We start from the raw sequence: 121,896 nt of genomic DNA, 5'->3' as shown, positions 1-121,896 counted from the left end.
GCCCCCCCACGCAGCGGCGGGGATGCTTTATTGGAGGCGGTGATTACGCGCCCCGCTCTGTTTATGGGGTGATTACGGCCCTGCGGGGCCGGAGGCTGAGCCGCCCCGAGCTCCCGGGAGAGCCGTGGCTTATTTCTTTCATTTTTATTTATGTGCGTGCCATGTGTATTGCCCCGATGGCCGTCCCTCTCCCTCCTTGGAAGCGATTTCCCGCTGCCATTGTGGTGAACTTTGCCTCGCCGGCCTCTTAGCGGCTTTCCTCCCGCTGATGGGCTCTCCTTTGTGGCAGCGGCTCGGGCTGATTGTGCTTGTTAATTAGTTGCTAACAGCGTCGTAATGTGGCCTTGATGGATAACCGTGTCATTAGCGCTCCCCCCGGCGATTCGCACCTCCGGCAGCGCGAGGACTGCGATTAACAGCTCCATCCCGAGCGTGTGATACGTTCCCCGCGGTACCGCTCCCCCACGGCCACGCGCGTCCTTCGGGGCCGTGGCACATCCCGGGCAGCTCCCTCGTTCCCCCGACGGCGGCGCCCCAGCCCCGGCCCCGCCGGAGAGAGAGCACGGGGCCGCGGTTCCCGTCGGGGGGGGGGGGGATGGGGGGGGAAGGACACCGCCCGGCAGCTGCGCTGCGCTCCGCCCCGCTCCGCCCCGCGCCCTCCCCGCCGGGGGGCTCGGCCGAGCCTGGGAGATGTAGTCCCGCTCCCGGGCCAGGCGGCGGCCGGCGGGGCTGCTTCGGGGGACTACGTTTCCCAGGCCCCCCTGCTGCTCGGCCGGAGGGCCGGGTGTCAATCAGGGCGCGTCAGCGGAGGGAGCGACCCGGGGATCCCCCCCGCCCCCCCGCCCTCCTCCGCTCCCGCTAATAATAAGTGCCGGAGAGCCGAGGAGCGGGGAGGCAAGTGTCATGCGGGTGCGCCGTAAGGGGCCGAGGTCCGGCTGAGCGCCCGGCCCCGCTCCGCCGCCGGCGCAGCCTCGGGAAAAAGCGGGGAGAGCCGAAACGAGCCCTGCGGCCGGTTCCCGGGGAAGGGGCGAGCACGGGAGCGAGGGGGCGATGAGGCGCAGGAAGACGGCGGTAGCGGCCGCCTGCTGCCTCGCCCTGCTGCTGGGCACCCTGCTCAATGTGCTCTTCGTGCCCGGCTCCGAGCTCCCTCCGCCGCCGCCCCGCGACGGGGCCCCCCCATCTCCGCCCGGCGCCCCCCTGGAGCCGCCGGAGGAGGAGGGCGGCGGCGGGCGAGCTGCGTTGGCGCGGCAGCTCCGCGAGCGCTACGAGGAGGTTCTGCGCTACCGGCAGCCGCGGGCGGCGGGGGTGCGCCGGGCGGTGCGGCCGCGGGAGCGGCGCCTGATGGACCTGGCGCCGGCGCGCACCTCGGCCGAGCAGCAGCAGCAGCCGCGGGGCCGGGCGGCGGCGGAGCGGGGCCGGGCCTCGGCCGAGCTGGGGCTGGAGCCGCCGCCGCTGGGCTGCCGCGAGCTGCGCGCCGCCGGCGGCGTGCAGTACCTGGGCTCGGGCTACACCAAGGCCGTCTACAAAGCGGTGCTTAACCGGTCTCTGGCCGTGGCGCTGAAGGCGGTGGATTTCGGAGGGCACGACGTCGCCCGCTGCGTGCGGCAGTTCGCGGCTCTGGCCGACTGCTACCGCCTGGCCGCCTACAAGATCGTCAAGGAGATGGTGCTGCTGCAGCGGCTGCGCCACGCCAACGTCCTGCAGGTAGGCACCGGCGGCGGGGCTGTCCTCCACGTGAGCCGGGAGCGGGGTAGCAACGGGGCGCTACGGCCGGGAGGGCAGTGCCTGCGGTCCCGACGGCGGCGCGGGGCCGGCGAAGGGGCCAGGGGAGACCCTCCGGAAAGCGTCGTGCGGGTGTAGACAGCCCCGAAGGCTGAGCCAGAGGGCGTCGACGCGGCTCCGAATGGGTTCGTTCCGATGGCAGTGCCGCTATTTCGAATAACGCGAACGTTCCGGTAGTGTAAAAACGGAAAGCGGAGGAGACGGTGTCACGGTAGGCGGCTTTTGAACTGAATCGAGGAGTTTTGTATTTCTTCTCCGTCAACAGCAGGAGTGGCAGCGTCAGGCCCCCGCGGTCGCAGCTCTGGAGTTGAAAGTTCCGCTTAACGAGCGGGCAGCTGCGATTCATCTGCAGGAAAATAAGAATTGAGCCTCCCTCCTTCCTTTCAATTTCCATTATCTTTCCTCGTGCGCGAACCGCAGAGAGCTGCCATTCCGGTAGCGATGTGCCTCGCTCCTTTGGTTTCCGATGGAACACCCCGGGTGCGGTAATTACCCGGGTGCAGCAGAGCCAACAGCGGGGTATGAGCACGTCCCGTTCCCCGGTGCCGGGGGAGGCAAGGAAGGCTTGGGTCCGGAAGCCTCTCGGCCGCTCCGCGGGCGTCGGGGGAAGAAGCGCGGCCCCGCGGCGGGACGAACCCTCGTGAGGGTGATTCAGTGCCGCCCCGTTTAAAAATAGCGCGCTGCTAAATCAGAACCATCTTTTCGGTTTCGTGACGGTTTTGTCATCGCCTTTTGCTTTGGTTGTACCCCGGCTCTGTCAGCCGGAGGAAGCGCACCGGGAGTCCCTTGGAATCCCTGAAGTACAGGGACGGCCGGGGAAATGCCGCTGTGCTCGGTGAGGCAACACCAAGGGAGGAGGCTGCAGCCTGACCCGACGGCCGCATCAGGGCACGGCGGGGCCGGGAATGGGGCTTCGATGGCAGCCGGGAGCCGTAAACGGGGGAAAGTGGGAACGGGCGACCAACGGCTAACCGACGATGTCTCTAAAGTCTAAAAAGGGGACGGAATCCTTTGGCCTCTATGCTGGAACTCTCCGTGTTTTCAGTGGAAGCCGGCCCAGGGCGGTATTTGGGCTTAGAAATCACTGTCCGAGCATTGCGGCCGAGGGAGAGGAAAGGGGTTCGAAAGCCAAACCGTCTCCTCCCCTCTTCTCTGGCCCTTGACAGCCGCTTCCATTTTACCCTCGGCAGCCGCACTCCCGCTGCTCGCGGCCGTCGAACGCATCGTACCGTTCTGGGGCTGCCTGTTCTCCCGGCAGGAGGGGGACCGGCGCTGCCCCTCGCCTTCCCGCTGCCACCTGCTCGCGGCTGGGGTGGCTCGGAGTGGTAAAGTGGCACTGGTGGGGCTGGAAATGAAGTTCGGTGTAGGTTTCGTCCTAAGGAAGGAGGTTTTCCTGTAAATCTCGGGCAGCTGACAGCTTGAAGTGTAGTTTGTAAGATAACAGACTTGTTCTTTACTGTCTCAGCAGTTCCCATTCGGGCCTGTCTCTTGTCAAAATCAGCTTTTATTTATTTATTTATTTATTTAGCCTTCCTTTAAAAATACTGCTTTACTGTACGATATAGGATAGAGGGGAAAGAGCTCTCTCGGAACGCACCCTGCCCTCAGCCCCGCGTTCTGACACATCCGCCGTGCCCTCCGCCGGGGCAGGAGCCAGATGGGTCGGCTCCGGCAGATGCGGCCAATCAGCGCTATTACAGGAACGTGGAAGAGCGGAGAGAGGAGAGCGGGTCCATCCTACTGAAGGGTTGCTTTGCTGCCGCGCTCCCATCCCCTGGGCCGGGCAGGTGCAGGCAGCGCTGCGGGTGAGTCCGCAAGGTCGCTAGGAGAAGAGGGGCGGTGCGTTCGGGAGGCTTTTAGAACGAAGGGCAGAGGGGAAAGAGAAGCAAGCAGGTCGCTGATTTATTGGAACGAAGGATTTCGCGGCCCGCTAATTGCTTTGCAGCCGCTCCCCGTCTAACGCGGTGCCCGAGCTCTCCCTTTCCTTCCGAGCTGCGGTTTCTTTGCTCGCAGAGCTGCGATGCCGCTGTGTGAACGCCGTGTGATCGGAGAGGAAGGTGATTGAGTGCTCTTTAATCCCTCCCCGCCCTTGTTTGAGGAAGAAAAGAGACTCAAACCATTTGCATTTAATTTCGGACAATGGCAGGATTGTAAAGGCACAAAGGCGATGTTTGATTTGCTGTAATGATGTGATTATGGCCCCCGAAGTATCACAAGGTAGGGTGCTGCCCTTCGTGGCGTGAGCGTGCCCTCCTCTTTGGGGCATCTCTTTCTGCTGAAGCAGAGCAGGGAGGTTTGGCACTGCAGACGTCGGAGAAGTGCGAGCTCCTGTCCGTGCCAGCCATCTATCAGCGCTCACAGGAGCGCTCCTTCGTGTCAGAAGGAGCCGCCGCTTTTTTAGAAACAATCACAAACCCTCAACGGAAGGTGATGCCGGCTTTGTCTGCAGCCGGTGGTAGGGGAAGGAGTGCCCGGTACCCGCAGCTTGGGGAGAATTAAGCGCTCGGCTGGCTTAGCGTGTGCCGATGGGGAACTGGGGCGGCACTGCAGCAGGAATCGATTCGGTTCACAAGCGTGTGTTTGCTACTGACTGATTTTAGTGCTACTGTGATGGTATTTATCGCTCTTAAAATACATATTTATATATATACATCGCTACTTAAAATTGTACTAAATATAACACTTAACTGACAAGCTCCGCGGTGCAGGATTTGCTAGCTGACCGTATTTAACATACCCAATTTTAAATCGGATTTCCTTCTCTTTGCAAGTGATAATTACCGACCTTTTTACCATAATGGTTTCCCTATAGGTATGCGCAGTCGGGGGATAGGGCACAAGGCTTACTTTTAGCATGAGAATCCAAGTGGTAAAGCTCTGAATGGGTGTTGCGTGTTCTAGGTGGAAGCAGACAGTCTTTCCAAGTGCGAAGAAGTCCAATATACAATTTCAGTGCAAGCATATTTGCAAAGGAGGGACTCTGGAAGGAGGAGTCCTCCCCCGTTCTTGCATGAATTCAGCGCTGTGTTCCCAGAAGCAGGGGGAAGGGAAGCGCAGACCGTGAAGCCATGGTGGAAGCAACCGCTGGGGGAACCTCCCTGCTGTCAGCAAATGGGCAGTGAGTGAATGCCCTTTGTGGTGGCCATGGTGCAGGATGCCGACTGACAAACCTCGCTGCCACCAGGCAGGGTGCCCGGCAGTGAGCCTTCGTTTGCAGCTGACTGGGGCTTAACCACGAAAGCTTTGCATGCTACTGATCTGAAAGGCTGGTCAGTGGCTGCTGATGCCAGGTGATGGGTGACTGCATGAGTTTCTGAGTTTGGGATGGGACAACAGTTGTTGGGAGTGTACCTTGCAAAGTGAAATGCCAAATGGGCTGGGATTTTTTCTTTCTTTAAGTAGTCACATTGAATTGCTCATGGGCAGGTTGGCTGACGATGTGATGTGGGGACAGACTGGCTCTGTCTCCTGAACTGTGGGAGCAGAGGAGCTCCAGATCTTGTGCAGCATGGAGAGGTTCTTGTGCTGCTGGCCACTTCCTTCCTTTGGTGAAGGGCAGCAGCTGTGTAGTCTGCTTGGTTGCTCCATGTTACCTTTCACAGAGACGAGGCCTCCAAGTCACCTGGGTGTCGTCTTGATCTGAGGTCGTTGATGTTGGTGAGTGTGGGATGTTGGCAACGGACGCTGATGTGGTAGAGAGGAAAGCAGGCAGTGCCACCTACTGATGGCTGAGTGGAGACAGCCTGCTGCTGCAGCATGTGTCCCTGCAGCCCCGAGGAGCTCGGGTGGAGTGGAGAAGGGCAGGGAGAGCAGACAGATGTGGTTTGGCGAGGAAAGAAGAATTACACAAAGTGCTTCTTTATTGCGAGACTGCTTCCCAAAAGGCCCAGATGTTATCCTACACTTTTAAGAGTGAAGAAAGGATCTGTTAACAAGAACGCCAGAGCTGCTGGAAGCACAGGGCTGATACAATTGCAAACCAGCTCTGTCACCGTAAGGCAAGCCCTACATCTTGATGCTCCTGTTGCCAAAACCTGACTTTTCCCATTTAATTGCATGGGATGTTCAGCTTGCAAATCTGTTGGCAGGGAGAGATTTCCATAAGGCAAGAGCACGTGCCTCCAAATTAGCAAAAAGTACTGCATCCTCCTTACTCTTGAAGACTGCTTTCATAAAACTAATCCCGATCAGTTGTTGAATGATTTCTATGATTGAGTTTCTGGTTTATGTGCCATGTAAACCATTCCAGAAGACTCTGGTTTGAATTTTTGTCTCCTTTAATGGGAGCTGTTGACTTGTAACCTCCTCCAGATTCCTTTTGGGGAGCCTGGCCCTGCTCCTTCCTGTGGTGGGGCAGGAACATGGGTGGGCACTGTTTTGTTCCCCTTTGCTGCTTGCCTGTTCCAGAGGAGCAGCAAGGAGTGAGCAAGACCATGCTATCCTCTGACCAATGGGGCTTGGAAACCAGTTCTGACCAGGGTGATGATATGTGAACTGTAAGGCAAATCTGTGGGCTTGAAGTTTTTTCAAAACTTACCCCAAATACAGGGTAGCAGGGTAAGCTTAGTATTATATTAACCTTACTTTTCTACTGTAGGTGGCAAATATGAGGTGTAGGAGGTATGAACATTTTGCTTAAGGTAACATATGGAGTCTTTCAGCGCTGAAGACTTAGGACCTTTTTCAGGAGCATGGGGAGCCTGTGCTTGCTGCATGGTCCTGGAGAGTGTTGGTGGACCCACACCTGAAAGTGCTGCAACCAGAGTTTGTGATGCCATCTTCTTTTATGGGCTTTTACATCAACATAGTCATCTGATAGCTCAGATAGGTGCCCAGTGGCCTCTAACTCCCATTGCAGTGTTTGTTCTCTGTGATGGGCATACAAAATTTGAAAGAACTAGTTCTCCTGGGCACTATGATAATACTAAAGTTGTCTCTGGACTAATTCTAAAGGAGCTGTTAATTTTCATCACACTCATCTGAACCTGGGATTCCAGTTGTATACACTGACTATGAACACTCTATATCATTTTATGACACATTTGGAACAATGTATTCTGAAGAGAGTTTTTCTTTTTTTTCCCCTTGGAATATGTGGCTGCTACCCCAAGCTTGTCCTAACGCTGATAAAGTACATAGTGATGTGACTCAGGTGCTGAAAAGGGAGAATTACGCAGATGGATCCAATAGATATCCCAGCAGGTCAAGCTTTTCCGATCATGCAGTGCACAAAGATTGTTTGATAGTTTTGTAATGCAAAATATTGTCGTAATAAGGGTTAAACTTCTGGGGCAGTGGAACTGAATGGAGCCACTGTGGATGGAGGTCAGGGCAGACTCTGGTCTGGCTATTTACAAGATAATGAACTGCGCCTCCAGTGATATCAGCGCCTTCCCATTGAGGTCCTGGCTGGATGAGTGATCTATTTGTCCTCACAGAAGGCTTTACAAGAGTAGACTACTTGTGTGACTAAATATTTGCAGGGCTAGGCCTTGAGCTTGTGCAGTGCAATGCAAATTCAGAGTGCTGTAAATGTTTTTAGAAGAAGAATTTTCCACTTCAGAGTGTAAGGAAAGCAGGGTGAGTAAATGGCAGATAACGTTACTAAATCTTAAGATTATAGCCAATGTAATATATGTCAGATGAGTAGGCGTATGAAGATATGTGTACACACATACTGATAAAATACATAGAGAGGTATCTGTGGATATGCTGGTGGATGTATATGGTCAGCTGTAATATCTGTGTATTTCTAAATAATGCATTCCAGTTTTTCTATGAATATAATTCCATGTTTAGTAACAGAACCAGGTATGAGGTCCCATACCTTCCAGCTCTTCTGAGTTGAGTGCTATTAATAATACCACATTTATAAATAAAAGCCTGGGCAGAGCTGCAAATGTTGAATTACTGTGTGAATTCCCCCTGCTTGCTGTCGGTTCCAGTGCTCGGCAGCAGCAGCAGGAAATTCTGCCTCAGTTTTCAGCGTGCAGTGTTGAGCCTGGTCCTGGGTGGTGCTTAGCCCTTGCAGTCTGAATGTGTTCTTCAGAGAAGCTCAGAGCTCAACAACGCTTGATTTTTCCATTTTTGATGAGGAAAATTAATTTACTTCTCACACACCATCTCTTTATGTTCTGTAGCAGCAGTGCCGACCTCACATTGATCTTTATATTGAACTCATCCTTTTCCCAGGGGGAGACTACAGATTGGCAGATGCTTTTGAGCTGAGCGAGGTGGCAAATACATGTTTAAATAAACATGTAGGTATAAATAATATAACGATGAAAATAGTGTGTATTCATAATGGAGAAACACAGAAATTCATGTATGTAGTCACCTCACGGGTGGAATGTGACATGCACAAAAATATGTATATACTTATGTGTGCATACAATCAGCAATAAAAAAGCATTTAGAACTTGGGAGATCAGTTAGTCTTAGAGTGATGTCACTCTCTCAGGTGGTGACAGGTGGATCCAAGTATTGGTTGCATCAAAATTATGGTGGCTTTGATAGCGGTGAGGAAGTACAAGCTTCTGAAATGTGCCTTTTTGACATGCAGCAGTCCAAACAAACAGCTTAATGAGATGCTACCAGTGTCACTGGCATTTTTTATTTCCCCTTGGCACCAAATCACTGTAAAATCTGATACTGATGCAGCCGGTTCTGACGAGATAAATCTATGTCCATGTGCTTTGGAAAATAAAGGACATGGCAAGTGTTGGCTGCTGTTGCTCTTCATGATTATTATTATTATTTTTTTTTTTAATTGTCCTTATCTCTTGTAAGTTTGGGCAAACCCTTCTTGAAACAGAGAATGAAGTCTCCAGACATTGCTAATGTAATGTCATTGTGTGACTGCAGGAAGGGGTTGTCCTGAAGGCTCCAAGTTGGGAAGATTTCTTGTTCAGTATGGGATAGTGGGATCGATTTCCAGCTTCTGTGGCTGTGGAAAAAAATGTGAAAAACATGAGCATGAAGGGCTGAAAACCAGGAAGGCGTAGGGAAAGCTTCACAGCATGCTGTGGTTTTAGTAAAACTGTATAAATAGTACAGATCTTGGAGTATGGGGGGATAGCTACTGACTAGGAGGACTGGGTCTCTGCAGGCCAGTGGCTGCTGGATTCTGTCCTGGTAGGCACCTTGGGTCCACGAGATGTAGCTCTGCCTCAGCGTTTATTTTTCTGGGGGGAACCCCGAGGAACAAACAAAAACCCAGGAAGGATGCCTAGCTAATGTGGGAGGGCCTGTTTGCATATCCTTGCCCTGCTGATGACAGCTTAATAAGCTCCTTTATTTTGTGTTTTTATTCAGTAAGCTTGTCATCTCTTGTGAAGGCTCTGACCTCTGCTTTCACTGTCCCCTTGGCTTGTCCCGGAGGGTACTTCTTCCTGTAGCTTGTAGGGCTCTGAATGGAGTGGGCCACAGTTCCTTGGAGCAGTGCTGCTGCTGGAGGATGCCCCACTGTGGGGTTGGAGAGTGCAGAGCAGAACAGGGCTGAGTCTTTATGAGCGAGGAAACCCAAACAGACCAGGGAGAATTCAGTAAACAGGGCTGCCCTAAATGAGTTACGACACATGATGTGAGAACAGCTAAACATTTTGTAGCTGGCTTCCATTTTTTCTAAACAGAAAGCAAGGCATCCCAGTACCGTGACTGTTTGCTATTAGATCCTGCACAAAAATATATTGGGGTGGCATTTAACTGCAGTGACTGGGTATATCAAAAAGATGTGGGTTGTATTTCTTTCCACTCATTTAATTGGAACCATGCTGCAAAAGAGTATGAAAGCCATCATTCCTTAATATTTCCAAAGAGCAGCTCTGTGACGCTGAGGCTGATGTCCGGCCTGACAGGATTTTGCATAGAGGAGGCATTTTGGATCATCTCCTGCTTCCAGCCAAATTTGCTTTCCCTGGGTTATTATTTTGTTCTTTTCATTATGTGCATCCAACTGCCTGTTTCATACCTCGCTGTCTGGGAATACAAGCCTGTTTGTCTCATTGCAGGCCTTAAAATGTGTAGGCCAAATAAAAAAAAAAAAGGGGGGGAAGAAATAAAATGTTTTGTGTAATAATTCCATGCATATTAACAAGCCAGTTATGAAATGAAAGGGCAGAAGATTACTGTCTCTGAGTATTTTGCTTCCATTATATATTCCGTACTTGGTAAGCATCTGCATTCTGGGTGTTGGTTATCAGGATTGGGGGAATGAATGTAACTGTTTTAGATGCTTAATTGGCTGTTGGGACATACCCAGTTTGTAATCATCATAATTGCACATACAAGTATGACCATATAATTACATGTGCATTTTTGCATTTAGTTTCATGACTTCACTTAGAAAAGCACAAATGCAGCCCAATAAGTCCTTTATATCTCAAAATTCTGTGCTTTTATAACTCTATATAATTATGTAATAGCACTGCATCTGGAGAGGTTTCACTTAAGCAGTAAAGAGCTCAGGTTAGATTATATATTTTTTAAGCTAGACCTACACAAACTTGCTCAGTGCTGTGTTTCACTGGTGTGGTTGATGAATTCAGCAGTACTCGTGTAAGAAAATATTCTGAGAATAAGGAACCCAGTGTGTATCAAGCTCATTTCAGCTTCTGCAGTGACTGAAGTGAGTAGATGGGCAATAGAATAGTAAAATGTACCCCGAATACTCAGATGCTCAGACAGCAAAGGCTTTTGCCAAGGTACTAATTGATTGCCCAAATAGAATTACTGCTTAAAAGTTCCAGTTCTCTGAGAACAAATTGAAACTTAACTATGGCAACTTATGGATCGAGATAAAATAGATACAAGTAGGCACTGTAATTGATTTCATCTGCACGTAAGTAGTAAGACTGATCTATCAGTATTTTATGTGTGTGGATATACGTGTATCCCATTTTATAATCAAATTCATGTCTAATTGTTATCTTCCTTCTTTCAGTTCTTGGAATAGTTTCTACAAACATGAGACTGTCGAACAAAGTCTGATGTCTTGTTTGAGTTCTTTGTTGCTATGACTCAACACTTAACTGTGACAGTGTTGTTTCCCAGTCTCTATTCCTTTTCGTTTCCCTGAGGGCATTTTTCCCCAGTGAGTAACAGTGAGCGCTACAGACAAGTGCTGAGTTCACAGTGAAGGAGCAGAAGTTTGATTCTGACACTCACATATGTTTTTCTCTCTGTCGTCTCACACGAAGGGAGTGAAATACCCAGTAAAAATTGCAGATTTCAACTCACGATCCGTCCGCGCTGAAAATTTTGGCTTTCTCTGAACATCGGTAGACAGTGCACTAAATATTTTCATTGAGTTTCATTCCTATTTTTGTTCGGAAGACTTAAGCAGATGTGTGTTTATGTGGCCATCCATGATAGCTCACTGAGAACACGCATTCCTAATTTCTGTAAACATCTGCACAAAAGTGGTGTCAAGACACCCAAGTCCCATCCGTATGACTCTGGCTTAAGAAATTATTGCTGCCGTGGCTGCAAGGAGGAAGGTCTGCTTTTCCCATTTCATTTGTTCCAATCAACACCCATCCCAAGCTCTCAGTTGTGCATCAGTGCCAAGATCTTTTTGGCGTGCCTTAGAATAAAATCTTCTAGCTCTTTTTTTGTTTAGATTAAACTCCGTGTTTAAGCTGTTGTTTTGAAATGCAGTGCCATCTTTACACCAAAAAGAAAAACTGTTTACTTCACTTGCGTTTTTGGAACGCTTTTTTTTCATTGAAATGCTGACAGCTCCTGTCGGAGCTAGCAGCCTTGTTCGGAACAAGCCACGTATTTGCTGACTTCGCCCCGCTCTTTGCTTTTCTGCTTGTGAGGGTCACAAGCTGGAGGAGCACGCTCCATACCCAGAGCTGCTCGTGGCAGCAGCTGTCTGTGGCCACTCTCGTTCCTCTGGCTCTTGGTTTTGCTGGTGACCTTGCAGTGGATGAGTCTGTCTTCTGTGGGGCTGTACCATGTCCCCCACCATAGGAGAGATCTTCATCAGACTCGCTGAGCTCTGTAGAGCTAAAAAGGGTTTGAAAAAACATCGGGTTACTCTGAAAAGGGGAGATGAATAGAACCAGAGCACTTTCTGAAGCTGCTTTTCTTTCTCTCTCTTTCTCTCTTTCTCTCTTTCTCTCTTTCTCTCTTTCTCTCTTTCTCTCTTTCTCTCTTTCTCTCTCTTTCTCTCTTTCTCTCTTCTCTCTCTCTCTCTCTCTCTTTCTCTCTCTCTCTCTTTCTTTCTTTCTTTCTCTCCCCTTCCGTCTCCCTCTAACCCTTCTATTGTTAAGTTTATTTGACTGGGGGCAGAGATTACATTTAATTTTATTTCATGTTCATGCTGTTCTGGCTGGGAAGTTGCAATCAGATCCTTATCAGGCTCCTTTAACTGCCTCTCTGCCAGGGCTTGGCATGTGGCATATAAAGCCTGTCCCTGTAGCTGTGTCAGACGTCCCACTCCATATAAAGCAAGCTGGCTCTTTCCCACAGCCCTTAAATATTCTTCTTGGGCAGTTATTTGTGCAAGTGGAAATTAATCACTCAGATGTCCTTGGAAAGCGAATGCAAGAAGGAGCTGGAGCATGGCCGAAATTGCCATTTAAATTCTTTTAAATTGAAGAATCTACTGGCAGATAATATTTTGAAATATTTGTCCTTCTTTAATGGTACTGCATATGAAGGTCCATCAAGTAGAGCAAGAAGCAATTTCTGGCTGGCAAATGATAAGTTCTGGTATTTCAATTGCGTTTCAAGTTGTATTTCACTGAAATGCACAGTCATTGCACAAATAATAGCTCTATGGAAATGTCATTAAAAGATTTTTTGATGTCTTTTAAGCAGTCATATTTAGGGAAATTTTAAGAAAATCAAGTCGTCTTTAGCCAGATTTTGCATAGACTAAGCTAATTTTTTTTAATTTTTTTTTTATTTTTTTTATTTTTTTCTGATAGTGTTCTGTTTCTATGTTTATGGATATTTTAGTTTTTTTCTTAAACATTTGTTGATGTGAAATCATGCATGGCTGCTTTACTTGCCTGGAGCGGTGTGACACCCACAGGGGCTGTGCTGGCTGCTTCAGGAGCTTCCTTTGGGGATTTCAAGGGAATGTTCCTCAAATGAGGGGATCCAAAAGCTGCTGGGGAGGGCTTCAAGGCAGCTAAATGCTTTGTAAGAAACATCTACTGTGTACCTCTTCCTCTGTGAAACATAAAAGCGTGCAAAGATATGTTACACTGATACTGCTCTGTGATTTTTTTCAGCTCTATGGCTATTGTTACCAAGATAGCAATGACATCCCAGACACACTGACGGCCATCACTGAACTAGGCTCACCTTTAGAGATGATTCAGCTTTTACAGACTTCCTGGGAAGATAGATTTCGAGTAAGTAACAACTGTTTAAAAGGGACGTGCAGGAGAGCAATGAACACAAAAACAACATGATGTGTGAAACTTAAGTTATGTACAGAGTGGTATAATTCGCATTTATTCAGCACTTGCTTTGCTTGTGATTGCATCTTGGTTTAGATGCAGAATTTAACACTCCTTTTCTGCAGTGTTTAATACGCTGTGCTGTTTTGTCTGTCAATGTTATCTAATTGTAGCTGGCTTGTATGCTTTTACATCATATCTGCAAAAGTTTCTTACTTGTTAAAGCTCGAAGCTCAGAGTTCTTGGCATTGAGCGTTACGCTCCACAACTGGAATTTAAACAATAGAAGGATGTTACTTTTCTATCCTGATCATTATCCTAGGTTGATTTTATAATTGTTTTCTTCCACTTCCTGTTCTGCTTGTCTTTTACGGGGGGAGAGTGAAAGCAGTGTACACAAATCTGAAAGGCAGCTTGTCCACTGCACTGGCAATTTACCAGGAGCACGAAGGTCACACTTAATTTGTCCAAAATGAAGCCAGACTGCAGCAATGCTTTGATCAAGACAGCGCTGTCTCAGTCAGTGTACACTGGGCTGTCTAGTCGACTGAGGTTAACTCCCCAAGACATTTCAAGGCAGCAATAGTTTTCATCTAAAACACTTTGGGCTGTATGGCTCCATCTGTATGGGAGAATTAAAGTGCCCCTGACTAAGCTTGGTGACTGGTATGCTACAGCCTACGTCTATACTGTTACAGTTGGTGCTCTCAAGGCTGGGTGGCTGTGTGCAAGATGCCTATCAGGTAGGGTCCTATGGCAGTGCTGCCTTCTGAGTTGTGTTTGGGAACAATGAGGGAGCTCAACTTCAGCTCCCTTTTCCTGGGAGAAATATGTCTATAATAAACAGAGGTGCTTGTCACAGCTCCATAACAGTTGAAGCAAGTCTTTGTCTCATCTCATCCAACAACAGACTGTGATGGCATCTGAGTACCCAGTCAATTGCCAAGAGATATGTTAGGTGATGGGTAACGAACTGGGAAGTTTCCCATTGTGTGGATATTTCTGAGCGAGCATTTAGAAAGGGAGGTAAAGGAGAGTTGTCTTAGGCAAGCTACCAAGCATGAAATTATCTAGGACTCAACTAGCACAGAGAAGAAAGAGGAAATAAAATCATATATTGATATGTAAGACATTCAAGAAACATGTTGGTGTGGCAACTGAGGGTCACAGGTTGGTGGGTGTAGGGGTGGTGAGTTGATGGTTGGAGTAGATGTTCTTATTGGTCTTTTCCAGCCTAAGTTATTCTATGATATTTTGCTGACCCAGTCCTGAAAAGGTCTAAATAAATGGCTTGGCTGTTCTTACAAATAATTTCTTGGTGTTGGTCTGTGAAGCAAGCTTCCTCCCCGGGGCAACACTGCTCCAGTCAGCAGAGTGTGATGCAGAGCAAAGCCTTCACTGTTGTACTTAAGGCTTTTGTTGTGCATGGGTTTTCACAACCCAGACTCATAGTAGGTATGCGGGGTATCAGTCCATAGGGGCTCAGAAAGGTTGCCAGTGCAGGAGCAGCGTCTTTAGGGTTCGAGAAAAGGCAGTATCAGATGATATCAGATGACAACCTGTGTTTTTATCCAAACTAAATTCTGGGTTTGTTGACAATTGAAGATAAGTGTATTATAGGTTGGTTTTGGCTAATACTACGTATTTCAGGATAGTGCGTGAAGGAATTTGTTGTACTTTCAGAGGGAGGAAAGGAAGGTCAGCTCTGGCATCCCGTCACTGTGCCTGTATTCATTCACAGGACAGCCATCGCTGTGTAAACTTTGGTATCACTTAAGTAGGATAAACGTTCTAGCCCAGTCAAGCAAGGAGGTGATTATAGAAGTGGGGGATAGTCCTAATGTCGCACAGACATGTGGTCTGTGAAGTATAGCTCCAGACATGCTCAGCCTCTGCTTTTTCATGAAGTACGTGTTTAGGTGCTCCCCTGGGCAAATTGTTTATGCCCTGAGATCGAATTTTGATTTGACTACTTCAATATATGTGACATTAACAGTGTATGTTAACAGAAACCAAAATTATATATAAACAATAAAAACCTTGCTAGACTGGATAAGACCTGTTATTAGTTTAATATATAGGATAAAAATTCCAATATTTAATTGTGTTTATATTAATGCTATTTTTGTGTTAATTTAAAACAGTGCTTTAGGAAGGGGACTGAGTTCAGCTTTCATTGAGTTTGCTGTCTAAACTTGCTGTCTAAACTAAGTTTCTGGAGTTTCCAGCAACTGAAAAGTACAGTGTCTGTGCAGAGCTTCCACCCCGTACACTGTGTACGCACACTCCTTCTCAACTGGAGAAGAGAAACACAAGGGGAACCCTTATATATATATAATTGTAACAGCAGTCAAAAGGCATGATCAATACAGAAGCAGTGCAGATGCTGTCTGCAGTCTGAGCTTTGACTGTAGGAGGACAGCACTTGGGCCAAAATTCCTAACCTGGAGTTTGTACAGAGCAGAAACATAGACTGCATGGTCAAGGCTTGTATGTAATGTGTTATTAAAAGCTAAGGCTTTTTATTTCTATGAAAGTAAGAATAGCAACAATGAGCCATGCTTCAAGAATATTGTGGGAAAGCACTGGTAAAGAAGCTTATTTTTGTTTCAAGTCTCCAAGGGCTTTACAATCAACTATGTTAATCCTATGAAAAATACCTTTGTTGCAATATTTGGTGTTGAGGATAAGTTATAATGTCCATATTAAGTCATGTGTTTATGAATCTATCTTCAGCCAGAGTGGTTTCATTTTTATGGTCTGTGCTGAGAAAATAATGCTAGGTACCCATGTTTTTGTATTTCAGATATGTCTCAGCTTAGTTCGGCTTTTGCATTATTTGGCTCACTCTCCTCTTGGCTCTGTGACACTGCTGGATTTTCGCCCTCGACAGTTTGTGATTGTGGATGGGGAGCTGAAAGTGACGGATCTAGATGATGCCAGTATTGAGGAAAGCTCTTGCACCAGTAACAGTGACTGCTTTATGGAGTTTCCAGCACGAAACTTCACTCTGCCTTGTTCTGTTGAGGGACGGTGCCAAAACATGAATGAAAAGAGGAACCTCTACAATGCCTACAGGTACGTGATCAGTCCTCTGTAAGGTAAAAGAGAATTAAAAGTGGACAAAAAGCCTGCAGCATCATTTAGAGCTATTCATGCCTATGAGTACATCTTGTCTCAGTTCTGTTATCCAAAAGCTATGAATAATTGTTTCATTTAGGAAAATACCATAACATAGCATTTGTAGCTGGGAATATTTTCCACGCTTTGAGTGTGATTCACCACTTAGTCTAATTTCACATTGGTTTAATTCCACTGAATTCTTCACACAAATAATGATTTTATTAATGGTACAAGCAGCAGCGCTCACAGACATGAGGTCCCATTAACTCCGTAATGAGACAGTTCTCCCAGCACTTCTTTGGTGTAATGGTCACCACATGTTTCTTACCACCAGCTGAGGTGGTGGTGCTGTGATGTGGGGATGTGGAGGTGGTAGGTTCATGGCGAACCAGTCAGCTGTGGAGGGAAGCCACTGGCTGAAGCATCCATCTTCCTGTCCAGATATGAGGGTGGAGGAGCTCAAAGCAATGCCATAATGATGTGCTCATTTCTTAGACTTCCCTTTCAAATATCATGCCATTCACTCCTTGCCAGACCACAGTGAGGAGAGCTTCTCCAGGGAGTGTTGTCTGCTTTGGTCCTGGGGTGCTCACCAGCATGTGTGTTGCATTAACTGACCACACTGAAATGGGCTGTGCCACATGACAGCCATCTGCAGTTGTGCAGCATAGATTTTAGTGTGTCCTGCAAAATTTTCTGTTTCTGTTTGCTTGGCTTAAAGATCTTGTTAGGTAGCTAGCTTTAACTTAAGACCATTTTGCTGGTCTAGCTGAGAAACATTTAATAGGCATCCATTCACCTCAGGCTTAAATGAAGATGTGTCTGTGGTATACGGGGCTTGGGGCAGGTCGCTGGTCTCACTGAAGGAAGCAGTCATTTTTTATTACATTACTTCCTCTGAACTGCACACTGGTGTGTAACACGCACTGTATCCCTGTGATTTCAGCCCCCAGTTTTGCTTCATGTGGTAGAGACAACTGTTCTTCATTTAACAGCAGACTGATGCTGCAGGAGGCTGCAACCATGCATGATGGACATGGCAACAAACTCTACGCACTTGTCTTAGAAGGCAAAATGTTCAGTTTATTAAGCGTTCATTACTTAATTTCCTACTTTCACACTCTTGTAGAATTAGAGATTAAAAGCAGTGTCTGTCAGTGCGCAGCAAAGGGGTTTCTTGTGCTGTTGTTAGGTATTAGTCAAAAACAGTGGAATGACAAATAATGCATAAACCTCTTGAAATTTCGAAGTATAGTACGCCCCAACCTTGCAAACACAATTAGCCTATCTGCTTGGTTTCTTTATGAGGTAAATAATTAAAGGAGGAAAAGCATTTTGAAAAAAAAAAAAAAAAAAAGTCTACTATGCAAGATTTTAAGCTCACAGAAGGAAGATTTAGGTTGGATATCAGAGGGAAATTCTTTACAGAGAGAGTGGTGAGGTGCTGGAACAGGCTGCCCAGAGAGGTTGTGGATGCCCTGTCCCTGGAGATGTTCAAGGCCAGGATTGGATAGGGCCCGGGGCAGCCTGCTCTAGTGTTAGATATGGATGTTGGTGGCCCTGCCCTTGAGATTCCTTCCAATCCAAGCCATTCTACGATTTGTTCTGGTCCTGTGTTAGTTTTCAGATTGTTATCTTCTACCATAAATCCATCTCTGTGGATTTTCTCCCGAATGTTTGAGGGACTAATTTTAGAAGCATTGAATAGTTTTAAATGTAAAGCTATTTAATACTTTGAACTATTGACCAATGGGTGAATTCTCCATCACTGGCAGTTAAGATCAGGTAGTTCTTTGGAGAAAAGAGAAGTGAAGAAAAGACTGTAGGAGCAAACTGGAAGGAATTTGGCAGTCTGTGTTGGGCAGATCACAAATGATGCCGCTAGCCTTACTCTGCATAACAAACATTCATGTAACTAAGCTATTCAGACACCAGTGTCTGTACATTTCAGAATTTCACATGTGAGTGTTTGCTTTAGGACAAGTTAGGTATTCATATAGCCATGGAAGAACTATAAGCTCTGTGACTTGCATCTGTTATGCATATAGGAAAGTAAATGGCAGCTACTGAGTTTTTGCAAAGAGCTATTCGCAATCAGTTGGACTCTGCTTATGGTTATTTTCTAAGCAGAAAAAATGAAGTAAAATTTACCAGATAAATTACTCAATACAAATGTTATTCCACTCTTTAGATTTTTGTGTCTGTTTTCATTGGATGTTTCATGGCCACGGCTAGAAAAACCTACCTGGAGATAATCCCGCTTGTGAAAATCATAAATATTATTTTTGTAAGGGATTAGAAGGGAGTTAAAATCTCAAGGAAATATTCATTGTGTAAGTGGAATATGTCAACTCAATAATACCTGTGTCTGTGATCAATTTTTGCTATCAGTAACTCAATTTTTTAATTTGTGCTTATATAAGACATCTGCTAGTCTTGCTCCTGAGTATGACTCACTGTAGGTTTTTGTTTGACAATGTGGTCTCTGTATATGAAAAAACGTTTACTTTGCTTTGCAGGTTAGATGTAAAGCAGGGCAATTTCCCAATTGTGTTACTGTTCTGCTCATTACCTAATATTTATTCCCGATAGCTCTGTTTATGTTGTCAGATCCTGAACTGTCCATCTCTATCTTAGGTTGCTATGACACTGAGTTTACAGTGTTTAGTAATATTGGAAGAGAAATAGAAATTTAAAGGAACAATGTGAAATTCAGTATACTTCAAATGATGTTAAATAAAGGCATATTCTTTTCTCTTTTGTTATTAAAAATGATGAAATGAAGAGGATACATCCAAACATGGCAATCCACATGTATGCATCTTGATTTTAGATAAGTGATGAGAACAGAAAAGATGTTCTGAATTGTGGGGTTGTTTAAACAATAGAAGAAGTTATTCTTCTCCCTGTTAATTTTAAAGTCTGGAAAAATTGTAGAAAATAAAGTAACAGCCAGTTCTATGAAATGAGCAGAAATCTGATTTATGCACTTCAAGCCTTGAAAAGCCCCTGAGACTTCTGAAGTAGATGGCATCCTCACAGTTTGTCAAGTACAGACAGCTTTGCTAAGAGTTGCATTCTGTGGGGCTTCACAGCACATTTCTGCATTAACAGAACTTTTACACATAGTTACAAGGCAGCCTTGTATATAGCAGTGTGGTCTAGTTATGCCAGGCAGCTATGTGAATAAGCACAGCTATATTTGACTGAAGAATACGATTTTATTTCCTGAATAGGTCAGTGGCTTACAAGCAATAGGAATTTCATTCCTTATGTTATTCCGTAGTTATCCTATGTTTGTAGTTTCTTTTATTTTTCAACATGGATTACTTTTCCTTTCCAGGTTTTTTTTCACATACCTTCTGCCACACAGCGCGCCACCCTCACTGAGACCATTACTGGATAAGATAGTCAATGCCACAGGTAATCACACTGGATGTGGTAATGCCGAGCTTTTCTTTTTTTGGTGTGACTACCACATGAGGGGATGCTGCTTTCGTATTTGCTGCAAGGAAACTGGATTGTTTTTCTACTCAGGATAAATTTCACCCTGTACAGAAAGGGTAAAAAGGGCCCTGTATACCAGATAAATCCCACTGTGAGATATTAACTATGCTTGACAGAGGTCTCTGCTTCTTCCTGACATGTCTGCACAGTGGTGAATTGCATGAATGCAGTTTCTACGTTTATCCCAAGGAGCAATCTAGAGAAAAACATCATGGCAAGAGGTTGTGCTGCCTCCTGTAGAGCGTGGTCCTTGTTGCAGAGCTCCTTGTGGTGCCTGGAGAGTCCCTGCCTTTAGCAGGGGGATCTGTAACTACCAATAGGATGCTTACTTGCCTGTCGCCAGTGGAAACGCTGGTGCTTTTACACCTCAGGAGCCAGAGGCAAGTGTAATTACAATAGCCCTTTACTAATGGCCAAGGTAGCACCTCTGGGACAGGAGCAGCTGTGTGCACCACAGTTCTCTTTTGAGAGATTTTGGCCCCAGGTCTAGGGGCTTTGTGTCTTGCGCTATATTGTGTTCCATTGGGAACTGAATGATGCCAGCCTACTAACAAGCAACTTCTTTGGAGTTCCCTGCATTGGCTGATGTTCATCCCATCTGGGGAGCTCAGTGCAGTGTTTTCTTGCTCATGGGCCTTGGCTTCCCAAGTGGATGAGTCAGCATTTGACATGCCTTGCTCACATGCGATAAGAAATATGATTCATGGTCACTTTGTAGTAGCTGATGGACTCCGTGTCCACATCACAGCACTGTCATGGAGCAGCCTCTCTTTGAATGCTGCCTTTCTTTAGTTCTGTGAAGGTTGCTTCTCATCTGAATCATGCTTTTTCTATGCTTTTAAAGGAGAGCTTCATTGGGGGATAGATGAAACAGCTGCTCAACTAGAAAGAGTTTTGAATCTGTATAAGAGTGGAGAGTACCTGCAGAACACTACCCGGATATCGAAATCTGGTAAAGTATTCTTTCTCGAACCGTAAGATTAAAGATTCTGATTTGGCTGGTACTTGAGGTTTGAAAGAGGAAGTGTCTAGAAAACAGAGACCTTACAAGCTGTTGAAGTCATGCGTACAATAATCAGTTGTCTACTTTTTGCTTCCTGGGCACCTTCTGCAGCTGAGTGCAGTGGTTGGGCTTGCAAAGAGATGAGCAGGCTGCAGTGGTAAAAGGAAGCCCAGCATAGCCTGGCTCTCCTAGAGGGTCTGTGGAAAATGTGTTTAATCACATACACACACTTCTTTGCTGCTGGAGCAATAGAACTTGCCCAGACACCAAGACTGAAATGGAAATCCCATAAAGATACCCTAACTCTCTGAGGATTTTCTGAGGCTCATAGGAGTTTCAGAGAATCATAGAATCATTGGAGTTGGAAGTGACCTTTAAAAGGTTACATAGTCCAGCTCCTATGCATTGAACATGGATACCTACAACTTCATCAGGTTGCTCAGAGCCCCGCCGAGCCTGACCATGAGTGTCTCTAGGGTCAGGGCATCTACCACCTCTGTAGCCAACCTGTGCTAGTGTTTCCCTACTGTAATATTTTTTTTTTTCTATTTCCAATCTAATTCTCCTCTCTTTTAGTTTGAAACCATTTCCCTTTGTCCAGTCAGAACAGACCCTGCTAAAGAGGTATCCTTTCTTACAGCCCCCTTTTAGAGACCGAAAGGCTGCTATTAGGTCTCCCTGGAGCCTTCACCCTAGTTCTCACTGTCTTTGTAGGGGAAGAGTTCAATTACTTGGATCAATGTTGTGACCCCTCCTCTGGATGCTTTCTTACATGTCCACCTATCAATTCTATCTCTTTCCAATTTGGATAGGAGGATGTTGTGGAGGATCATGTCAAAGGCCTTACTGAAGTCCAGATAGATGATGTCAGTGGCTCTTCCCTTGTCCACTGATGAAATTACACCACCATAGAAGGCCACTAGGTTGGTCAGACAAAAGTTTCTCACAACTTAACCAAGACGGCAAGACAAAACTTGTCTTCTAAACACTTCTAAAAAGAAGTGTTATTAGCAGTCAAAAAAAAAAAAGAAAAAGGGAAAAAATGGCAACATCAAAATGAGGCTGCACATAGCATCTTTCTGTTTTTTGTGAGATCTCTGCAGCACTGCAGACGTGTAAAATGCTATTGAAGCAGCTGTGATGTGGAAGGATGCATATTCTTCCGGGAAGGATAGGTTGTGGAATTGTGCATGTCAAAGAAGATTATGTATGATGGAAATTCCTGTTAAGCCTAACAATTGAAAAAGCTGTTTTACAAATTATTTTTGTGTATGTACAATGTTCACGTCAAACTGTCAGCATAATTGACTGCAAGTTGATAGGAAAATTACAGTTTTGCTGCAAAAAAGCACAGTAAAAAAGAAAAGATGGGTTCTAAATGAAGATGAATGATGGCACAGAAGGTTTTAAAAGTTCAGTGAAGCATTTTCTCTGAGAGAGAGAGACACAGGAGCCAAATTCAATCCTGTCATAGCGCTGTTAACCTCAGAGGGCCATGACACCAGGGATGAATTTGACCCACTTATCAGAATAATTCAATATTTATTTTGTTGTAAAATTGGCAGGAAAATTGTTGCAGGTGTTCATTTAACTTTCTAATTTTCAGCTTTTCATCACAGTCTGTGCTGAGTGATGCCTGTCAACACAGCAAAATTATTTTCAGCAGTACAATCGATAGTACAAACACGTCCTTTGTTGAAGAAGTGCCAGGAGGGCTGGAGTTTTTCTGTGATGCTGGTTGATTCCAGGTTTAACTGCCGTATCAGGACAATATGAAGCTTTGAATTTTAGAGGTCTGTCATGTTTATAAAGCATCTCAGGGAAGAAAGCTTAGGACAGTAGTAGTAAATGTGACAGTGCAAGTTTCTACTAGTACGGAGCAGTGCTCCATGTATATTTGGCTCCTGTAGTAATTACACATTTTTGTGTCAGTTTAATTCCATAGAGTTCTGGATAATATAACACAGAATCTGTCCTTTTTCATAGCTAGTAATACCCTTTGATGGAAGAAACCCCTTTTACTTTTAGGATGCTGCTCATGGACTTGAGAGAGCTGCTCTGCAGCTTGAGCAAAGATGTTGAAAATTGGTAGACGTATGTGTATTGTATTTGACCAATCTAAAAGGGTACTAACTTAAAGATTAGGAGAGTAATACTGAATTCCCTGACATGAAAAAGATCTCAAACAATGGTAAGCCTGGGAAATCAGATATCGTGATGGAAATTACATTTAGATGAGATATGTTTTCAGACTTAGCTGCCATGTCTTTAAGATGTGCAGGCCTGTTTCTTGTTTGTTCTAAGGCTACTTTAACCAAACAGAAAAAGGGTTGTAATTTATTTCTATTTTAAGGCTCCTTTTGCTTGCCAGAAAAGCATGAAGTCATATTATGAGGGTAAAATACCCCTCCCTACCTGCTTATTTCTATCACTTTTATCCAAAGCACATTCTGTCCTCCACTAATATTGGACTTGTAATACCATGCTAGAATTCATAGCAGTTCATTCAATTAATATTCTCAGTCCATAGATTATTCAATAAATGAGAAATTCTTCTGTCGTGCAGTAATACTGGAAAGAACTAGTGTCTGAGTGGTCATCCTCTTGCTGCTGGAAGACATTCCCAACTGAGCTAGCTTCTTGACCAGCAAAACCAGGGCTGAGCAGCTGAACAGGTCAAATGTTTTCTTGGCAGTAGAAGGGGAGTATGAAAGGAACAGCCATGATTGTTTCCCCTGCTGTCAGCTGAGGTCATGCTTTAGCTTTGTTTGGGAGTTAGGAGGACCCTTCATTACTCTCTGAAATCAAAGCAAACTATTTAGGTGAGATTATAGGATTTTTTAAAGCCTTTTTTATCTTGCTCTGTAGCGCAATGAAAGTTCAGGGGGTGTGTCTTCCAATCCAGTGTCAGCTTAAGATAAAACTAGATTGTGGTTTGGTTCTGAGGCCAGACTGAAGTTAATCGAAGCTTATCTTTGTACACCAGTGTGCCAGGCCTTGCAGACACAAGTTCACATCAGTTTTGTTTTGGACAATGAACATCTCAGAGTGACTGGCTCTGAAGGTTTTCACTCTTCCAAGTAGATAAAATGACAAAAAATACTGTCTCAGTCTCTCTGGCAATGAAGAGTTTTGACAAAGGAAGGCCTTTTCCTGGTAGATGATCTTTACTGAAATCTTAGAGGAGAGTTCAAATCCAATAATTGCAAGATTTTGTTTTGTTTGAAAAAGAAAACATTGAAGATTTAAGTAATGGTGCTTCAGAATTTGTTTTAGGTCTAAATGTTTTGAATTATCCATTGTCTTGGATAGAGCATTGTAAATTCTTAGTAGGAAAGAGGAGATCATGATCTTGGGCAAATGATCTAAGGCTGTAACTAAAACATAAACTTTTAGAAAGCAGTCTGTTATCTATCTGAACCTATGTTTTTGAAAGGAAGCCCTCCTCCTATGAACAACGTGAAGTGAGAAAGGTGATATTGATAATCGGCAGGGAAGTGACATGAGGAAAGCTCCTGTCAGCTCTAGTGTTCCCATAAAGAAAGTTTAACAAGATGACATGGTCATATTACAGAAGGTCGTGGATATTAAGCTTTCACTGTGCTTCAGTTGTAAAACATTTTATAGTGCTGTAAATTATATTATGCTCTGGACTTTGCTTTAGTATCTAAGAAACAGAGTGGAGGTGCAGGAGACATTCAATAGCTTCATATGTGTTCTGTAATCATAAATCACACTACTGTTAATGTTGTTACAGGAACATTGCAGTGTTTAAAACAACACTGAGCAAATATTTTATATTCTGTGGACTCTCGGTCTCTTTTGCTGGAATCCAGAAGAATGAATTAATCCAGAAACCATGCATTTCCTCTGGCATATGTCATCTAAAGCGATTATCAAGATTAAGAAATAAGAAATCTGCTGACGCTCATCAGTGACATCCTGCCTCAGTATCAAAATTTGTATTATTTCAATCGAGTGATGTTGATTCATAGCAACTGAGCGCCTGGATGTCAAGCTAAGCCTCAGCCTTTCAGTTAGCTCAGAATTTACTCAGAAATGCATGAAATCAGCTAACACTAGTAAATCCGATAGCTTTGTTATTCATTAAAGCTAATAGATGACCCATTATTAGGCCTAAGGGTGTGCAAGCCCACAGAAAGGTGTAATAAACTTCTGTTGTTAGTTGAAAGTATGGTCACAACGCTAAAAAAAGGCTGGAAGGCTGGACATTAAGCAAAGACACTTTGTGTTTTCCTTTGTCTTAAGACAATTTGGCAGGGTTATGCTGTATGTAAACATTTACAGTACAACAGTGTTTTGAAAAAATATTCTGCAGGCTCACTATAGCAACCTGCTTAGGAAATTGTAAATCTATCCAAGAATTATTGGAGTCGAGTAGGGTGTGTGTGTTTGCACACATGTGCATGTGTGAGGGGAACTTTTGCAAGGTCGCTGTGATACAGTTGGAGGCCGTTTGCCTGTCTGACTGCAGGCCAAAATGCCCAGATAGGAAGGGTTCTGGTGAAGGCACTTGCAGGCCCAGCTGGGAATAAGCCACAGTCCTTGCAGCCTGGATTCTTGCTTTATCTCACACTTGTGCATTTTGCCTTTTGTTCCCAGGGATGTGAAAGCTGCTTTGTGGTGGGCTGAGAGGTAAAGGTGCGCAGGCAGAGTCTACTCGGTGCTGCCTTTGCTGTTTCATGGGCAGCCCAGTACTTATCTTTGAGCCCCAGTACCCTGTCCTGCTGTGTGATGTTAATGAGAATAAAATATCACTGAATCTATCGTTCTCCATGTTTATTTGTGCTGCAGGGACAGAAGGCTTGCCAGTTTAAATACAGCTCTGTTGTGAGCACAATAGCATGTGGAAAGAGGTAGGATTTGCTTGCAGCCCTTTGTGCATGAATCAGCCAAAGGACAAAAGTGCACACCAGAGAAGCAGTGCTGTCTCCTGGTCTTGCAGCAAATCCACGTTCTGGCAGCCATTCCTGTCCTTCCAAACAGTGAGGTTTGTCAGAAACAATTAAAAGCAGAGACACAGAAGATATACCTAGCAAGTTGTTTTCTCTGATGCACCAAAAATGGCTTTCCTTAGTACACTGTGCATAAGGCTTCTTGTTGGAAGAACCTTTAAATGTGAGATATTGAGACATAAGGAAATTTTAAGCAGAAAATGAAATGTGCTAATAAGCATAAGTATGTTATTACCTATTTAAAATTGAATTCTGTGCTTCTTAATCTCCCTGGGAATCAGCAGGACTGTATAGCAAAATACTATTCAGTACTGCGTTTACTGAGATGATTGGCAAGATGAGGCTCTTTCTGCTTACTTGTAAGCAAAGCGATTAAAAGAAAATCCAGATTTGGCTTTTTTTTTTCTTTTTTTTTTTTTTTTCTCTTTTCTTTCCATAGAAGAGGAAGGAACAGGGGAAGGAGGAAAAGGAGTAATGTGATTTCTTTTCAAGGATGAACATTACTGCGTTGGTGTCATTGACCCGCTCTGTACTGGCAGGTGATAACTACAAAACTGGGCACGTTTCCAACGGGTAGCTGTAGCTGGTTGTAAAAGTGCAATCTGGCTGCTGTGGCTGAAATAAACGGTCATTAGGACTGATTAAAGTCAGATTTTGGGTGACTCAAACAACCTGAAGGGGGGAAACCACAGGCTGTTTCACATAGTTTACAGTATACTTGTGGAGTTTTTTATATGACTCAGTCTAGTATAGTGAAAATGAGTATGTTTATCGATTATAGTTGGCTATGGGACAGCACAGGTGATTTTTGATGGCAAGATTTTAGAATGAGATTTTAAAGTTCTGGCTTAGAGCTCTTGCACTGGTCAGCGAGGTTGCAGTTTGTTGAGATGCATACAAGGCATGTGCTTTGAAAATCACTTGTTGTGAGGACTGGCTATTGCTGTAAGAAAATCTTCAGAAGATTTTGAACACATGAAAACAGCATGTTTTGATCATCCGGAACAAACTTCTGAAGGTTTTTTAAAACAACTTCTAAAAAGATTTTAAAACTATTAAAAGCGTTGCAAAACAAAACTTTTGAGAGCTGCCCAGACTCAGCGTAGCAAGATATTCTGAAATTTCAAAATATTTACATGGCAGGAAAAATGTTTCCTGGTAAGATTTATTTGTGTAGCTGTGAGCAGCGAATCAGCTCCCGTGTGTTAAGCTGGAATAAGTCTGCTGTAAGTGACATCAAGATCAAGCTTACTGTGTTATATTTATTTGCTACAGCCCTCACAACATTAGTAGATGAGAAGAAGGCTTCTTTTTCCGCTGCAGTAGTGGTAGGAGCGCCTTGAAAATCTCTTATCTTTTCCTTGCCATTGCCTTGATAGACTTCATATACTCTATGTCAAACTATGTATATGTACGCAAAAGTGTAAATTTATGGCTGCATTTATAGTATTAGGCAAGTATTTATTGGTTTTAAACACCATCAGTCTGGAAATCGACCAGAACTTTGACCTTTTTATGATGTGATTTACTGCTGTGAGCCTTCAAATTCCACGGACTCCATTTAAGCAAGTTTCAGGTCTTGGCAGGACAAACATCTGAGCTAGAGCTGCCCCTAACCCGGTGGAGAATTTCTAAATTGAGCAAGTAACTGTGCTGGGGTGACCAGGATGATCATTTAAAGGTGTGGAAAAACCATTGCTGGGTTTGATAGACTTGCCTTGTGCCCATAACACAAGACAAATGCTATGGCATTTTTGTGTTGATATGTATTGCAGGGCACATCACAAAGGCTCTACTGAATTTTGAAAAAAAGAAATGAAGGGCTGAAATGGTTTGGATGTGGAAGGTATTGTGCTGTGACAGCCCAGGAGAGCTTTGTTCTGTTTGCAGTTTATTAAGCAGGTTTTATCTAAGAGAGGAACCAGTCCTTTAAACTGAAGCAAGGAGTACTGATGTTTGGGTTCCTTATGCATTTAAGTCTCTCCTGCACATGAGCATTTCTCTCTGACTTACATCTGGATGTGAATGAGGAACTGGTTGCAGTGAGGTTTCTTTCCTGCTGACTGAGGCTGATAGGGAGCAAGGAGCAGCAGGAGGCTCCAATCATGGCCGGGAGCATCCATCAGGAGGGCCCTTCCAGTGACTCCTTTTGAGAAGAGTGTAATTCTTCTCAACTCATGCAAATTCAGGCTCAGGATCAGCTCCCTAATTTGTGACTGTGTAAACAAGGGATTCCAGGAATGTTTGCCTTTGCTGTTCAAAGAGTGAAGGCAGCTACCTTGCCCTACTCAAGATGAGGTGATTTTTGGATAAAATTCCAGTTTCCTCAGACCAGTGCTTGGTTGGCATTGCAGTGAGTTTCAGATTTTTTCTATTCTTTATCTCTGAGGAAATCCTGTGCTGGTTTCCCAACATGGCAGGAGCACCTGGCTGGTTTGGAATGACCCCATGCCCTTGCCTGTCCCAGTTCCCTGGGGATCATGCTGTATCCCCCTTGGCCACTCAGGTACTGTACCCTAAGTACCAGCTTGAAAGCTGCATCCCTTCCTGCCCCATGAGCCAGGACCCCACTTTGACCATCACTGCTGTTGCTGGCCCACCTCTGTCAATTCACATTTCCAAACTGCCCAAATGATTCACCAGGCTCCATGTTTTTACATCTCACTTGCATGCATCATTTTCCTTGCCTGGGCTGCCAGGCGCTGATCAATATTCAAGAGCTACTATACAGAGATAAGGGGATATTACTCACTTAGATGCAATTATGTTCTCACAGAGAGAAAAAAAAAAGACTTTACCTATCCACTCAGTAGCAGTTTGATTTAAGCTACAACCTCTTCAGAAAGAGTGTATATATATTTTCGGTGGTGAAATGAATGTTTCTAATGTAAAACTAATTTTTTCATTCTTAGTCTTTTACTCTTCTTCATGAGTGCTAGTCTGCATTTCCTAAATTAACATAAGGGATTTTTGCCTTTGATGTAAGTGGGACGTGATCAGCTCTGATGTTTCTTCCTGTTTGTGAGCGTCTCGCAGTAATTTTAATGAGACAGGCTTAAAAAAGAGTGTGTATTTACTGCATTTGTTTCCTGCTGTTTCAGACTATGCGGTGTGAATGAACGCTTGGGTGTGCAATTCTTTTCCTGATTGAAATACTGGCAGTTTAGACTAGAGGCAAGTGTGTCTGCTGGCTTGGCGATGTTTGTAAAATATGCTGTCTGAAATAGTGGTGGGCTGAATCTGCCATGTCAGGAAGAAAATGCCTGAACCAGAGTGACTTAAGAATAGGCTGTGTGTCAGGACAGGCAGCTCTGGTTTCCATAATAGATACAATTAGAAGAAATATAGAATGTATTTATTTTTTGAATAGGATGTGGGAGGGGAAGCGACAGGAGAGGAACCATCTGTTTGTGTGTCTGGAAGCTAAATAGAGATGTTTATAAATGATTAGTTTAATTTGCTGGCGCATTCATTAGCGAAACTCCCATAAGCGGCTGGGAAAGCAAGAGGAGCTGTGAACAGAGAACAAGGGGAGCTCATAAAGGCAAGGGAGACTGAACGGCAGCCAAGGGGACCAGCAGCACACTGGGCAGTGTGGAGCCCAGGGCAGCCGTTGGGCTTCCTTATGCTTTTTTTTCCTCCTCCTCCTCGAGGCCCAACGAGCAACTCCCCTTTTGTGCTCATCTGAGTGAGCAAAACAAAGAAGTTTGCTTAATTAAAAGGCTGTCTTTTCTTCTCCCTGTATAGGGGCTGGAGGAAAATGGTGTGCCACTGGGAGAGTGAGGGAGGGCTGGAGCTCCTGGTGGGCTCCCCCGGCAGCCATGCTCCCTGGGAAATGGAACAGTCAGCCGGGTCATTTGAGTGGAGATGTTGGTTCAGTAGAACGTTCTTCCCCTAAAATCCCAGTAAATCCAAAGCCTTGCCTGCACATTGGGGAGGGGGAAAGTATTTTGTACATGGACTGTTTATTTACAGGCGCTTTCTGGAAGAAAAAGGGTGAGGAGAAAGGAAGGAAGGAACAGGAAAGTAAGGTGCAGAGCTATAAACACCTTTGGGAGTGAAGCAGGACTGGTACAGTCACCTTTTTTTTTTTTTTTCCATATATTCCTCTCCTAATATGTTGAAATAAACCTTGCCTGCTAACAACAAGCAGTTTGCCAGACCTTTCAAAACAATTGTTTTGCTGTGGTTATTTGCAGAGTACCGGCGGGTGCCTGAAGCCTTTATTCCTGATGAGAACTACAGATGCTGGCCATCTTACCATCACAAGGGCTGCCTCCTCTCTGTGTTTGACGTTAATGAAGCCATCGAGATTTGCGACAGCTACTCCCAGTGCAAAGCTTTTGTCCTAACCAACCAGACGACTTGGACAGGTAGGTCGTGGGTGCTGCTGAAGGGGACACCAACGTTTCGTTTTAGACAAAACATTTGCAGAGGTGGCAAGAGAAGTCTGACACCAGTTTCCATGGTTAGATGTGCAGGCCGTGGCCCAACGTGGATTTTCATGCAACTTTCCAAGCCATGTGGTTGCTGCAGTTTGACATGAAACCAGACAGGTTCTTCCATGCATCTAGCTGGGACTTCCTGTCTGATGTGAGGAATGTTTTGCTGCTGGTGTGCTTCTGCCAGCAGGGCTTGGCTGAAGGACGGTGAGGAGAGAGGGTTTCAACCAGTTAGAAGTGGATGGCCAGATGCATTTCATCTGGGAAAATTTTTTTTCTAAGGGAAAAAAACATTTGCTACCACAGCTCGTTTTCTTTACCAGAATATGCCTCTTGAAAAGATAAATACAGTTCCCCAGAGGTTTGCGGGCCTGGCAGTCTCAGTGTGGTTCCCCTGCAGGCAAGTGGTCTGTGCTGATTAACATCAGTGGAGCGTTGCTCCTGGCTGCTCAAGCAGGCTGACAGTGATTCTGAGGAACTCCACAGCATGCTGAGAAATAAAAAGTTGCAAGTGTCTGCTAAAACCAGACATGATCATGCATTTAGTGTGGAGTGAACTGTACTGGTTGGTCTTCTTTTGTCTCCATTCCATGAGATAAGGCCCCACCGAAGTTCATTGTGAGGTTTTCCTCCTGTAGTGACTGGTTCTGATGTGTGTGTCTTGTGGACTTTCCCAACCTGAGACTGCTGTGTGTACTTCCCCCCTCACGCACGGCTATTTTCTTGCTTGGGATTGCCAATTTCAGCAAAGGACAGCTTGTCTCCTCTGCTCCTGTCTTTGAGAGGAACGGTGGCTGATGCAAGCTAACCCTTGGGAAAGCTGATTTAAGGCCTTGCTCTACCACAGACTTCAGCATGGCAATTATTTAGGCTCTGAGGCTAAACTTTCTATCTGTACAACTGTGATCACAGCATGCCTTAACGTCAAAATTTACCCTGTGTGCAAGTGGATGCTTTGGTTTTGCTTAGCAGAGCAAAATAAATACGCACAAACCAGGCTTACGTATGCGCCTGTTTCTTGGTGCAGACCTCCAGCTCTGAAAGTATCACAAATGAGGAGCATCTTCAGACATGCCAGGGTGTTTCTGGTAGTATAATGCTACAGCTGTCTGTATTTCTTGTGCTTCTAAGAGATATAAGCAGAGACCTCCATGGAACGAGGAAAAGTTAGCTTATATTTAATTTGCCTGTGATTAAGCAAGTGACTGCTTGCTCATCGTATGAGAATATCAGACTGTTGAAGTTAACTAACATGCTAAAAAATAATTCTAATGGGCTATGGGAGTTCCTAGGAAGTTTACCGCAGCCCCTGTCTCAGATTATAGAACTAACAGTGAACAAAATGCAGCAGCCATATTTCAAGTATTATATGAAATAGCACTTTGCTGTGCTGTCCCTGATGTGTGAGCACTTGAATCCCTGCAGTCTGCAGCTTGAAAATTTGGTCAGGAGTTGAAACATCCCGTTTGTCATGTGATACTTTTATAGAAAATAGTGTTATGGGAGCCCCCTAGAGAGGCAGACTGGGAGTAAAGAGCACTTGGTGTTCTGAATTTTAGAGAGCGAAGGCGGAAGTTCAGTACTGCTGGAGAATTTCTGCAGCCTCTGCTTCAAAGAGAGGCAGTTCCTGGGTCCATGGGAGGGCAGAAACTTATCTGGAGACACAGATGTGAAAGTACAAGACCTGTCCTGCAGCACCCACAGATAGTGGTGAATGAAACCTGACTGAATTCAGCTGAATTTGGTGCCTTACGTTGCCCAGGGGGTTATCACTTGCTGGATTGTTTATTTATTTATGGTATAAAGAGTAAAAGTGTTGCCCCAGCATTTATAAAGCCCAGAGCTACAAAGTGATCAGCAAGAGCTGTTTTAAGTGAAGGTTACGTTTGATGTATACTGTGCTGATCAGTGTTACAAAGATTCAAGCATGCAAAGCTGATACCTGTCCTGTGTAGTCAAATGACTTTCCTTCATTGAAGCAAGTTCATTTATATCAGTGGGAGAGACTTTGAAGCCTTCCCTTTTAAAAAATTATGTTACATTTATATTAAACCTTCAGACCTCTCCCTCATTTACCTTGTCAACTGTATTCAGCTGTGTCTTGACCATGATTGTGTAAATGTACAGAAAGCAGGGAAGATTTAATACAACTTCAAATGAAAGCATTACAGCTTACAGTTAAAGTTAAGAAAGACTTCAGTGTTGGATTGGCTGAAGAATGCATTGGTTGATAGTGAATATAAAATGTCATTACTGTAAAGCAGGCAACCTTTTGCTCATCATTTCTAATTACCTTTCTTCCCTTTCTCCTCCCTTTCCTACTCTGTGCAGGTCGGCAGCTTGTCTTCTTCAAGGCGGCTTCAAATCATATCATGCCTGATCCTGACAAGATAACATATGTGAAAGTGACAGACTGACAGCTGAAGTGGCTCAGTCTGACGTGTGAGTGACCAGAGCTGTTTGTCTATAAATATAGGCAGCTGTTATGTATAGGATAGCTGTGTCCGAAGAGATAATTGCACTATTACTCATTCTAATCTATAGAGTGCTAAACAAAACTTTTAAGAAGTAACCTGCATGACCAGGATGAATGTGCAATAAGACAACATTTTGAAAATGTGATTTTAAAACGAAGCAAAATACAAAATACGATACACTGTTGGGATGTAATTTTGGATATAAATCAACTGGCAGCTCTAACTTTTCTAACCAAGGTTAGTGTGACTTTTCTGACCTGTGCGTGTGTGTACAGGGACAGAAGTTGATTATTTCTATGAGAAGTCTGTATCTTCTACGTTGATATTTATTTGAGCTTGTACAATCACAACAGAGTAACTGAAGCATGTGAATTTGTAAGCTAAATATCAAACATTGCTGAAGACAATCAGCATTCATGTTAAAGCTATCGAATATGCAATAGCAACATGTTTGTCAAAATGAAAGAATTGATTATGCTTAGAATTGCAAGACTGTAGCTAATTTTCATTTTCGCTTCCAATGTTATCACAAAGGTTTAATTTTTTTTTAATTTAAAAGAGCCATTTTGTAGGCCTAGCAAATCACATAAGCATTTGAATGGTTCCCCTGAAAGGCAGGGGCTTACCCAAGTGCTGAATGCATTGCTGAATAGGGATAGGCCTAAGCATATGCTTACAATTAAGCCTGTGCTTAAGACTTTTGTTAAATCAAGTTTGAATTGTTCATGAAGTCACATCTTTGACAAACTGGCAAAGCAATCTATCTGGTGGAACAGGACTATTTTGTGGAATATCTTGCGGTTATTCATATTTTTATCATCAAATCCGTGGTTTTCTAAGGCACCGCTTGCTAATTCTTAGAGTGAATGAAGTAAATGACCTTAATAATGGTAATTGAATGCTAGCCTTAATTCTATATAAAATGCTTTTTATAGGCATGGTGTGTCTAGAGAATTTGCTTTCAGTGAAAGCAATGAAGTAAATGCTAAAGTGACCAATGTCATACTGTTTTGTAGTTTGTACAGCCAGGGAAAAAAAAAATGTGCATTTGTTTCTTAAATGGTTTATTTTTGTAATAAATAAAAGATAAATACAATCTCTTTCTTACTTACTTTTCTTGTGTTGGAAATAAATGCCAGAATCCAGTGAGAGTTTAGTTATGGTGTACTGTAAGTCAAATTAAACCCAGGATGTTATTTCCAGGAAGGACTGATGTTGCTCCAGTGGCTTCCAGTGAGGGGTTCGTTTCAGGATTCAGGGGTGGCTTTTGTCTATGTGTTTGACTGTCACAAAATAGGTGACCATTAGAAGACAACACTTCATCAGCCTTTCTTTTTCTGAAGTTTGAGTCATGTCAGTACCATTTGTAGAAGGGGAGAGGGGGAGAATAGAACCTGAAGTAATTAGCTAGATGGTTGATTTTCTTGCTGGACATAGAGAGAAGGGTAGCAGGAGAGTAAGGAAAAGGGGCAGAAATTTTCACAGTCCAAGTGATTGCACAGAAGGGATGGTCAGATGGTGACACAGTTGGCAGCAGGTCTTGTCTCACCACAGTTCCTCTGAGGTCACCGATATCCTAACGTCTTCTGGCAGTCCTCTGAAATGACATGCTGTAATGGTGGTAACTCACAGATTATCAAACTACCCGCCGCAATAGCTCAGCTGATTGTGTCTCAGTGCACTTAGAAACCCATCAATCACACTGTGGTAATAAACAAACACTACAGATTCTTTTAAAATTGCTACATAAATCATGCCAACACACACTGCACAGTTCATTGAAGTGATACGAGTTGTTGGCACTGAGGTGCTGGTATGTATTTGGAAAATGTTTAGCCTCCCGTGATTGCCTCCCCATTTAAGGTCTACACACCATTCCAAAAATACTCAGCATTTAAAAACAAAGTGAATGATTACATCCTTTAGCTGTGTTCCTAGATAAAAAATTGTCAACAGTTAAAAGAAAAAAAAGATATCTGGGGTAATTCTTTAATACTCTGGGCAGATACCTAAGGATAATTTCACTTCATCATTTTCTGCACGCCTGAAAAAAAACAAACAAACACCTCTGAAGTCAGAAATTGTTTATCTCTGGAATTAAACAAACTTGCCAAACCAATTTACATCAGTTTTTGCAAACAGAGATCAAGTAAGCAAGAAACAGCCATGAGCCAAGAAGCTGGATTCTAGATTACAGCAGTAATCAACTTTATATAGGCAGTTTTATAACTCTTTGAGGGTAAGGCTTTCCAATGGAAATCATGATTAAAATCTTAATAAGAGAGGCGTGATACTACAACAAGTGAGTTTGAAAGCTGTAAGAAGCACTGGTAAAAGCTTGAATTCATGGAGAGAATGTGTCTTTGGCAGCTGTGGGTCTGATTCAGCAGTGCCTGACTGGCGCTTGTGGCATGGAAATCCCTGAGAAACCACAGCAGAGGAGGAGGCAGAGCTCAAAGGGAGCCGGCAGGTCCGTTCCATTCAGCCAGGAGCCGTACTGTGTCTTCTGTGGAAAAAAGCATTTCTATTTCCTCCCTCCTCCTGCCCTTAGCTTTTTGACTGCTTTTTACATTTCCTGGCATACTCAGGCCACAAGGTAGAAATATGAAAGAAGACACCCACACGGCTTTAAATGACTGATGTCTGTGTGCGTGTATGCACATGTGTGTATGTGTACACTTATTTATGTCTATGTCACACTGAACAGAGATTATTTACCTAGTGAAAAAGCAATTGGCTACGTACAAAATGAAGTGCTAAACAGGATGTTGAATTCATCTGGAGAAGTGAGAGCTCCATGAAGTCGCAGCTCTCTGCGAGTCTGTGCTGAGCACTTGTTCCAACCTGGGGCTGCAGTACCCTGCTCAGGCTGTGGCATAAAGTGCCTCCAAGGGCTGCCCACGCTCTTCCTGCCTGACTTACGGAGTGATGAGTTTGTACCATTTGTACCACGGCTTACAGTAAGCGAATGCAACCTTCTGTTTATCCTAGATGAGCAAAGGAGTAGATGTGGTGGCTAACATGTCAGTGCTAGACAATTATCTGGAAAGAGGTAGTTACCACATGGGCTCTCTCTGCTGTGGGCATGGATTCCTACAGAGCTGTCCTGTTCTATTTCTCTCCCACACCTCTCTGCAACAGCAGATACTTGGTGATATATATGAGGTGTGCATTTCAGAGAGAATTAGAGAAGCAAAATATATACCTTTCTTACACTTTGACTGGTGGATGTGGAATGCTGACTGTTAATGTTTGTAAAGCCCCATGACTTCGTGCAGTCACTATTTCGAGTAAAGAAGACACACTTGTTGATAATAAGGTAGATGAGGCAAATGATTCAGAGGACTGCTTCTGAGAGCTCCCAGGACATATAAGTGCCATATCCATCCTTCAGTACAGATGTGAACACTGGCATTTTAACTCTAACAGATAACTTGCTTGCAAGTAACTACAAGTATATTTTTTTCAAGCTGACATGGATGGTTTTGAAAGCTGCATTTTAAAAATGTAAAGGAAGCAAAAGCATCACGTCTCTTCCTTTCATAGATGCACACAGTCAACATTTGACTTTGTTTAATAAGTGCTCCATTTCCCCATGCAAGCTGAAGGGAAATATAATTCAATAGGAGCCATCCTGATTATTAAAGTGTCTCTGATGTCAAGCCAGAGGTCGAATAATGCCTTTATTAGAAATCGTGGCTTGTAAACAATAAATCCCCACTCATCACAGTTTTTCAGTGAAAGACTGTAAGGCTAAGAAGGAAGACTAAACTATTCAGTGACTACGTGAAATAATGAAGCCAAAATCTGATCTTACTTAGCTTGATTTTTCCAGTGTAGTCCAGTTAATCCTTGATTTATGTTCATACAAAACAGAATCAGACTGTTAGATGAGTAGCTGTGAAGTACAAACAAAACAAAACCCACCTCTTGGATCTAAATGCTTTGACCATAACAGAGAAGGAAAATACACTGATTTTCCCCTATATTCATACACATAATACGTATGTGTAAGCATGTGTGTAATAGGTTCACATGAAAGTCACAGTGACAACATGGAGCATTACTTTACCCTTACAGTGGAAGCTTTAGCAAGACTAAGCAAATTAAAGACATACCATTCAATAAATAGTCTCAGAAAAAGAGTATTATTTCTACAAACTTACTGTTCGACAGTTAGAGGTTTCATGTCATTCTCATTTATCATCCTTCTGCCAAGTTCAAGTATGTCCTAACAAGTCCGAATTTTCAGCATTCAGAAGTACCCAGTGTTTATGAAGACAATGGTACAAATTGGTATTTACAAATTAAAGCTTCCTGTAAATACACCAGAAGAAATGTGGAGCAGCCGATCGAATGGACGATGAGGGGCACAAAAGCAGTTTTAGAAATGGGCATACTTCACATTTCATACAAGACCTTGATTCTGTGCAAGTTCATGACCTATTATAAACATTACATGACTTATTACCAGGTCTCACCTCATTCTTGGACACGAGCTATTGATCATATGAATGCTATTATTTCCACATATTTTACCATCCTGCACTGTAGTCCCATGAGTGGCAAAACTAATGCCCATTTCAAGAACAAAACACCTCAATTAAAAGTCAAATCTTCATCTGCATGTGGTTCTGATTTCTGATTCAGGATGAAAGTTAGGTAACACTCAGGTTTTAAGCAGAGAGAATACTGCAGGGGCAAAAAATAATACCTGCTTTATTGTATAGGCAATGATTCTGCCAATAGACTGTACATTCTACCTAGTGAATTAATGTTTAATAACTTGGGTTGCAGGTCAAGGTGGCAGATGTGAAAAGAAATTACCATATTTCAGCCTTATATTGCAACATATGTTTCATGACCTATAATTACTCTGATATATGGTTCATTTCTGAAAGACCAAGCTCCTTGAATTATGTGGTTACGCAGGAACATACTTTTCTTTGTGTTTTTTTTAGCAGCTTCTAGAGTGTGAATAAAAGAGAACTGTATGAGTGTAATAATACTCATATAATTCAGAAACTGCTGTAACTGTGGTGCTACTGAGTCTGCTGATTAAAATTAACAGTAATTCCCAAATGGATGCTGATGCTAGGCAAAAACATCACAGGATGGCAAATATACATCATTTTAAAAGTAATATGTAAGGGACACGGGAACCAGGTAATAAAAAGGTATGAGAAAAACAGAGATGCCATTTATGTAAGAAATATTTTTTGGGTGGTCAAAATTTACTGTGGTGGAGAAATGAGTGTGGAATACCAAAATTCTCCACTAAAACTCAGGAACGGATTAATTCTCCTCTCTGTGGTCACCAGCCCATGTGCTATCAGTTCTCAGTCTCTTCAGTACCCTGCAAGTTATTTCTGTCTGAGCTTCAGTTTTCCAGTTCTTGCTCACCAGCGTTGGACTGTTTGTGTGTGACAGAACAAAATTTCAGCATTTCAGTAACCGATCAGCCAACATTGGCTCTTGCTTTGTGTTGCAATTCACTATCCAAAGTCGGACTGGACATGCCTTCAGCTTGCTTGGAATCAATTTCTTAATTACTATTGTACCTACCTTTCTCCCATGATGAGATAAACCACCCTCCAATGCCATCTAGTGATGCCCACAGATTTTTTCAAAAATCTAGATCTTAAGCTTTCCAAGTAACCATTGTGCATGTGCATTTTGATTCCTTCCAAATTGTTTGGTGATGTAGGAGAGCACAGTGTCTGCTCCTGCTGTCACCTGGAAAGGAAAGTCATTTGGTGCCAAGTGCCTTCATCTTCCATCTTGTGTACCTCCGATGTGAATTCTACCAAAGGACCTCCTGAAGCTGCCTGTTCAGTACCTTCTGAGGGCCGTGTGTCTTACTTTTAAAGCAGAGCTCCAAATGTGAAGTCCTACTATAGTAATTTTAAAACTACGCAGTATCTACTATAGCAAACCAAGTATGACTGGCATCAAATTTCTGTTGCTGTGCCCTCTCAGACATGTTGAGGCTCGAATCTGAGGAACTGAGCACAGAGGGGATGAAGCAAGGAATGGCAAATTTGCTGTGTATAATGTATTGGACACCATCTGTATTTTATTCAAATAGGGATATATATTTTGTGAAAATAAAAACCAGCCTCATGAGTCAGTGTGTGCAAGGCAGTCACTTGAATATCTATAATGGGAAACATGCTCTAGGTTGGAAGTTGCAAAGGGAAATCAAATGTTTGAAGTGTCAAAGTTGGAAAAATATAAAATACGCCTGACACCGTAGCTATTGAAGCCAAAATGAATAAATCATCATCTCAGGAAAGAAAACCCCACCAAGCTCTTGGCTATAACCTTCATTTTCCTACACTCAAATAAAATTACATACAACCTGATAATTTAACCAGACTTGTCAATAAGAACTGATGGCTTCAACAGACACTATCACTTCATGCTTCAGTGTATGCTTCAGAAGCATCCAGTATATTATCCAAGAAATAAATTTGATGTCAAGCTTTTCTCTTTAAGTTGATAGAAGAATCTTACGCAGTGGAACTGATGTAAAATATGTCGTATTGCAGAGCATTAGAGTAAAATGAAATTAATGCCAGCTCAGTAATTTATTCCCTATGTATGGCCTTTCCTGAGCAGTTATGCAAGAAGTATTTTAATATATTTCTAAGTAGGGCAAGCATGACTTCCAAGAAGGAATTTGAGAGAAGTTTTGAGGTTAAAACAGTAGGAGCCTGAGCTTGCACTCCCATCTCTGTTATAGTCTCACTGTTGATTCTGGTCAAATTTTAGACCATTTTTTCTTTATGTAAATCTCATTGTCAGAAATGTGTTTTACAAACATTGCTGTACCCAGTTGTGCCAGTCTGGGGAAAGTTACTGGGACACACTGTTCTCTGGCTTTGTCTGCATCAGGGTTTTATTTATAACAAATAAAGTAGCTTAATGGAAAGATGAGAATAGTGACTATAGCTGCAACTTGACATGCCATCATTTGGGCAAATTGAGGACTTTTGTTTAATGTTTAAGATGGATACATACCTATTTATTTATTTGTCAGAAGGGAATAGTCCCTGGAAATTGCAAATCAAAATCTCATTTTTACTTGCTTAGAATAACTTAGCTGGCCTTTTACCTACTAAAAATAGATTCACCGGTCTAAAGGCTATGCTGTGTGGAGCTTGAGCTGAATGCACCATTGAGGGAAAGAATGATGAGGACTAGATTCAACATCCCCATTCATCATGACCCTAGATGGATGTTTTGAAAGGCTTTCTTTTGCTGTTTATGCTCTGACGCTAACTCCAATACCTTCCAGCACTCTGAGCAGCACTTACCTTTCCAAAGGTCCTGCTGGCTTTCAAAGAATTTCCTGAAATTAAGTATCCTTTATTGCAATCAAGAATAGTCAAAAATAGAATCTACAAATGGAACGTCTTGATATTGTGGTCACAGTTAAAATATGTCAGTCAGGCAACTGGCATTTACTTCAGAATGACCCTTGTAAGGCTGACCACAAAGCCAGTCACCATGTTGGCAGAGTCTGACAGCCACCAGCTAACTGGCTCTGAGGGAAAGACCAGGAGTAAGCACAGACTTGACCCTTCTTCTGACACATGCGTACTCTCTCTCAAGCAGAAATTCAGGATTTTCACAAGGCTAAATTATTAAAACAGCTCTAGTCTTTCTCTGTATGAGTGTCATATCATTTATCTTGATAGTTGTGATGGGGATCAGTATCTTCTACCTTGAAATAAGCTCCCCAGCCTTGGCTTGGTGCATATACGGCAGCAGGGAATTGTTATTCTGTGAGAGAGTGTTTTTCTATTGACATGGTATCTTAATTAAATCTACAAATGGAACACGTCTTTGGTGTTTTCAGTAATTTTTTTCTTCTGTGAATTACTTTCAATATTTGTTTGTTCTTCAGCCAGAAATGCAGTCCAAGGGAAGCTGGAAACAATGCTCAGCTTAGAATCTTGATATTAGCATGTACAGTCTACATAAAGACATTAAAAACACACATTAAGCAAAGCCTCAGACTCCACAGAGAAGGTAAGGCTTTTCACCGTCCTTGAAGATTAATGTAAACCTCTTGCAATAGATGGTATTGGTACATGTACATTGGAATTTTTTATTACTCACCTATTGACCTGTTAGTTAGGAAAGTTTCTTACAATACCCGCTCATGAAACCAAAAAAGTGTAAAATTGCATTAAGACATATGTTACTATTATATAGATCTGGATAGGCACTAAATTCTTGATTTTCTGAATATAGTTTGTAAAAATAACTGAGGAAGATGCAGTGCTTCGTGATCTTGTAATGCAGGTTCTCTGGTCTCAGTTGATGAGCTCCGTTCACCAATTAATCAAACATACTTACTGTGTAAGTGTATCTACTTACATGCCTGAAATAGTTACTGTTTTCCAGTCTCCAACTGCATTTAATATGATAAACTTGAAAAGCCCAGTGGTCAAAGGTATTATACTCTGTTTCATACACCGAATATCTTTGCTCTAAACAAATGCAAGAGATCTGATACTTCTTTTTCAAACAGTACGAAGTGAATGTATGAATTTCATGAAAGATTACTGATCTCCAAGATAGGTACAGTTATCCAGCTTTCTGGTAATTGCAGATGGCCAGTAAGAAAATACACAAATGGCTGAGGAAGCAGACAAACTAAGATTCCCTTATTCTCAAAAACAACTGGCGTTCTATCTCCAGATCAGAAAAACATCTGAGCAAAAACTGCAGAAGTGCAGAATAGAGAGTGGCAAGCCTAGATGTTTTCCCCAGACTGCTATGTTCACTCACGGGACTCAACTCAAGAAGCTTAACTGCTGTCACACGAGGTGCATAAGAGGCAAATGAGGCTTAAAACACTCACAGTACAGCTACTTTAACTCCCATGTCTTACTTCTTTCTTGCTCTGTATTATGTTACACAGTCATTTACATATAAAGTTTGTACATGAACTGATGGTTTAAGTCTATTTTATTGTAAAAGATCAAATTCCTACTACCAACTCATCCTTTCTGATCTGGACTATAGAATGAGCCTTTACTCACTGTGTAACCCTAGCCCAATTCAAACAAAGCCATTGACTTCAGCAAGCTGGCTTGTATGAATAAGTTTTGTTAAGGTATGGCCTGTATGTTCCAAACTGTCTCATTTTTTGTCACATTCACACCAGGGACTCGTATCCTTTGAAGATTTTTGTGAAACCTTCACCTTTCTGTCCTTCCGAAGTCCAGCAGTAGCTGTAACTTTCAAGATGTAGCTACTTTTTTTTCATCTGTACTGCCCCTTTGTCCAACAGCCCTTTATTTTAACATGAATGTTTTCTTCTAGTATGCAATATATAATCCCCAATTGCCTTTCTTGGAATACTGCTGGAAAGGCTTAAAGCCAATGCTCTGCATTTCCCACTGCCAGTCAATACTTCTCTGCCCTCTGTCAAAATTATGAACTTGGAGAAAGGCAGTGGCCATGTAATATATGTTATCCATGAGCTCACCTACGAAATGACACAGTGAATAGGCATTTGTTCCCTATTGCATAATGGTCATTTTTCCACGAATACTGCTTGAAGCAGTATAGAGAATACATTTGCATAAACCATTTGTTAGCAACAGAAGACTCTTTGTGAAGAACTATTAAAAAAACCACATAATCTACTTTTCTGTTCTTATGCAGGTTCCAGTGAGAACACAGAGCTCCTTTGTAAACAGAATCTAAATACAAGGGCTGGGTATGTTTTTCCTGCAATCAAGATTCCATAAATAATAAAATTGGAGTTCAAAACCAGAAGTACCTGATATTGTTAAATGTAATGTTAATGATTTCCTGGCAGTAGCTGAAATTCAGAAAGCTTAACACTACTAGCGTCCGTGCTACTTTGACCGAGGTGAACCCCTGCTCCCCAAGTTCTGCTAAATAAAGCTGTAATTAATCTGCAGTACAAATTTTGGTATCTCCAGTTCCTGGGGAAAAGCATTTTTATAATACATCAGGGGAAGCTTATTCTGTAAATTCAGTTGTGGGTTTTAATAGCCTTCATAACTCATTGCTGTCTCAATGATTTTCTGCTTTTATTGCCCATCTGAGCCCTTTCGTCGAGATAGGTGGCCTGGAAGGTTGCCTTTTTATGATACCACCTTTCCTCCTTAACGTTTCATTGCCCTTCCCCAGTAGCTGATCTCGTGCACGCTTCAAGAGGCCCTCCACCACCTCCATGATCACACGGATTGGGATAAGTAAGCCAGATAAGTCAAGGCAAACAAAGCCCAAGTGTGGCACACTGAGCAGCCAAAGAGATTACTGCTCATGCGATTAACATCTTTTCATGCTCCTTCTCCCACTGCAAGATGGTCTTGTTTCCTTTTCACTGGACAACAAAGTTCAAGTGCTTACTTGTTGCCCATCCCTGCAGTGAATTACTGTTGTGCTTCTCCCATTTCCGGGGAGCCCTTTTGGGGCTGGGAAAACGTGGGGCAGCACTGCACACAAGGAAGCCCTGGAAAAAAGCTCTGCATGTGTTTTGCCAGGCCACCTATGAAGCGAACACATTAATGCAATCGCTTTCTGTTTTATTAATGGATAACTCCACTTTTGAAAAGAAATATGAAACTTCTGCAGATAACATATGCCTTCAGTGTACAGTAACAACCATTGGGGTTAATACAACGCAGCCGCTTACTGCAATTATTACCTACAGTCAGGTGGACTAACTATGTATCGCTTTCAATCTGGGTGTATCAGTGCCCTGCCAGCATTCATTTACATTGGCCAGCTATGCTGGGTGCCGAATGCCTCCCGGCATCCCCAAAGCCAAGGTGCCCTCACTTTTTGTGGGGCAGGGTTGGACCTGGCTGCAAGCCTCACGTCACTGTGTCCTCTCCGCTGGATGTTCCAGCTGACTGCCTTCAACATTGTGAATGGAAAATAAATAAATCAACATTTTTTAAGTTGAAAAAAAAAAAAAAAAAAAAAAAAGAAAGGGAAAAGCGTAGGCAGCAACAAATGCAGGAGGCCTCTTTTCAATTATATGATCATTTCAATTATCCTCATTTAAATTAGTATCGTGATGATGTATAGTTAACATTGTTCTAGCCTCAGCAGAGCACTCACACAAAAGCCCTCTGCTGTACTGCAGGCCAAACCCAACCTTAAACAGACAGAAATATTCCTTGCCCACCCCTTATGGTGCACCCCAGGCTTGGGAAAAGTCAGGATCCTTGATCCATTAACTTCTTAGTTATACAAAACAGCACACATTCAGCAAGAGGAACTGAGATCTCTCTTTCTCAGCAGCTAGAGGCCGATTAAATTTTGTCCTTCCTGGATTTTAAATGAATTTTTTTGGCTCACACTTGTTTGGTGTTTGCTTTCCATAATGTTTGTGTGATTAGACTTTGCTGGCTCAAATATTTGCAGAAAGTGGATTACTGGAAAACCTGAGGAAACACATTTCAAAGTAAACATGAAATTATTCTTTCCGGATGTGTCTGTTCACACATTCCGTACAGACACAGAGCCAAACCCATCTGAGGTCGTTTGCCCAATCTCCACCAACCAGCACAGCCCAATGCAGCTTACCAGTGACTCCAGCTGAAAACTAAAAGCATGTCTGATTAACCGGACTGATTTGCAATCAACTTACATGCATTCAGAGAATCACACAAAGTCTTTAAGGGCTTTCTGCAGCCCCAGCTGAAGCTGAAGGATGATTTTTCCTGTGAGGTTCACACTCCGTGATACAGAACACATCTCATGACCACCTTCATCTCTGCTTCCCTCTCCTCCTGTTGCAGCTCATGGTGAGGAGGTGTTTAAAGCTATCCATTGCCTCCCTGGCCAGACTGACCAAGGAGTGATAGCACTCAGTGGGAATAGGAAGGATTTAATTTCAGCTGACGTTTGATCAGGCCCTGGGGGGTTTGTTAAATGCCAAGTGGAAGTCACGTAAGATAATCAGAAGCAGTAAATGCCAAATGGAAAGCATGTAAGATAATCAGAAGCAGGTTTAAATATTTTAAAATGCATTGATGGCAGTATCAATATTGCTTCCACGATTCTTTGTTAACAATCTGTTTGTATTTTTCCTTCAAATTGCTTTCAAGACAAAATGAAAGAAGTGCCTATTTTATTCCCAGATTTATTCCACAGCAGATGAGCTTTAGACACTTTTTTTTTTTCTCTTTTCTTAGAAGGGTCTAGAACATAAGAGCTCATTCAGTACTGGTCAACAAAGTAAATTTGGTGAATGATGGTGCAGGCAGAGAACTGAACAATAAACTCTGAGGTTGGTAGTAGAAGCATATCACACGTATTTATTCTTCCTTAAATCTGTAGATCTGAGAGCTTGAAGACAGCACCCTGAATTCAACAGTGAGCATCCATATTGGAATGCAGAATTGGCCATGTAATAACGTTTTCTATTTACAGCATTAATATGGGATAGATTGGGTGGCTTTAAGCGGGCAGCTGCTCTGTGGTGGTGTGGGGGCTTTGTATTGTAAAAAATGCATGCTGCTCAGAGATCTCTCTTTTTTTTTTTTTTTTTGATGTGTTTATGAAGTATACTGGCTGGGCTTCAGAACAGTCACTTTCCAAGAGTGTAAAGTTCCGTTTGGTTTTACGTTTGTTAACTGTGGTTTTCTGTCTGTCTCTGTAAAGCCCTGGCAAGAATAGAACTTATTTTCTGTTGGGTCCTTGAACTGATGGCTGTCACATGGGCCTTTCAGGCTGAGATTTTTTGAGTGATTGTTGTAGCCAGACACCTAACGGCATTTAGCAGAATTCCTGAACTCCTCCAAAAATCCCAGCCTTTCCAATTCAGTCAAGATTTGGGTTCCTTCGTGGGCCAGCTGAAATTACGCTACAGAATAACTGTGCATAACAATGGATAAAGGGCAAGTCTACACATATTTTGTGCACTATTGCTCTTCTGGCTGCAGTGACTTGGGACTGGTGGAAAGAATTTGGGCAGCCAGTTGGAAAACTCAATCTTGCATATTTTTCTAAAAATAAATAATTGCTCTTTAAAAGAAAAAGACGAAAACATTATGAAAATAGTCCTTTTATTCAAAGTAAGCTATATGTTCCACATAGCCCATATTCCACATTTATACTGATTTAAAATTGTATCTGCGTAATTCTTCACTCACAAATGTGTTAATTGAACATATATTTGTACTGAGAAAATGAATTATAAAAAAACAGTGCTACAAATGAAAGATATATTTTATGGTATGATGCAGGGAGGGTGATTAATGTGAGCCCCAAACACAAGAGTGAAGAGGATTACAGGCTTTTCCCTTCACACCCCAACAGAAGTATTTTTCAGAATGGGTGCCTGGCCAGGGCACAAGGTTTCATGAGCTCTTGCATCTGTTCTCTCTGTCTGGTCTGACTTGTGTCCAAACTAAGGTAGTAGCAGTCAGCAAGTTGCTGTGTATCTTGCAGGAGCACTAACTTGTTAGATGAGTGATGATTCCAGACTCAGCATTCCCTCAGCTCTCACGTGTGACAGTGATTGCCAAGTCTAGTAGTGAACTAGATAACGTGGGAGGAACAAGCAACACTACTACTTCAGATTCCTTTTGAATTTTTGAACAGTGACACATCATATGGCCCTGTATTCTTTAGATAGCCTATGGCCATACACTGTCCAAGAAAGAATGCAGAGTCATTATTTCTCACTGTTTTCAGGCTCGAAATTAAAACATGACAAGTTAGCAGAGTAGCTATAATTTTTAGGAGAGACTGGATATCTCTGGGTAATAATAGAAAAGGGCAGGATGCAAGGGGCAGGGCAGCAGTGGTGCAGTTTTTCTGGAAAGGCTAAGACAGTACTCAGGCACAAAGTGGGAGAACAAGTTCTGCTGGAGGCATCTTTGCTGGAGCTCTCAGGGGGACATGGTGTAGGTGTTGCTTGACCCTCATTGTTGCTGAAGCCATTGGCTCTACTCATTTCAGGCCTGTGCCCTCCATAGAATAATGGAAAGCTGAGATGCAAACCTGCCTTTTAAGCTGGTGTTCCAGATGAATTTGCTAATTCATCCATGACAGAGCCGGAATGGGTAGAACCATCACAGGAAAGGGGTAGTCTCATTTATCTGACAATAATTCATTCTAATACTCCCAAGACATCCACCTACAGTATTTAATATTTGAACAGAAGAGTAACAGCCACCTCAGTGTGACAGCATCACCTCTTTTTTGGGCATCCCTTGTACCTGTTAAATTTACTGCTTTTTCAACCACTAATGCATCTGGGAATCCTTTCCAAATTCATGTGAGTTTTATTAAATGCTGGGTAATACATGACCCCATCAAGGGAATGCAGTGTCCACTTGGGAGATTTTTGTTATATTCAAACAGTTGTTGGCAATGCAGCAAACTCTGCTGTGGACTGCCGGGGGGCAGTCAGCCCAGGCTGAGCCTCACAATGATTGATTTGCACAATAGGAACAAAAATATTCCTGAAACTCTGAGATCACTCAACCCTTCCTGCCAGACTTCCATGAAATATAACATGCAATCAATTTAGCTTACAGCCAAATTCTCCCCTTTCAGCCCCTTCTTTCCTTTGGTGTGTCAGCAAAGATAAATGAAAGAAGCAACAAGGAATACAAACAGCAGTAGCAATGAGAGCAGCAATTGCTTGTGTAGGGAAGACTCATGGTGCCAGGCCACAGCAGAACCCACAACAACTTGACCAAACACAGGAATGAATGAAAGGTCCTTTTCAAGGGGCAAAAGAACCGTGTTGACCTCTTGGCAGAAAGAAGAGACTTCAAAGGGTTTACAACAGTTAAATACCCAGTTACACACAGCAAAAATGACTTGCTTCGGACGCCAACACAGCGAAACTAAACTACATCATAGTAAGAGATATAGCAAAAGGTGGAGGGGGTGTACTTTCTGCTAGCCATTGGACAAATGTAGAAAAGGCTAATTCTGTCAGTTTGGTGTTAGGCACAGGATTTCAAAGCTGTGCATGTGAGGAAAGCATAGAAGTTTAGACAGAACAGACTTGGAGAAGTTAGGCACATGTTTTCTTTTCATTTTTCTCATCAAGAAATGTTCTCATCATACGCTTCTTTTGGAAACATTTGGCAGTTCCTTAGGTATGACAGAAACTATGTATGAGAAAGTTAGAACTAATGAAATGGGGTATTTAAAGAGAAAACTTCTGAATGATCTGAGTGTTTTATATGATTCATGAAAACTATATTTAAAAGAGGAAAAAAGTGCTAATTGCTTGAGATAGTTCTTTCTGCTGTTTTTCTTCACCTGAGGTTCAGGCTTTTCACTTGCTCAGTACTGCTTGGAAAGTATTTAATCACATGTGTAATTTTAAGCACAAGAGAGAGGACTTCTGCCTGCAGGGAGACTCTGCTCAGTTAGCAAGTGCATGAAACCTTTTGCTGGACTTGCAGTACTTAATCTCTGGATTCCAAGGATTTGAGAGCAAGTCAGTCAGAGCACTTCAATGAATAAAGACTTTCCTCTTCAATCTACTCTAGCTGGGTAAAATAAGACCTCAAATAGAATTTAATTCATCTAGACTAGATTATGCATTAAGATAAGCATAATATGATAAGGACCAAGTGACACAACTTCCATAAGGGCAAATTGTGCCACTCCATCTTTAAGGAATTCCTGGAAAAAGTGCATAAAGTGAGGAATAAAACAAACTTTTGGAACATAATTTATGTGGAATTTCAAATGGCTTCCAACAGGACCCCATATGAGAGAGTTTGAAATGAAATAAATAGCACCTTCCATAGCAAATCAAAACCCACAGGATGCTGGGAATATCCAATTTTTATGAAGAGGCTAATGACAAAACATACTGGTTTATTATTTTAACTATTTAACTATTTTGGAAAAAGAGATTTAATTCTATTTGTCAACAAATGATTCTGAATCATGATCAGCTAAAGAAGACCATCAGATGCTCCTCAAAATAGTTGTATTCTCTGGAACTATTTGTTTTTCCATCCATCAGCATGCTCACAGTTCTAATGGAAAGTAATATATGTTAGAAAATATAACAAACTTCTCATCATTGTAATGGACTTTGATCTAACACAATTCCCTGAAGAAACAGATTTGAATCATTGTGAGCACTACAATTTAATGAATATGCCTTTCCAAAATAAACTAAGAGATGGATTAGGGAAATACTTTACAGAAGTAATATCTCACTGTAGTAATGATTTAACTGAAAACTGTAATGATACATTTCCAGTTGCACCCTAGCTTGGTTTTGGATTCTTCAATATAAATTGACATGATATGAATAGAAAGTGTCAGGAGAGGAATAACAAAACAATTCAAATTGTGAAGATTCATATGAGTGATGACTTCAACTATGGGCATTTGACATCCTAAAGACAAGGTTAACTAAATATCAGGCAAAATATGCTCTCTTAAGTTTGAATTTTGGTATGCCTGCATTTAAATTAGTGGGCTTTTTATGTGCTCAAAATAAGCATATGCTTTCCAGACCCATGGTTACTCTTTTTCAGCCTTAGATAGGAATGTACTTTCCTGTCAGCCATTTGCATTGTTTTTTGGTTGCTACCTTCACACTTTTCACACAATAAACTGTAAGCCCCTGGTATTCACAGACCACGAGCTATGTAAATCAGAAGATTGATTTACATGGGACTTGAAGGTGATTTCAAACACAAAATATTATCAGTTAGAAGAGCAATCATCCATTTCTTCTTTGCCCCATTATATAATCATCAGAAAGCATCTCATACAATGCATGTAATACATTCAGAATATATAATTATTTAAATTAAAGGAATTGTCACTTTGAATAGTATCAGTAGTAGTTAACTAGAGATGGTACATGCATTAGCCTGTTGATTCACAGACACTGATTATTGTTTATGTGTACAGCTGCAGTAGCTTGAAGATTGATTGCTATAGCACATAGGCAGCAGCTGCCATTTACAAATGCCAGCTAGTGCTTCTCATGGGAATTTGTGATGGAATACAGAAATAAGACAGAATTACTGCTATTAACTGAACATCATTTCTTTTCTTGCTTTTTTTTTTTTCCCTGCAGTCATACTACATGCCACCACAAAATCTTTTTACAACTCTAGCTGATTTTCAAATAAATTTGGCAGAGACACCTGAAGTTTCAAAGGAAATTAAGACCTTACAAGAAGTGTAAAAATAAGTGATCAAGAAGGAAAAAGGGGTTTTGAAGTGTCTTGTTTAAAGGAAGGGCTGCCACGTGTGTAGATCTAGGAATCTATGTATCCAAGAACTCTGAATGCTCCAAACAACAAGGTTTTGTAATTATATTAGATGCAAGCAATACTTTGTCTAGACAAATGATGTATGCATGTTGTACGGTAACCATTGAGTCACAGCCTGGACCACTGATTGAGCACCTGGAGAAAAGACCTGGTCAGCCATGGGAGCACAGGTGAAGGCAATTCAGCTGTGTGACTGGAAGGGTGGAGCCTGGCTGCACCTCTCAGACCTCATTTAAGGGCTGACTGACAAGGGGAAAGGATCTTTTCTAGAGATCCCTCCATGGTGGAGCTTTTCTCTGCAATCCTGGAATCTTCTGATATGGGTAAGTAAACGTCTTCTTTTAAGCACTTTTCTTTTGTGCCAATTGTTCCATTGTTGTACCTCCGGTGAAGCGCCTTTTTCCATCATATTAAGCTGTCTAGTTGCCATGTGTGTGAATTTGTATTGTGCGTTGTCTTGTGATCATGCAGCAGTTCTCTTTCTGTGGCTATTTTGCGTGTAAGAGGCATAAAAATTCCCTTCCTTTTTGTAAAGATGCAGTTTCCTTGATTCAAGGTTAACAGAGATATAACTGCTTGATGGTTTGTATAATAAGGTATGGTCATACTGGAACTGTATTTAGTTCAGGACCTGGTGCAGTACTTATAACAGTTTCTGTCTATGTGTGTATGCAGATATATGTGTGTGTACATGCATATGTTTTATACAGTGTGTATCTGCATAGGACTAACCAAGGCTATCAGGCTGGAAACTTACTTCAGTGTATTCAGTTTTAAACAGAACATATTTCTGCCAGCTTTCCTCACACTGAATAATATCTACTGGTGGCTTACTCTATTTATTTATATCAGATTACACATGGACTAAAGAGCTAAATCAGCAGGAGGAAAAAACACTGTCAAGCTTTTCAATTTTATCACCAAGTCTTGTGGTATTTGTTTTTTTGTTCTGTGCCCGAGCTGCTGGAATAAGGGAAGTTCATGAGAATCTAAGCTTCCTTTAAATAGAGTGACTTGCTAGCCTTCCAGCATGCAGATAAAAGTTGAACATATGAAGCAAATAACCTTGTGGGGTCAAGAAATGAGAAGTCATATATAAACATTTTTCTTTCTTCAGACACTCTCATGATATCTCATAATTTTGCAGTGCTAGTGATGAATGAATAATGATGTCAGGATTTCTTCCTCAAACTTTAAAATGCTATGTGGGGATCACTTCAGCCAAGAAGAAATATAGGCATTTGGTTTCTCTGCATGAAGAGATAGATCCACATAAACAATATGTGGGGCTGAAAGAAAAACAAATTGTACTATTATTATTGAGCAGAAGTATGGTCCTTCATCTATGACAACTGTCAGAACTACTAATCTCTATTCTGGAATCAGATTGCTGAAACCATAGCAGTTTTTTTTAATGAGCAAAGGTACTTGTACTTCCTAAAAAAGAAAACTTTGGTGTATGAGTTTTCTGATGATAGTTTTGTAAAATGTTGTTTCAGTGAGGCAGACAAAAAGACTGTAAGGGCAGAAGGGGCTGAAAAGCAAGTACGTCTTGCATGTAGCCTAAGGAATAGTAAAACAGCAAAGTAATAACAGGAAAAGGCATTTGGAACTTTAAAAGGCAACACTTTTTGTTCTTTGGCTGTGGGAAACATCTAATCAAACTGTACAACAAACAGAGCTTGTAATGCTACAGTGTGATAGAAAGTACAGTGATAGTGAGGTGGCACAATCCTAGGTTGCAGTGAATGAGAACAAGCTGAAATGCAGCAGCTTGTGGATGCAAAAAAAAAAAAAAAAACTGCTTGCCTTTGGAAGACCTCAGGTATGCAGGGATCTCCAGCAAGATATCCTTGTCTTTCCTACCAACTGTTACATGAGGTCTGGGAAGGGGTGGATCCTGGCTTCACTAGGTGCAATCACTTAGGTACATTGCTTGCACCTGTGCTCCCCTTGGTTGGCTCAGCCTTCCCACCAGGTGCTCAATCACTGCTTCATGACATGACTCAGCATTTCTTCTTTAGAAGTGCATCAGAAAATATTTACGTTATTAAATGAAAACTAATATAAACATAGCTTCCTGAATTCAGCTGTTTACCTGGTTAATAGAGCCTCGTAATACTAGGCACAGTGGTAGTGGTTCACAAAACACTTTTTTTGTTGATCTGTGTGTGGACTGCAGTTCTTCATGAAGTCAAAGAGACTCACTAAACTTTTAAAAATAGCACGACAAATTGCAACAAGCTAAGAAACTTCAGGGCCATGCCCTCAGGAGTAATGGCCCAATAGAAACAACATATGCTTTAAGAAACATTATTAGTCCAAGTCACTGAATGAAAACCAAGTTTAATGCACTCAATTATGACTTCCCAGAAGTAACATTTTCTCTGTTGTGAAGGGTATATTAGATGAAGTCACCTGAAAAGAAGTTGGAGCCAAACATTTAGAGGGAAGGTAATCGGGTAGTGAAAAATTCCCCAGAATCTTCCTATCATTTCCCTCTCACTTATTATTCTACCTTTGGCTCATCCCCAAAATAAGCCATGTTTCCTGAGTTATAGTGCTTTGTGGCTCCTGCTGTTGTCTCTCTCTCTCCTCCCAGTGAGAGTATCACATGGACATCATCCTTCGCAATTTTTTATAGCAATCTCTTTTCTAGCTGTAAAAGATTAAATTAAAGAACTATTTGACCTGCCTTTCCGAGAGTGGACAGTGCCACTTTAGCAAGTAATACGTCACTGGAAGAATGTCAACTTCATGACCCATTACTCACATGAGGCGCCAACTAGGAGGAGTGAACTGAGAGATCCAGAAGTTCTAAATTTATTGTCATTATATATTTAAAAATAAAAGAGACTCTTATAGTGTAGGGAGTAGGAGGCAGAGGGAAGAAAGCTTAAGAAGTCTCTCCGGTCATTCAGAGGCTTTAAATAATCTGTGTCTGGCAAGCAGTTTCCTTTCACATGGAACACTATTTCTGCAAGTTCACTTTCAATGTGAAAAAGGTAGAATCTTTTCTATTTACCCTTGAATAGGTTCAAAATAGGTTTTGGACAGACTTATAACATCAGATTAAATTTGGATGGCTGGAGACATACCAAACTTCACTTCCGTGTCACAAATATTAAAAAATTCAGCTTCTCTGAAGCAAGGAATTCCAATTTATGACTGCTGCTGAACTGCTGTCATTTCTTGCATCAGTTTGATTAAACTTTCATTTCAAGGGAAACAGTTTAGAGCAGCAATAGCTCCCAGATAGTCATTTTATCCTATGACTGACATGATCTTTCTCCTTACTGCTTCTAAAGTCTTTCCAGCCTCATGTTTTTCTCATGGCTTTTGGGCAAACTCTCTGTGCTGTTGTTCTCCCCTACTTATTTCCATTATATTTCCTTTCTTCTGCTTTTATAAAGAGCATTTCCTGCTGATGCATCTATTCTGGGCCACCCCATCAGGTATATGTGTCCTTGAAACAGAACTGGGAAAGCAAGTACAGCAAATTCCTTACTGATGTGGACTTTGCTTGCTTTGCTGACATGCTTCAGCTTTGTTGCACGCTGTTTGTACATCTATATAAAGGTCTTGAAGAAAAGGACTTCTTAAGGGTTTTTGTAGTCTGCAGTGGGTTAAAAGACAATTAAGAGTCTGAAATCTGATCAAGGTACTACTACAGTAGAGAGGACACAAAGATACATCTGTGGACCAGGGCACAGTAATTTAAGTTTTAGTGTAGAACCCCAAATGTCTGGTTCTGGGGGGGGGGGAAGCTGAAATATAAGATTCAGTGTAGTCAGGCAGAGTGGTTTGTGCCATTGACAATTCTCTTTTAGGGGATCTGGGAGAAAAAAGTGACCACAAGAGACTCGAAATGAAGGTATTAAAAGGGTGAGCAAAGGACAAAATCTCAGCCTACCATCTGGTGCGTGACATGCAATGTTTTGGAGTGCTCCAGTATGAAAGAAATTCCAGAGACCCTCCAGGACTGGAGGATTTTTTTTAAAAACATTAAAGAGTTCAGAGCTGCTCCATGTTAGAGGCTTTTCTTTTAAGTGCATATAGTTTCACAGCTTCTCAGTGCCAAGGTTTCTTTTTCATTAACTTCGTATTAGATCTTATGAAGTAATAGTGACATATTGTCTCACATTAATAGAGAACAATATAACTACATGAGGCATTCATGAATTTGTCCATCAGGTTTTTGAGAGACATGAATGGAGAAATGCACCCACTGTGCCAAATTCTGCCATAAATTGTACTTGCATAACCCTGGTCCTGGCTGTGGTGTTTTTGGTAGGATTTTTGAGGGGGTAGGAGAGCAGAGACCTGAATCCAGACTGTTGATATACGTGTCTCCTCATACACTTATAACAATTACCAACTTTTCTCCCTTTTCAGTTCTTCTATGCCCTTACGTAGAGCCTGATCCTGCTACAGCTGTTGCTCAGTCATTTCCCCAAATTGACTGAGATCCTCTCTGCACACACTTGAGATTTGTCTGCATGAAGTTTCCAGTAATACTGGGACCTTTTCTGCTTGAAAAGAAAGACAGCCTAATTCATTATGTTTGACTGGCACCCAAAAAATGGAGCTTTAACCAACAGTATATTGTTACTGCTACTAATGTTAATATTAATGATAATATTATTGGTACTACATTTTCCTATTACATTATAATATTAAAATGTTATTTTTATTATTGTAGTTTTTTACCTAGTCTCACTGTAGTGAGGCTGGTTTTTTATTTTTATATATATATGTGTGTGTGTATATAGTTACATACACACACACTTTTCAGAAACCTAGTTTAACAGCTGCTGAAAATGGCCAGTTTTCCAGGCTCTGGCTTTTGGAAGGGATAATCCCCAGCACAGTAGTAAGCCAAGACACTGTAGACTGGAAACAAAAGCGTATGACTCAAAAGAAAGGCTCTCATTCATGGCAGAATTACTGCAGCAGCTCACACTTCTGTGCTGGGACAAAGCAACCTCCAAAAGGGTGTGATCTTGGCAGAGAAGAAATGGTTTAAGTCCAGTTCTCTCCCAGTATGGTTTATGGTGTCTCATGGGCTGACAGGAAGGTCAGTCCCTATGAAATAGCTTGTCTTTCCCCAAGGAGCCATGAGAATGCTGTGCAGTGCTCTTTCCTCCAGATGTAGCTATGAAGAAAAAGGGCTCTCCACACAGTCATGCTAATGTAGATCTTCCAGAACAGCTGCTGGCACTCCCAGTTATTTTGGCACCTAGAATGCTTTTTTTTTTTTTTTAATACAGTGTCCTGCAACAGGTATGAAGTGTATTCAAGCACTGCAATTTATAATGTTATAGAAGCAAAAAAAAAAAAAAACCAACCCAAACTTAAAAATGGCAAAATGGCAATGGAATACTTAGCCTTAACCTTAGCAAAATAATTATTCTTTGTGTGCTATACATCATGTGATTTATGGTAAGGCTTTAGGAGAGACCAAATGAAACCCTGGGGTGAAATTGGCTCAGGATGATCAAAAGTAAGATTAATGTGCAGGCATTCTTTACCCATACTATACTATATACGCTATTTTACTGGACAGAAGACTATTTTAATGCTAGGAGTCCTACCTATACATTTATATTTTAAGCTGTGCTTTTAGATTTTTTTTCATATAATGCAGTTCATATGAACTATACAGTGGGCTCTGTGAGGAACTCATGTTTTCCATAGCTGTGGGCACCTTCCAGCTGCCTTTAGAGTCATGACACGGTACAGGTTTGTACTGCGTGTTTGTCCTCATTGTATGACCAATGTCATTGTAGAAAGTTGAATCAGTCTTGAGTGATGAGGAGTGAGAAGACAGGAACATGCTGTTGTATTGTCTCTTCCATGTCCCAGGCTGTGGCTATCCAGGGTGAATCAGTAATGAGAGCAAAAACACTCTCCATTACCATGGACAGGCCTTCTCTCTGTCAGAGCCTTGCACCAATGCTGGCCATTGCACATCTCCCTGACAGAGAGGACAGACCTGTCCTGGGTCAACCATTGCATCAACCTCTCTGTGACGTGGGACTGCTGCCAGAATTCTGCCCACTGTGATATGGCCAGAGTTGGTGTTCAGCATTAATACTACACCACTGTGACATGACTTTTCCTCCATTCAAATGAGAACAAATAATAAAATAACAAACAGCAGCAACAGGCAATGTTTGGGTAGGAAATTAAGAAGCTATAGGGTCAATGTAAAGAATAACATATCAGTGAAGGTGAAAAAAGAATTCAAAGCAGCTTGCATTGTCTATTGCCACATTCTGAGGTTTTGTGTGGTGGTATCTGCTGATATTTGTGTGTTTGAAGGCTAAATTCTGGAAGAAAAATGTATGTTACTTTCAGGTGATATTTCACGTGTTTGGCATTAAAGACAAGTCCGAAGCCAAGTGCTATAGCCACCCAAATGTGCCAGATGCATTAGATGCTGGTCCACATATACATAGTTCTCTGTTTAAAATAGCATTGTAGCTGAAGATATAAGCTTGCAAATATCTACGTTGAAGTATGGTTTTCCTCATGTTACGTGCAGAAATATTTGCAGGATTGGGCTCTATATAAAGAAACAGAAAATTGATATTGTGGACTTGAAAGTTATGACACTCATTTGTACTTTTAAATCCATTTTTTACCCTTTTGGATTCAGAAATCAATAGCTTAATACTCTTCAAATCCAGTTTTTCTTGGAGACTACACAGTGATCTAAATCTGTGAGAGACATTTCAAACATCCATTCATTCTATGTTCCAGAATCTGTATTAAAATGTAGTGGAGACATAGAAGTGCTTGTGCAGGGAAGCTTTCACATCAGCATTGAGTTGGAATATGGCTATGTTACGGTAAGGAGCCTTTACTACAGAGATACCAAATGTGGCACAAGCAGAATTGGATTCATGAGAAATCCCTGGTAGTGCTTCGATCAACATATGAGGTAGATCCGGTGTATCTCCAGTCCTAAGAATAATAATAGTAAAGCATTTTGGGAGTCAGTTGCACATTGTCTTCCCCAAAACACTGAGAAGTTTCCATGAAGACCAGCACAGGCAATCACTTAACTGGTTTTCACACAAAACCACAACTGACCACTTGCGCATGTAAGAAGCACAGCAGGTCCCTTGCTGCCAGCTGAACTGGCCCTCCATTTCACTCCTCACTACTGAATTTTTTTTCTACTCTAAATGGCACAAACTAGAGCTTCTCCCCTGACCAAAATCCACTGACCTCCCATCTCCAAAACTATTTTCACGTTGAGTGCAATCTCTTTGGGCAACCCTGCTTGGGATGCTGTTAATGGGAGGCCAAACTGGAGCACCGAGGCCCCGACTCGCAGCATGCTGCTGGGCCTTTCTAAATGTTCCCTTTTCCCAACACAAACCAAAATAAACAGAAATGTCTGTAATGATGATGAATGCCCACCGAAGGCTAAAATAATGTGCAAGTTTCTAATTTGTTTTTAAATACAGCAATTTTATTTGTGAGGTTTTTTGTGCAAGCCTCTCAAACACCATTAAACTCATACTCAAATATTTACAACGTGTTTATACTTACCGTGTTCACCTCTGAACAAATTGTTTGACCTTATTTGCAAATGTGTTACAAGAACTCCCAATGACAGATGATCTTTCATAGGAAATCACAACATGTAAGTGAAATTGAAGCTATGCTGCTGCCCTGTGCTGTATATTAAAGCGCTCTGATCTTCTTAAAACATAAATTTGAAGTGCAGCCACCCTGGCAGACCCTGGGTGGAGATAGAAGAGAGTCCTCCTTTAACCTTCAGTGCACAAACGTGCACTTCACGGGTCAGTTTACACCACACGAGATGAGGGCACTCTGACATGTAAAACCTAAGGGGTTGATGCTACCCAGTCACTCAAATCACATAATTAATGTGCTTCTGGGTTCCAATAATAAACAATTCTGATGTCTACTCACTACAGCCAAACTTTCCTGGCTAAGTAAACAGCTCATTTCTTAAAAATGGCTCTTATCCAAAATGAAGTTTTTCAGCTATCAGCCAATCCTGCTGTGAGTTTATGTTTCCATGGTCAGGGGATCAACTGGTTTAGTTTTCCACTGATTAAGTTAAGATTGAAAGAACTCATTAAAGAATTATTTATGTTTCTGTATCTATAAATTTTATGCCAACATTTGCTCACATTATCTCCAGACACAGTAGTCACGTTTAAACCAAAACATTTTTAGCTAACTAAATATTATTCAAATTATAGAACTAATGGAAGGTATGGAATGCATAAAAGAAGATGTCAAGAAAAATTAGAATAATTCCAAAAAATACCTTTTTATATCTAAATGGCCACAAAGGTCATCAGAGAATAAAAGGAGGCATACTCACTGTGTTTCTTCTTCCATCAAAGTACTAGAAGGATCATTAAAGAAGTGTTTTCCATTTGCCCACAAATTACTTTGGTCAGATTCTTCTTTCATTGCTCGTCGTCTTTACCAATGGAGCTCTTAATAGGAAGTAGGTGCAACAGTGCAATCTCCCCTTCCTCAGCTGACACTGTGCATGCAATTTAGCAAGCAATAAAAAGCCTGAAGAGCCTAGTGTTCCAGCCCAGTTCTTCCATCCATGAATTTTATGTTGAAGAGTTTCCATTGATACCGTTAAAACTGCTGTAAATCAGCAATTGTGATTTACAATATCTGTATCCAATAAAAGAATCAGGCCTGTTGCAATTCTTTAAACAGAAGTCTAAGCAATACCTGTTCCCATTTGAGACTTAGTCTAGACACACTGCATTCATCACTCTTTAGCCATCCTAAAGCCTTTCTGGAAAGACAATAATTCTTACTCATGTAATCATTGACTCTCTGTTGACATGACCAATAAGAAAGTCAATTGGTGTCAGCTGTAGTAGTGATATTGTGATGGGAACATCTGCCCAATTTATTCCTGATGAGAGTTAGTCTTCATCACTGTTAATTGGATGGGGATGAAAGCTCCAGATCCTATTACAACTCCTTTGAGTAGACTAGTTACTCATAATTTTTTCAAATGGTTTATCTCCTTTCATTTGTGAAATTGCTTCCACTTGATGCTTTGGATCCAGGTGTCTTGAGTAATAATAAAAATTTGCAGCAAGACACTGAGGAATCCTAATGTTCTTCTCTACCTATCCTGATGGTTTAGGAGATGCTATATTTTCCTGAGCCCTTCATGGTTCAACTTTTCATGTCTGTTAATTAATCATCCTGACACACAGAGTTCTACCCTACCAAGAAATGTTGTAAATATCCTGCATATAGTTCTCAAATAGAACTAGCAACTAGGGATTTCTGCTTTGTTCTTTTATCACACATATGTTTTACTTTGATGTAAACACTCTTCAAAAACAGTAGAAAGAGCTTTTTCATGTTATGCATATTTCATAAGCATGCGTTGTTAGACACAGTAATAATTAAAAATAGCTGCGTTTTCCTCCATATTTCTTCAAACATCTTGATTTTATTTATTTATTTATTGAAGCTAAACTCAAATGCACATCATTTTTTGAGTAATGTTCTTGGTAGAAATAATTCGTTTGCCTGTAAAAATCATGAGGACTCATTTAATGCTTATAAATAAAATGAATAGTAAACTCAATAAACTCTTTACATATTTTTAATTATACAATAACATTAATGATTATATAACAACATGATACAATAACACTAAAATTTCATATTCAAAATTCATCTGGATCAAATCTGAAAATCTCTGATATAAAAATTTAAGGTGAAATTCAGAACCATTCTTACACCATCCTCAATTTTTGTCATTCCTGAATAGATCCTTGCTGTTAGGGCAAACCAATAACATGTATCAGTCTCATTCATATCATATACATTCACTCAAAGAGAAACTTAAGGAAAAAAAACCCTAAAACCTAAACATCTTTCAGAACTAGGATGTTTCTAAATGAATCTTTTGTTCCATGCAGTTCTGTGGATAACACTGGAGTGCTCTGTTAAACATTGACACACTTATTTTTAATTAAACATCTCTGAGTGCAGGTGGTACTAGATGGTCTCTCGATAACAAAGGCAAAGTTTAAAGGTTTTATTTGCTCTTACACCTGTTCGTGAAGTCAGAGCTCCTTAACGATTAAGCTTAGCAGTGCCAAATAACAGAAAATTAGAACTGTGGGCTCTTTTTAAATCTTGGCTCTTACAGCAGTATTGGGTTCATTTTCGTTATATTTAATGGATTGGATCCAAAACTCAATGAACAAAATTATTCACAGCGCATTCAGGATGGCTTGGGCATTTCTTTATCATTTGGAGTCTAAGTTTGATCTCCTTGCAAAGGCAGACCATCCTGGGCAACCCTGTGATCTCTGCAGAATGACATAGGTCCAAGTTGCATTTGTGCTTTACTGCTTCTCACTAAGATCCATGTACTTCCCATTGAGTCAGAGAGCCCTGTAGCTCTAAACTCAGCAGCTTCACCTACTGATATTTTGCCTCCTAAGTTTAAGATTAGGGCCTTAGTGTGCTCAGCTTTGGGTCTTTCACTTTCAACTCCCCTTATTTTTCTTGTTTCTTCTCTAAACAAACTTCAAGAAGATTCTGCTTGCTAAGAGTTGTGCTAAGTGGCATGCTTAGTGAACTGTGTTACCCCTGGATAATTAAAAAGAGCTAAAAACGAAGCTTATTATAACTTAGTTATACAACTATTATTGACTCTGTGTAACTATCAACAAAACAGTCTCCCACTGATTGTTCTTCAACTGCTATATTTGAAATACATACTAATAATACATTAGCTACTACTAATATCTCTGAACACTAATGAATTAGATTGGGGAGGAAATTTTCTGAAATACAGATCAGGCAGCAACTTTTTCTGTCAGATGTTTTTAGTGCAATTCAGTGAAACCAAATAGCGCCTCATCTTAAAAATCAGATCTCAGTGGAATTTTCCATTACAATTTTATTTTCTCTGAAATTATACCAATTAGAAGAGGACAGGCAAAAAAAAAAAAAAAAAAATCTTTGATGATGTTGCAATTATAGTTTAGTAAACCATCCAGATGGATAGCAGATAATCTGATTTTGATGGTTCTCAGGGTGTCCGTATAACTTTGGTGAGATGGTGAGATAATATCAAAGTTGTCCACTACTCAGAGACTGGCAGAGATGCCTTCTTTTTCTCCGTCAGCAAACACAGGATCTGTTCTACATTCCTCTTATCCCCTCTCTCCTCTGATGCCAAGAAAATTCTATTTGCTCTATTTGCTCTCTGGATTATAAAAATTTAGTATTGTTACAATGAAACACGGTCTCACATCCCAGGCCGCTGCCTGGCCTTGGTCGTAAGTGTCTGACAGTGTTTAGACTGAGCAGGTAAAAGTGGGTTTTCCCAGCTTGCCAAGCTCCACTGGGTCCTGAGCCATCCTGAGCACTGAGCACAGAAATCTGAAGTGCTCAGACGCTCCAAGAGCTAATGTTTTTAGGGACAGATGAAGAACTAAGAAACAAACAAGCAGCAGGACCTCCAAATTTAACTAAATATCTTAATAAGTAAGTGGATAAATTACCTGCTGTTGGTTGCTCATTGTTCAATGTTCAAGACTAAATACTCCTAGCAATCCTCCAGCAGTAATCATCTCAGCAATACTTATCAGAAGCTGACTGATGCTTTTTGTATGAATGACTTTGATAAAGACCCTACGAAGCAGAGCAGAGCAGACAACCATTTTAACAAGTGGAATGAACAAAGAGGTGTATGGCTTATCTTTTGTGGCATTTTCTCTGGCTTCAGACTATCTGACAATGGAGCCAATGGGAATACGTACTTTCCATGATAACAGCTACATATGCAGCCTGTATTTTCAGTGTTGTCTCCATCAGAGCGTGCAGAGTCTCCTGTCTGCTGATGCAGGGCAGGGCAGCTCTGGCACGTGGGATCAGCTACCACTTCAGCTATCCTGGCCTCAGAGTGCCAGCTGATTTAAGGCTGTGTCTTAGGCTGGTTGTTTTCTACAGCTGCTCCTATTGGTCTCCAGATAAATGTAGACTGTATTTTAGTTTAATTAATTAATTAATTAATTAAAAATCTTTGCTGATAGTTGCCACAGTTCCCAGTCCCAAAACAGCAGCCACAGGGGAAAGTCCCAGGGTCACCTTTGTCACTGATATGATTTGTAGAGCACTGTCTTACTTTATCTATGGGTTTCTTGTAAGGAAATACTAGACATTATTTTAATCCTAATTTTTATGTGATGACACCCACACTGTGTCCATCTGAAACCTTCTTTTTGGCCCCACCATTGGTTTATGCTACTTGAAAATAATGGAACTTTTCTCTGTCTTGGTTGAAACTGTACTTACTCTTTCTTGTTGTCTTTGCCACCTTCACTGCCATTCCCCCCCCCCCCCCTTTTTTTTTTCACTTTGGACTGTGCTTATCTGATCCCATGAAGGCTAGTTTTTCTCCCTTGGAAATCACTGAAACAGATCTGCAGTTAATTCTATCCGAATTCAAATTTGCATCTACTTCGGAATGAGCTTTCTTGGTAGTGCACTGTGTCAGTGAAGTTCCATAATAGCAAAAGCAGAGTACAAGGTCACGAGGTGTTTGATGAAACAATCTGGACTGGTATGAAAATGATGATTTTTCACTCTCAGATATATTGCTTTATGAAAAAAAACATTGGAGAAGAGCCTGCAGTACAAGCCTTCTGGTAGTCACTGAATGCCAGCTTGTGGAAGACTTTCTTGTCAAGTCCTAAGAGTGAACACAGAGCTCTTATTTAAGCCATAGCTTATATCCAGATTCCTGACATTAATGCAGAAATGGAGATATGACACTACTCAGACTAATCCTATTCACACACACATGCACACACAGCTTAAGAAATCAGGATGGGTTTACTGGTCACATTAAGCTGAAAGCCATGTTTCAGCAGAGACTGCACATGAAACAGGATAGAACTTCGTTTGACTTCTCTACCAGTTGAGCACTGAGAAGATCTATGTTGGAGCTAATGTAATTGCATGTTTCTGTGGCCACCAAATAGAACAATCTTACAGCCTAGCTTATGATAGTGAAATTATTAGTAATTAACTGTATGTTGCTTAAGTAATAACATGACACCTTTTAGAAATAAGCTATCCGTACCTGTATGAGAGGATGCATTTTTCATACACATAACAGCAGTGCAAGATGCTTGCAATTCAGGTTGATTCAATATTTGCAAGAGACGGTGGAAAATAAATGCACTGATCCTGCAGTGTTTCCGTATGTGAAAACTGGGATACTTACTGCTGCCAAGGATTGAGTTCCATCTCACTTTTGACTTTATGTAAGATAAGCTAACTTCTACATTTTGATCACAAATTTATTGTGCAGTTAATAGATATGAAGGTAAAGGAAGGATATCACTGGTCAATCTTCCATGTATGGTTCTTGCTTACCAAGAAGAATGAGCTGTGGAGACTTCAACCCTTCTGCTTTTCAGGAGGGTGTAATCTTTTCTGAACAGCTGTCTGCAATATGGGTGGCTTCATATCAGGAGAGAGATTTTTGATACTCTCTGAGGTTAAGTTTTTAAAAATATTATTGAGAAAAATGTCCCTAGTTAGAAAATTCTTATTTTGGATAGTTATAGAAGGGGAAACTCATGCCCTGAGTTTGAAAGCCATGTGTTACATTCCATGTGTTTCACACATGTGTAACATAGGCATGTTTTTATGAATCTTTTGTATATTCTGTAGCCAGACTCCTGTGTTTAAGCAAATGTGGAAACAACACAATACAGCTGTATAAGGAATTTTTTGATCATAAGTAGGATCTATAGATTTTTAAAGCTACTCTTTAAGCAATAACGAAATCGTCCATACTGTTGGAATGTACTTCATGCCTTGATAAAATCTTTCATTCTTTTGGTCTGGAAAGAAAAGCCCTGTGAACGTTATAATGCCAACTTAGTGTTACAAGAGTTAGTAATAGTCAAGGCTGAAGGTGATATTCATTGCTAAGATATCAAACCAGTCCCATGTACTTGGCAAGAAGTCTAGATTTGGTGTTATTCCCAAGATTAATACCATGTTATTAAATGAAATGTTTCAGAACTTAGGACAGTTGAACACTAAAAAAGATTGAAAAATGAAATAGGAATGTATGGCACTTGCTGGCAGTTTCCTCTGAACATTTTTTTATCCCTTCCCCTTTCTTTTAGACTATGAAAGGAACGGCTTAGGATGGTTGCAATAGAGAATGGGAAAGTGGCCCCATTTCTTGTACTAGATATTTTAAAATATTACTTCCTGAATTACTGCATTCTGAATCATCCAAGAAGTAAAGTCCTAAAAGCTGAATACGTAACTGCTTGCCAAAATAAAGTGGTGTATTTGGACGATGAGAATTTTAAGGGATACATGTAAGACGATCTACATCTATGTGATAAATTGCCAACTGTCTTCATTTTCTGAGGTGATCAGCACCACTGCATCTGCATTCTGCAGTGGATTGCTGTGTGAGAAGGGCTTCCAAACATAGAGAAGAAAACAGGGAAAGAAACCTTTGTGAAGCTGCCAGTCTCCATGAGAACAAGTGAGATAGCAGAGGTGGGGCCAGGGCCAGGTTTCTCCAAAATATTACTTCCTCCTTATTTCCTTGGAAACCACAACAGACATGAAGAGGACAACAACACTATTTGATAGAGAAAATTCTCAGCTACAAAAAGCTATTTTTCAACACATTTATCCACCATTAGCTGTGCATTTTAACTAGCATGAACAGTAGCCTATGTGTTGCACTCATAAAAATCTACACCAGTGGAGGTGATCCACTGTTGCTGTCACCACTGCTGAAACTCACCACCCACCACCTCGCTGCGCTCACATCCACTGTTTGGTCTTCTTAAATATTCAGCAAATGTCAATGAATGTCAATTTTTTCTTCAAGGAGGAATTCAGCTCCAACCCCTTTGCTTCACACACACTTCATTGTTAGACACCAGTGTCTCAGACTGCCCCTCTGCTGCCATCTGTCATACTGCAATAACGTGTAGTGGAATGTTGGTGGGAAGGTTCAACCTCTATTGCCACATAACCAGCATCTGCCTCTGGCACTGTGGACCAAAATAATAAAATAGGAAGCATTACTTTTGGAGCAGCCCAAAGTAAAGTAAAGGAAAAACAGAGCTTTGTATGCATTATTAGAAAGATTTCTTTTTTATGCTGCTGTTCCCTTTTTAACACCTAGCATTTTTAATGGTGGCCAATATGCACCAAGGCAAATAGATCCACAATAATTAAGCACTGACAAATTGTTTACTCAAAGTTACACTGCAAAACTCAAGTTTCCAAAAGGAATTTTGTCTGATACATTTTCACCTCGAAGCAAAACCCTCGTTTCACTGCAGTTACCACCAGCAAGTTTAAGAATGTGGGCTTAAGTGAAGGCACAAGTCTTCCCCATCCAGTTGTGTGGAATTCAAATCCGTATGTAAATTTTTCTAGAGAAAAAATAGTATAATTGTTTTATTGGAGGAATTTTGGCATTGCATATGAATAATGGATTTTTCCTTTTCAAAGCCGCATTATTAAAAAAAAATAAAATCACTGAGGAAAAATGGGTGGAGAAAATTTAAAGAGATCCAAAAAGTTTTACATATAGAAAGTCTATCTGAGGTGCTATTTAATCTTTTTTTTTTTTTGCTCTTCTTAAAAGATTTGGGTCACTTTTGATGGAAAAAAAAATTAGGAAGGAAAATCAATGCACGTGAGTTTCTAAATATTCTGATTAAATGTTTTGATTTTGTGGATATTTTTTCTGGTTTTCTTTGGTGGAAATGTTCCCTAAGTTGATCTAGATTTTGTATTCCCCAGACTGTATTTTCTAGCCTTTGTATTTAGTTTCTATCATTTTTCTTCATTCAGTGCTGTACAGAAGATGGAGTAATGCAAGTTATTAACTGAGACTAAGATGTATCTTGACACTGGTACCAATTAATAACAAATGAAAGATTTCCCACTTTTTTTCCCAAAAGAGAGAAAACTGATTTCTTCAGAGGAACCTGTCATAAAGCACAGGAAAGAAGAAATTTGTTCCCTTTACAGAATTGTCTTCAAACATCCATATTTACACTCCGAGCATAGGTTCAGTTTGCTTTCTGCAAAGTACAAGGTCTTGCACTGCTGAAAAATCTAGCTAGTGTGAAAAGCATCACTCACTCCATTATTCACTCATTTCTCCTTTCATTTTTGCCAAGAGAAGATAAATACGAAAACTTTGAGAGCTGGAAAAGTAGATTTAAAATAAAGACTTCTGTATGTCTTCACTTACAGCAAGTTTGATGATGAGACAAATTCAGTAAATGTAGTCATTTGGTTCAGCTTATAGCTATCTACCCTGTGTTGCTAAAGCAGTTGAAGCAGCCGGAGCCAATCACTTGCTCTGGCCTGAGGTCTGTATAAACATCAGTAGAACAGTCTTGTATAGATCTGAAGCTGGGATTGATTCAACAGAAAGTTTAGTAAAAGACAGCTTGTTGGATTGCTGGCAGGATGCACAGAGTCAATATTTGTAATAGTAATTAGTTCTGGATCCAGGACAAGTGACTTGATACACATGTTGTGGCATTGTCCTCTAAGTCTTTCCTTTTGGAAGTAAATAGTTATGTTAATCTAATCTTGCACAAAGTCTCTTTTTCTTAATCTTAAACTTCTTTTGTAAGGGAATTAGTCTGATTTATCAGCTGCTCAGAGGACAGCTTACTCTTAACAAGTGAAGTATTCCTGCTAAAGACAACCAAAACTAATAAAGACAGGTTGTTAAACTTTAATAGTAAGATAAAAAAAGTATGCTGCAAGCTAACATTGTAGAATACATTTTGTCAATCAGAAACCAATGCTTCTCAAGTAAATGCTATCTAGACATTTTAGGAGGCTAGCTCCTTCCCTTTGGAAGCGTATGAAGAGATTCCTACTTGAAGAGTGCAAAACCAGATGGAAGCAGTAAGATCATTTAGTCTGAACTCCAGCATAGCTTAGGGATAGGACTTTTGTAAGCTATTTCTCACTCCAAATAAAACATTTGATTTAGAAAACATTCTAGCCCTAATTTTAAATGGTCTAAGATGGGAATTCACCATAACCTCATTAATCTGTCCTAGTGGTTAATCAGTCACTGTTCTGACTCTGTCTAGCTCCAGTGCTCAGACAGTTAAGCTTCTTATAATTTGATCTTTTGCAGCTCTGAAGAATTATGACATTTATGTTGCCAAGCAAGTCACCCTTTCACATTCTCCTTGACACAGGAATCTATTGAGTTCCTCAGTCTTTTAGTATTTTCAATCCTTTCATTGTCCCTTCCAAGTTTTTTCTACATTCTTCATAGTTTCTCAGTACTTGACAAAGAGTTAGACACCAGTTGCAAAATTAAGTGTCTAGTGACTTTCTTTGTCACGAAACAGCACTCTCTAGATATAGCATTATTGAACATCTAACTAAAGGCCAATAATTTGTATTACTGACTTTATTTATTCCTTTATTCCATTAAAAAAACTCACATAACTGAAAATTTATGTATTAAAAATTATATATTAGGATTGATTCTACCTTTCAAATTAAAATATTGTTTCTAGGTTTGATAAAATTATATATAATAATATAATAATATAATGATATGATATAATGTTTGATTATATCTTAACTGCATGGATTTGAAATGATTTTCTGGACGCGCACGCTCTTTCTGGTTGGGACTCAAATACTACCATGAGCTACACCCTGAAACTTCCATTGGAATTAATAGCACAAACCATCTGCCCATTGAATTGGCCCAAATTTTACAGATACTGGTTTTGTTCTCAGATTTTTCTCAAACCAGAGACTCCCACTAAAGACAATCCTGATGTGACACTTAATGTCACAAGATTTCTCCTTTGAGGTCTCTGGCATTCTCAGTAAGACAGGAGACATGCTGGTCCATCAGCCTGCCACATTCATTGTAACCTGTGCAATGAGCACAGAGCCTGTGTGCGAAGCCTGCACTGCAGCTGTGAAAGAAATGAAAATGTGGAAATCCTGTGGGAGTAGAGACTGCAGTGCACGGGAGCCACCGAACCCATTGTTTGATGGCTGTGGAGTATTCAGCCTGGGGAGCAGAATTCCTTCCATACTGCAACAACCGTGATTGTATAAACATACAGCAGGTCCTGAATAGGTTATTCAAGAGGTAAATATTCTTTATAACTTATTTATACTCTTGTGCCTTCCCTTAGGGCTGGTGATGATTTGGGTCAGAGTTCTGTGTGGTAACAACAGAAAGAAACTTGGATGGAGTTTTGGAAATAGGATAGCTCATCTATTTCTCTAGGTACCTTTACTTTCAGATGTTTAATAATAACTTTAGTCCTCAGCAGGCATTCAGATTGCTTATCAACCTGCAACGAAACCAAGAAAAATAGAAATAAGAAAAATGAACAATTCAATAAGCTTTAGATAAAACACGACTTCTTTCCAAATGAATTCCATATGGTGAGTCACATTCTGCTTTGCATTACATGAGTATAAATCTGGAGTCACTCAGTTGATTTTGCTGGGGTAAATGCACTGAAAACAGGCAGCAGAATTTGTCCCAGTTTGTAAGAGATATAACTTACACTATTGTTGTTGATGTTCTTGCAATGTGCCAATATACTTGCAAATATTCGGTTCTGTCGCCACAAGTTAGATGTTCTAAAATCCTTATTTTGCACTCAGTAAGCAGGCAAAATTTGGATGGCTAGAACACAGAGCTAAGGTGCTCCTGGAACTTGTTTTTCTTTCTAAATACCAGCAGTATCTGCAATGAGCTGAGTATAAGTGCCTGTATGTAAAGTGACTGAGGGAATCATTTGATAGTAATCAGAAAAACAAAAAGAAATTCTGATCCCTGATTTTTCTGTATGCATGTGGAAAAGTTAACTAACTTCCTCCTCTTTTTCCAATGCCCAGCAGCCATACTCAAAAACCTAAATTGCATGCTTCTAATAGAAATCTCAGCATGGTTAAGAATAATTAACGAGCGTTCATTAACCAAATGTGCTAGAGTTCAGACAGACAGCTGAATTATAGCAACTTAATAAGTTACTGCCTGGCAGCAGAACTGCAGTAACAGTTGGTTACTGGCTATATCTGTCTTTAGTCTATTCCAGTTGTAAACTGATATAAAGTAGATTAAAACTCTGTGAGTCTTTTTGCCTCCAAGTCTACCAGCTTGACAGCATAGATGCTACAGGACAGCTGATAGGTGGTAACTATATAGTTCTCTGTCCCTTCAAGGGGCCAAAACAGAGAAAACTCAATGTGAATTTGATACTGCATCTGACTGTTGGTTGCTGAGCTATGAATCAGTTACTGCAGAGCTGGAATTAGCTACCCAATCTCTCCGAGTACTCTTTATGAGTCAGATTCTGTGAATATTGATTCAAATATTCCATGTAATTAGTTACACAGAAGACAACTGGAGTGTCTGAGAATACAAGCTCATGACCATGCACCAGTTGTTAGATCTGTTAAACCGGTACTGTCTCTGTTCCTGTTAACCCTAATATCTGTAATTCTGTATCCATCAGAAGCAACGCCGTTGCTCCTGGTAACTCTATTTGATTGTTCTTGTATTTTTTTGCTGGAGATTAGAAGATAATGTTGAGTGCAGGCAATAGAACGGTGGAATTCTGAAATGTTTCAGACGCTACTGGCAAATCTTTCTTCTTCCTGAAAGAAAAGCAAAAGCAAGCTGGAAATCAAAACAAGTCTGCAATCCAAAAAGGTAACAGAAGTGTCCTGCCTTTGTGTTGAATGACAGCTGACGGTTCTGTTCAAAGAATACTTTCTTTCTTCAGCTTCTCTACCTCATCCTGCCTCCAAGTTGAGGTTTCTCTTTGTTGTTCAGAGATCAAAGAGTACAATGTACAGATGCTGATTTTAACCAAAGGAGCCCTAGAGAGTGATCCTTCTTGCCTTGTAAGTTTAACTAGCTTTAAAATGAAGACTGTGTATCTGCTGAAATAGCTCATACTGAAATTCAAATGCGATTGAAGAAACTGATTTTGTAGTATCTGCTTAGACACAACTCCAGATGCCATTAAAAGAGACCAGATGTCAAGTATTTTCTGTTATATTCTAAAACAAGGAGCAATAAAAGTTTCTATTTGACTTTACTCATTTTAACCTAATGGTGAATCACTGTGCAGATATGCCCACATATTTTAGCAATATAATCATGACATAGAAGGTATGGATGCACTACAACATCATAATAATAACAGCGTGTCCAAGACAGTGTTGAGGGAAATGATCTCCAGATTCTCTATCTTCATTGTTCTGGTCACAGATGAAGATTTGGCTTGACAGATACATAGGACTGAATTTTTCCAAAGATTCCACCAAAAGAGAATGGGAACTGTGTGCTTTGTGTGGGGCCAGGCTCACTCTCATTGCTTATTTCATGTTGCATATTCAACTTTGTCAGGGCTAAGAGGTTCATTAATACATTCATTTTGATTATGGAGAAAAATACTTAAAAGATCCATCTTTGTACTTTATGCAAGAGTTAGCTTCAGATTTTCCTCTCACTTATCTATTAATGTAGCTTCAGCCTCTTTTGAAGCACTGAAGTTTCATTTAAAGCATATGAATGCTTGGATGAGATTGCTGCCATGTTTAGAGTCAAGTTCTTGCCTGGAGATTCCTTTGGGCCAGAGCCCAAATGAACTGACAGCGACATTGTGTCAGATGGTGAAGATCTGGTTCAATGGGGTGATGCTGGGATACATTTCTCTTTTTGCTAGTCTTCCAGAATTTCCCAAGAATATTCCATTTCCTTTAAAAAATGTTTGTGAGGTGAAATCACATTTCACTGCATTTGATAGCATTTCATGAATGCGTTGAAAACATATATCTGATCTGTCACCCTATGGTGGGTGATTAAGATTCTGCTTTCCATGGGATAGTTGCTAGATTTGCAGCTGGTACCAGGTGTGTGATGGATAAACTTTAGTTGGAATTATAATGATACTGTATACTTCTGAAGCAGATCAAACAGAAATTAGAGAACCTGCCAGTTTTGTAGGCAGGATTATTAAGCAGTTCTAGAAAATGACATTCTCCATCTGTTTTTGTGTGTGTGTGTGTGTGTGTGTGCACGCGCGCGCTACTTGGGCTTTTCTGAGGTTTTCTGCAGCTTGGTTTGTAGCACTGCTTAAAAAGTTGTTTTTTCAGGCTTCCTGGGTTTCACAAAAACCTGTTTCAGTTTTGGTTTGAATGAGTTCATTCTCAGGAATTCTGTGCTGATTGTTAGCGTTCAAAATCCAAATCTCAGAGCAATCCTATGCTAAAATGATTGAGCTTTACGCTGTTGGTTTGTTGCTGTTGTTGGAACAAGGGAACTTTCACCCAAACCATAGCTGTATGGAAGGGTCAACTGGGAATTGACACTAATTTTTCTAAAACCTATCTCAGTTTTCTAGGTAGGTATATAAATGAGCAGCACAGTCCTATATGAACGCTTTCACTCACAGGTCATCTCATCTCATATCACACCACCAATTTATGAAAATATCTTCCCTGTCTCCTGCAGTGCTTGAAATGTTGGTCTGAGTGTAGACCAAAAGTAGGTTTATATATGTGGGCATATATGGATGGAACCTTGCCCATGCATTGACCTGGCTGGAGAGATGCAAGTTTGGATCTGGAAGCCATAGCTGAATTTTCCTGATTCCAGTTATCCTGAAAGGGCAGGCATTATTTGAATGTAGTGCTATGGTGATGTGGTTGTATGAAACTTGGCTTGCAACTAGGCATCTGAGAGGAGGTTTTTACCTGCTTGTCTCTTCTAGTGTGGTGCCTCTCAGAAAACAAATGGTCAACCTGGGAGTCAAACTGAGGGTTGGTGTCCTTAGCTCAGACTGTCTTTGCAACCCGTGCAGCCACCCTGTCCTCCTCTCACCACACAGTTACAGAAACATCACATCTGAAATCTGAAACTCCTCAGCAAGACATTTTTTGCCCTGCTCTGCTCCTTCACAACCCATCCATTTGGGGAAGGAATGAAAGCTTGCAGCCTGCCTCCTCCTCAAAACATTTCAAACTTTCACTTATCTTTACTTAGAATAACTTGCCTGAGTGGAGCGGGAGTCCAGGCAGTCCTAATTTGTCTATTTGCCAGAACACTTTGTAAGCAGTCATCCTCTTATCTTTTGTGTGAGGAGTGGGAAAAAAAAATGACCTTACTGCGTTAGCAGGTCATGTCATAGGTCATCCTTTCATTCTCCTCACAATCAACTACATTTGCAATCAAAGAGACGGCACATTTTCCACTAGCAAAATGCTCCTTCCAAAAGCAATTGGAATGCTTAGTGTGCACCACACTTGTCCCCAGCCCATGAATTTTTAGGGAGAGAGGAGAATTAGAAAACCTGAAGGATACAGTGGGTTTCAATCTTTCTGTTTCATGGAGTGATATCATAACATGTTGCACAAGACTTTTTTTCCCTATCAAGCCTTCAGCAATTTCCTCTGTTTTTATTGCTTATTTTTTAAATTCGTGATTGTCAGAGCCATCACGAAGTGTAGGGGTCAAGTTTGTTTGCTTTTTTCCTTGTAATTTAAGCATTTCGTCCTGTCAGAGTTCACTTTTCAGTGACCTCTGAATTCATCTAAAATTGCCAAAAAGAACCCAAGTGAATACAAGTGTGGGAACTCATCTGTTTGTCATCTCCACGCGGGGCAGAGCTGTGGCACAGTTTGCCATTGATTCTATGTAAAAGGGTGAGCGTGTCTGTGCTGGCGGTGATGCTCGCAGGCTCTCTGAACTGTGTAAAGTGTGGTTGTTAGGCTCAGTATTAACAATGAATCTGAAAGCAGGCATTTTTATGACCCAAAGTTTCTTAAAAGAGCAGTAGCTTTTGGTGCCTTAGATATAATACATTTGAATTGCAACATCATTCAGCTGGTTTCAGCCAGCGTGATCTCAAAGTACCTTTGAAAATATCACAGTGTGCTTTTGTTTTAGGAAATATATCTTCATTACCTGGGACTGAGAATAGAGCAAGACCAGAACCAGGAAAAGATGTGTCTCTAATTCTTTTTCCTTTGGAACTTTCTTGAAGGTTTTTTTTTTTGTTGTTGTTGTTTTGTTTTGTTTTTTGTTGTTGCTGTTAAACACATGGCTGGTTTTTTGTTGTTTGTTTGTTTGTTGGGTTTTTAAAAATTTTCTTTGGTAGATGAAGTCTTACACGGTTTTATTCCCGTGGTCTATGAACTTGGATGATATCAATCTGTTTCTCTTGCATATCTTCTTGCATGAATAGGAAAATTGTACATTTTCCCTTGCTTTATTATCATTTATTAATGAACTGACTGTGTATTTAGAACATTTGGGTCTGTTTTAGTCTGTTCGTAAGCCTGTATATATGGTGAATTTATTAATGGAAAAATGGTACAAGTAAACTAAGTAGTAAAATCCTCATATGTTAAACAGCTGTTTTAAATATGAATATAGTGTGTATATATAGCATATAAAACCTTCAAAAAGAACTCCATGGAATGCAGGAATTCAGTTTTACTCCATTTAGATTACAGTTTAGGTTCACAGATATTATACAGAAGTTATGAGGGAAATCAGTTAAGCATCAGATTCAGGGCAAATTATTTACAGCAAAATATTTATTTGATTATTATCTAATAATCTAATTATTATCTAATAAGGAACTAATTATAAATTAGTTTCTTTCTGGTACACAAATCATTTGCAAATAAATTAAAATTTTATTTTTAAATAAATTTTGCTATTCAAATACAGCCAGGTCCATCATCCATTGAAGGCTCTGAATGACTCACATTGATTCCCATGGGCTTGAATGAGGGAATCATCCAAGCCCTCACTGAAGGTACTGAGAGATGGACTGGTTCCTTGGTGTGTATATCTCAACTTCTGCTTATGGCAGTGGCTTTCAAATATTTTCAACTTCTGGACCTCTGGCATTCATCTAGTGAAGGTACAGCATCGTGTATATAAATCTGTAGAAAATTTCTTCTTGTCTCTGTTACTTTTCATAGACTGCCTGCATGGACACTGCAGATCACAAGATAAAAAAAAATATCTTTTTCCTAGAGTAACCCACTGCTAATGAGAAATGAATAGCCATTCAGTTACTCAGAATTCACTTCTCAATTCCTCCCAAAATATTTATTTGAAAACACTCTGGGTCCAAATACTGGTGCAATTGCATATCTCAAATGCAGTTAAAAGATGTTTTCTTTCTGGGAAAGAAAATAATTTTCATGACTCTCAGATGACTGTTTGGGAACAGTTCTGCACACAGTCTGACCTATCTCATAAAGCTCTGCCATATGCCAGTTGGTATTTCCTCATTTCCTTATTTTTTATGTATTGTTTTGTACGCTTGACAAACAAGTAATCAGGTGAAAAAAAAAATAGCCTTTGACCTTCTTTTCAGACTGACAGATAGTAGTTTTGTATTTATTTAGACAGATTCTGTTGGGAACAATCCTCCCTGGTGCTCATTACTCAATGGACTGACATTTGCACCCTCTTTGGAAAGCTTTAAGATCACTGATCCATGCTAACCAGTACATTCCAGCAAACTCTTGTGCCAAGGGGCATTACTTCTAACACATATCACCTTTCAGGACAAGGGAGAAATGAAACTGTATTATCTAACATCAGTACATCTTCTTTGCCTGTGGCTATTGTTAGAATAAGCAGATTCAATTAACTTCTTCATTTCCTTGTCAATTTTTTAGTTTTCTCTTAAGCAGGGCAAGCTAATAAATTCAGTGGGATCCTCACTTTTCTGCAATCTGTTCAGTTTCTCAGTGTGTTAAGGTGAAACTGTAGCAATCACACACCTAAAGGTGGCATACAAAATGAGGAAAGGTGACTGTAGACCTTTTAAGGAAGATATAATGAATTCATTTACTCAAACAATTGTTTCTTTGTTGGCTGTCTAACACAATGTAAATAATATCCAGATTTATCTGTCAGTCTCTTTTGGGAAAACTTAGGTTGCAGTTGAATTTCTTTGCAATTTTTCAGATCCTATGACTGACAAACCAAAATTTTTTGTGACTATCTTTTGGGGCATTGATACCAAAAAGGTACAGAAAGAGACCAAACTGTAGAGAATTATCAACCAGGGTAGATAAAATTTAAACCAACCTACACTAATTTTGTTACTTCTCTCTCTGATTACACTTCCAAAAATAATCACTCGGTTAATTTCAGTTTATGCATAATAGAGACAATGTGAAATAATGACTGAAAACGACTAGCTGGAAACAAAATGACCTAGGTACTCTTAGCTTTTTTCCACATCTTATGAAAAATTGCTCAACTACACCTCCTCCCATCTTATACTTTTATCTCTGCATCCCTTTAAATTGCAAACTTCATTGGACTGTGCTACAATAATCTGTCTGAAGTTGTTTGCATGTAATGCAACATGAAATTCTTCTTTGGATTATTTTCAGAAGCAGCAGTACACAACAAGATGATATTGTTTCATTTCATAGTTAGTGATGTAACTTCTTTCATTTGGTTATCTTATTGTTCTGATAGAAGTTGTTACTTCTGTTCACTGAAATTTGTCCTAAAGATTAATCTATGTAGGTTGCTCCAGAAGTAATGCCTCTTGCTTATATCCACGGAAACTGCAGCAGACACTATAATAACACTATTTAATAGAGAAAATTCTCAGCTGCAAACTACTATCTTTCAACACATTTCTCCATCATTAGCTATGCAATTTCACTAGCAATGAACAACAGCCTGCATGTTGTGCTTGTAAACATCTGCACCAGTGGAGGTGACACACTGTTGCTGTCACCACTGAAGTGTGTTCACATCCACTGTTTGTTTAGCAAGCATCAATGATGTCAATGGGTGCCATTTTTTTTCTTTCATGGAAGAATTCAGTTCCACCCCTTTGCTTCATACACACTTCTCTGTGAAACACCACTGTGTCAAAGTGCCCCTCTGCTGCCATCTGTCACATGGCAACAACGTGTAATGACATACTGGTGGGCAGGTTTAACCTCTACTGCTGTATCACCAATATTTGTCTCTGATGTCATGTGTCAACATAATACACTAGGAGGCATTACTTTTGGAGCAGCCCTTCTAAATATCTGCTGTTGTTCTTTTAATCTATGATTATTTTTCTTTACAGTCATTATTAGAACATTCTTTCTTCTGCTACCTTGTGTATGATTGAAAATTATTCTAATTTCTCTTTCTGCGGTTTAGCTCTTCTTTGAAATGTGGTACTGATTACTGGGAATGGAGCTTCACTTATAATTTTGGCAGCACTAGTGAGAGAAGAAGGATTGTTGCACTTTTCCAACAGAAATATTTGTACTATGTTATATGATGTCCCCTTCCCTTCAATCCCACCTGCATGGTATCATATGCAGTTTGTAAATCACTACTATTTTCAAAGACTTTTCTGCAGAATTGATTATTCTCTGTCTTGAATTTTTGCATGTGGCTATTCCTGACTTTGTTTAGAGCCATTGTCCATACTAAACTGCATCTCGCTTTGTTTTTAAAGCCATCTGACCACTTTCTTTGTCAGTCTGCCATCTAGTTTTCAGTGTGCCTGCAGCTCCTCCAACCTTTTCCATTGCTTAAAATTGTAACAGGAAATTTTATTAATTTAAATATTAAACTGGCTGAGGAGGACTGCTAGGAAATGCCACATCATACAGCCTTGTATTCTGGCAGCGGACCATTTCTCATTTCTTTTTAAGTATATTTTTCCAGCAAATTCTGTACAGTAATTTTGAATCCTATAGACATCTGTCTTGGATCAACAACTATCTTGTTTCCCTAATTTGCTCGCAGTAATGTCACTTGAGACAACATAAAAAAACAAAAACTTTCTGAAGTGGAGATATAAGTACTTGTGTTGCTCTTCTGCCCACAAAGTCTCTTGCTTTACTGAAGTGGGAAATCAGGATAGTTTGACATGAATTGTTCCTGACTAATTCAAGTTGGCAGCTACATACAAAGCCAAGCTCTATAGTTTTATGGGAAAAAGTATTCTGCACACAGAGGCACTATTCTCTCTTAATAGCATTCCTGAAACTCATTAATTGCAGTAACATTCACACTGTTAATGCTGCCTCTTATTAAGATTTTATCGAAGGTCTCACAATTCAATCTTCAGTTCCTGTGCTCAAATTATTATCTAGAAGTCCCTAAATTTGCTTTTTTAAAGGCTGTATTTCTAATTTTATAAGTGAGCAATTCTTCATAATGAAACCCCAAATATACTTAAAAGGTAGGAGACAAATGATAATGTCAGTGGTGAGTAAATGTTTTTAAAGTCCCCTGATTTTGTGAGACCTGAGAATTTTCTGAGTTTAAGGATTGTGGCAACTGTTGCAATAAATATCACTACAAAAAGCAATGCTACAGAAGCCATTCTCTCCTTTCTTAGCATTCTGCAGAAGGAATATATTCTGTTCTATTGGAAATTAGTGGAGCTCAACTGTTACAGCAAAACCATAATAATAATGGGTAGCTCATTCACAAATTAAGGATTACTAGCAAGGTAGTCCCAGAGTCACGGAATTGCAGGGCTTGGAAGGGATGTCACGGTATAGAGTCCAATCCCCCTGCTAGAGCAGATACCCTACAATAGGTCACATAGGTAGGCATCCAGATGGGTCTTAAATATCTCCACAGAGGGACACTCCACACTTCTATGGATAACCTGTTTCAGTGCTTTGTCACCCTTACCATAAAGTTCTTCCGCACATTGGTATGGAACCTCCTACATTCAAGTTTTAGGACATCGCTCCTTGTTCCTATTGCTGCACACCAATAAAAAGAGCCTGGCTTCATCCATTTGCCTCCCACCTCTCTTTTGATATTTATAAACATTTATCAGATCCCTTCTCAGTCTTCTTTTCCAGGATGAACAGATTCAGGTTACTCAGCCTTTCCTCATACAGGACAGAGTCAGGTGGGTAATCACTCATCTACTTAGATCATTCTGACTTATTTTTGTTGTTCATCTTGACCTATTTTTGTAGTAAATGAAATAGACTCCAGAAGAGGATAAAAAATCACACAAGCTGCTGAAAACCTGGCGTATATTTGAGGACCTGAATGGGAACTCAGTGCTTCAGAAAACCTAGTCCTGAATTAGTTTATCTTGTGGTTTGTGGGAGTCTTTCACACAGCAACAGGGGAGAGAAAGGCATATTAAAAGGTAGATAAATGTGATTGCCACGGAAGTTGGAACAGGAAGGAGTGAGGGTCAAGAAGGGAGGATTGGCATCATGTGAAACAATCTTTTGAAATTGTGTGGGTCTCGAGAATCCATAGCATTTGTGCTCCCCACTTGCTCATCTATTCTCTCACACTGTCTGAGATCAGTTTCATGAAAGTTATGAACTTCCTTATTTGAGCTGAAATATAACATTACTGTGAACCAATTTTCTTTCTCACTTGCATCAACATAGTAGAGACAGTTGGGTCTCTTTCCCGTAAACCTTAGGTTCATTTGTACTACATTTATCCACACAGTCTAGTTAACAAGTTACAATCTTAGGTAGCTTACATTATTTTATGTCAACAGGAAAACCAACTTTACAATGGTCTTAGAATATACAGTAATACACATTTTATCTCTGTGTTTATTAATCCCTGAACACAAACTTTTATTGTATTGTGTTTGGTAATATATAGTACATATAAAGAGCCAGGAGACACTGCAGATCTTAGTGGTTTATTAGACCTGGCCCTTTATCACGCTTTAAAACTTATCCTTCCCCAAACCACAAAACAGCTTCATCCTGTATCATGGGTGTTAAGTGTGAATCCACAGAGGGGACTTCTAAACATTACTGCTTGAGAAATAATGATTCCTCTGTATCTCTTCTGAGATAATTTATTATTCTGGAGAAACTTCCCTCTGTAAATGCCTGGTCCTGAATACAGTCAGTTTTACCTAGAATCTGGGTCCTGTATGTAAGTAATTTTTGTTTAGCTGTAAGGGCAGAATTAGTGAAATATTTTCAGAAATTCTCATGTGCTCTGATTCCTATTGCGAAGACGCATCTCCCTCATTAAGAGGTTCAGAAGACTATTACCAGAAATCCCACTGCATTTTCAGAAAGACCTTAATGAGTCAGACCAGACTTATATTTGCTCTTAGGATAAAGTGCATGGAATCTGACAAAGAAGGGAATTATAATAAGCAGTCCATAAAATAGTGCAAAAAGGGCTTGGTGCCATTCCTCTCAGAGGGAGGCCTTCCCTCTCCTGGTGGAAAGAAGCCAGATACTGAGTTGGGAAGAAAAGAATATGAAATAATATTTTTTCTAGCGTGATTCCAGTACCTGGATGATGATCTGATGGCTTGGATGGGAGCGAATCCAGATTTTTAACAAGACCGACTTTCCTGATGTCTTGGATGGGAATTAATCCATTTTTTAACTAGATGGACTGTTTTGTTGGTGTTTTTTTTTCTTTCTTTAATAGAAGAAGGAAAGAGATTTGTTTGCCAACTGGGGACAGATTTTCATGCTGTCGAATTAAGCTGCTCCTCACACCTATTTTCATTTATGTCTACACCATAGTCTTGATGAGACAGGCCCGTAAATCTCAGCCAGAAGAATAATAAGACCAATTAATTTTCCCTCTCCTACGGTTGCTGGCATCCTCTTCTACTATGTTCTAATGGTAGAAGCTCATGAGCCAGTGCATTAACAGTTATCCCAAGCTTTACCCCGCTCCAGGGTCGAGGGCACCAGTGCTCTAATTTCCCCTAGACATGCATAGCTTCATCAGTGTTTGCTCTGAGGTTAATATGATGAGGCACTGACAAGCTGCGCAGTGTTGAAATGCCATGACATCTCCCATGGGAGTGCTGCTTCCGCGTGGTGAAAACTGGCCCAGAAGCTTCGTTCCTCTACTCTTGCCCTCCCCAGCCAGCCAGTAGTCTTGCTGCACCCATGGCAACTCCTCATGGTCCCTATTAAAGGCCACGAAAAATATTCTCAGTGACTTGAGTGCAGCTGATTGGCAGGGCAGGTCTAACTATGAAAGGCAAAAAAAGAGCCTTTTGTGAACAGCAGTCCCATAAGCTTGTTCAAAGTGGTCCTGTAAGGTTGCTTGTTTCTGTTGCAGCTGCAGGACCAACCCTCAGCTCACTGAACTGGGGACTACATGAACTACTCTGTGCTTTCAAGGCCTCCATTTCAAAAGTTATCAAGTAACAGACTAAGCACAGCAGTTCATGATGCAAACACAGTAGGAAGGTCCGCAGAGGCCTTCATTCCTCTAAAAAGTTTCTGTATCCTTTGTTTGGGTTAGAGCCTTATTATCCTCCAAAGTGTTGCACACTTATTTCATACCTGATCAGGAGATTGGAATTTATGTGCCAGGACACCTTTACTTTTGTTTTCTAGCACTGGTTCAGTGTTGACAAGCACTGGTCTAATCAGAAGCTGTTCACTAGTTCCTTGTTACTGTGTGTCTTTCACTGAACTACACGACTCATACGAGTCCACTGCCTCATCTTTCAGCACCAAGCACCAGTTACTGCTGGGCTTGGGAGATATTTATCAAAGACACGACTGCTGATTTACTACAAAGAGCTGCCGAATTCCTCCAGGAACTGTCTTTTGACCTGCTGCTATAAATTCTGTCCAGCAGAATTGCCAAAGACTTTTTGTTAACAAAGTACCACAAAAAAGAAGCCCTGACTTCAAAGGACCCAAGTATTTTAAAGTAAGAGATTGTGCCATGCTTTGGGTGTTAGGCTAAACTGTATAATTAAATATTATATCTCTTGAATGACAAACAATACATTAATTGTTTTTTGTTTGTTTGTTTGTTTTTGTTTTTTCTTTCTATTTTCACTTTAAAATATGGTCTGTGATTATTACTTTTTAGACACTTTAAAAATAGTGATGATATTTTCTACCTGAGTAGCCAAATGTATATGCCATGGCTCATATCAGTGTATGATCTTCCTCTGAATAATGAAGCAAAAAGTGCATTCAGGTACTTGATTCTAATTATTTTTCAGACTAGGAAGAGTATTAGACAGAGCTGCTTTCCTCAGAATAGCCTATGCTCAGGTGGTACCCTCCTATTTTACCACACAAACAGGAGAGGAAGCTCTAAATCAGAGGAATAGAGTGCATATAAATGTCAACATTTGCACAAAGGCAGTCAGAAAGAGCACTCTGGGGAATTCCTGGTCTGGCAGGTGTTGGAAACTGAAAAGTAAAGGCACAAATTTGTCTTTGCAGCACATGCAAGATGCCAGTAGGAAATCTTGCACACTGAGGGACAGCTTGGTCCATGTGTCAGTATTCAAAACTATTTGAAATTTTAGATAATGATTTGTAACCAATAAAAGCAGATGTATTTCAGTCTCTCTCCTTCCCCACCCCACCAGCCCACAGAATCTCGTAGAGGGTTTTTCTGTAGTATTGTTGATTAGTGTTCATGCATGCAGCTTGGACAATCTCTCCAGACTTGCTGCAGGGAAGGGAGCATTGCAATGAATTCATATTTTATAGGTGGCACGGGGAACAGAAGATGTGGCACAGTTTTTGCATAAGGGGTAATTGGTGGCAATAGAAAGGAGTACGAGTGGAGAAAGAGGATTTGGAGACAAAGAAAAGTCAAAGACACAGAATAAGCTGGTAGTTAAAGCAGAAAAGTAGGGAGTGAAATGTGAAGTGTTAGTGGAAAGAGAAAATGAAAAGAAAGAACAAACAGCAAAGAGGCGGATAAAAGATGCAGCAAATAAAGAGTATTTCAAAAGAGAGGGAAAAAAAGAACATCTCACATCTGCTCATGGGGTTCAAATGACCGTTTCTGCTTAAATTCACAGTACATGTGTGAACACATAGGTTCCCCCGGTGACTTTGAAAATCTCAGCCAGGAAATCCATCTTGCCAGAAACAGTACCTCAGACAGGAAGCGTTACCTCTAGAAAGGCCAGTTCAGGAGCTGAATCACACCAACCAGCCAATTTTATTTTATTTTTCTAATGAAAAAAAAAAAAAATTAGGCAAGGAAAAGAGAAATCGCTGCTACCTGTCTAATAAGAGCATTTCAGCATGTGTACATGCTCTAATATTTTCCACTGGAGGAATACAGAGCCTTTCTTCATTTCCCATTGCCTTTTGGGACTTGCATTATGCACTGAGCTCAGCTTCTTCTCCTGGCATCTGCCTCTCCTCACTGTTGCTTTTCCCTCTCAGCCTCCATTTTGCAGCCGAAGGCAGCTGCTGGGTGCTGGGGGGGGGAGATGGCCTCCTGTCCCTGCTTCCCTTTTTCTCAGGCACCTTCATGGGAAGGCGGGCTTCTCTTTACACTGGCTCTCCCTATCCCAAGTCTCTGCCCTCATGTCCATTCCACTGGTGGGATTCAAAATGAGATGAATCGGCACGACCGTGTCTCTTTCCTCATGCTTCTGTAAAGCTGTTAGCTTAGTATTATAATGAGCTGCAGCGTCTGTCACTGTTATTATGCCCTACAGATAAGGTGACCCTGGAAATACAGCAAAGGCATCTCCTGTAGACAAGTCAGCTCCCTGCAGTGCCTTTTGTCTCTCCCACCTATTTTCAAACCAACACTCACTGTAAGGTTTGCACTAAAATAAGGCAGTTTTTCAGCTGCAAGTTACTAAAGCTCCTCCTCTCCTCAGTAATATAATTCCCATCTGATTTAAGGTAATGCTCTGGTCTGTGAATCTTCACACCCGTTCCAAAAATGAAAGGCAAGACAGGTGCTGCTGTACCGATTTACAGAAAAGAATCATCAGCTGGAGCTTAAAATACAGCATATTTAGCACACATGTCTAAAATTAAATGAGCAGTAGTTGTTGGTTGGAATCATGGTACCTTTTCACCAAAATACCATTCTGGAGATGATCTTCATTCCTGTTTCACTGGATTGGTTATTATAACTTAATTGCAAAATCCAGAATTTGGCACTTTCTCCACACAGTAAGTGGAAATCTGGTTCTTTGTATTTCCCCGATTAGCATTATTTATAACAACAACTTTCCTGAGCTGGTGGTGGAAGTCAGAAAACAGACTATTTATGCATGTTTTTTATCAATTACCTTGCTGAATATTCCAGATGAAACCAGTGTTTGTATTGGCCAGAATCTGGACTGTGCCTAAAGAGCTATTTTAGTGAAATGAGTATTAAGTAAGCTTTGGAATACTAAGCCAAAAATAGATTTTTGTATTTAAATAAAATACTCTCCTTAGCCCATTACATGCATAGCGTACCATTAAGCTGTTATTTCAAAGACCAGCCTATTTTCAGACTTTCAGCATCTGTAAAAAAATTAATAATGATAAAGAGGGAATTCATACTTTTCAGGCTTTTTAAAAAGGCCATTGTGTAAGCCATCAGCCTCTACAATAGGCATCTGTCCGAAAAACGTTCCTCAAACTTCCACATGAAGTGGTGCTGTGTTCATTAAACACCCTGCTTTTATACACCACGCTGGTCAAAGATAAAATGCTTTGGAAGAGCCTTCCCAATCAGATTTGTGAAGCTGCATACATTTCTGTCTTGAGGAGGGCTTACCTGGATGTTAACAAGCTGTGGCAGACATGGCACAGATTGATGGCTGCTTCAAGAGCCAGACAAATGTGTTGCACAGTGAATGTTTCAAACGAGAGGGAGGATGGGAGAGTTGTCTTCCTGGCAATAACTCACACTGCATATCCGTGTACATTTTGCAGAACTGGGCTAAGGAACTTGAGGGTATGTCAGGACTGCAGCCTTTTGTGTTTTCTTTCCTTTTTAGGTCATAATAGAGCTGTATAATTAAATGGAGATTATTGGAAACATTATTTAGCAGTCATTATGGAGTCATTAGGTTTCTGCTTGGGCAAAAAGATAAGTCCCCTTCCTCTGTCACACTTAATGCTTCTATCAACAGCTTAGAAAAGTGGTTCACAATGAATTGCCACTTAAGTAGTCCTATCTTCCCCAACAATCTCCCTCCTGTTGTTCTTCCCTGTGGGCTAGCTCAGAGGGGCAGCATACTCAGCTTCCCTGATGTAATGCAGACTTTCTGATGGCTTTTGGCACTTTGCAATTGCTCCTGTGGTGGGGAGGGGAGGGCGGGGACAGGGAGGCTCAGGGAATGGGACTCCCAGGGAATGGAGTCACTGCTGGTCCTAACAGTGCCGCCTTTCTCATACAGTGCTTTGCAAAGAAAAGACTGCACTGTGTGGAGCTGCCCTCTCAGGCTCCCTGGGCTTCCTCTGCAGTGATGCTTCCCACCACCGAGCTGCACGGAATACGCAAATAGCACCAGGTTGTTCCCTGGGGAAGGGCTTGTGCCACCTCCCTGCTTTTCAGGCTCCGTAACTCTCCAGTGACGGCTCAAGCATTGGATTTTTGAGAACTGGATTCCCTCCATACCGTATAGTGGAAGTGGGCACAAATCCCGGTGTCATTACATAGCAGCTAATAATTCTGCAGAGACACAGGCATGTGCGTGAGGACATTAGAGCCAGCCGGAAAAGGAAACGTCTGTTTTGTGGGAAGTTCCAGGTTGTCAACATTTCATTTCCCTCAGTTCTGGAACGAAATATCAACATTACTAAAAATCTGGCCAAATGGGATGGTGCCACAGAGGGAAAGAGGGCTGCCTGTGACTGCTCGGCCCTGTGCCTCCAAAGCAGTAATTTGCTTCCTTTGTGTGCTTAAATTTGGAATTTACTGCATGCATCTCATCTACGCTGGTGGGTCTTTGCAATTCCAGGAGCACTGGGGCTTTGGTAGGGAATTCAGCAGTCAGTTTGAATGGCAGCACAGTCCGCACAAGAGGAGAAGACAAGTGAGCTGGGGAGTCAGTAAAGGGGAATCATGGAGTCATGGAATGGCTGGGGTTAGAGGGGACCCAAAAGATAATCAAGTTTCAACCCCCTTGCTGCAGGATGGGTTACCAATTGCTACATCAAGCACAGCTCAGGCTGCCCAGTGCCCCATTCAACCTGGCCTTGAACACTTTCAGGGATGGGGCATCCACAGCCTCTCTGGGCAGCCTGTGCCAGTGCCTCACCACTCTCTGTGAAAAACCCTGGCATCTAACCGAAATCTTCCCTCATTTAGTTTAAAACCATTTCCCCTTGTCCTATCCCTATCCATCTGTCTCACAAGCTGATTTCCCTCCCGCTTACAGTCTCCCTTCAAGCATTGGAAGGGTACAGTGAGGTCTTCCCAGAGCCTTCTGTTCTCCAGGCTGCACAAACCCTCAGCCTGTCAGGAGAGGTGTTCCAGCCTGATCATCTTTGTGGCCATCTCCAAAAGCTCCATGTCTTTCCTGACTTGGAGGTCCCAGACTTGGACACAGCTAGAGCCTCACAAAGGCAGAGTAGAAGGAGACGATCCCGTCCCTCACCTTGCTGGCTACCCCTCTTCTGATGGAGCTCAGGACATCATTGACCTTCCAGGCTGCAAGTGCACGGTGCTGGGTCACGCTAAGTTTTTCACTTAAACATGACTGCAAAATACTTTCATAGCGTAAGCACCTCAAATACTTATTTTTTTTCCCCCTAGAAAACAAGTATTTCCTCTATTTTAAAGGAACTCCCCTTCTACCCCCCCATCCCAAAATGAAAGCAGTGTTATACCTCTTTCCTTTCATTTAGATTTATGTATGCTGTTGCAGACACCTCCCTCAAATATTACTTTCTCTATACCTTGGAAATATTTAACAGCTAAGCAGTGACAGAGCTCTGAGAAGGCTGACACTGAATCTGAGTAATGAGCAACCACAAACCCTTGTTTTTGGAGGAAAGTTATCAGAATGATGATGTGATACATCCAGTACACTGAACTGATACATCCTCTGCGTTCTTGGAACCCCGCAAGGCAGCTGGTCCCACTGTGTACATCCAGTCCCGGTCTGAATTGCAAATGTGGCTCACACTGGCATGGCTATTTTGGCAACAGCAGCGGGAGGAATGGCATGCAGGGCTGACAATGCCTCCATGGGCACGTGGGGAGGCCTAGGCAGCTGCCACAAAGTTTGATAGTAATTACCCCAAACTTTCTCTCTATTATGCATGAGTGGTGACAGGCTCCCATTGTTAATCAGAGTAATTAGGATTTAGTTGGGGCATGACAATAACCTGTGCCTTATAAAGGCCTGAAGGCTATCCATTGTTTTCCCTTTTCCTAGGAGTCCCCATTGTGATTCCTAGAAGCCCACCAGGAATGCAATCAGGAAATCTGCAGTGAATCCGTGTCCCTAAATCTTCAGGCTTGACAGGCTGAAGTCTGACAAGCTATTAGAAAGAACTCAGGATCATTAGGGTGCCTAAAGCAGACTTAGCCTGTTTCTGTCTGTGTTCATTGATTTATATGCAGTGTGATATTGTTTGAAGCTTAGATTACTCATGCTGACACCAGCTGACATAGTTTGTATGATAAAGTGACAAAGCATGGCTCTGGCTAAACACGCACGCCTTTCTGTCTTTGCTATTTCATTGCCTTTGACTCATTCTGTAGCAACTAAAGAGGGTTCGGTATTACTGTGAGGAATAAAAATAAAGCATTTGAAAAAATAATAAAAGATTTAAGTTGAATTTGATCTTACATAAAACTGGTTAGGTACATAATACCTTGTTTGACTTTTCAGTTTACTTCAGGGCTGTAAGAAAGAAAGGGACAAACTCTTTAGCAGGGTCTGCTGTGATAGGACAATGGGAAATGGTTTCCATCTGAAAGAGAGGAGATTTAGATTGGATATAGGGAAGAAGTTTTTTACTGTCAGGAGGGTGAGGCGCTGGCACAGGTTGCCCAGAGAAGTGGCGGATGCCCCATCCCTGGAAACATTCAAGGTCAGGCTGGGGAGCTCTGAGCAACTTGACTTAGCTGTAGGTTTCCCTGTACATTGCATGGGAGTGGTATGGATCACCTTTAAGTGTCCCTTTGAACTCCAATCATTCTATGATTCTGTTCCTATGTGCTACTCAAGTTCTCATACAAAGAAATCACATTGGATTGGGAAGTTTCTGAGCGGACATGTTTCTAGAATGGCATTGCATTCTTATTTGCCACTTGCAATGGCATCTGTTTTTCCAGTCTCCCCATCTTGTTTCTTCCACTATTTAAAAATTACTGGCTTACAGGATTCAAATCTCAAAGTGGAAAATAAAGAACTCATTCAGCTTTTCTTTCCCATTGGAGGAATTGCTGACCTCCCACACTCTTGGGAAACAAACAAACAAATAAACAAAAAAAAAAACAAAATGCATTTGCTTTGTACCGCTATGCATGGAGAACATAAATGCGTAAGCAATGTTAGACATGCAGATCCATATCCACATAATATGTGTGTGTGATATTTTTTCTGCATAAATTCTCCAGTTGATGAAAGACATTCACTGCGAGCTCTAAAAAAAAATAAGGATTCACTTGTTATTTAAAGAGGACAGAAATACAGGAAAGCAGCTTCGTAAATACTTCTTTATGCTTATAGACATTAAAGAAATTTGGCATGGCATAAGCTTTGTTGTATTCCTGCCAAAAGATCAAGAGACATTTAAAGACAGTAGTCAAGTCCCAAGTTTTATGTAAATTTGGCATTGCACTCTTATTTTTAGTAGCTGCATTAATAATACATGGCTTTATATTTCCATTTATTAATTTAAGAAGATTGCTAAGACACGAAGTATGAAAACATATTGTGATTTTCCTAAAGCTGTACACAGTGTCTGAAGCTGCATGTAGAATCTGTTGAGACTTAATGTGCAGTCTCCATGCACAGATCAGCTGAAGAAGGCTTAACGTTTTGTATTACAATATCTTGCATTGTATGAAAGGTGAAATATATGCAATCAAATTGATGTTTCAGTTTATCCAGGCATGCTATGGTTCCCTTTGTTTCACAAAGATTGTCTTAAATCATTTGCAGAGAACTAACAATTCAGTGTGGTATCTTGCTCTCAAATTGCTTACTAAGATTTAATGAAAAAAACTCTTTTAATATACTTTCAGGAATAATCAAAAACATTCTTTTTTGTTATTATAGAATGCCTGTCTCTCTGTCAGGTCAGTATATAGTGCTAGTACTACATCTGCACCCCATTCTAGGTTATCTTATGGATGATCAAGAACAAGACAGAAAAAACCCCCAGTATTTCTGAGTCCTATTTCCAAGTCTGAACACTGGAACATTCTGTGTAATCAATAAAACTATTAAAATTGTGAGGTATTATTACTTCAGAATTAATTCAGAGTATATTTTACCAGTATTTGTCTTCTTAATTTTTTTTTTTCCATGATCTGTCATCAAAAATTTGAGTTAACACAGTTAACTCAGCCCAAATTTGGGAAACAGGATTTACGACCTTCAGGGGATTGTCCTTCACTGGTGTTGCTAATTCTGTGGTTTTTAGGTCTTTTTTTTTTTCTTTTTCTTTTTCTTTTTTCATAAAAAGGAAATGTGTTTTGTTTTACTTCAGTTTACAAGCATTTGTCTGGGAAATATAGGATTATGAAGGAACACATTTCAACTACCACTCTGTGTGCACTAGTGCTCGGTATTCTGCTACCACATTTGAAGTTCCCTTATCCCGTGTTTCATAATGTCCCAAACAAAAAAGAATGAGATCACATTTGCTAGAACTGCTTAATTGTCAGTGGTCTGACCCTGAAAAAGACAGGGTATGTTAGATCTTTATCACCTTGGATGGGTCTGAAGTTGCACAGCACCTGGCAGAGTTTTGTCTTTTCACTTGACTCCCATGCCGTGCCTATTTTCTTCAGTATACTGCAAACATATAGTTGTAGTTAGCACACATCTTTACTTTCACTTTTAAGTAAAATGCCTGTACCTAGCAGGCAATATAATAATCAGGAGATGACATTGTGGTGGATGATGATGACTCCAACAAAGGGCTTGAGCCATAAATGGAAAGAGACAGAAAAAATCATTCTGTTTTTTGAAATTGCATGTGCTGCAAATGCATTTAATGTCAATGAAATAATACATTTTAAACAACAAAACACAATAGGATGAATGCAATAATGCAAGAACAGCTGTTACAACAACAACAAAAGATAAAAAGCATAAAACAATGTGTTTGTGACCCGTGTCCTGCTGCCTATACAATTGATGGTTGTTGATATGCTTGCATTTCTCCTTAGTAAAATTCACAAAAATGGAACAGGCCTTCAGATGGCAACGATTTATGCCCTTCCTGACAGACACAGCAGTTAATAGTGTAGACTATGTCTTCTCCTGTTCAAACTAACTGATATTTGTGATATCTTCATTAGATGTAAATACTCAATGAGAAGCTCAAACTGTTTCATAAAGGCCTTAATAAATATATTAATAAAGTTCCACAAAAAAAAAAAAAAAATCATGAATGTGTTTCTGCACCAAATGCGAAATTCATTATCCATTCACCCATTCATCCTTGGAATGGCTCTAAATCCATTGTCTTTTTAGACAGTATTGGCAATAGTTTCATCCTTGAAAATTCCTACACCTTCAGACAAAAATAAACACCTTTTTAACTCGCAGACCTTTCTGGTGAGGAATCCCCTTTTGGGGTTCCTTCTAAGGACTCGCTACTTCTATCACTTCAGATGTCTGAAGCCCCCACATACTCTCTCCTACAGCCTCTCTCCCTGTATGGACAATCCACGCTGGCCACCAGTGCCAGTGTAGCAGAGTGGCTCAATTGACAGAGGGTTTTCCTATGCCACAGTCCTAGAAATTCCTTTCTGGATTATGGAAGAAGTGGTGTCTGCTGAAGAAAAGATTTAATGAAAAACTGATGACCAAATAGAGCACTAGTCTCTTCTCAGTGAAATCCTTGTTCAAGACAAACATCCCATAAATGTTAGTAGAGAGCTTGAGTAAGTTTAGAAGAACAGTACCAGCTGAGCAATACTTCACACCATTTTTGGGGAATGCCATCTGTTTGCTCTTGCTTTATAACATTCCCGAGTGTGGTAAACACTTGAGATTGCCACTGCTGGCTATGCCAGCTGGCTTGCCTTCCTTCTTCTGTTCTGCAGAAGAATCCTGGCAAGTGAAATATTTTCAAAATGTGTTTCTGACACAGTGGTGGAAGAGTTACAGCTATTGTTTGAAACAGTCAGGAAAAAATTAGCAATGTGTTCCCCTTGCTGGAAGAAATCGTATCTTAATGGAAAAGTTCTGGATTTTGACTCTGGACGATAGGTATATTTTGAATCTTTACAATGGAGACAGTCTTAGCAGATGAGTTTTAGTGGAAATACTTGTTTTGATAAGTGAAGGAAGCACAACAATTACTAATGCGTTTTACCACTTGAGACTCTCTTGACTAACATTCCGCTAGGATTATAATGTAAATACATAACTGCTTTTCCTCATTTCAACATGCCACTTGTGAACAATTTTGTCATAACAAACCCCATCTTCCTTGCTTTTCATTTATCTCCCTAAAATAGAAATGGTCTTTTTCCATTTATCCTGCTAGAATAAACATCTATTAATTCTCCCAGGTCACAAAACCTTCAGCTTCTGAAGGTTAGAAATGTCTGCACAGTATGCAACTCCTTTGGTTTAGTTCTGCCTTGAATCAACTCAACAGAAAATGTCCAAATATTTGCCCGGTAATGGGAAAAATGAATGTAATTGATCCATGGCTCTTATGTACAACATCAAAGTACTTAGAGACAAGAAGCTATTGTAAGACAGTGACTAATAACTTTATGAGGGGATTTCCATTAGCAGGCCCACAAGGAAGATGATTCTAATTTGTGAGTGTCTTGTGAAAAGTTAAAACTGTCATGAGCTATACAAGGAGTTTTTCATAAAACTGAAGTCATGGAAGGAGACATCATTTCTTATATATATGACCTTGGAATACCCCAATTAAGGTCAGATACATTGTAAATTATTTGAATACATGGAATCCTTCTGTAAAACCCTCCATAACACAGTTCAGAGTTTGCTACCCCAAATCTTCCAAATAACTGGATTTTTGATAGTTCTGTGAATAGCAATGGGTGAAACTGAGTAATTTTGGAAAGTTTTAAAATGTCGTGGGATATAGTGATCATTTCCCTCATACCAGAAAGTGCAATTTGATGGAAATGTAGCAGCTCCCAGCACAGTGCCATCCATCCATGAATCTGCCACAGATAAATACTTGATGTGACTTTGCTAGTGATATCTAGACAGTGTGTTGAGAATGAAAGAAATAGAAATAAAAGACTGAGCATGGAGGTGATTCTGCCACTGTTGCCTTTATTTTTACTTTGCACACAGTTTGTGAAAAGTAGCAGCAAATGTACAACCCTGCAGAATCTCCTTTGCAGTTGTATTTTTGTAATATTCTCAGCTGAAGGCAGCATTTCAAAATTTAGGAAGCTTAAGCTGATGTCAACGTCTGCTTAAATTATTCCTTTAGACTCTTAGAGATAATATTTCATCTCTACATTTGTAATCATATATGCAAGAAACATACATGCATAATGTATCTCTTCCATATGATCCCATACATCACCAGAATTTAAGCTGTGACACCAGCTTTGGATTTTTTCCCACAAAGTGAACTGTCCATCTCAGTAATGCATATATGGAGGAAGGGGAAAGAAAGAGAAAGAACATCATTGTCTTTTCTACAGCCTTTATAGATCGTAGGTGCAGGAATAAGATACCAAGCCAGAAGGTATCAGTGTAAAAAGAGAGATAAAGAACATATACAATCATGAATTTCTTGCTCTGCATTTCACTGGGGATGCTGGGTAGGAAGAAAAGGAGATATGACTTGTTCCCTGAAAAGGCACATTACAAATTCTTCCCCATTTGTGTCATGTACTATAAAGGACTGCATTTTTTCTGAGACAGAGTACTTTGGACTCCCTGATGTCATTCAACTTCCTTCTGCCTCTTATTTCAGCCTGTGCCTTAGCAGTATATTTTAACCTTAAATTAGAGGCATGTTTTACCCTTGTTTAATATGCAGAGATTCCTTTGATGTAAATGGGAGCCCAGTGCAAAGATGCAAGGTTTATCATGGGCCTTTGAATGAATGTGACATGGCAATTTGTCCAAGATATTCTCATGCGAGAAGAATGAGATCCCATTGTGGGAAAATCTAGGGCCAAACACTGCACAGAACTGACATCAATAGGATTGAACACAGTGTGAAATTATGGCAAAATCCAATGTATTAGCTGTTTGGTGCCAGTGTTTTCTTCATCCACACACTACCCTTTTAGTTTTACTGATGGAGACTGCGTATCGGATTGACCTAGGAAACCTAACTCTCATTGCAAGAGGATGAAAGGAAGACGATCTCAAGGGACTAAGTGACCATGTTAATTGGATACATGTGGATAGAATCCAATCCAAAGCTCACAGAAGACTGTAGAAATGATCCTGAAGACTCTGGGATGAGCCTCACTATGAAATCTTAGGATTAGGATCTTGAAACAGTCAGTGAGCACAGAAGCCCCTGTCTTACTAGATAAAAAGACAAGATGAGGTTTTTGCAATTGAACATGCTCTCCTTTTCAATCAAAGCATCTCCAGGTTCTTTTTATCTTTTTTTCTTATCTTTTTTTTTTCCTGTTCACTCTCTCTCTGTTAATAAGGCAAGTTTTGCTGACCTTTACATGGCCTCTAAGAAGAGATTCCATTAAAGAGTAAAGTTCTAAGCCCCAAATCATCTCCTGCAGAAACCTAAATAAAAAATACAAACACTTTACAGAGACATAAAAGTTCCCCCATCTTCTTTTGCAGGCAGCTATTTCATCAGTGTTGTTCGAGCCCTTTGGCTATAATAGTGGTCAGATCTCCTTTGCAATCCCTCTATAGGGTCTTAATCTCCAGATATATATAAATTACATTCATTCTTTTAGTGCAGGACAGGATAATGCAGTGGAAGACAGGAGGAATTGGTTTGGAAGTTCTGGAGTTTATGAAAGGCATGTGAGATAAGAAAATGTCAAGGAAAACAGATCTTGGGCAGAAGCAGATGTTTAGCTTACGGTTGCAACTTTGATCCTTCTTTGCATCTCTCTTATATATTGTGTATACAGAGCCAGTATAGAGCCTGCACTGTTGGTGTACTGAAAGGGCCTTGCAAGCTCACATAAAGATGAGTGTATAAGGGGATTGAAGTTGTCAGATTCAGCTTCTGTAATTTCCTCATGAGAAAGAAGGTACAATGTTAGCTAAAGTGCAGACAATGCTGAGCCTCTAACCCACTTGTATAGCTAATCAGGGGAATCTAGGTTGATATCAGCACTAATATTGTGGAAATATTTCTATGTGTGTTTGAGAGAGACACCAGGAAAAATAGCTGTAGTAAAACCTAGGAAAAACTCCTATGCAGTAAAAACCTATCTGAAGGACTTGATTCTGTAGCTATCCAATGTGGTTGGATGATTTATATCAGGATGACAATCTGGCTTTAAACGGGCAAAGAGAGAGGATTTTGAACAACATAAACATTTAAAATTAGTTCAGACCTTTGTTAGAATAGCAGTGCTTAAAGTGCTGTAGAACATGTGAATCTACTCGTACCTGTGCATCAGCTTTCTGGATAATGTCTTCAGTATCTCACAGGTACTGAAGCTTGCCAGCTGTGTATTTCCGCAGCTGCTTTTTATTGAAAGACACAATAAACACTACAGTCGTGTAAATCCTCTATAAATAGCTGTAGCAAAAGCCATCCCTCCACCCTGTTCGAAGTTAAACACCTTACTAACTCCCTTGCCCTCTCTACTAGCTTGTAAATTGAGTGTGCTAATAGCTACCCTTTTCTGAGTGCTTTGAGATCTTCTAATGAGAGCTGCCATTTACTAGCCAAAGTCCAAAGCATTAACAATAGTTATTCATTTCTCACCATTTCTGAGCCATTATTTCCAATCCACCTCCATTGTTCCCAGCAAGGAACTAAAATAATTAACAGCAGACAGTCTATTAAGAAATGGAAAGTGTTTTGGTTGTTCTCTATTTGTGGGTATGCATTGCTACAGAATGGGAGCAGCCAATTCTAGTTGGGAAAATATTCTGCTCACCACAGACTTTTTATCTTTATTGTTTACCAGATTGTGAATCTGAAAAATTCGGAGATTGTCCAACATGTTTAAATTTTGATGTCCAAAATTATATAGCTGCCACGAATAACTCTGCTTAAATAAACTCCACTTAAGTGTCATAAATAATTTTTTCCTGTTAAAGCCAACCATTTTTTTCCCTTAGATTCTCCATTCCCAGCCCCTCATTGCAGCACATGAAGCTCTTTAGTCCTCTCCAGAAACTTTTGGTGCAGTCATTTGTAAGGGGAGATTGCTCTGATGCACGTACAGAACAACAGAAATATCAACTGATAGACATTTTTTTAACCATAAAATAAAGCAAAACTAAAATAAAGAAAACCCTGTGTTGTCTCATACACAAAACTCATGTAAGACTTGTCTGTGGGTACTGAGGCAGTCTCAAAATCAGTCAGAGAGGAAAGACTGTGCTGAAGGCTGCAGAGAACGCAGTCAAATGGTTGTGGATGGAAAATGACTAATTTTCCTCCAGTATCTTACAAATTAAGATATCAACAATTGTTGAAATAGCTGTTTGTTTAGATCATTATGAGCCATTTTTGCTACTATTTCAGACCAGAAGAAGGACTCCCATGCCTGGAAGTTTGCATTTTTTTTTTTTCTGATGAGACTCTCCTAATTGAGGACACTACCTCTACTCAGTTTTCCTACTTTTATAAGGGCAGAAAACTTATTATTGTGAGGGACACAGCTCTCTTCAGCTCTGAGCTCTTTGTGGGAGGTGCAGCTGGATCCAGGATGGGAGTCTAAAGGCTTCTGGAGCCCAAAGCTCAGGCCTGGGTACTGTGCATGATAGAAATAAAAAGGATGGATTCACACTAAGAGTTAGTCTTACCAGAGTGAAAAGTCTGGCCTTGGGAAGGGGATGATACTTGGATTGTATATGTGGAAGGCTTGAAAAGGATAGAATGTCTTGAGAAATCTCCTCAAGGGAGAGAGAGAATGATGGTTGAGATAATTACTCGATATCCTGAGATCCACACCGTTCTGCCCACAACTGGGCAATGCTCTGTTCATCACTGCTGCCACATTTCAGACCAAAACATTTTAAGCCTAAAGTCTAACTAAAATACTTTCTAGGTTGGTTTTTTTTTTTTTTTTTTTTTTTTGGTGGTCTAGACAAGCCAATGCCTGAGAGCAGCTTGCCTCAGCTTTGCTGTTGCTCTTTGCATACCTCACCACTCTGTTTAGGCAAATATTACTAATGATGTCAAATGGGGACAAAGAACTATGGCAAGCATGTAGCACAGACAGAGTCCATATTGTCTGCACAAAGAATGCTTTCCATGAGCTATCGGCTGCTGCTTTTAATTAAAAAACAGTTAAGTGGATTCCTACCCCGCCTGAGAGGAGCAGCTTCACAGATACTGCAGCAGTTAATCGCATGCCAGCAGTGCCAATAAGCATGAAGGTTTGGGTGACTGAGGAGTGTGGTAGGGCTATTATAGAAATAACTGTTAATTTTTCTCCCACTCGTTTGGCAGTCAGGAAATGGTTTGCATTGCCAGCTAGAGACAGAGGATTTCTGTCTGCTTACTCCATGCCTGTGACACCGTACAGCCTATCCTGCAGGGCTTTATGAGTGCTCCTCAGCCCGGAGCCACCTGTGACTTTAGGCCACCCCATCCCTACTGGGGATGGCTGCTATCCTCACTGATTTTCCTTTGGGCTCTCTTCTGGAGTAGTTAACAAAGCATCCAGCTGGGATTGCCTGTGCGCTGTGAATGGTTCGGAGAACACCAGCTCATTTAATAAAAACTATTAATGATGACTACAAGGGCACAATTTATTTTTTTCAGATAGCTTTTGGGGATGATGATTTGATCCAGGGGATATTCTGCTTGATTAGCCACAATGCTAAGGATTACACAAGATCAAAGGTATGAGATGCATAGTAAATTTTTTAATACTTTTTTTTCTCTCCATTTAATTTTCTAGATCACTAATTACAAAATAGGAAGATTTTTTAACTGAACTGTATATTTTTACACAGGATCCCCCCCCTACTGTCTTTTCCTCTATTCTATTTCTGATTTGCTTGGTGGAGAGGATGATTTCTTCCTTATGAAAAATAGTAAATAAATTGTAAAAGCACGTGTTGTAATTTTTTAGGAATGGAATATAATTCACATGCCTACTGAGTGATGTACGTGAAAATCCACATACTGTACATGGTGCATAAGAAGGCTTTTTTACTAGTTTTTTTTTTTTTTTTTTTAAATGAACTGTGCCTAGAATACTAAAATTGAAACCTTGCTCTGGGTGGTCTTTATTTTTGGCTGAAGCCTTCTAATAGTTTCATAAATATTAATTTATGAAGAACTCAGAACACAACTGAGTGTAGAATTGACCGCTTTCTTGGTGTTCTCATATTACTTAAACTGTATTATTATTATTTGCTTATAGAACAGTGGGAATACTGTTAAAAAAATTAAATGGGACTTTTATCATTGAAAAAGTTTGTGGTTTGCTTATTTGGATCAAAAAAATATCAACTGAGCACATGCAAATAACTTCAGAAATAAAGTGCAACAGTACTAGTTTTGACACCAGCCCCATTTGTTTCCTCTGAAATGTTTTGCCAGTCCAGCAGCCAGATATTTCAAGAACAGACTCGCAAGGGAAGATTAAATGTGTGTGTTTTTATAAAACAATGACATCTTGTTTTCAAAGCCCTGCGAGCTTAAAATGGATATTAGGGCAGTCACATATAAACTGCAGTTCCCAAGGACAACTGTTTAGCTTAAGTGCCATTTAATGTTCTCCTAAATGGTTCCGCTGTTTAGTGTGCAATATATCTTCTAGATTAGACCTTTAATCCTTTACATTGTGCTTGCTGTGTCAAAGAGGGCTTCATGCCAACTTCTTCCTATTGGTGGGTCTCTTTCTTTCTCTTTTAACAGGCACATGAAGAACTTCAAAGTCTTATGTTTTGCCTCTTTGAATCCAAACAAGTGATCTAGTTAAAAGTTTTGTGGACTAAAATCTTTAAACAGTTTTATGTTTCCCCCTATCTTTCTGTTTTAATTTTAGAGCTCCTGTGAACACAAAGAAGAGCAAGAAATACTGAAAAAAAGTACAAGAGGTATTGTTTTTTTTTTAGTAAAGAGGAAAAAATGATATAGGTTAGCTGGGTGCATATAACTTTAATGGGGACTTCAGAGGACTACAACTTTCACGCTTCAATGCCATAAGGTAAGGAGAATGCAACACCACAACGAGAGTAATGCACAAAGCAGAGAAATCATTTGGTACTCTTTGTTTAAGCAAAGCAGGGTATGAAACTAAGACCATCTTATCAATTTTTGCTGAGCTGGCTTTTGCATGGACTAATCAGAAGACCCTGATTATTGATAAACCTGAAGTGTAAGTACTGCTTTGCAGCATAGGTCAATAGTGGGTTTCCGGAAGCTAGTTCTGAATTTCTTAGTCTTGGCTATGCTTGAATTTGCTCCTGAGAGGAAAATAAATTTGCCCTATATGGCCTAAAAAGCAAAAACATCTGCTGGTATTATGAGCAGCCCTATTGTCCGAGTCCAGCAACAGGGAGGTCTGCACTTGTTCATTTCTGCTTTCTTGCTAAGCATCGTGAAAGCCTATGGAATCATTATCAAGGCTCCCCAGGGCAGCAGGGGAATGAATTCACCAATCCAACAGGTAGCTAAAAAAGGCCACCCCAGTACCATGTCTAGCAGCATAATATGCTATATATAATGCAAGGGAACCATGTTTGAGAACTAACTTGGTACACGTGCTCCAAAGCCAATGATGGAGAGTAGCCTCAGGCTAAGGGAGGATCTCTGCTTCTGGGAAGGTTAGCTGTGGTAGCTGGCAGCTGAAGGACATGGAAAGTGAGACTCAGTGGGTGGTGAGGAGGAAAAACTGACGGTGCAGAATGAGCTTCTGGTTAAAAGAAATCCCACCTCGCTTGGCCTGATTCAGTAACGAGAACATTTGCCTTAGGGAAAGACTTACTTCTGGCTATTCTGACTTGTTATAGTTGATTCATTAGTTAAAAAATGGCTATGCTCAAATGGGTGACGCCAAGGCAGCTTATTACTGTCAAGTCTGTTCATCTGTTATCCTGAACTGTTACCTACAAACAGACAGATGAGTTTACTTTGTAATATAGGTCACTGAGAAAAGGAATACATTTCACCTTTTATTTTATTTTATTTTATTTTAAACAGGCATTTTTGTTGTTTATTTGGGAGCTTATGAGTAAGAAATACATGTCATATTTGGGTCCAGATGTACACACACCCAAAAAGCAGAAGTTAATCCCAGAATTTTCATCATCAGATATTATTCGTATCTGGACTTGAACATTAATAGAACATGAAATAAAATTTCAACTGTCAGAAATGAAATGGAATCCTATCAGTGCTGACTAGGAAAGAAAACAGACAAAAACCTTCCTGTAAGCATGAGACTTCCAAGTCCCTATACCAGCTGATGCTTCTCCTGGCAACGAGGAGGAAATTAATCCCCATATTTACTTGTGGCCTCTTTAATTTCTTCTTTGTAGCAATAGGAAGGAAAAATACCTCTTGTTGTGTTTGTGTGATCCCACTTATATACTACTACTACTTTGGTTTCCGACAAATATCAAATGTTTTCCAGATATCTCTGGCAGATCTATAAGGAACGGCCTTCCATAATGAAGACTTGCCATTCAGATCCAAGTCTAAGATTCCTCTTTCTGAGTAATTTTCATCCTATATATGAAAATATTTCAAACAACGCAATTATATTCTTGAAAGAATTAACTGATTTCTTTCTTCACTACTTTTTTTTTTTTTTTTTGTAAAAATGTCCTGGGAAGGCTGTTTACAATTGTTGATATGGTAGACCTCCTGTCAAAAGGAGAATGAGTTGAATTTGTTAACAAAATACGCTCTTTTGTCCACAGAAATCTGTGTATCTTCTTGGAGCCACTAAGTAATTGCAAATCAAGAGTTAGATCAGTTAAATCTGGTGACCTATTCAACAGAACTTGAGTAGATAGGGTTTCTGATCTCTATCTGGAAGTATATGCATCTCCTCTAGTGATAAGAGACTGTAACAAAAACAGGCCATTCAGTGACAGTGAGGCACAGTAAAGCATGCCCATCTCACTTGGGATAATGATTTTATCCACCTGTTTTTAAAGATCTTCATGAAGAAACTCTGTATTCTTTCTAGGTAGACATCTTTCCCTGCACTTCTCTCAATGAAAACACCACCCAGAAAACATTGCTGTAATCTTTCGTACCACAGTCTTTCTTGCTCCCACTTGAACACATCATTTTTTTTGTCCTATCTGCCTTGCATGTGGGGATTAGCTTGTTCCCTTCCTCTTTGCAACAACCTTTCATACCCTTGAACACTGTTTATCACATCTCCACTCAGTCTTTCTTCCCAGTGCTAACAGACGGAGGAAATCTTCAGTTAACAGGAAGATGGTGTAGCTGCTTTCGTATCAGCCCACCCTCGTCTTCATGGAGATAAGCAGGATTTGGAGCGCTGGTGATTTCTGACGAGTGCAACAGCCCCTTGAGGGATGTTATGAGATAAAGCAGTGCTGAAGCTTTTCTAATTTATCTTGAGGATAAAACTGGATAGTGGTCATAATCAGAGTTGGGGGCATATAAAGATAGCTGGGCTGTTCCTCGTGTGCCTCTGATTTGTGCCAAACACGGCTCCAGCAATCCGTAGTATTTCCCCACAGTAAGGTGGTGATTTGACATTTTCTGCTCAAATAACTATTCATGATAGCCAAGGACTTTAGCTGTGAGATATCAACCGGACCAATAGCTTTCATATTTTTCTTGCAAGTTATTTAACTACTCCATTAGCTTATCCGTCACATATATTAGACAATACTTATGTATTTTTAAAAAAGGAATATTGCAATGTAGAAATTATCCTTTGTTCCTGCCAGAGACAGAGATAAATTGTGTCAAAAGATGTGGGAGGTATTCAAGAAATAGTTAGATGTTGTATTGAGAGATATAGCTTAGTGGAGAAATACTGGTAATTGGTGAGTGGTTGGACTGGATTATCTTGGAGATCTTTTCCAACCTTAGTGATTTGATGATTCTGTGATTCTAGGTCAACATGCTTTGAATTTAGTAACGACAGATTTATGGATGATGTAAAATCGGTGCTCTTGTTAGGAAAGCTGCGTATTCACAGGAGCATACTGCTATCAGTTTTTTACATTTTTCTGAAAATAATATTTAAACATTTGGAGCTGTACTCAATAATGTATCTTGGCTTCTTTGTGCAGCTCTCGTGATACAAAACAACTACAAACCAATTTAATTGCTTGGTTAACCTCAGTTTATTATGTCTTTGTGCTGCTGCAGTGGTGGAAAATAGCCTAGCTGTATCAGGTTTTCAATGTCTTATTAATCAAAGGTATCCAATTGCCTCCTACTAAGGCATTTAGCATGCTCAGTAATACACTTTAATCATCATCTTTGTCACTTATATTTTGATATATACATTTTTAAATTATTAGTAAGCTTCAACCTTTATAATTTTGCACAGTGCTGAAGGCTGCTGGTTTATATACTGGTGTGTATTGGTGGAGAAAAACTTGAAAAAAGCACACAGCTTGTGTCTGAAAATGCCTTTTAGATAGCATTGTTCATCAAAATAGCATATTTAAAAGATTTCAGAAGATGAGGGTAGAAAACCACCCACTGAGCTTTTGCTCTTTGTATACGTATGAAAGCACAACTGTACTGCTCCTTAAAATGAAAAAAAAAAAAAAAAATTTCAAAGATAACATCTTTGCTTTTGAATGGGCTTCCCATCAGCCATAAAAAAAAAAAAAAAAATGGACAGACATGCCAGATGTAAGGATGGATCCGTGTTAGTGGTAGCCCATAACAGAAGAAAGCATTCATCTGAAACACACCATTGTGTGCATGCTGTAGGAAGACTGTGGATGTCTATACTTTCTTCCTACGCACAGCTGCAAAGATAACACTGTCTACTAGTTAAGGGCTCCATGGGGAATTCCTTATAACAGTTCTGTTCTTTCAATTCTTATTAAGGTTTACATCCCCATTTCAGCTGATGACCAACTCAATCTCACTAGCAGAGTCAACTGCTGGCATAAATCCCATCAGCAATTATAATGTTGACTTGACAGTATCATTCTCATAGTGAGAGTATGGTCAGGCTGTACAGTGAGTCTGGCCGGATCACTTTACTTTTTTCTGTCCTTATGCTGCATTAAAAATTTCACCAATTCTTACCTTCATCTGTTCAAATTCCTGTGACGATGATACAATTTTATGATGCACTAAAAGAATAACTACAATGTTATGATACTCTCAAACTTAAAATGCCTTGAAGAAGCACAGCTACATAGTGCTTTATCCAAAGCTTACTGAAGTCAGTGGGAGGTTTTTCCATAAATTTTAACAGACTTTGGATCTGGCCTTGAGTTATTTATTAATGACTAAACCAGGCGATGCACTTTCTCCAGTTTAGACAAACCTCCTGAATCTGCCAATTAGAAATTTAACAGGGGTGGTACCTTCTGGTTTCTTTCAGTAACCACTGCTCTTACAAATAAAGGCTTGCACATTTCTAGTCTGTAGCACTTATAAAATTATCACAGCTTAAATGGAGTGTCACATTAAAAACAGTTTTCAGGTCACCTGAACCATAGTGATAGATGTCTTTGAGGACCACTCCTGCCAAGTTGTGCTTCTCTAGATTCTACTTCTGTGCCTGAAGGCTTGCAGAGAGTGCTTGGAAAACACTTGCTAGACTTCTCCAGCTATGGAAGAGTTTCTAATGATTTCATAAGAGAGACCACACTTTGAGCTATGCAGCTCAAGAGAGCTTAAAGAAAAAATTATCAGGGAAGTTGTCAGAACTTTGAATAGAGCAAGCCATGAAGACTGGGTGCACTGAGATAAGAGCAAAGGATAGAATACCTGACTTTCCTGCCAGGAGCATAAATTTAACTGGAGTTCATAATGGAAGAGAAGTATGTTCAACTGGAAAAGAGATGATGGAAGTCAGAAAATACTTAGTTTCAACATTTTCCAAGAAAATAAGCAGAAATTTTGATATCTGAATTTATGTTATAGAAGGAATTCTTGCTGGTAGGTACTTGTATAAATTTCTTCTCTTCGAAACATGAGTGTCTATTAAAAGTCAGCTTTAAAAACTGTTTTGATTACCTTAGTGCATTCAACAGTTTTTTGATTTTTTTTCCATATTCTGCTGTTATTCTAACAAAGATTAGCTAGCCCATTATTCCACATATGATTGCTTTGAAGAGTTTTACACTGTAACATCTGTGGAATTAGTAGGTGTTGCCACAGAAGGATGTGGATGGAGAAGTTTGTCAGTGCACGAAAGCTATGCATGTATATTCTTCAGTGTATGGGAACTGCTGAATCATGGCCTGAACCTGATTGATCACCTGAGGCAAGCAATGAGTCAGCCCTGGGAGCTCAGGTGAAGGCAATTCACCTGTGTTGCTGGAAAGGGTGGAGCCTGGCTCCATCTCTCCTAGACCCATTTAAGAGCTGACTGCCAGTGGGAAAGTTCTCTTTCTGAAAAATTCCTCCTTTGGAGCTTTACAGCCAACCCAGAACAAGGGTAAGTACTCTATCTATTCTCTTTTTGGTATAATAGCCTACTTAGCCAAAACTCTCTTGTTTATTTTATAAGTATAGCATCTGTATATTCATTGATTATGCTTTCTGGGATCAGTTTATCAGCAGGAGTAAAATAAGGGCTCAAATGTAAAGAAAGAAGAAGCAAAGAGACTTTCTTTTAATTCGTTAGGTATTCAAAAACCAATGGACTAAAATATTCCTTTTTCTTTTTTTTTTTTTTTTTTTTTTTTTTTCTTTTTCCATATTTATTACCTTAGCTTGGCCTGAAATCTCTTGGTGGAATTACTCATGCTGAAGCAAAACATTTGCTGTTGGACTGTCTAGAAAAATGATGTAGCTATCTAAAAAGAATCCTCAGTAGCCTCATGGTAGTTTTGCACCCTTGTTCCCCATCAGTGAATTTGGTTTAAAGTTTCTTTACAGTTGGGTCAACCAGACTCATTCATTAACCCTCTCTCATTTGAGCAAAATTTTAGATGCCGAGTTATGTTTTTTAGATCTTCAACTTTAATGGGTTTTGGAATTTTGGGATTTTCTTCCCTGATGAAGTTCTTTTTGTCAAGTTTCTGATTAGTATGCCTTGTTCTTGGGTAGTGTCAGCCTTTCCCTGAGATTTGTGTTACTGTCTCAGTTGGGTTATGGCAAGTCAAGAAAAGAATGCAAACAAAGTGCACCTTGACTTGATCCCTCTTCATCTTTTATAAAGGGAGGCAATGAGGTTTTTGTGAGGGCTATTCATCATTCCTCTGGTGGCCCAACCACTTCACTTAGTTTATGAATTACTGTCAGCAAAACTATATCAGTACAACCTGCAGTGTTGCTCTTGGGTTGACAGTGACACACCATTCACAGTGGGAACAGCAATATACATTACAATGCATGCACTGACTTAACAAACCTGATGATGCTAAGACATTACCAGTTGGTCAAGACTTTAAATTCCATGGCAGTAAATGGAAATAAACTTTCCATTCAAAGTGTAAGAGCTTGTGAAGCATTACTGAATTAGTTTTTTACAGATCAGCAAAAATTTCTTAATTTAACATAATTTTGACAGTTTGAGAGAAAATATCCTGTGAAATCAGGTAAGATCTTTTTCAATGATTGCCCAAACATATTTGAAGGAAATCACGACAGAATTGGAATTCATTTTTCTTATTTATATCCTGGCCATGCAAACAACCTCTCTTCTATTGTGGATGTCTGTCAATAGGACTAAGCAGTAGTCCTTATTCATGAAACATTATGGGACGTAATACGAAGAAAATATCTTATACAGGGTTGAACTTGAATTGTTTTTTTTGTGCTGCAGTATTACAAAACTATGGATTTTACTGAAGATGTTTTTTTAAAAAACAGCAACAAAAACACAACAGACCCTGTACCTTTGTGTTCTCAGGTTCTTCATAACTTTTACGCACTCTTGATAATGAACATAAGTGCAAGCTGCACAAATTCCTGTTCCTGATGGCTTTAGAGCCCCTCCTCAGTGCAAAATACAACTGAGAAAACAGTTTAGGAAAAATCTGTCAGCCATTTGGCCATAGCAATTTTGAGTTGCATTAGCTAAACCCAAACTGTTGGGCTAGGATGGATCCCTGGATCTAGCTCTATGTACTTGCTAACTTTAGATATGTCGAAATCACTTCTAGTGAAGTTTAGCCAGCATAACTGCCCTGTAACTTTAAACACAGAGTATATAGATTCCAAATTTAGTCAAAACTGTACAGCTCATGTTAATACCTCTTTTGATAGTGAATTTTTTAAGCTATATGTAGAGAAAACCTGTAGATGTCACGATCAAAATACAAGAAATTGTCTGCTTTTGTATTCAGGGGTAGCCTTGCTATAAATGGTCAGAAGGGGGGGGGGAGGGGGAGGGGGGGGGAAGACATTTTATTATCTGCAGTACTATTGCGTGGTTTGAGACTAGGAGCCAGACTTAATATTCAGTGCATAGGACTTCTCACTTCCTCTTCTCCCTGTAAATGTGTATTTGTATGCTCTATGAGCACAAGCATGTGTGAGCATATGCATGTGCTGACAAGGACTACTAACTGGAGGCATTTAAAACTTTTTTTACAGAGTAAGGGAATACTCCATCTCCACTGTAAGTGCAATTTACATTTATATGGGAAGAATGCCCATATATGCTGTGTTATGTGCATATAATGCTGTGCATAGCTTCATAGGTTGATGATGGACTCACCAGTGGATAATCTCCCATCGTCGTGGCTACTACCCATAGTGGAAGTCGTGTTTCCCTTAATCATGAAACACAAGCCTTCTGTGTTTCCACAGAGGACTCCTGACTGTGCTGGTCAAACTGCTTCCAGAGATGTCAGCAGTTGTAGAGCCCTTTCATACACTGAAAATATGAACCCACACCATTTCAGGCAGCGTTTGTGTTAGCAGTGGAATTTTTAAATAGAAATAATTAGTTTTGCTGGCTATGGTTGTTACATCTGGCATAAATTTGCCCCAGTGAACCCTATTTTTAAAAAGCAAACCATCTGAATTGAGGTTCCAGATTATACTAGTTACTGATCTTTCCAAGCTTCATCCATTCTTGTGAACAACGCTTCTGTGGTGTTTTCTTCCCCAAAGGATGTGCTATGGGTGCAACCCAAGCTTTATTGTGCTTAATCTGAACCAGAAGTCTGAGCTGATTATTTTAAAAGGCATGCTGTTTCTTAAAAGTGATTTTCTTCCTGTCTTCATGCTGTGTCGATAAGAATTTATAAGTGGACCTCTTTAATGTTTTAGGCTGGAGTGATACAGAATAAGGCAGTGTGTGTCTGAGTACTACCCAACCCAAGGAGAGGTCTGTAAATGCAGCAACAGAAAAGTCTTTAAAAGATATCCTTTTATCTTGGTGCATACACACCACAGCTTTTAATTCCTGTAAACAATACATGTTGGATAAAGTTATGCCTGGTTTATAAAGGAGTTAAGTAATGACATAGGCCTGGGGTCAGTAGTGCTGTTGACAGTCACAGTAAGCCCAGAGCATGGGGAGAGCAGAGGTCAAGATGTGTCCCCTGCACCTTTTCAAAGGATATCTCTGCCTAGCATGCCAACGTAGTCACCACCAAATTTTCCTCCCCCTTCCATCTTTTGGTGGCACAAACTGTGCCACAGAGCACCTGGGTCCATGCAGCTCTAAGCCCCTCAGGGTGATGAAACTGCAGCCATAACTAGTTGCTCTGCACACTGATTGTTTCATATATTGGGTTTACCTCTGAGTTTTGGGCTTGTAATAAATAACATGGCAGGTAATATATAGGCAGATTCTTAGTCAATGCTGGATGTGCGGCATGGGTGCTGTTTTTTTCGGTACATTCCTGGCTAATTCTAGACTCCCATCAACCAACTTGTATTTGTGTTGTTGCAACAAATGGTTCTGCATATTGATCTCCTTGTAATCTGTTCTCTCTGTTAGACAAATACAGCTACTATAAAATCTAATTAAGTGTTTTTACTCTTTAAATATATTTTTCAGTATAGAAATATTTTCTGTCCAACATACAATATTTGCAAGCCATAAAAGAAATCTTCTTGGTGATAAAAATGTCAATTTGCATAACAGTCTTACTTTTTTAACTAGCAAAAGCAGACAGAAATCCTCACAAGCAGCAGATTGCCAGGCTCCCTCCATTATCAGCAGCTAATTTTACCCAGTGCCATAAACAAGATAAGTAGGGATGTACTAAAGTAATTTTCATCAGCTGTTTTAGAAACCATTATTGATTTGCAACTCAGTAATCAGGTCTGTTTCTATTCCTAATCCAATAACATGCATAAGTGATAAGTTTGTAGATAGCAGACAATTTGTTAAATTCCTGGTGTCCTAAAGTTTCATGGTCAAATTTCCAAAGTGTCTCTGTGTCTTGATTATGTCTTCATTATGTCCTGATGCCAGAATATTAGTGCTTAAGCAGTTGGACTAAACTCACAGTATTGAAATCACATATCACCACATGTGCATATCCCTCCCCACAGATCCTTATCTTCAGTGTTAAATGTCAATGTGGTACTTAGGGACATAGTTTAGTGGTCATTATTGGTGGTAGATGGACTAGATGACCTTAGAGATATTTTCCAGTCTCAATGATTCTATGACTCTAAATACAAATTTTATCTTCAAAAATGTTGTGTTCATATATTCATGGGAATTAGAGAGGAGAATGTGATATCTTATCCTTCAGAGTCTCAAACCCATTGTTAATTTATTTTTTTACTTATTTCTCATACCGAGTCAGCTGTCAACCTTCTTTTGTGCTCAGTTTCATTGCTAACAGCTCCAGATTGCAAGGAAACTGGTAACAGGTCCCAACTGCTTGTGTCCAACCAGCTGAGGACAGAAATTAAGATAACCAAGCTTAATCAAGTCTGATTTATCTGCAGTTATACAGATTCTACTACTTCCCTTAATATCTTTTTGTTTTAACCCCGGAGACATACAAAACCAAATCTTATAAGGAGAACAAAAAGCCGGCACTGTGCTTTACAGCTTCAGACAAAATTTTCAGTGATAAGCCAGCTTTAAGCAGAGCCAGATGAGAGCTCCCTGTCATCTGTTGGACTCGTTCTTGGTGTCACATAGGTATCACATCCTGTTACTTTAGAAACAGAAGCCAACAACAGACACTGAATGGAGGTGGCCAAGAAAAGTGACAGTGTTAAATGGCTGTGTCATAGCTGGCAGAGAACCAGATGAAATTATCCAGGCCCTAGATAGCTGAGATCAAATATGTTCTCAAGCAAGTTGCAAAGTAAGAGGAAATTCCAGTAAATCATTTACTTAATGAGAACAATGTGCAACAGATCTTTTTTTTTTTTTTTTCCCTCTTCTACAGAGTTAATATTAGTGTTCTGTTATCATATATATTTTTTTTTCTCTCCTATTTGCCAACATACCATGTGAGATGCCAATGGGGTCTGGCACTGTTTGGGGTCTGATACTACTCATAACAACACCATGTGGATTAGTAGCAACTGCTGGACCCAGCAACACATTTTGTCATGAAACACTTTCCTGCTGAATATAGAATCTCTGGTGTTGTGGCCGATCTGCCTTCCTCTCTCGTCAGCTTGCCTGGTCAGCAGAGTAGGACAAAAGATTCCCAGAGCATCTAGATTTCCTGTTTCTTGCACCACAAGGCACCTTCTTATTTATTTTTTAATTATGCTTTGTAACAAAGTATTACAGAATTTCACTTTGGTGGAATAGCTTCTGGTGTTTTTGCAGTGTTATCGCTGCAATTTGGGAGGAACGTTTCCTAAAATCCTGAGATTTTTCATGCATTTCATTTTCATACATTTTTGCCTCCTGGCTGCCTCAGCAACCACAGTAGAGTCGGTGGAATTACAGCTCCCCTGCCCAGTTAAGATCACTCCATGTTCATGGATAAATTCAAACCTTGTGTTAGCAAGCACAGCTTCAACCACACTTGTGATGGTTTCAGAGTCTCAGATTCCAGTAAGTTTTTTGGAAGTGTGAAGCAGGCAGAGGAGAGAAACCCTATTAATGCCACCAGTGAGGGAGGGAGGGTAATGTGAGCTCTAATGTTGTTAGACACCAGAGAACTCGCATGGAAGGGAGCCCAAATACATGCTCCAGCCACCTTGAAAACTAGAGGACAAAGGTCTATAAAACCCGACGCTAGAATTTACAGGAAATCAGACCTCTGTGGTCCCAGTGGTCTTCAAACTACTTGTTTATAGGCTCAATTTTCTACAGCCACCTTTGGTAACAATAGCCAAAATAGTAGTGTTCTGTACCCAAGGACATACAAGGATCACAAGCGCTTTTGCACAGCACACCTCAACGGCATCATCCCTTGTCTCTGTGCCTCATATCCCTCTTGGTGTTTCAGAAACAAAGTGTAACAATAAAAACCTATGTAACTTAGAAGGAATTTTAAGTCACCAACATGCAGTTTCACCACTGCATTCTTACTGGGTTCTTGTTACCCCCTTTAGAAATTAGTATTTGATTAGCTTGATCAGCCATCTAGCTCTACCCATCAGAGAGTGGACAGGGATAGCCTGAAGGCAGAGGACAACTGATGTCTGTGAGATTTAAGAAGTTCTTGTGTGATTTGGAGTAACTACCCCCGACCTCTCAGATCTGGTTACTGTTTTCCTATCCCTGCACCTGGCACAGGGGAGGAGGAGGTGGCACAGGGGTAACAGGGGACAGAGGAAGGACAGGGGGAAGATGGCAGCACCACCTCAATGGAGTCTGTGGAATGTAAGGAGTCCTCCATGGCTTTAGCTGAGAACAGAGGTGGCGCAGTACTTGAAGCAGCCTGGCACAAAATATTAATAAGTAAGCCAGTAAACAAGCCAAATACACTAGATGCAAAGGGTCTTCAGGTTCTTGTTTTCATTCTTCTTACCCATAGAAAGCTTCCATTGCTATTTTCATTCACCCACTGAAACGTCTCAAAAAATGTAATGGCATGTAAGCATTTGGATGCTTTTTTTCTGTTTGTTTATTCATCCTTTAACGTGATCTCAGACTGAATTTAAAAATTCAACTTAAAAAAAAAAAAAGCTTTAGTTAGTTATTTAATGCATTTTTTTTTAAATGACAGCACTGAAAATGCATGTGCTATGTGGTAAAAAGTATTCTTTTAGAAATATACTTTTTACAACAAAATCAAACTTGTGGAATCAGATTTTTAAGTGAAAGTGTGGTACTGTGTGTACCATCAAAGACAGTGGGTCAACCCCTAGGATGGAAGTTCAGGAATAGCTAATTATTTGCTTAAAAAAAATAAAATCGCTTCCCTTCTTTAATGAGCCAGCTTTCAGGAAATGAGTGCAGAGAAGGGAAAAGGGAGGAAGAAATACAGTATTCTGGAAGCTGGAAGTCTTGTTGGTGTTCTTAGTACAGTTTTTGTGGCTAAGACACTGAATGGATTCCATAAGTGAGATTTTGTCAGTTTGCCAAATCTGCATGGTCTTCTATCTTTAAAAAAAAAAAAGCCTTTGATTTTCACAGACTTCTGCCCAGCTTGGGACTTGTGTTTAAAAATAACGCATATCCTGCTGCTGCAGGAAACATTTTTCTCAACACCACTATATTTTATTTATTTCAATCATATTTTAAAAAGAATCTTACAGAAATCCCAGCAGTACTGTTAGGCATAACCCAAAGGAGTTTGTTTCACCTATTTACAGGAGAAAAGCTCACAGGATTAACACATTTGGAAATGATGTGAAAATGTAAAACGGATTTTAGATTTTTTTTTTTTAAGAAGTTCAGGTACTGAATGCAGTAGGATATGAAACTATTAACTTCACATTTGGAAGAAGACCATTCAACACACCGAATACAGAGATTGATTTGGTTTGGATTTGGTTTACACAAAGTACTTCATTTTCTAGGGGAGAAATTGATTCTTAACACTATATAATGCAATTCTAGCAAGCTTGAGACTTCGATATTGGGCCAAAATTAAATCTCCATGTTTGCGTATAACCACACTGACAACATTCAGGTCTGAGTGGTTTAATATTCTTATATTGGGCCGAGTTCATATCCAGACAATCCCTTTCTGCAATGCAAACTTTTGAGCTGAGATCTGTAGTGAAAAGTTTAGTTTTCTTTTAATATTCATCCCTATTGAGTTACTTGCAAGCCATCTGCAGGAAACCCAAGTTCACTGTTGTTAATAAAGAAATTTTGACAAAGCATTACCAGGCAACCATCATTATTGAAGTACACTGAACTATTGAGGTATGGGACTGCAGCAACTGAAGGCTACTACAGAAAACTACAGCAGTAATAAATGGAAACAGAATTTTGCAGTAAACACTCCTAAATCAATAATGCAGTTGCATATATACAAACTGTGAAGAAATGAAGCAAGTTACTAGTAAATTTGTTGGTGATATATGAATTGTTCTGTCCTGTGGTCCTCCACTTTTCCAGGTCCCAGGTCAGTACATCACTCTCACAGCCCTTCACAAGACTGGTAGAACATCACTAGTGAGAACAGCCTTCATTTAATGCTGGCAATAAGCTAAGACATCTCACTACTGATCCACACAAATGCATCCTAATCACAGGAGGTCAACCAGCCTGCCAACCTAGCTCTTCAGGTGATTCAAATGAAGACATCAGAAGAAAAGAGATAGTAAGCAGCTGGCCTACCTTACTCCTTTGTTGACTATAAGGTACTGAAACAGATGACTGGATAAACCTTTCAGTTATTTTTGTTATCTTTCCTCTAGGGAGTCCTTGTTTTCATGGGACAAGATCTTTTCTAACTGGGTCTATTCAACTGATAATCATCAGTGCTGGCCTCAGTAAGCCATGGGGTATCTTAAATCCTGAAGGGATGCTTAGCATATTCTGAAAGGCTAAGTCATCAGGAAATGTTTTTGGCAAATGTCACTTAGGTTTCCTAATTACCAAGATTGATCCTGCTTCTGAAAAATCAGATATTTAAGAAGTTCAAAGAAATCGTACATACCCTTTTCAGAGTTTGGTTAATTCCAAAAGGTAAAGATACTGTTTTCTGATTGGTTTTCATAAAACTGCTTTGAAATAGAATGGGTTTTCCAGCACAAGCTATACATTTTTTTTTTTTATCTTAATCAATTATGTGAATCTGAGAATTTGAGTGTTAGATCATTCAAGAAGTGGACTTTGAGCTTAGAGAGGTGCTCAGACTGCTGCAGCTGAGTAAGCTTACACACATTTGCTTAGGTGTGGAGAATAACTTTTTCCAGGAAAATTTAAAAATTCCTATGAAATTTACTGTCTTGGTTTTAAACTTGATTCCTTGTGGAAAAAAAGGCAGGAGCTACCTTTACCATATCAAATACTGCAGCTAGTTTCAGGTGCTGCAGATGTGTGAAATAGTGACCCAGCCAAAATGGAGTCTGTGGCAAAATAGCAGGGAGAAATATTTCTAAGAATTTCTGGTCTGCGTATTTGCTTTATTTTCTTTAATATATTTTTAAACTATCACATTCTCACATTGATTTTAAGTGAAATTATGCAGAGATAGGGCTAAATTTAATGAAGCAACCCCTTATGGATGGTGAAATGAGTTCCTAATTGCATTTAATGTTCTCATAGTTCTTGAGTTTTTCATTTTCCATGAATGGAACAAATTTGTATGAGCTCACCTGACAGCTCTAGCTTGGCAAGAAGTGACCATGGCTGCCAGAGACTACACTGCCTTTAGATATATTGGCAAGGTAGTACTATATGTTTAATAGAACTATGTGTAAAGTGATGGTTCTTTTTTCACTGTTTATTGTTAAGCCAACCTGCTATAAAACATTGATCTCTCAGATACGGGAGACACATGACTCCCATGCCACTAGGTCCAGTAGGCTTAACCTGCTGAACCTGAAGTGCTAAAAGGACTTAAAATGTAATCATTAGTAGATTTTTGCAAGCAGCTGGTAAAACAAGACTTCTAGGCAGTTCGGGTGCTTTAATTTATTTCTTAATCCTGCCAAATCAGCAGAAAAGTATTTTAGCATAGTTCACTTGGCAGACAAAAGGAGGATTCCAAGAGCTGGTGCAAAGGAAAGCATCCGTGCAGGTGGATGGTGATAAACTCCATGTAGTGATGGCTATCAATGCTGAGGCCCAAATTTTTAACATTGCTCCACAGAAAGAAAATAAGCTGGAGAAATACTATATCTCACTTTGGCTCAATCCTGCTTTGTTGAGGACAAGAGCAGCATACTGCTCAGCTTTTATTAAATCCAGCACATTTTACTGGGACAAGGGAGATCAAGGAACTTCCCCTTCCCTCTCCACTGTCCAACTCGGAGCTCTTTTGTCAGCAAGAGTTATTGCCCTGACAAACAACTTATTTCCTGTTGTTCTCTGTAGATGTGAAGGTAGAACACGGCACAAGGCACTCTTTATGACCAGGTTCCCTATTGTTTAAGCTCTACCATGCCAGTGTTTGCATAAAAAATGTCAGGGTAAATAGAAAGGGCTGCACCTTTGGAGGCAAACAAAAGCTACCATCCATAGAAATCAAATCCATGAATACTTTCTTGGTTGGTACCTTCTTTCCAGATTTTGAGAATACTGAAATATATCACTATCTTTTTGTCAGCTTATCCCTAACCAAACAGTGAAATCAGTGGTGTACAGCTGTTGACTAGGCTGTAGTGATGGTTGTACACTTACTTATTTTTCATGATCTGTTTAACTGAATGCAATCTATAGGTTTGATCTCTTGCCATGTAATGTGTGCAGGAAAACCTGGAATAACATCCAAACAATGCATTTGACTGAAAGTGAAAGCCCTTGCTTTAACATACTCCCAAACACTTTTAAAAAGCAGGAGCTTGCAAAAACAAAAGTCTGTAGTGCCCCTGAGATCATCATGTGCAGCTCTATCCACAAAAGCTATTTGCCGTTGACACTAAAAGAGTCCTGGCCAAAGTGCAAGTGATGTGTTTAATATCACCTTCTTTGAAACCCAAATGTAAAGTGAGTTTTAGCTGCCAAAATTTCCTGAGTGGGAACAGAGTTCACAGGTACAGGTTCATTAAGTCTCATCTACTACACTATACGCTTGGCTCATTTGGAAAACAGAGGTGCTTTTTAGCTGCAAATCCACAAAGATCTGGCAGTCAAATCAATTCTTACCATCTCATGTGCCAAAATAGCACACTGCAAAGCAGTGTGGTTTTTCAGATGTCTCTGAAGGCATATTTTAACCACAGATGATTTTACAAAGATAGATTTAATGGTATGATTTAGCTTGAGTTATCTTTACTGTCAGTGATGATGCATGAAATAAAGAGAGCTTGTAGAAAGCTTAGAGTTTGGAAAATCATCTTTCAGCTGAAAGCTAAGTAAATGTACTAAGCATTTAATGGGGAACACTAACTATAGACTCTGATAAAGCAATTATCAGAGACACTAGAGAAGAACTGCTCTCTACGTTTACCACAACCCATTCATAGGGCTGCTCAAACAGCTTCATTTATAGATTCAAAGCCACAAGCCACCCACTATTTGAAGAAAACTTTCCATCATTGGAAAGTACATGTAATATAAGATCACTGTGCTGGTTATCAGAATTTCAGACTTCACAGAACTTTGCTGATGTTATCCGAACACAGTCTCACTATCTCTCCAAACAACTGCCTAGTGGTACGGACCAGATACAAACAAAACCCAGAGAAACTCATTTTGTAGTTTTAGGTGAACTTGTGTGTTAAAGGCCATAAATTCATTTGCATGGGGAATTCCTGGGTTCAAAGCAGAAGCGTATTTGCTGAAAATGCTGCAGTATAAGAAGTACGTTCTTATAGCTCAGTCCTTTTTTCCATTTTTTACAGCAAAATAGTGAAATGGCAAGAGTGGATCTGTAAACATGAAGCACCTCAGGATAGATAACTGCTTTAAAAACACAGCTTTAATGGTTCAATTTCTCTTCCCACCACAGAATATGTCCTTGTGCTGCTTCAGGCCCCTTCTGTGGAGAACTGTGATCCCAGGACTGAAGACAAGAAAAATCTGCTGCCTAAAGGGAAGGAGCAATCTCCAAACTGCGTGCCTGCAAGAGAGCAGACCGATAGTCAAGAGCTCTGTACTAGTAAGTGCCCAGGAGTCTGCTGCCACTGCAGGGCGTTGCTGCCTGCTGTACACCTGGTTAAGGCTTGAACTGCTGCCTGCTACACCTCTGAAAAGGAATGGGAACAAACTTGGCAGTGGCCATCTCCAGTGGTGCTTGTGGGTTTGCTTTGTGTTTAATGCAGGCTCATATCGTGAGACCAGAATGCAGACATTATCAGAGAGTGTAAATACTACTGCAGTTAGATCAGCTACTTTTTTCAAATTTCTTTAATGTTTTATATTCTAACACATGAAATTGGCTTTTAATTGCTCCCCTGCAAGGTCTGTTTACCTCTGCCCAAGAGAGAGAAAAAATGGAGACTGGAGCCTCTAAAGTGGTCTGATATCAGTCTGAGCTGAGGGACACAAGCACACAGCAGGGATGGCAAAAGAATGATCCTGGTTTTGTTACACAGGAAGGATATAAGAACTTAAATTGTACAATATGTATAATGCACTAAGTCCAATATCTTAGCATCTGTATTCAACATCATAACTGGAATCTGTAAGAAAACTTAACAATTGGATTTAAAATGAATCCATACCTCTGAAGTCACATACATACAATCTATATACCTTAATACATAAATAGGAAGACTGCATTTTGCATTTAGGATTATAAATTGTTCACTTGGAAGTGCTAGAAGTTAGTGGCAGGTAGAAAGCAAAACAAAGTTCAGAAAATGTAGGACTTCGGGATTAATATGCTTTAAAATATACTTGCTGTAGACTCTTGAGTTCGGCATACATTGTTCACATGAAATATTTTTAGTGGGATGGGACATTCCTCAAGATAGTGAGAAAATGAGGCAGTCATCAGTATAGACCAGAATTCTTGTATACAGAAATTAAATGAACACAGCAAGACTGTGCTACAACTATGGCTACATAGTCATTTTAACAGCACATGCATTTGTGAGAAAGAAAATTAAATCTGAAGTTCTGCATCATTACAGCAAATTTTGATGACAAATAAAGCATCAGACAATGAATGTCTAAGAATGAAAAAGGATTACTCATTTAAAAATGTTCTCTGAATTGTTTCTATTAGCACTACATATGATTTTCTGAAAGTGCAACGAAATTTTGGCTGCAAAAATGAAACATGAAATTCCCACTGCCTGCCAGTTTTAATCAAATATAGGGTTCAGCTTGAAGGCTGAAATGGTGCTGTGGGAAGTAGGGCTGGCTGTCTCCCATTAAAGGCCTGCAAACTTTTTTTTGTTGTTAAGTTTGTGTGTGGAGTCTTATCTGACTCCTTACTAAGTCTGGATGACTGGGCAACATCCCAAAAATACCTTCTCACATGTTTAGCTTTATGGGAGTTTCATTCCCATCTCCTGCTGAGGCCCCAATATCCTCTGCATTTGTTACCTGGCGGCTGTGTTATTGCAGCCTCCTGTTCCCAAAGCTGGATGTAAGACAATGTGCCAGCTCCAGATGTGGCAGAAGGAGGCTGTCTGCCTTGTGCTTAGCTTAGATCGCTGCAATTGCCTCATGCCAGTGCCCAGGTCCTTCTTTCAGCTCCAGGTGATTCCTGGTGCTAGGTTAGGGCCCTTGGTGAGTGACCCCAATGCAGCTGAAAGCCACCAAGGCTCAGAACAAAGCCTTCAGGAGCTCAGGACAAAGCACTTTTTTGGAGGTAATTTAGTACTGGAAAAACTTTCAATTCATATCAGGTAAAGACAGAATCCGACCATCTTTAGAAAACAACGGAAACCTTCCCCACAAAGAATGCTTTCCATCAGAAGCACAGCTCGCTTCAAATTTCAAGCTCTTTCATTTGCCTTCTTAAAAAAACAACAAACACTGACTGAATTTCGTCCCCCCAAAAGCAGAAATGCTATATACTGCAGTGGCAGCAGCTATTTTTCTAGGGCTCTCGGCTGACATGTAGGCTATATTATGAGGACAAGAACTTACTTACAGGATGAGGTAAAATGGTAAAATTTGTTTAACTTTGAATTCTAATTCCTGACATTAAAGAAAGAAGACACAAATCACATCGGCTTGGTGCAAACTGACTTGACCAATGCAAGTTCTGATAGGTATGCCTTGCAACAACAGGCTTCAAGTTTAATCAGGAACTGGCTTTTACCACACTGCCAGCACATAGCTATCAGGAAAGCATAAAGCCAAAATAAACTCTGTATCATGTGCTCTGCCAAACTTGGCAGAAAAGGGACCCTGTGCCCGGGGCTAATTTAGGTCCAAATCACTGCTAGATAACAACACAGAGCTGTAATTCAACAGTAATGGTTGTGGTGCTATAGAAAAGTAGGTTTTTTTTAATTGTATTTTAACCATTGCTTGGCTACAGTCTTGCTGTTGCTATAGTCCGAGGGCAATAGAATATAGAGGACTCTAAGGGCAATAGCAATAGAATTTTCTCCAATATCTTTTGAATTTATAAATATGTATATGTATGTATCATCATATGTTTGTATGGGTTCTATCAATTGTGAAAGGAAATAGGTGTATGATTGTATAATCAATGAATATTAAGATGTTATAATTACAAAATAAAGAAGAGAGTTTGGCAAAGCAGATTATGATAACAAAAAGAGGATAGAAAGCTTACCCTTATCCTGGGCTCACTTACAAAACTCTAGCAGAGCACATCTCCAGATGAGATCCACATAAAAATTTTCCTGTCAGATCACAAATCAAACCAAATACATTATCTCATTAACAAAGTCTCTGATGAGACATAATTTAAAGGCTGCTGCCATTTCTAACCAGCAGACTCACCCACCAGTCACAAATCTCTGTGCTTCTTTTAAAATTTCTTTTCAAATTGACACCTTTATTGTTTCCAAAGTTTCTCTATAGTTCTCCTCCCTGTTTGCTGTTCAGTCTTGTTGATGGTCATCTCTCTCTGTAACCCTCTGAACTGGGGTCAGGTGGAAGTCTTCTTCTGTGGCAGTGTGGGGCATTGGGTTGTGCTCAAAGGTCTGCAGAGATTTAAACAGCACATCCTGTGAACTCAAGTCTTCAACACATCACAGCACTGTGCTTATGGGATATGCATCCCTCTTGATTCAAATTTCATAGAAAAAGCATGGAATGTCTCCTAAAAGTATCTGCCACTCAGTCATTGATTAAATAGTAGTATATTCCTCTCCTTGATAATCTTTCTGAAGCACTGTGTTTCCAGGTCCTGCAGTAGTTGAGCATTTGAGGCCTTCGGCTGGAAGGAGTTTTGAGATGATGGTTATTTTTATCATTGTGAAATTACTAATGGCTCCAGTGCTATGTAGCTGAGTGATGCAAGTTTTGCAGCAATGCCTGATGTGTAGAAGGAAGCAGCACTGTGTTCAGGCAGCCAAAAAGCCAGAAATCATGAAAAAAATAATAATAAGGTAGAAAAACAGGAAATGTCTGTGGAAATACAGACATGCAAGACCTCTAGTTCTTCCCTAATCTTACAGTGGAGGAAGCCTGAGGAAGGAATTCAACTTTTTATAGAGTGGAGTTTTATCAATTTGTTAAAAGGATTTAATGATGTGGGAAAGCTGGACTGGTCCCACCTCACCCTTCTCACCTAAAAGCCTCCTAGAACAGGCTCCCTTTTGTAAGGGTGTAACAAAAGGATGGCTCATAGAAGAAAGAGCAGAGTGTATTTATTTGTACCTCTGAATTCAAACTCTGTGGGTACTGTATAAATACACACACAAGCTTTTTTTTTTTAATATAACCAAAAGATATTTATGTTTTATGGGTCATTTCCCACTGCTTCTGTATGTGTGTGTTTCAAGAGATTCAGTTCAACAGATAAAATAGTGGTGTAACTTCCAAAATCTAAATTATTCTTTAATCCAGCTGTCTAATAGAGCTAAGGCCGTTTAAAAAAGGAACTGGCTGAAGATGCGACTGCCATTCATCTTCCAAAAGTTTTGAAATAAGTGTAATATTTGGCAATCTTTGACTATCTTATACTAATCAAATTTTCAGCTCAGAGAGGTTTATAAAGCTTTTTCCTTAGTTGCTAATCAATTATGTTGGTTTTAATGAAGAAAGATAGATGTGTCCATTATAAAACACTATTATAAGATAGAACAGGTGGCAGAACTGGCTATGGAGAAAGACAAGTATAAGAATGTGCATTATTGATCTCAGATTATGCTTGCTCTTCAGAATTTATTAGTATCACAGTTTCTTCTTTATTCCTTCTGCAGAAGGAGTCCAGAGCCCTTCAATAAGTATTTCAAAATGCCTAAACTAACATTTTTCTTTACCTCTACCTGGCACATTTTCAGAGAGATACATTTACTGGATGGAAACTTCCTGCCTGGGCTGGCTGTCTGTTAGTGTGAGTAATGAGCAATCCATCCATCATTAGGGCTAGCAAGTTTTCCATTTCATCCTCTTCCCTCTTTAAGTGCATGATTTAACTCACAGCACATAAACATTTATGCAGCGACCTTGTAAAAGCAAAACTGTGCCCGGTATTATGGTTGTATTTGAGACAACCGAAGGCAGGTGGACAAACTCACTTGAAACCAAACTCAAGTCCAGTGATTGTTCACAATATCTGATCTTTGTATCCCACGTCTGCGCCTAATTTACATCAATCTCATTATTTTTTTTCCCCTCCACACGTACGTATTTCAGACTTGGCACTGGCAGGAGGTAGAGCTGCTGCAAGCTTAAGAAAGTGTTCCTTGGACAAATATGAGCTCTAGGAAAGGTTGCTTTTTCAACTAGGTCATAGACCTAAAGCTTAGGAGCTCCCAACTTTGGCCCCCTGTCCTACTGCAGGCTTCTTTCCATGCTGACTTACCTGAGAGATGCCAAGCAGCAAGAACAAAGTGGGTATGCAGGAATCTGAAGCCGGGAGAATGAGGTACCAACACTTCAATTAGGCAGCCAGCAATCACAGATCTTGCCACATATCAATTCCACCAGCAAGTTTTCTCTTCATGGGGAGGGGAAGGGGTGGCTGATGATACTTGAGCATTCAGTGTTTAGCTCAGTGCAGAAGCAACTTTCCGCTAGAGAATGCCTGAAGTATTTCTAGGTTTGTCTTTCTAGTGAGGTCTTTGGGTTTCCTTGTGTTCTCACAGCACCTTGTTGCAGGTTGGGTCTAAGATCTCTGAATGCTGAGGCATGCACAAGGGGCTCTGGATGGCAGCACTGCAACAATGGTTGCAGACCTTTCTCTGTCAGGAAAAGCAACAGATTTTACAGTTCAGAAGAGTGAGGCCTTTCTTGCACGGCAGGAAATTCCCTATAGTCAGTATGAGTTTTCAGTCATGATTTTGGGGCTTTTCTTTGCCTTCTTAAATGTTGGTGACCCCATTCCATGAACGGTGCACTTGGGGCACAGGGAGCCAGTCTCACCCAGTAATTCCAGTTTCCAAGGAGCTTCTCATGGACTTTCACTATCTGTATTTTAACCCAGCCTGCAGCTCAACATGTGGCTTTACTCAGCGAACATTTGTATGCTCTCTGCCAGTCCTAAGAAATCAACACTCCCCATCCATAACTAAATCTGATTTCTTTGCTCATTCCCCAGAATCTACTCCCAAGGCTCCCTCCTCTCTTGGTGCAAGCAGAGGGTAGTGACAGCCAGAGCTGATCTGCAGGCAGAACTGTGAGGCAGCACAACACAATGCATTTTCAACGAATACTCACTCAGCCAAGAACACTTTAAGCACTCCTCCTCCATCACCTTTCCTTAAAATTGAGATTATTAATGAGTGAAACTTACATTTGTATTCCTCAATACTCTGTGTTAGAGAGAAACAATAGCCAGGTCTCCATCTCCTTCCTCCTGGGTGGGCAAGCAGCACAATGCAAAAGCATTATCACATCAACTGCTGGGCTAAGAAGCTTGACCCAAAGCCCTGTGCCAGTGAATTATTTTCCCTTGACATATGACTTAAGGCTGAAGGATTTGAACACTTAATTGGTGCACTTTCTGCAAGGCTTTAAAGGCTTGGCAAGGTGAGATTCCTGCTAATCAGTGATACAGCTGGGAAACAGCTCCTGCTGTGCATCACCAGCAGCCTCCACCTACAAGAATTCATTGATCTCCTGGGGCTCAAGGGACTTGTATTATCTGAAGGTGTTAAAATCATTTCTAAGGGAAGCTGTCCAAAGATTGTGTGTTAGACATTCTTCATAATTTGTATTCATGGAGACATGTAACAACATAGAACTATTAATGTGCGTGAAATGGAATGCCTTGAGTTTCTCTCTCACATTATTGTGATAGGGTGGCTCTTTGTTAATTGGGAAAACAAAATATGTTCCCTGCAACTTTTGTCTTTTCCTGTAGGAATTACCTCAGCTCTTCTCTATATGCACATATTCACAAAATTAACATTTTTCCAGCACTATTTTGTAATTGAAATTAAGAGCAACAGCAACAAAAATAATAACCTATTTTAAAAACGTATCACTTGATAAGATAACTGGGAAATTGAATCTTCTTTCATTATAAGCACCACTGGAAATCAGTTATCCTGAGCATTCATTTCCCATTTTCATCCTGCCATTTTCCTATACTAAGACCTGACTTGCACAATAATTGTTTCTGTACAGTGCTATACATTTTGCCAGCATTTTAATTTCTCTACAAAATACTCCATAAATAAATTACATCACTTTCATTGTAACTGATTGCCTTATGCTCTCTTATCAGTAACCCTGTAAACTCACCCTTCCCTGTGCTCCTGTGAGCAGGAAAGATCTCTATACATGGGGGACATTCAGGAGAGATGGGTTATTACTGCTATTGTAGTTTTACAAGGAAAAGTATTTTTAATTCTAATTCTGCCAAAATGTTCCTTTCATGGAGAGGATAATGAAATATAAGAGAGTAGTTTCTGTGCCCATTGGAGAGAAGAAACTCGCCTGAAGAAATCTGCTTCCTACCACCAACTTCTTCTTACAAGTGAGAGATGCTGTGTAAGATTGATACAGATTCAACATAATAGGACTTCTTTGGAAGGCATTCCACAGGCACTTGTCACTAAATAAAGTCAATCAATCACATCTCATTCTCTTTGACATGGAATAGTACAAGAGGGAAACAGCGTTTGAAAGTGTTCAAAAAACAGATGCCTAGGGCACTAAGTGTAAAAAAGCCAAGTATGAATATAAACACACTTTCATCTTTCATGATTTTAGTTGCTAGTTTCCATTTTTTTCATTTCCCCTCTAAACTCATGAAAATCTGGGAGACGATCCAGGACCTCTCTCTCCATTTCTCTGATCACCTCCACGGGCTGTGTTTTAGTTTCCAAGCCTCCAGGCATGCTCAGGGCCCCAGCATGGTGCAGGAGCCCTGTGACCCTCACCCTCAGCGGGGTCCAGCCTTGGCAGAGGTCACATTTACTCCTTCTGTTTGTACTATGATCACCCACAGCTTTGCAGCACCTCTCTTAGATTTGTAAACGACAAAGACCTCCAAACAAAAACTGGCTCAGCTTCTTAAAATATCTTCTACAACTTAATTAACTTTGCACACTGGCATCCCAGGAGTGTCAGCGGTAAGGTAGTTCAACCATCAAGAGA

General features: G+C 40.5%; 1 protein-coding gene and 2 long non-coding RNA genes across 3 annotated transcripts; all 3 read left to right on the top strand.

The window, feature by feature from the left end:
• Positions 1 to 867: 867 nt before the first annotated feature.
• PKDCC (protein kinase domain containing, cytoplasmic) lies at positions 868 to 33,856 on the top strand. The gene is made up of 7 exons (XM_048935840.1): positions 868 to 1,704; positions 13,029 to 13,151; positions 16,006 to 16,277; positions 19,666 to 19,745; positions 20,674 to 20,781; positions 30,008 to 30,181; positions 32,582 to 33,856. Exons 1-7 carry the CDS (start codon positions 1,051 to 1,053, stop codon positions 32,665 to 32,667), a joined length of 1,497 nt encoding a protein of 498 aa, XP_048791797.1. The 5' UTR covers positions 868 to 1,050; the 3' UTR covers positions 32,668 to 33,856.
• A 16,402-nt stretch (positions 33,857 to 50,258) lies between these two features.
• Positions 50,259 to 76,692, top strand: LOC125689657 (uncharacterized). Its single transcript, XR_007375382.1, has 3 exons — positions 50,259 to 50,329; positions 73,822 to 74,017; positions 76,288 to 76,692. It is a non-coding gene; the product is annotated as an uncharacterized LOC125689657 (long non-coding RNA).
• Positions 76,693 to 101,704: 25,012 nt separating this feature from the next.
• On the top strand, positions 101,705 to 116,870 carry LOC125689656 (uncharacterized). Its single transcript, XR_007375381.1, has 3 exons — positions 101,705 to 102,735; positions 110,701 to 110,945; positions 114,203 to 116,870. It is a non-coding gene; the product is annotated as an uncharacterized LOC125689656 (long non-coding RNA).
• Positions 116,871 to 121,896: the final 5,026 nt, after the last annotated feature.

This window comes from Lagopus muta, chromosome 2 (assembly GCF_023343835.1).
Source record: "Lagopus muta isolate bLagMut1 chromosome 2, bLagMut1 primary, whole genome shotgun sequence".
NCBI classification, from domain to species: Eukaryota; Metazoa; Chordata; class Aves; order Galliformes; family Phasianidae; genus Lagopus; species Lagopus muta.
The sequence above is the reverse complement of the archived record's forward strand: the minus strand, read 5'-3'. Positions and strand labels throughout refer to the sequence as shown.

Bases quoted from the DNA above. Each gene is read 5' to 3' on its own strand.
- PKDCC (XM_048935840.1), top strand. From the start codon at position 1,051: ATGAGGCGCAGGAAGACGGCGGTAGCGGCCGCCTGCTGCCTCGCCCTG. The intron at 19,746-20,673 runs GTAATCACACTG...ATGCTTTTAAAG, and splicing joins TAAGATAGTCAATGCCACAG to GAGAGCTTCATTGGGGGATA. The intron at 20,782-30,007 runs GTAAAGTATTCT...GGTTATTTGCAG, and splicing joins TACCCGGATATCGAAATCTG to AGTACCGGCGGGTGCCTGAA.